This window comes from Lagopus muta, chromosome 7, assembly GCF_023343835.1.
Source record: "Lagopus muta isolate bLagMut1 chromosome 7, bLagMut1 primary, whole genome shotgun sequence".
Taxonomy (NCBI): Eukaryota; Metazoa; Chordata; class Aves; order Galliformes; family Phasianidae; genus Lagopus; species Lagopus muta.
In genome coordinates this window covers 27,783,868-27,928,046 of record NC_064439.1, presented here as the reverse complement: position 1 = coordinate 27,928,046, position 144,179 = coordinate 27,783,868, and the positions used below count along the sequence as shown (strand labels likewise).

At 36.9% G+C, this 144,179-nt stretch overlaps 1 protein-coding gene and 1 long non-coding RNA gene across 2 annotated transcripts; one reads left to right on the top strand and one right to left on the bottom strand.

The window, feature by feature from the left end:
• Positions 1–52,148: 52,148 nt before the first annotated feature.
• On the bottom strand, positions 52,149–88,634 carry LOC125696163 (uncharacterized). The gene is made up of 3 exons (XR_007378206.1): positions 88,589–88,634; positions 86,808–86,878; positions 52,149–59,050 (listed from the first exon to the last, which is right to left on the bottom strand). It is a non-coding gene; the product is annotated as an uncharacterized LOC125696163 (long non-coding RNA).
• A 1,050-nt stretch (positions 88,635–89,684) lies between these two features.
• Positions 89,685–142,611, top strand: MEOX2 (mesenchyme homeobox 2). The gene is made up of 3 exons (XM_048951236.1): positions 89,685–90,607; positions 128,833–129,005; positions 141,337–142,611. The coding sequence occupies exons 1-3, from the start codon at positions 90,097–90,099 to the stop codon at positions 141,559–141,561; spliced, it is 909 nt and encodes a 302-aa protein (XP_048807193.1). The 5' UTR covers positions 89,685–90,096; the 3' UTR covers positions 141,562–142,611.
• The last annotated feature ends 1,568 nt before the right edge of the window (positions 142,612–144,179 follow it).

Genomic DNA, 144,179 nt, shown 5'->3' with positions numbered 1-144,179 from the left:
AGAATTTGCTAAAAACACAAGTATCATGGAAACTTAAAAGTTCAGTTTTACCGATGAAATAGTTTCAGATGAAGCAGTCCAGTAACACCTTTGTGTTACCTATTTCTCTCCCACTGTTGAATTCAAATACCTAGAACGAAATCATGTGGCAATTATTTTACCCCTTATGGTAAGATGGGAATATAAATCCTGTGACCAAAGCGTTACCTGTGGCAGTTTGGTGTTCACTGTATGTTAGCCACGAAAATATTTGCCCAAAGTTTGAGATTAAGTTTTCAGTTCATAGTTTGCTCTGTGGTTGCTATGTTTATCATCACTTGACCAACTACTTGCAACTTCTACACATTCCCTCAAGCAAGTTATAAATCATACTCTAGGCATGTCTTTATCACATACACAACAATGCCAGACAGTACACTTCTTTTCTGATGCAATTTTATTGCATTCTTTCTACATCCCCATCTTTGATCATCCTGACTGGGCAAGAAGTTATTCCAAGTTGTATATTTGTTTCATGTTATAGGAAATAGATCTGTGCATACCTAAGAGTAATTAAAGCGACTTTATTTCCATGCCCTTTTAAGAAAGTAAACAGTAGATGACAATTGTACCAAAATGTTTTTCTAGTACAAACTCTGCAGGAGCCAAAAAAATACAAGACATCTTCAACCAGAGTTTTTGCCAAGTGCAAGCATTCAAAATATAGATGTAATGAAATTGGGTTGCATGGCACCATTTAACCTGAGGACAAATTTGCTGAATTTCCTGGCTAACAGCCTTAAGCTATGCAGTTCTTACGACACGTATCTCTGAAATTGATCCATGCTGGGATTTGAAAGCCTATTATTTTTTGGATTGAACGAGTAGTGGGAGCTCCCATTCTCCATGTACCTAAGGAGCTTTTGTGCCTAAATATTATGGCTTCCTAAAGTTTATGATGAAGCTTACTGTTTTTCTTGTGCTTAATCCATTTGGCTCACTAAATGATATGAATTGCAATTTTAATAATTGCATTATTCACTTGCATATATTGTTTCAAGAAGGGTTTCATAATTCTTAAAAGGAGATAGAGAAGAGAATAAACTAATTTATTTTTGTTTCTGCATTAGTAGGAGGGGAGAAATGTCAGTCTTGTTCTAAATTCAATCTCTCTCAAATATGCTTTATTCTATGAATTGATCTCTGCCCACGTGAATGTTTTAGAATCCTCAATTCGCAGCTACCTACAGGCTCCTGGAACTGTTAAAGTCTCATTTTGTTTCTTCAAAGTGGAAAAATGAGCCTGGCCCAAATTAAACTAGGGGTGCTGTTCCTAAGGCATACCAAGCTTTATGGGACCTCAAGCACAGTATTTCAAACTCTTAATTCAGAAGTATAGGGAAAAGCAATCGCCACTATATTATACCTCTTTTTCTAAACAATCCAGTATGTTTTCTTTTTGTGTAAATGTGATGCAGCTGGTTTTAGTGCCGTATTTACAGTAAATATCCTCTTTGGTAAACTAAGGGCTTATTGAGTCAGTGCACTAATAATGTGTTAAAGAATTCAATCCTCTTTTTGTGCAGTTACTAAGCATGCATTTTTTGAATGAATAAACGATCTGAGCATGTAGAGCAAAATGTTAGCAATGCAGAAGATCAGAAATGAACCAATGTTTATATTTTTATTTTCTGCTTGTGAGGGATTGCTGGTTTTGAAGGAATTCTGACTTTGCCTGAATTTAGTAAAATAAGGGCTCTTCTGTAGCAAATTTCTTCAGAAGTTCTAAAGAAAGTATGGAACTTTCAGTTGAAACCTATTGCTTGAATTTAATCAACTAATTAGACACAGAAAGATGTTAAGATGGTACAGCACAAGCATACAATCAGACAGCCTTTCTTCCCTCCTTTAGTAGTATCAAAAATTGACTTGTGTTATGTTCTATCATCAGTGCAATCTATTTTAAATATCGTTTCATCCTGGTTACTTTTTCCTACATTTTTGGATTAAATGATATTCTTCATTAGAGATGATGGCTGCATAGTTATCCAATAGAAAATAATCAACCTATATATTCTTCTGCTGTTACTTCTAATTTATGTAAGAATTCACTGCTGCAGTTGAAAAAACATTGCTTCTGTAATATAGTTTGTCTCCTTCAGAACAAAAAATGAGCATCTAGAACAAAAAACTGTCTAGTTGAGTATTATGTGAGTACATGAAAGATGTGAGAGAAATGTAGGAGTGGAAATGAATTTCTGTGCTATGTGCAAGTATTCTGCAAGTTATTTGATATACTCCTGATATATTTTTGCAGTTTATTAAATTTTTCTGAAGAACAGTTTTTTGGTTATTTTTTGTCTGTTTGTTTTTTTGTAACTATTCTGGAAAAAATCTTTCATAAGGAGGTTACCACTCTAATAGCTAGACATCATCTTTCAGTTTCCAGCCTCATGTAATTTGTGATTGCTGCTCACTGACTTACTGTTGTGTCAGCGCTAACTGTTGGCTTATATATATTTTCTGATTTCCTGATGATTTTTTTAAAGGAAATTAATTAATAATTATTTAATTTTTAAGAAATATAAGAAATATTTTTTTATATCAGTTGAATTCTTAATTTCTTCTCAAAAGACAAAATACAAATTCCTCTGACTATCTTAGTATGTCATCTCTACAACTTCTCTAGTGCTAAAATTATTTCCCTTGAAAACAAGTTGCATGCAGTGTTGCAGATGAGGTCTCGCAAAGTTTGCACAGTTGTACACTAAGAATTTAATCCTATTCCTCTATCCTCTTAACAAAGGATTGTTTTTGTAGTTTGTACTCTTCCTGCAGTCTTCTGGTATTTCCAGAGCAGATCCTATGGAATCTTTTCAGAAAAAGTTCTTAGCCTTCAGCACAAGTTTTGTGATTCTCCTCACTGAATGGCATCTCATCTCATTTCACAAATATCCATTCCTCTGACAAATGCCTGTTATCTTTGTGTTGCCTGTAGACTTTTTCAGCATACTCCAATGTTCTAGTGCCAGGGCATTAATCTAAATAATAAACAAAATCAGTAGCAAATCTTGAGAAAATGTTAGTAACCCCACCAGCGTGATCCTCTCTGTTTCAGTTTTACTCACTACTCTCTCCATTTTTATGTGTGGGGCTTCATGCTAACATATGGCTTATTTAGAGAGTGCACTCTGTTTTTGGACCAGGGGAGAGAATCTAACTCAGCATTATTTTCTCTGGCAGATGTCTAGAATATAATTGAGAAGTCCATTAACAGACTTTTTATTACAACTTGTCTAGGTAGTTGGTTTTCATATTAGCTGTAGTAGCAGAGGTAAGATCAGCACTCGTGCTGGTTTTGTTTTGGTACTGGAATGAGAATTTCATAGGTTTGCCCATAAATTTGGGTTTTGTATTTTTAAAAATACTTGTTTATTTAGCCCACTAAGTGAGAAGACATTCAAAGCACATCATCTAATTAAAAATTATGCTGAAACTCTCAACAACATGCAGATGTTCTACATTTCAGTCATGTGTTATTCCAGATTTTGTTGGATAGTATAACACTCAGTTAGACTTCATGACTGACATTATCTTGTCCTATATTGTCTGATCAAACAAGCCTAGGGTACATTTTGTCTTGCTTATTATGAATGTAATTCTTTTTTTTAAGTATATGAGTTTACAAATTTCTGTTTCATTAAGGCAGAAGTGCATGAAGATCCTTATGAACAGCAATTTAATCATACTCCCTCCCCCAGCAAACTTGGAATACTGGCTCTGTTGCATCCATAATGTGTCTGCTTTCTTTTATGGCTGTGTGTGTCAGAGTGTACGAACTAGTTAGCTAGAACTGGAGGTCTCTTACCCTTCACTACTCTGGGAAAAGCACCAATGTGGAGTCCAGCATTTAAAAGCAAAAAGTTCTTATGAGATCATTCTTCAGCTCTGCTATTCAGCACAGTGAGTGTCTATTGCTCTCTCTATTTGTACCTCAAGCTTTATAAACCACTATTCTTGGCCTCATCTAAAAACAAGCATAAAATCAGGGAGAGTTTCACAGCAGAATCCAGTCTATAACTGAGTTACACCTCATGTGGGCCAATGTTTCAATACTTAAATCACATAAACCAGCCACTGGTTCCTCTCACTGGCACAAATAACATTTCCCACCAAGGAAATGAGTCTTTCAGGCTGAATTTTGCTGCTTACAGTTCTGAATGCAGATTCACAGTTTGGATTGAAGCAGTTAGATCTCAGCAGGCTACAGAGCCCATTGAACTTCATCATCTTGAAGTTCACAAACATTGCTGTTTTTTATGTATATACAATAAAAATAATAAAAATAATAGAAGTAGATATAAAATATAAAATAATAGTAAAAAACTATGTATATGTTATATATATTTATATATGTAGAAAGAAAAAAACACTTAGAAATGAAGCGTGCGTTCCACGTGTACTAAGTATAACTTTCATTGCTATGACTATTTCCATATTCAAGAAATGTGAATTTATATGTGATTTGTTCTTTACAAAAGAAACTATATATGAACTTTCTGTTTCAGTTGAGTAAGTACTGTTTAATGTGTAACCTCTCAGAAGATTAATTACAAAAAGAGAAATAACCATGAAAAATGGAAGGTTTTGGTTATCTAGATTGATTTAAAAATAAACAGGGTCATAGTGCTGGCTAGTTACACATTAGTCTGAACTCGTACCAGAAAACACAGAAACACCCTCTTTTTTGGGGTGGGAGAACAAGTCTGGTTAAACTCGGTATACCAAAGAATCTGTAGCTAAGACCAGTAGAAAAGCCTGAAAATTAATTAGTGGATTCACTTTTTAGAATAGCTGTGTCTTGTATACACAAGATTTGTAGTTCTTAAAAGATGTGCCTGTCATGTAACTGGTTTACTATTTGAAAACAAGATAGCAATGTTTTTCTGTCCACAAAAGTTGAGGTTGTGAATTAAAATCAGGTTTATGTTAGAAGCTACTGACTGAAAATACAGGAGAGATTTTTTGGGGGTGTGATTTCCATGGGTTTAGTTGCACAGCACTTAGGTATGATTTATTTATATTGTTAGTAATAATGAAATACAAGAATATTTTTAATCACACCCTTATATTCTCCCTTCACCTGGCAAACTGGGTTAAGTTCTTCAGTTCTGGTCACTGAAAACTTGAAAACTGATTATTCATTCTGACTCTCTGCTTTGGTTTCTTAGCCTCTTTCTAATAGCAGTATTTTACCTCTCACCCTAATTTTGTTGCCATGAGGCTTTTTTGTGCCACAAAGCAAACACCACTTTAGAAAAGATGAATTGTGAAAAACTCCTACAGGAAATTTATCAAGCACTTGGAAAAGACTATATATATAAACAAAAACAACAACCCCAACATTTAAAGGAAAGGAAGTAATATAAAAACATATTTATAAGATAAATTTAGAAAATAATGAAATAATGAAAATATTAATATTGCCCTAGTTTGGAAGCATAACTACAACAGCTCTGAAGCAGTATGTGAAAGCCTGTAGGTGAAACAGAAAACGAATGTGACTAACTCTGGGATCTCAGCCAACCACTGATTGCAAGGAGCACAGATCTAAAGGGGAGTTAGGTGCTGAGTGGACATGCTAAACATAGTGATTAGAAAAGGAAAGAATTAATAAATACAGAACATGCATAAAAGGAACCTTCAGGGCAATGGATAGTGCAAAAAGGAAATTTATTGGGCAAACAGAATTCTTAGTCATTTACACATTCCAATAAGTAAAAAGATATCATACAGGAAAAGGCAACATGACTTGTAAAGTATCTTAGATATTTGCAATATTCACAGAATGAGGGAGATGAAAGATATATTAAGTATAGTTTAACATGCCCCAAAATATAACACTTTTGAATAACATATGATGTTCTGAGATGCAAAAAAGAAATCTGAATTGGATTTCCTATGACACAGGAGCTTGAAACGACATGAAAGTCAATGTTTTGGAACAGCAGTCAATCTAGGGATAGAAGGTGGCATTGGTCTACGTGAAGTAGCACAAAGAAAATGAAAGGAAAAGTAGGACGGAGGCATTTTATGTTCATAATCCCTACAGGTGCAATTAAATTGACAAGATGAAGAATCATAAGACAAAATAGAGACTAGCTGAAACCACCAGCCCGTGTATTGACAATGAGCCAAATCCTGAAGGTGACTCATTATGAAGTTGTAAACAGTCTTGGTCAGTGACTCAGTGGTGAGGAAGCTTGGCTAAGATATCTGCAGTCCATTTAAAGAAAACAGGATGATGAGATTTCTCTGGGGCATGGTAAGATAAACTGTGGGACAATAATATTGCACGTGCCTATGATAGCCTGTAGAAAGTTAGGACATTCTTACCCTTTATAGTTCATGGAGGAATGTACATAGCACCAACAAAGGAAGCTTTGATTGGCATTTGCCTGGGGAATCCGAGAGGAACTGTGGAAATGGATATAGTGTGAATCTTCTGAGAGTTTGTGGAGGAAGGAAGAGGGTGGGTGATGGATATCATGATGCAGGGAGTGAATGCTGCAATGCAGAGGACATTGCACGTTTTGACCAGTTAATTTGTTAAGGCTTAGAAACCACCACCTGTGGTTTCTCCACTTCCTTCCAATTCAAAAACTGACAGTATGTGCACAAGAGGAAGTGAGGAAATCAGCAAAGTATTATAAAGAGCACAGATTTTCCTGTAGTTCTCATCTGTAAGTGATGGGAATTATTTTAAATAAAAGCTGAAGATTAGGCATACATATTTATACCGCTTGTCAAAGTATGGTAGGCAGCAAGGAACTCAGCCACTAATAGAAGTTAGCTTGAGTTCTAACACAGAAACTTTGCAGAATGATAAAAGGATAGCTAAGATAAGATCATGTTCCACATTGTTTCAGTCTGCAACAGAAGAGAAGGCAGTAGGTGAGTGTTTATGAAGGCTGATTACAATCTTCACAAAACACATGGAGGTGATACTCTTCCATCTATGATGTAGTTGCTAAAAAAACTAGGGATCAGAGATGGCAGGAAAAGATGTCAGTAGGCACAATTTGTGACTCAGGCTTGGAAACAGACACCCTTTTGATAGATTCTGTAGAAATATAGATCAAATCAAAGATCCTTGAAACTTTCCATGATCTATGGAGTAAATACTACTGAGTCAGAGTTTGGCAATTCTGTGAGAATAAACAAAAATGTAACATCAAAAATTTTCTGCAGTAGAGAGAAGTATTTCATGTTCAGCACTAAGATAACAGTTTTTGAATTGTTTGTTTGTTTTTTCAGATATTACTCTGGTTCTGCAGGAGTTTATTTTCTCCCTGTAACTGTCCTTTCTCTAGGGAAATAGCATTCCTCTTTATCTTCATCTTTATCCATGTAAGAAAAATAGAGAAGATTGTTAGCAAGTCACCAGTGGAGTAAAACAGAATTATGATAGCTATTCCTCTGATGGGGAGAGAGCTTTTCCTCAGCTATTCTCTTGTCTTTCTTTGTTACTCATTCAGATTGCAATACCATGCAGTTTCTGAGGTACTGTTAGATAAAAGTTAAAGTGATGCAAAGAATTTGCTGCAAGGGATAAGGAGATGTTACTTTTATTGGTTACTGCAATTAAACTGAAAACTTTCATTCAGCAGTTGCATTTTGCAGATTCCAGTCTTATTTGATATTTGGGAAATGTATATTTTTGAACTATGTGTTGGACTTTTGCAGAATTTTCTCTCATTTTTAAATTTCTTAATAACTGACTTATAATTAGCTTTAATTAGCTACTAAAATTGGAGAGGGAAATTTTAGAATTCCATATCAATGTTGCATAGTATAGAAAATATTCTAACTACCTTGACTCAAATACAGAATTCATAGCAGCCTTTGTTGCTTTTGTTGTCTGTTAAACGTTTGGGACAAAATTAACTGGATTAATTGGTCACAACTTCAAATTCTCAGCCTGAGAGTTTGTGAAGCTGTCTATTCAGTAAGAAGCAGTCTCAAGTTGAAGCTGCTCTCAGCTGCAAGGCACAGATCAGTGAAGTACTGGACAGGACTGTTCATCCCATTTGCAATCAACATTGTACCTCCTGAAGTCCAAACAAAGTGATGAATGGCCCTTATTTGATTTGTCCAAAATACAGATCCATCAGTTTGAAGAGAGAAAATTAAAATGGAAATTTTGAAATTTGAGCTCAAAGAACATAATAATCATAGAGAGATCTGTTGTGAGATGTAGGAATAGTACCGAAAGAGAAAAAGGTGGCTTACTAAAAATGATAAGAAATTCTCTTAATTCTAGGAGATCTTTTGCTAGTGGTTTGAACTAGTTTCAGTTGCTCTCTTATTTGTAGGAAGCAGCAGTTGTTTAACTGCTGAACAGATTCAGAGTGCTGTTTTTTTTTTTTTTTTTAAAATCCAATGTAAGGGACTCCAAAGTATCCAGTGACTTTGCTGTACCATTAGACATCCTCCGTGGGTACTTGAAGCATTTTTGAAAAATTAGAGTTGCTTAAGCGCTCCTGAAAACCTTACATCAAATACACATCTGCCTATCTGTAAAACAAGTTCTGTTCTTATATACAATAGCATGATGATAAACACTCCAGATATGGTGCTCAGATGAGTCATCGTGTCAGTTCCTCAGGGGACCCAGACCATGAATATCCCTCAATAAGCCAAATTAGGTAGCAGTGAGGGATGACCCTGCAACCCAGTCTGTTGCTATGTTTCAAACAACCCAGTCTGTTTCTATGCTTCAAGCACATACTCCTAGTTAATACCCAGGGCCAGCTACATATTTCACAGTTAGCATCACAGAGGAAGTGCTGTTACTAAGCGGATGTTACTCTCTCTGTCCCTCTTGGGTAGTTAAAAAGAAAGAAAAGGAAATTTCATGTTGTTAACCCCTGAAATTTTAACTTTTGACCTTAGAAGATATTTAGTGACGGTAGACTCAAAAATAAGAAATTGCAAGCAAATTATTATAAATGAGCCATCCTCAGATTCAGCTACAATACATTTGTCCACAGTATGTTTTAAAGCATCACCTCCTATGTTAATTGCAGTTAACACGTGATTTGTTTTTAGAACCAAACAATTGTAATGTTGTTAATGCTTCTGTCACTGAGACTATTCTCATTTGGATTAGCTGGACAATTCTGGTTTTAGGACTGCATCAGGGATTGATCAGTTTGGAAGCTTTGTGTTGCTTTAAGTCCTTTATGACAAGAAACAATATTCTGAGATTATATCTCTCAGATCACACAAGCTTTTCCTTTATTTTTTTTCCCTTTTTTTTTTTTTTTTTTTTTTTTTTTTGCAGATGATCCACTTTGCATTGAGTTTATCCACCTATAACATTTAGAAAGCCATATTTTGGAAGCAAAATTAAACAGTGATCTTCATTTCTCTCTTTTCTGGCCCTGAGTGCATGATTTCTCAACCTCAGTTCTGTTCCAATCTATTCTTGAATCTCTTTGTGCGCTTCAATGATATATTACTTATGAGATAATATGGAAATGTGGAGTTTGAACAATATCCACTGGTGTGTGTCATAAGGAGTTTGTTGGTTTTTTTTTTTTTTTTTTTTTGAGGGGCGTTATGTGTTTTGTTTTGTTTTGAACAGCAATGGTTTGAACTGCTCTGCTTCTGCCACATATTGGACTTCACATCTCTAAGCTGACACCTGTTACTTGCACAATAGCTACTTTTTATGTTCTTTGAAGTTGTGACAGGTGTTGCAAAACACAAGGCTTTTTTATATTGTGTTGGCTTACTTCTTATTAAAGCCAGAAAATAGCTTTTTTCAATTACTTGTTCTGCACCTCTTCCCGTGGTACAAAGGAAATAGATATTTGTTTCAGGGTTCATATGTTAAAATTAAGGAGAAACAAGGTCTAATAGAAGCGCAGAATTAATGATCCCTACCTTTCCTGTGGTTTGTTCTGTGAGTGCTTATCACATTGGAACCTGAGCAGGAGGTGTCATTGCTTCTTGAGTGAGAACACTAGTGAGCAACAGCCAATGAATGGGTTAGCAAATATTCTCAGTTCTTTTTCTGCTCTGCATGCTTCCTTCAGATCTATAGTAGCTCTTGCAAAGTCTGCTCAATTTTTTGCTGAGTCCATGACGCTGAGCTTAAAAAAGGTTTCCCTTGACCTACGTGACTTTCTATCTAAATCAAAGTGGAAAGCTAATAGGAGTTGATGAGTTTCTGACATTTGCTCTGCCTCCTTCTCATGAATGAAGTACATTATTTAATATTATTATTATTGTTAATATTGTTATTAGCTGTACAAAATGTTTGACTAGATGTAACAGCTTGCTGATTAATGACGAGGAGAGATAGCTGGCGGGGAAGGGGGGAAGGAGAATAAGGAGAGGTTTGTTTCTGACAGACCTGAAGTGCAGGTAACCTAGAGATTTATCTGGTCTATAAATTCCTAGGCAGATTTCTGGGGGCAGAAAACTATCTGATTTTTCTCTTTCTGATTTCCTGTGAGTTCTACAATTAACTCCAGTCTTCTCAGAATTGTGGCCTAGTGCTCCCTGGGTGTATTCCCTTGGGTATTTCAATTGTAAGTTTTTGAAAATCATGCAAGATCATGTTGCTGTAACATTTTAACCCTGCTCCACTTGGGAATTGATATCTTGCTCCAAAAACTAGTTGACATATTTTGGCTTCCCAGTATTACAAATTAATCAGATTTCTGCGATAGGCTTTCAGAATAATTTAAGTAATTTGTAGTGTGATTGCTTGCTTTGCATCTGCAGTTTATGTGGACTGTAATTTTAAGCATATGCTTTAATTGAAGCTTTTGCTTTATTTTGCACACAATACTTGAAAACATCTCTAGATACTTCACTGAGTTGGGGTCATTGGTCAGTATTTGAGCAGGTTGCCATATTATATTTTATGCCAGTATTATAAATAAAAACACAGTGTAATTTTTTCTGGTGCTGAAGAAGCTGTAAGTGAAACTATTAGGTGTTCATTGCTTCATTTACCTCTTCCCCCTCATTCTATGGCACATATTATAAATGAGGAAGGATTCTAGGATTTAAATGAAATGCTGGCCTTGTGGCCTTATTTCTTTTGCACTGAAGACTGGATGTGACTGAATATCATTCAAAGTAAAGCCACTGGATATTTCTTAAAATTGTCACGTACTGCTCTCTGATACTCAATTTTGGACAACTTTGGTAAAACCATTTGTATTGATACATACACATTTAATTTGTACGATTTTTGAAAAACCTCTACTTTCTCCAATTGGATTTCTAAGCAACATTCTGCATTAAAAGAAAAGATGCATTTCATGAATTAGTTGGTATATTCTTAGCTGGTAGGTCTGAAGGTTGACTGTGCCCAAGGGAATATATCCTACCCCTCATGAAAATGTAGCTGTGTAGCCTCTGTGTTGAAGCTGGATTGCAGCATGCTGGGACCAGAGACACAGAGGAATTGAGAGAACTGACTGCACCTGTCTGTGCAGACATATCTGCAGTCTCACTGGATATAATTCACCTCACAGGGCTGGAAAAGAGTCCATGCATTTTTCAAATCCCACTGGAGCCTTACATTGAGGACTCGGTGATAGAGAGGTCTCCTGATACCTATATATTCTGTGTTGAATTTTACTTGCTTTGTGAATGCATATACTATACCTGCTCTGAGGTTGCTCTGAGGTGTTACTCATAGGTAAACCGTTTCCACTGAGTAAAACTCTTGCAATATTAACTACCTAAAAACATCTAAATGTTATTCAAACAGATGCTTTATTTTTCATCAGTTTCAGTCTACTGAACCAAGGCGTTGAATCAAGGCGTTTTCTGCTCTGATACAGAACAATCCCAGAAGTTGGTATGAGCATATATGCAAGAAAGAATCCACATTGTGTATTATTCCAATTCATATTATGGACTTTAAATATCACTGTAAGAGTGTTTGGTGCCTTTCCAGAAGCGAAACATCTCAGTACTAGCAGCTTTGGGGAAGCTGCTGTGGGGCTCAGCAATGAAGTCAGCCAGGAAGAGCTCCTTGCTTCAGAATAATCACATCAGCCTTCTGAGCTTATAAAATGTGAAGCTATTAAGACAAAGTTGTAATTTTCTCTCTCTCTTTCTCTTTTTTTTTTCTCTCCATAAAAAGGTACAAGAGCTGTGTTGCTGCAGCTCTTTGATTTCAGCATTGGGATACTGTGTTGCATTTACAGACTTGTATGAAGAAAATAATATTTTACGTTGAAAAGACAGGAAAACGTTCTTGTATTCTTAATGTTCGCTGTGCAAACATTGTGGTCTCCGTTGGTGGTGTTTAAGGCAACTACAGACATTTTTAAGTTTGGTTTATATAGTTTTGGACCTCAAAGTTTCTTTAGAAAAATCAGTATTTTAGAGTTGTGAAGGAAATGCTATTTGTACAGGTAACTTTGAACATAGTCCTGTGAGATGCTGAGCATTTGTAAAATATTCTGGAATATAAAGGATTTTCTGGGTTAGACTGTCATTCATTTTCTGCTTTCATGTTGCACTATGTTTTTATCTGTTGTCATTTGGAATTGTAAGGTTTCTCATGGCCTTCAAGCTATCATTTTGCTGCCTACAGACTTAACGGAGTTGATTCACCTATGCCTGGAATCGCTGTTATGTATTCAGGCAGTAAAGCTTCTCAGAAAAACACTCAGCTATACAGATAGCTAGCTAAAGGAAGCCAAATCTATGGAAACCAAAAGTGTTCAAATGCAGGAGAGTTTTACTGACCTGTGGCCCATTTTATTTGTACTGTGAACTAAAAGCACATCCACTGTTGGATGTGTAATGACTTTCTCTTGCTTTTGCTGTCACAAGAAATGGTCCTGCCATTAGGAGCATCTGTTATTAACTACCATTTATCTACTTCTTATTACTGGCCGAGAGACAGATTTTACTTACATGTAGTATACATAGGAGCAAAACTGCTAAAACAATCATTTGCTGTTGGGAACAGAGTCCTTTGGAGAGTTAAATGGAAAAAAAAAGACAGAAAATCTTCCATAGAATTGTGTGTTGCTTTCTTTAAAAGAAAATACTAAATGAAAGCAGAAATCTTGTCCTTACCCCAAAACAGTAGCTAGAAATTAGTAGCTGCATTTGTGATGTTTGTGAGTCAAAGATAGGCCTTCTTTTTTGTGGCATATCGTAAGGATACATTACCTTCTTGATAAAAATATTTGCTTTCTTTTTCTTTTTTTTTTTTTCTTCTAAAATTGATGCCAAGGCTACGTTTATTAACAGGAGAAAAGGAGAGGGTGTGAAGGGATAGGGAAATATTTCCATACTGTTTTCATTTTTGAATACAATACCCTTGGAAAAAAAAAAAAAGGCAGAAGATGACATCATAAATTTGGAATTCCAAGGTCACAAACAGGAATTCAGACAACAAATGGGAGGGTTTAGGAATGCACACTGTAAAAATAAATCTATCAAATTTAAAAAGAAAAAACAGTGGTATTGAAATGAGGCATTTCCAGATAGATGTTTGTATATTAAATGCATCCCCTTCCTTAAAGGATTTCTTGAAACATTTTCAGTTTTGTTTTGTTATAGTCAAACATCTGAATGCAAATATTAAGATGTTTTATATTTGTTTTTTTTCCCCATTGGAAAATTACCATCACCCTCTTAATTTTGGTATTTATCACTCCATAGGAATACTTAATTTGATTTTGAAGTTTCAAATGATACAGCATAATCTACATCTCTGTATATAGCAGCCAGGGACCTATATGTAGTAGTGATAAAACTTTATTGAAAACTACACAACAGGAAGCTTTTGAGATGGAATTTTGAAACTTTTTTTCTGGAAGGAATATGACTACCTCTTTGTTTCTCTCTCTCTCTTTCTCTTTCTCTCTCTCTTTTTATACCTGGGTTTTTGACATAAGGATGGCCTAGACAAGAACTCGAACTGCTGCTTCTTTAACAAGATTTTCAAATTTTTGTTTTTTTTATTGCCCAGACTAAAATCATAAAAATCAACTGTAGCATATAAACCATGTACTGTTGTTAAAAAGTGGCTTTTGCTTTGTAGGCTACCATACCTATTTGTTCCTGTTTTTTTAATATTGTTTTCTCCAGATGTTGGAAGTTAAGACACTCTTGTTATTTTTTCCAGTGTCACTCTTTGTTACTTTCCATAGGCAACGTTCACCAAAGCCAGGCAGTGGAGGAAATAACAGATGTGTTAGCCTCAAATTATGGGCATAAAAATAACCTTAATAAAATAGGTATTAAGTGACAGCACTTTACAAAAATCCAGGTCTAATTTACTCTAGCCTAGAAAGCAATAACTTAAGGGGACCTCAGCCATGAATCCATGGACTCCAGATAGCTTGCAGCATAGCGACAGTAGCTTGGATGATGACAATCCCAGCTTGCTGTTGGCGGCGCATTCCAGGAGAGGCTGTCAGGGTGTGTTTGTGCTCTCTGCTTTTCTGCCTGCACTGCTATTGTTCTCTTGTAATTAATATTCCATTATAGACCTGCTAATTCTGCCAGAGAAGTCCTCCCTCCTCCTAATAATAATAGTAGTAATAATACTACCACTAATAAAAATAATAATTAAAAAAAATCAGCCACATTCTGCCTTTGAATTTGGACAAAATTGTCACCCTGGGTTTACTCTCCTTTTACCAGGCCTTTGGTTCCTGCTGTTCACAGAAAGCTGCAGATGGCTGCCTCAGCAGGAAGCCCTTCCCCCTTCCTTAATGGAACTCGTGGGAATGCGGGGATCCTGGAACCAAAGCCCTCCTTCCCTTCCAAACCTCCTCTCCAAACCCCTTCTGAGTAAAAGGAAAAAAATCCCCACATCCCTGGAAACATTTTTGCCAGCCTGTTTTTCAGTAAAAACTTAAATTAACCACTTCACTCCTGATTATATTAAAGATTTGTTATTGAAACAGCTTCTCTTTAATGTATTGAATCATTTCCACCCGCTTATTGAAGTTGTCCATTTGGGTTGAATTATAGCGTCCCGCTTCCATTATGTAATAATTTCAAATAAATGAAAACAGGTTTGAATTCTCCAACAATTAGCGAACTTTTAGCACGTTCACCCTCCCCCCGTTATTCCCAGACACCCCTGTGGAAAAAAATGAGATTAAACCAACTCAAACCTGTGGATAAGTTACATCTTAATTTTTGTCCCTTGTTAAAATCTTCTCCTAGATTTGCTCAAAACACATCATATGGGTTAAGTTATGGCTTCCCTTTATATTTATTTTCAAGTGCAAAATAAAAGCCGCTTAAACATTTTGATTTGATATTAGGAGTGAAAGAGTTAAATGCCCGAACAAAGCACTCCATTTATAATTTTTGTTAGGAGTTCCACACTGAGCATTAGAGTGAGGTGCGTCTTATAAAGAGGGTGTTTATATTGGATTTGATATAGTTAAGAGATTCAGCTTACATATAATAGTCTCCTATAAGAAGAAACATAAAACAGAATGAGTTCTGTGGGATTTGCTGAAGTATAAAGTATAGTATAAAAGTCTAATCTTATAGACTACTATCAAGCACAGAGGAATTCATCTCTTGCAAAATATCCAATGCAGAAAGGAAAAGAGGAAAATGGGGCCAAATCTGTAGTTGCTATTTTCAGCAGTAACCTTAAGGCCTCCAGCATGCCCTACATTTGCTATTCTGACTAAAGGTTACATGTCTGAATCAACGCTGTGGGGTGGAGCCCATAGTTCCAATGAACTGGAATATGTTCCTCATCAGAGGGGAAAAAAAAAAAAAAAAAAAAAGCCCACTATATTTGTGATGCTTTCACTAATTCAAACAATGTTTGAAGTCCTGAAGTAAATTTTGAAACATTACAAGGCAGAAAGAGAAATAATAGAAATTTCTGATACATCCTTCTACCATAAATGGGGTGGCAAGTGCCTATTGAAAAGCCTTAGGTAATGACCTTAGACTCAGAATTTGGATGCCTTCAGTAACTGTGCTGTGAAAATAATAACTGGAAAACAAGGAGTTTCAGATTGGAACCGTGAGCAGCCCAACTGAAAAGTGGATGACAAGTATGTTAATGAAGGCTATCCAGGATGGCTCAGCTAATTGAGAAGATATCACTGCAAGGCAGCAAGAGAGTGCCCCCCCCCCCCCCCCCCCCCCCCCACCAGGAAGGGCCAGATCCCGTGACTTCTGTAATGTACAGGCATAGGCACCCGGGATTGGGGCATTAACACTTTAACACCCTGTACACTACATGATGTTTTGATATGGAATACTGAAACCCAAAAACAAAAAAACATAGAACCGTGACACAGGTGAATGGGTGACAATGGTGAATGAACTGTTCTGCATCTGACTTAGGTAGGTAGATTTGGCTTTAGTTACACGTCAGTGTGATACGAAGGTTCCAGTTTCTTCGATGCTCATAGAAAAACAAAGCAGGACTTTATATATACTGCAGAAATAAGGAAATAGGAAGCACACTAAAAAGAATTCTTAAATAGTAAGGACCATATGATGTACCCTGAAGGCCAGTGGGATTAAAGCAATGGTTTCATTGGCTTTGCAGTAAGAACAGTTCAAGGAGGACTGCGGAGTGGAAAAATAAATATACATCTGCACTTAAACTCTAGTCTAAAAAGAGGAACATATGGTAACCTCTGGGTGCCAGCTTTTCTTAATGAAGGTTGCAAAGCCTGTTACATTTGATATAAAGTCTGAATGAAGACATAAATATTACACAGCTTCTTAGAACTGATGGTATCACACTCCAGGGTTGTTACTTTGAGTTCGTTCACTGCCAATAGGGCCATGATTCAAAATACCATCAAAGGTTGAAAGTTTCCAAAACTGCATCTGTGTATGTAATTGTTAAGGAATCTTTAGAAATATATATGAGGAATGAGAGGGTTTAGCGGGAGGAATGGGCAGCTTTTGAAAGCAGTTGACACCATTTGTGTTGGAAAAAAAAACACCAACAAAACAACATTCTTGCAATGTAAGTGAGTGCTGTTTCATGACAGATCTGAGGACACTGCCAGTAGTAAAACAGGAACGAACAGAAAATTACTAAAAATAGAAGCACCAAAAAGGCAAACAGTAGTTCTTTTTTCCCTTTTTGTCTTTTTTTTTTTTTTCTGTACGAATATGAAGAGTATAATCTACTCAATAATGAAAAGTAAGTGGCAAGTGATACTGTCATAAAGTATTCTTGTCAAATGGTCAGTGTTTGGGCTTTGTGGTTTTTAGAAACAGATTTATTGCCCAAGATGAGGGGAAAGTTCTACAAAATCCACTCCATAAAAAAATGTTTTTGTGTATGATCTCATTCATTATGACTTTTACTATACAGCAGAATGAGAAGTGATCATACTAGAGATACTTGAAAGGTAAAATGTGACCAAATGTTGCTTAAATATAATAGATAAAACATGAATTGCATTTCAGGAAAGAGAAGTAGTTACCCTGGAAATACTTTAAATGTTTGCATGTGTAATGGTTCTCCAAGACCCAGCACACTAATGATAGGCCATTGCGCTGAGCTGAAAAGGAAATCCATTCCTGTACACTACCCCTATCCAAGTCCATTAAGAAATAATGGTTGTAAGATGAAAGTCTTGTTAGGGTTTCAATGAAAATGTTTGGCACACTAGGATGAAAAGTCAACAATCTGCTTTTAACGAGAGACACTGGAAAAACTTTGGTTAACATACCACTGAAAATATTAATTCTCTTTAATGGCAGGATGCAACACAGCTTTTTATAGTTTTTGATCCATGTCATAAATTTGGCCATGACAAAGGGATACTCCAGCTTTAGCTCACTGGCAGGAACATTAGCTGTTTCCCAACACTAAAAGGTTAGTCCCTTGAATTCTCTGTAATGCACCAAAGGGCCAAATTCTTTGCGTGGAAATAAAATGACATAGGCTAAAAAGCGAGAGGAAAGAAGAAGCATAGTCAATGGGAAAGAGGTGTAGCAGATTTAATTTGACATTTCAGTGCAAAAAGACATAGGTTTTTGGTGGTTTTTTTTTTTTCATCTGCTGCACTGCTAAGGGGTCTAAGTGTAAGAGCAACAGCAACATTTATATTCAGATGAAATATGGAAAGCTCATGATAACATAAATGTGGAGGTTCCAACTATTTCCTATTTGTTTCAGATCAATAATCTAGTGGGACTGCATATCTCTGTGTACTTTTTCTAAGTGTAGTTGTATGTTATCGTGTAGTACAGAGGGAGAAGTTTTTCTTTTATCAGTTCAGTGTAATGAAATTTGTTATCCATTCTGAATCAAAATCTCTTATCTGAAACAATGCTCCATTTATTCTGCATATAAGCGTAGAGTTGCTCTTTAGTAAACCTGATATGAAAAGTTTGTAATTTATTACTTCAATAGCAAAGGCGTCTACTAGTTAATACCACCTTTGGGTCTGGTACAATACGATCTATTTCCTTTATAATAAATAGAGGTGAACAATAGAAATTACACACCAGAAAAAGAATTCTTGTTCAGGCCAGCTTGCAAGTACAGCATTGTTCCGTATACGGTAAATCTCAAATATGAAATCTTGCAAGTTTGGCAAACTGTGACTGATTTATGCAGAGATAACGTTTCACCTATGAAAGCTGTCTATAAAAGAAATGTCTCCTTTATGCAGAATACTGACCTAGACATCTCAAAGCACTTTATAGAAATATCCTATCATGATCTATTTTATAGATCAAGTATCTCAGGCAATCAAAGTTTTTTGGCGGAATTAAACTAGAGATTCCCTGGATCCCAGTACAGTGCTGGGTTTAAGCGCGTGTTGAAATGAGGAGCTATTTGGTAGTTTTCCTAAATGACCATTTTGGATTCTTCTCCTGCTTTTAACTTATAGGATGATATATCCTTCAGTTATCCCTCATTAGTAATAAAAATGATCACCTTCACTGACACCAGTCTACCCAGAAATCTGCTGAAAAGCAAAATAAATGCTTCAGAAACTCGAACTTGTAAAGGACATCATAGAAGTCAGTAGATTCTGTTCACGGGCCTTCAGCAGGAATGTTATGTGAGATTCTTGAGACTGTAGCTGTCAGTGTCAACAGGGACAACCCATGGAGAAGATGATACAGTCCTAGTATTTGCAACTCTGTGAGTAACTGTAATGAAACAAAGAGCATCAATATTTATTGCCACTAATTTACTCTTCTTTAATTTTTTTCTGATTCTGACCGGCACTTGGAGCTTCATCTAAGTGAGACATCTGTGTCATCTCCATGCATTAGAAGTGCAGGGAATAGTACAAGCTATTGCTTCATGTTTGGTCCTGGAGTTTAATCTTGATTCTAACCACTGCTTTTTAAAAAAAGATCTAATTCATCATAGTATACAGGGAGACTTCATAGTGATTTTATCCTTAGGATCAAAATACTTCCTTATTCCTTAAAGGACCATTGACTCTTAAAGATAAAAACACTGTAATTTACTTAAATGTGCTAAATTATATCTTAACTTGCAGAGCTTGTCTGTCACAGCCTTTCCTCTCCCTGTATGAACTAAGGGAATTATTTGACGTTTGCTCTTATGTTTATATTTTTCCCCATTTTATTCCTTATTTTCTCCTCCTGAACTAGAACAGCCCTGAAAAGATGAGTGTGGAGAAAGAGGATCAAAAATTTTTCTACTAAATGAAAGAAATAACTTTTATTCTGTTTCTATAACTGATTTCTATTACATATTTTATTTTGTCTTTATTTTCTTTCAAATTCTACCTTTTGATTCAAATTTGATTTTTTTAAATCAATGACTGAGGTTTGGATGATATTCTTAAAAACTTTCTCGCTGCTGTTGAAAAAGGAAATATAGATGGGAGAGAAAGAAAGAAGGAAGAAAAATTTGAAGACTGATGAAAATGTTATTAAGCTTTTCAGTAGACAGGACTTTTTTTCTGTGTTTTCAATAGTGGGGAACTTAGATTTGGTCAGTCTGGTGCACTCCTTCCTGGCGTCCAGTTAACATTTTTTGAGAGGCCTATGCTACTGATTCTATAAAAATGGAAGGAGGTAGTCCATTAAGTGAGAATATCATACAGTAATTAAAAAATGAGTTCTAGTAGAAGGAGATATCTTACGGCATGTATTATTTTTATGCATCTTTCCAGATATTAGCACTTCCAATCTTTTCCTGAGACTCCTTGTGATTGCTGTCATAATGTTATAAATTATGGTGCACTTAAATTTTGACAACTTTTTCCTCTGGATTTTTAGACTATTAAAGAAACAAAGGAAATTAGATTATTAAAAAAAAAAAAATTAACTTCAGTATTTTCACTGTGAAATCTGTCTCCTTTTGCCAACCAATTTACTTCATGTAGTAGAGTATTTGATTATGCACAAAGATTACAAACCTGCATGATGCCTAACAGTAGCCTGGAAAAACATTCCAATGGGCAGAAAGGAACTTAAAGTTGATTTGTCTTACTAGTTAGCGTGTACTTTCTCATTTACACTTTCTTATTAAAAAGTCCTGGATAGCCTCCTGTTGTTCCAACAAAACCATCAGGCTCATCAGTCTGTCTTCTTGGGATGGAAAGAGAGGAATACTACTGAGATTTTAGGTACTCTTTGAAGAATCAGAACAGGACCTGGAAAACTGTTGCTTTCTAAAGAGGTTTGCAAGTTGGCCTCAGTGGGTGGACCTTGGACAAGACTTCCCTTGGCAGCTTCAGTTCCCGGAGCTGAAGATAAAGCAGAGATTTCAAGAAGTGACAGTTTTTTTTTTTTTTTTTTTTAATTTATTTTCATTTTCATTTATTTTTAGTTTAAACAGCTAAATGGCCCACTGGGAACTGATTGGCTTGCATTCTTTGGACCTGCCTGGGCATTGTAAACTAGGACAGAGTTGGCCTAAGAACTGATTTTACTGATTAGTGTCACAGTAAAATAATTTAGGCCCTACCAATTCAACTTCCTTTCAATAACTGTTGAAGTGTTGCCTTCTATTCACAGACGTAGATTGTCTGATTTGGATAACCTTTGCTATGTCCAATTTCTCTGTCTGATAGGATGCAAAGTGGGGTCTGCACCTTGGCTGATGTTAACCTGAAAGATGAAGTGCACATCAATGTGTGTTCAGAAACTTTCTTGTTAATTCAATGGGGACTCTGGCAGAGTGTGTTTTAAAGCAAGGATGTTGCATCATCTATCCACTGGAGGAAAGGAACTGCTTTTCCCAGCCAGAATCTATTCTTCTGGCTAGTACAGGAGGGGCTTAGTGCTCTGCTTCTTTTCTTGGCTCTCCATTAACCTCTGGCAGTGGTGCCTGGGTTTTCAATTCTTCCACTAAGTCTTTTATTTTCTTTACTTGGTTTGAACATAGTTGCACTGCTAAGCTTGCTTGTTGACTTTCCTGCTGAGGCAAGTCAGTTACATAGGCAGATTTTCTTTTTTCAAATTGTAGAATTACATTTAATTCTGCTAAAAGTGTGTGTGTGCATGTGCTATAAACTATTGCACTTTGTTCGTTTATATCAGCAAATTATAGCTAATCCAGATAGAAGATCTCAGAATTTAGCTCAATGACTTAAGCATTGAAAGTGAAGCCGGTATTGTGTATAACAGAAGAGATTTAAAAAAGAGAGAGGTGGAGCATGACTCATAGTATGTCAGGGCAAGATATCCTTTGCCCTTGCACTACTGGTGCTGACTGCTACAGTGGTCCACACTCCTATCCCCACACCTTTAGAACAGTTGCACAAAATGTTTTGGTCCTTAACAGCAATGATGTATGAAATAGCAGCTGTGCAAATATCAGTCACCCAGAAATGATAGGTAATTGTTTGGATTAAAAACACTGAAATTAGCCCAGCAAGCCAATGACATGTAGCAGTCCTTCTCAGGGTGCCTCAAGAAATCACTGCCCAACTCAGAACTCAGGCCCTGGGGACATTGCCAGGTCTGACTGTCCCTTGTCAATCCCAAAGCTCCTCCACTCTTCCCAAAGCCCACATAGCAATCAGCCTCTGCTCCAGCAGTGTCGTAGTAGGTCGGATCTCCAGCTCTGCTGAGCCATACCCTACTTGCTGCTGGCTACTAAACTGGGCCAACCTGCCTACAGGCCAATGACTCATCCTAACCTTGGCCCATCCATGTCCCCAGGGAAGTATGTGATGCCTGGGACTAGGACTGTCTTGTTATCCCCAGCCTCCCTGGGGTGTTAGGGTGGGTCCTGGCTGCCAGACCCCATATCGCCCATCAGCCCAAGCCCTGATTATGCCTGGGAAATCTTTGGAGGAGCTCCCAGCCTCTGGATTGGCCTGGCACCCACGCCTGTGATCAGAAAGAGATTGCAAGAAGATGAACAAGCCACGGTCACAAAAAATTGCTCTCTTTGTTTTCTACTGTAGCAACCCATCCCCAACTGTGGTCTCTTTCTGATGTGGAAGGGAAAGATGACTATACAGAAAAGAAAAACAAGGAAGTGTTGTTGTGTAAAGCAGAAAGGAAATGTCTTCCTGTTTTTTATATGGGAGACTGAAATCTTGAAGTCTGAAACATGTAACATAACATAGAGGTGTAATATTTATGAGTGCATATAAGGTGAGGGGATGTAGGAAATATTATCTATCAGTTATAATGTTTGGAAGGCCTGCAGTTGTATGTGATCAGTTTCCCCTCACTGTCCCTTTGCCTATGTATCAACATACTTATTGTGGAAGGACAGGCCAAAGAAATTTTCGCTGAAGCTCAGTGAAAGTGAAACTTTAATACAGAGAGAGTGTTTCACCTTAGAAAATCTATATTACATTCCCTGACTTTCCATGTTTACTTGTCTTCGCTGACAAGCCATTGCCATGGTTAAGGATAGAATTTTACTGTGCTGGTGTACAGAAAATGAACCTTGCAAAATTCTTTATCAACAAAATTGAAAAGCATCTTATTATCAGAATTTTTCCCTATGTGTGTCTGTAGCCTGCAACCAAGCTTATGCTTGCTAAGTTGTAGGTGCTATTAGCCTTAATTGAGAATTCTTGCTTTCCATGCCTTATATAATTTCTGTGACCCTCTTTTGAACTCCAGTACTTGATATCCTCCCCAGAGCAGAGGCACAAGTAATGCAACAGCACCTGGAAATTACTTCCTTGTCATAGCTTAATTCCTAATTTTACACATCTAAAGAAAGTTGGGGGATTTTTGTGGTCATTGCATTGGACCAAAATACAACTCTTCAGAATCCTACATGAGTGAAAATATTTTTGGGAAAAATAATCCAGCCATATCAATAAGGAACAGATTTCATCCTTGGTAATTAGATGTTAGCTAAGTCAGTAGTTTTCCGTGTCCAATGTTGCACCTGTTAGAGTTTCTTTTGCTACAGTCAATCTCAAAATCTATATTTTGAAAACTATTTGTGATAGATTGAAATGAGAAATTCCAGAACAAGTGTTCCAAGCTTTCCTAAAGTGCAGTCTGCTCATAAGAGTACATTCTATTTCAGTAATGGCCCTGGGGCTGAAAGGAAAGTGGGTCCTTCACATTCAACAAAATAATAACACTTTGGGTGATGTAAACCAGAGAGTTAACTTAATATGTTTGGAGTTTCATTGGTTGTGTTTTTTTTTCCGTATTAATTAGTTGCTTTCTTTCTTTTCTCCCTAAGAAGCAAGAAGGGCTGGAACAGAGTAGATGAAAGAAAAACATAAAACTAGAAGCTAGAAAAATAGTATCAAGTTTTGATAGGGTTAGTTTGGATGAGCTGCTAGGACAACCACTGTCATGCCAATGTGCAAAAAGAGAAAGTAAAAGCGGGAATCGATTCCAGCTTTGCCAAAACTGCTGTGAGCCCGATGAAATAGCTAATGCTTACCTTAAATTTTTTTAATGTAAAGGGCAGCTGATTAAGAAATACCTGGAGAATCACTGATTGAATTTATTAAAGGAATCAATTAATAGTATTTTGCTACAGACAAATTGTATTCTGTAATATTCAAGATACATTTGAAATTTATTATAGAAAGGAATTATTTGTAGTTTCTGCCTCAAGCAAGCCCTAAAAGCCCATTGACAATTTCATACTTTTTACAGTAAGACACTGTTATCACATCACTGAATGTTTGTTGGGATATTTTTGTTTGTTTTTATTTATCCTCACCTAGTGCATTAACTAGTCCATATGTCAATAAGGTAGGACTGAAAAGCACATTTTCAAATGGTGAAATAGGCATGGAATTATTCTGTATATTCATGTGAAAAAGATCAACTCTACAGCTCCAGTAACAGTTCTTAAGAAAACTGTACAATCACTAAATTGTTTTGAGTTCTGCTGTAAGATGATGCAAATGTCTTTACTGATACTTAAGGACTTCAAGAAAACTATCTGAATCAGTCCTTGCAGCTGTTCTAGAATGTTCTCCGAACTATTGCATGAATTTCCCTTTGCTTGAATGTCTTGTTACTTTATAAGATAAATTATGCTGTATATAACATATTTTGCACAATTTGCTGAAGTTAGAGTTCCTAAAACTTCCAACATGGGGCAGTAGTTGCCAAATCCTGGAAGAAGAGAGCCACTGATTTTTATCTGTGAAATGTAGTCCTCTTTTTTTTTAAGTAGGCAGAGAGAAGTTACTCAAACAAACCACTGAGAATCTGGAGAAGATGGAATTTGCATTTTTTTGTGCAGAAATGTGGTTCAGAAATGTTCAATTTCTTCCATTCTTTGTTATGGTGCAACCTACAAGTTAATCTTTCATGTAATGTAGTTTCTTAGTTTCTGGTTAGGACTGTGATTCATCCTCTAATTACTGGAGGTGTTTTTAATCCCTGTGAGTTGTTTTTCTAGCTAATTCAGTGTTCAATACCACTTTTGAATTTCTTCCCAATAGAAATTGATGCTTTGCTCACTAGATGCCACTGCTATGTTTTAAAAGACTTCTGGAATGTATAATTATTCTGTACTCACTCATTGTGGAACTTTGTTCCACCCTTGGATCACATTTTTACCACACTTGGAGGTATAACAGATACATGTGAGGCTTTTGTATCTAAAAATATTTTTATTCTCCAGTATAGCAGTTCCAACAGCATTTGCTCATACTTACTGACAAAGAAAACCTAATAAAACAAACAAAAATTTTGGCTGAATTTTTCATGCTTTTCACTAGGTTCTCTCACTGAGCAAATAGACTGTTAGCTCCAAATTTCTCCTGCTTCCTCCCATCCTCTGAGAGTCTTTTCGCATATGCCCTTGTCTTCTTTGATTTGTACCTTCACTACTTTGTTTTTGACACTCAGGTTTGTGTTCATGAAATACTGTATGCGTCCCAGCACTGCACTCTACTCTGTTCTAGGATAACTTACTCTAATTTCCAGATGGGGACTCTCTTATGCTTAATATTCATATATTGCCTTTCAAAATAAAACATAAATAACCATAATAATCTTGACTGAGTACCTGCTTTTGAACAAAGCATTGTTTTATATATTTTTCCTTTTTTATTTTTTTAGATATATAAAACACATTACCACAGTTTCCACATGCTCATCTTTTGCACTTATCAAAATGCAGCTATTGTATAATCAGTGTCCATTTAGTCAGCCAACAGCAGAAATGTTTTTATTGAGACCTTACACTGAACTGAACATAATAGCAAACAGGTGGTCAAAGTAGAAGAAAAACAAGTTTTTGAAAAATCATTGACTGAAACAAAGAAATGCGTTTCCATAAAGCTAGTCAGGTGCTCAAGTGTTGATCAAGAAGAGGTTAGGAACCAGCGTGTCTGGACGTGTTCTTTAGGAGGAGATCTCTTGAAGCAGTCCTTGTCTGGATGGAAAGGTTCAGCTGGCAGTGAGAGTTGAAAGGAAAACTCAGTAGATAATTCAGTAGATATTGTTTGTTAATTTTCTGCTTTCAGCATACCCATAGATCAATACTATGTGACCTTTTGTAGGTGTAGATAAATGTATTTAGCTGATAAGCTAAAACCCAAGTTGTGGTGAGATGTTTGAATTTTGACACTCACTTTGCATAATAATATTGCTTATTGTTGACTGGCAGAATAGCAGGATTTTGGTCTTGGATGAATGTTAATTCTACATCAGAATATAAGCAGGAACGGTCTCATTTTTTTGGGAGAATTTTAAAATTACTAAAATTACTAAATTTCCTCTGATAGAACAAGCTTGAGATTTTCCTTTCCTCAAGTGTTGACTGGCAGTAAAATAATCTGCAAACAAATTTGTGCAAAATAAGCATAATTATCAGAAATATTATTTAAATATCACAGATAAGCACATTGCAGAAGCACGTATATGCTCACAGTATATCCAAAATCAAACATCAGGATAGAAGAGCAAAATAAGTGAAAAAAAAAAAAAAAAGCCAGTGTACTAATCACTTGTAATAGGAGCAAATAATCAAAATCCATTACTGTAAATGTAGAAATAATAGTCAAGGATAATTATTTTGGCATACAAAAAAATCGTAAACTAATAATACTTTATTAAAACACATTATAATGAAAAATACTGCATTATCTGAAGAAGACCAACTGAAGAACCCACATTTACCTTGATACAGCACCATATGAAGGAGTTGCCACAAAAATGGATATTCACAAAGCCTCAGTGATGTTTGTTTGCACAGTGATGCGACTGCAATAATAAGAAGTGCTTAAACCCAGTGGCTTGGGTTTCTCCAGTGAACCTACTCTACAGTAACATTGCAAAACTCAGTAAGTCTGAGCAGTTATAAATACAGTAACTATTTATTCAAATGTTAAATGTTAACATTAAACCAGTTTAACAAATGGAGGGGAATCAGGAAGCTCATTTGCAGAGCTGAGAGCAGAGAAATCTCAGCATTGTTCCTTTTATTTTTCTCAGCAGCATGGGTTCAGGATGGAGTTGTTAGGCTTAAGTTAGAATTTCCTGGCCTTTTTTTTTTTTTTTTTTTTTTTTTTGGTTTATATTAAACCTCAGTATTTTTAAACATACTTTCACAAGGGATTCCACTGGTCAATTCTTTTCCCTCTTTCCTTTTTCCTCAAGGTTGCTTTATGCATAGGAATCATTTTACAGAAAACATACAACAGTTTGAAGCACACTTTTTCCAGGCTATGAATTCCAAACTGAAGTAATCCAATTTAACTAGTGCTTTATATTTTGCTGTTCCAGTGCTTATTTTGTATTTATGTTGCCTTGCCTTCTGGAGAAAAATTTTAAAACATGATATTGTGGCTTTTTCTTTTTCTTTTTTTTTTTTTTTTTGGTGAGTGTATGTGTGTGTTCAGGGAGATCTAGCTCCAGCCTCACTATTACAATTAAGAAATGATAGCTGGCCTCTTCTCTTTTTTTGCCATCTGCGTACTATTGTTGTATCATGATACACCTCATTTTCAGTGGCAACATACAGCTACTCTTTTCTGTTAGATCCACTACTATGACTGAAACTAGCTGAAAAAATACAAGCAAACTATACTGTGTTAGAAGAAGATTGGAATTTCTTTTTACGTTCAGATAAATTGTGTTATTAATTGTAAGGGTCAATATGAGTAAGCAATATTAAAATGTTAAGATAGAAATACTGAAATCGAGTTCAATTTCATTATTTTCCTGACTGTCAGAATAACTTTTTTTTTTCTTTATTAATTTGATTTCTTTGAGTCTCTTATCTGTTTGCTATTAGTTTTCCCTGCTCAGTAAGTTGAGCTGTAATGATGTGTACTGGAAGCAGGAGTTCCACGCTTTGTGCGAGTCCAAGCCAACCTTTTGTGATGTGCCGGGCCCTTTTCTTGGGGCTGAGCTATCTCAGAGAAGTCATTGAGTATTTTATGAAAATAGAATAGAAATTAATGTCAGAATAGAATTGGGTTTTCCTATACATTCTCACTGCAGTGAGAATACATTGCCTTTATACATGTATTTCCCAGTCCCTTCTTTAAATTACATTCATAAAATTCTTTGTGTGAAGTAGCCAACAGGTGTTGCTGTCTCCATCCTGCTGAAATACTCCTTAGCACTCCCTGCTGTTGCAAGAATAACCGGCTGCCTTTCAAGCATTACATTTCTGGAGACCACATTTCTCTGTCTTTGCATTCTGTTCCAGCATTTGTACAGTTTGTTCCAGTATTTTAAGCCAGTTCTCCTTACTACGAGAAAGACAGGTTTATTAAGAGAAAAGGCAACTAGAGATTTCAGGAAGATTATAAATATTTTTGAGACTACTGATAAAGTCATAAGGTTTTAAAGTAATTCTAGGCTGTAGGAAGCAATATTACATCTTTTACACTGCATATACAGAACGGAGAGACAAGAAGACTCATGCAAACATCAGATGGCTTTGAATGTCATGTGAATCTATAATTTGGATACTTAAGGAAACGTTCAACGAAAAACACACACACAACTACTGAACAGGTGTACTGTTCAGGTGCCTGTCCTTCCTTGCCCATATCAGATTCTTTCATTCGTGTTCTGTTGATGGTCAGAGTTAGCATAGGGAAAAACAATTATTTTCAGTGGTGAATTCAGTGATAACTTCTCTGCTTCAGTCAGTAGTACAGACTTGTCAGTACAGCCACTTCCTAGAAGGGATTTTGAAAACACTAATCTTTGTTTTCTTTTCAAACAAAAGCAATAATTGATCTATATTTAACTGCTTGTTTTATTAAAGTTATTCTATTAATCCTATTTACCAGGATATTAACCACAAAATCAAAACCACGCAACTTTTAGTGTAACAACATTATGTAACTCGTCCTCAAGAGAAATTTAATAGTATATAATTTTAAAATTAGAAATGAGTTCACAATTTTTATTTTCAGTGGAAGTCTTTATTTGAGAAATGTAATCAAATTGCATGTTTGGAATTTCTTGATGAAAGACCGTGTTTATAAAAATCTGCCTTTGTGGTGTTCACTTGTGGAATTTCCTTGCCTTCACTCATTCTTGTTTGTGCATCAGGGGGATATGTGCTCTACAAATGGAAATTGCCCATCAGATAGATAGATAAGAGTAGGCTCAATTCCTGTTTCAGGGATCCAACATGCAGATTTTTTGAATGTTGTCAAATATTTCAGCTGAAGTGGGTATGTGTTCTAACTTAATTACTGTGGGAAAGCCACAGGCAACATCCTAGTTTTATAAACTGATCCAGTAACTTCAACTTTGCTGATTTATGTTAGCTGGAGATCTGACCAAAATTTAAAGAATATTAAATGTATCAGATATAAAATTGAAAAAGGAAAAAAAAAAAAAAAAAAAAGCTGATTGGCTTCTTACAGAGCTCGTAGACAGGAGGATCATTTAAGCCTTGTGCAGCGATTCGGTATTGTAAATGGCGATTTGATGGTTGAACGGAGTAGAGCTATTCTCATCTACGCTGGCAAAGCAACTAACACTATCCTGTATGCTGCTAGATTCATTTGGCTGCTTTTGCCTACTGTAGAACATTAAAAAAGCAATGGGACAGTTGGCAAGCCTAAATGGCAAAAATATTCATATAAATATCTTTACAGTGCATAATTAACTACTGGATATCCTTCCCCTCAAACTTTTAAGGGAAGGAGATTTGGAGTACAAAATCTCTTTCTTCATGTTACAAATAAAAAGCCAATCCTGAATTGTTGTATTTTACTTCCTGAGTTGATTGCAAGTCACTGCGTGGTAGGTAGATGCTTTCTTTTGCGCATGGTGTTGCTTTGTTTTCATTATGGATGAGCACAGTGGTGGTTGGAAGAAGAAGATTTTGTTTTTCTTTGAAGCATTTGACACATTTCCCTGCCAGAGGAAATGATCTTGGCTTAAAGGACTCATCAGTTTGACCAGGACTAACAATTTCCAAACCTTTAAGTCAATGGAAGGATTTGCTAGGTATCAATTCCTTAGTATTTTAGACAGTTAAAAAAAAATCTCTATTCTGGCTTCTTTCCAAATTTTATTTTGTGCCTGGAATTTCAGCCTCCAGCCTTTCACTCCAGTTCACTGGAGTTTACCCAGTGATCATTTGATGTTGATGTTTTGCTTTGACACGGTGCTAACATGATGTGCTGAGGATGGAGAAAATATCAAAGAGCACAGAAAACTCTTTTGCTGTTTAAAAATATTTGAAACCAAATCTAAACTTTACTGATAGCTGAATCCTTTCTTTTTGTGATTTTTGGATCAGATAGGCGTTTTATACAAACTATTTATCCTAATCAGCAGTTGGAGGAGAGGAATGTTAAATAAACTATTTTATTCTGATTCTTTCTCTGGATGTTTACCAGGCTGTTGACAAAGGCCAGGGAATGTTTAATGACTTGGTGGGGAAACTTAAAACAGAAGTGGGGATCACACTGGATGCTCCTTATTTGCTTTCTTTCACAGTGCAACAAAAGGGAAATGATGACAGACCACCTCTTGATACCCAGTTTGATTAAGAAAATTTATCATGTTTCTTGTCATGAGTTCAAGTCTCCCACATTGAATAATATAAACATTCTCAAACAAAGCCAGAAATAGGCAGATAAGACTCAGATGTCTCTTCTAGAGAATCTTATGCAGTCTAGAAACATGAACACGACCTCAAAATAACTCTCATGTAGAACAGGAGAGGTTTTAAAACTACTTGAAAGCCTTCTCCCTGTGCCATCAACTCAGGGCTCCCAGTTTTTTGAAAGGAAAAGTGTTGTCCTCCATTTCTGAACTCTCTAAAGTCCTTGAGCTGACAGTATTCAGACATGTAATCAGGAACTCATTATTTCCTGGAACTTTGAAATTGTTTTCATTTTGACAGTTCTTGTATAGAAAATTATTCCCCAAATTAGAACAGCATTCTGGCAGTCACATTAGAGAATGCTACAAAGGAGATAAAAGAAGCATACAGCAGAAATATATTTCAAGTGTCATCAGATTTACCTCACGAAAGCAAGAAAATTGTTTTTTGACATTAAAAACTCCACATAAGCAAAAAAATGTACATGTTTTTATTTAAAGAATTTGTTCTGTTTGTGGTTTTCCATGCTTCTGAGCAGCATTGCACCATGATAGAAATAAAACATTTATTTACTTGGCTTAGTCACAGAAATGATACATTTTAATATTGTATTCTGAATACAGTTACGATGAGCAGTAGACACTTCTAAGAAATCAAATATCAAAACTTTTTTTCACATGGAATATTGTATGCTGCATTTGTATGAATGTTTCAGGTAAGGCATGGAAAGGAAATCTGAGATCACAGTGCTATTTTTTTGAGTGTCCTCCAAACTTAGATTGCAGTAGGAAAACTGTAGAATGAAGATATCTTCTGTCTTAAAGCAGTCTCTGCAAGTATGACATATCCATTGAGTAGAACTCTTCCAAATCAACCCAAAAGCTTCAGTACAACCAAAGTGTTCTTTGAATTTCCTGAGAAACAGAGAAAGGATTCAAACCAGTAAACAATGTGCTGAAGTAAATAGCTTTTCCAGCCCTAGAATCAGGGCTTAATGCCTTAGTCCTTCATCTCTGGAGACTTGATTCTCATTCCAGGATAGGTAATAAATAACATGTTTGTTTGGTCAAGCGTTTGTCTTCCGTTTGTCAACTTTTAGAATTATTATCATATATCATAGACTGGCTTTTCACAGGTTGATTATCTTCTGTTTAAAGTACCAAGCAGAATTTTCAGCACACTGTAGTAGCTAAGTAGTCTTTATAGGTGGGTGGTAAAAAAATAACCTTTATTTTTATGCAATACATATGGTAGACATGTGGCTGAAAACAGAAAATGACAGGGGATTTAAAACACCATCAGAGAAAATCAAAGGGATAAAGTCAAATAAAGCAGATGGGCTTATGATGTTAGTGAGACTTGATACAAATCTTCAAATAGAAATCATGTAATAACTTTGCTTACTATATCTCTTCTAGTATAGATATAAGATTTTTACAATAAATACTATGTCTGGTCCCTGAAAATTCCAGACGCATCAAAAACTGAAAAAAAGAAAAGAAAAGAAAAGGAAGTAATGCCTGTATAGGTAAATAAACTTTAAAAGATGAATTATAGCCAAAATCTAAGGAATATGATTTTTCCAGTAAAATAACCGTGAGTACATTCATGCAAAATTATGTAAGAACATTTGCAAAGGTATTTCTCTACGTTACATTGGATTGTTTTGTTTAGAAACTTTTAAATCTGTATTCTGAACTTTGACCTTGGGGTGAGAGATCAAACAATAAATATGGTTAAATGGGGAGCATTTCTGATCTGTGGATATTTCGCCTTGAGATGCTCTTCTTGCATGAGTACCATTGTATGTGTGTACTTTCAGTCCTAGTTCTTTTACTAGCTTCTTGAATTCAGTATCTGAGCACTCTCAGTAAGAGACTGAACTATTTCATGGGATATTTGTTTTTCAGTTATTCTCACAGGGAAAATTATGTTCAGATTTCTTTTGGTAGAACCTTTCTTTTTTTTTACTCGTTCTCTTTTTCTACATACAGTTATACAAGTGCAGCTTAGAGAAGTGTGCTTTGATCTCAGAGTAAAATGAGATTTCTAAAGATGTTACTTGGTGACTGGACTCATTTCATAGTTTTGAAAAGTCTGTGAGAAAATGCTATCACTTGTTTAGAAAAAACTTTACTATAGAGAGCTTCACTGTAGAGTAGGGCGGTCACTAAGTATATTCCTCATCCCATATTTGAAGCAGGTTTATAGATGCTGGTGCCCTGAGGCATGTATAGTAGAATAGAAGGGCTGAGATTGTTGCAATGACCAGTTTATGTTTTAGCACGGCAGCATAACTCTCTGTGCCTGAAACTTGTCTTAAACTGAATCTCCAATCAAGACAGCATTTTCATTGTGTATTTAGGCTGAAGATCAATCTGTATAAGATCAGTGTAACAGAATACAGGATGGACAGGATAAGTGTCATGAAAATACTAGTGAAGACAGCAAAAAGATTATTTGCAACATTTTTCAATATTAGTCCTTCCAGTTTACACTGCAAACTCCCAGTGTGACCTAAGTGAATTCACCAATACCTATAGCAGGTAATTTCTTTATCAATCCTTATACATGCATTAAAAGAGTGCAAAATACAGCTCTCAGAATGAACAGTATTGTCTTCTTTGCGACATTGTTTTAATGTTTGAGAAAGTTTATGAATTTTTGCCTTTCTTCTTCATCTATAGGTTTTAGGACTATAGGTTTTTTTTGGTGGTTGGTTGGTTTTTTGTTTTGTTTTGTTTTGAAGAGTCTCTTTAGCCTGTTTTCATGTTACCAAGTATAAATAATATGTACTTTACTGGAAAATCTAAGTCCTGAAGAAGTAGGTGGTTTTCTGGTAAAAGGCATTTCATGAGTTGGCAGTGATTTCAGCCTTTGTCTCTTTTGCCCCGAGTAGGACAAAAGATAAATGTATGGAGCCTAGTTTTGTATTTCTGCATTTACATCTGCTGACAGCTCTTGGCAGTTTGATCTATGTATAATATATGGGAGAGAGTGTGGTATCATGATGAGTTCAGTTGGAAGACTATCCATCTCATTTACTCACCATCATAGGAAATGAAGGCCTATTTCATATTGCAAACTGTGGCACCAAGCTGTGGATTAAGGTGGAATTTCTATTTTTACAAGAATTGGAGACATAATAATATAACAGAAGTTGAGGTAACATTCAGGTGGTCAAAGCAAATTCTTATTAGATCAAAGATGGATCTTCAGGTCTTTATATGCTACTAGCAAAATGATGGCTCTTGTTCCAAGAATGTCTGAATGTTTTAGAAGTGTTTTAGAAATGTTTGGAAAAGTAAAATCATTGAAAAGTGTTGATTTAATTGCAATATCATAGTATTTTAGCTAGAACCGGTGGAAAATCATGCAGTTGTAAAAACCAACCAGGTCTAAATGATTAGCATAGCTAGATAAAAGACAGACATCTTGTATGTTACATGAAGAATTTGGAAACAATGCATGTAGATAGAGGAATTCCACTGGAAGCACAGGGCAAGGGGAAGAGAAACCAAGAAGGAAATGACATTGTAGAAGACGATTAAATACTTATTCTACTGTATGATATACTGTGCCTACAATAGTGAACAAAAATGTAAGCTTTTCCATTAGGTATCAGTGCTGAATAAAAGAAGTTACTTGTACTGACTAGTATACTTAAGGTTATTTCATTTAGTTATTTCACTGAAAGTATGAATATTTCTGAAGGAATAGTGTTTTGATGACAGTGTGAATAAGTGTATGTTCCTAGATTCTGTTGACACGCACCCTAAAGACGTAAGGCTAATATTTAAATCAGAGATTGAATTGTATATGAGAACAATTTTTAACTGTGTGACACTGTGCAGATTTGGTAGTAATGTTCCTTATATTCCATATGTGCATATAACTGCAAGATCTGATATACAACTGTGGTATCAGTATGGTATGGCACAATTATGTTTGGAACTTAAGAAACGGTTTCATTTTTCTGCCATTTTGTCTTAATTTCAGGGAGGTATTAATGAATCCAAGAAACAAATGTTGAATCAAACAAAATGATTTTGGTTGATAACAAGGAGTTTACATCCACACTGATAACATGTGTGGTGTCAGTCTTTAGAAAATACTGGGAAATGAAAGTGCACTGTGGTTTGTAGTGATTGCCACACTCCTGCCAAAGTTAAAGGGATTTGAATAAATGTAACTTTCCACCTTGGAAAGTCTTTTGCACTTCTGTTTTCATATATAATTCCATTTATATGTATATATTTTGTTATTAGGGGACATTAGGTTAAAAGGACATTGCAGTGATATAGGCAACCACTATAAATCTTATCAGAAGTTCACATCTTATAAACACAATGCACTCCCTCTCTTTGATATTATAACAAGCAAAAAAAAAAAAAAAAAAAAGGAGGGGGGTGGGTGGGAAATGACACTTACAAACCTTTGTTTAATGCTTTTAATTTAGCTTCTTAATACCCTGAGATTGCATACTGCTGTATCTGTTTAATGGATCAAGAAGCTGTGGGACAGAGAGGTTAAATGACTTACTCAAGCTGCAAGACAGACTCAGTGATAAAACTGGAAATAGGAGCCAAATATCTTGTTTCTCATCAGGTTTAAGATCTAAAATCAGACAAAACTCCGGAGGTTGGCTGCTGAGGAAATTGGTACGTTGAGTTGAGAGATTCTTATGCTTGCAAGTAAATTTGTTTGTAACTCAAGTGTCAAGTTAATTAATGAGATACAAATTATAATGTAATTCATACTTTTGCATGATTATTTATACTGGAAATTGCAGAAACCAAATTAAACTGTGCAGGGAAGCATGGTAGTTTCAATGATTTTTTCTCAGGAGTGGCTTTGCAGGTACAGTATGGATTTTTCAGTAAGAGAAACCCAAGCCAAAAGCCCTGGATGTGATGTGGCCAGATGATTGGGGTGCTTCTTCCTCAGAGTGGGTAAAAAGATACTGAGCCTGTGATGCTTCAGATTCAGGATGAAGATTTGAGCCTGATTCTTTTACATTGTCTTGGGATGTTGGTTATTCTTGTCCCATTCTATTACTGTATGTCCTCAAAGTTCTTGAAAGTTATCTTTTTCATCTGAACAGCACATAGGAAAAAGGTTTTTTTCTTTGTTTTGTGTGTGTATGAATACATCCTGCATCCTTTCTCACTCAGCTTCTAATATAGATCTTGTAAAAAAGTCTGATGATAAGATGTTCAAAGTTCAAAGCCCAAAACCAGCAGTAATCAAAATTACTATATAGCCTATGAAAAATATCTGATCCATCAACACCAGGTGTTTACAACACAAAAATCATTACAGTAAATGCAACACATTTCCATTGTTTTTTGACAGTTTTACTAAAACTGCCAAAGCCTGAATGGACTTGGAGCCAGAGTATCGTGCTTAATGGTATAAATTATCTTTTCTGTTCAGGCTGAAGGTATTTTACAGCAGAAGGCAGGGAGTAAGCACAGTTGTGATGTGTAGAGAGGAACAAGGAGTGGAGCTCTGCAAGCCATATGACTGTATGTGACCCAGAGTCTGTGGCGTGCTGAATGATGCTAACTGGAGGGGAAAAGGAAAAAAGGGAGGACTATAGCAGTCCTGAATGTAAACTGCAGCCCTCTGCTTTGAAGAAGCCAGATTTGTCTCTTTAATGAGAACTTTTAGTCTTCAGTAATGTTTATTGTGTTTATTTTTCTAAAAATGAAATGATGAAAAAATGAAATCCATTGGCTACTGCAAGCCACTGAGCCAACTTAGTTAACATATTTGGATGCTTGGACTGGAGCCAACTCTATATTTTACTTTCTGATTTTTGGAGCATTATGTCATGATGAAACCAGAGAAAGTCTGTAATAGATCCATCCCTCTGTTATCTGTGATCTTACTAGTTCCACAGCTTGCAAATCCTCCAAATTAGGTTCACATATCAGCACTTTGGTAGTCTTCAGCAATGTCAGTTTCACACAACATAACAAGCTTTCTGATACTGAAATGAGCAGTTGCCCTCTTAGAAGTAGTGTTGCAAACTGGATTCACTTTTTTCAAAGGCTGAGTCATTTTGGTTCAAGTATTATAGGAATTTATTTCACATCTTCCCTCACTCCTTTTTATTATTTTTGTGTGTGTGTGAATTAGACTTAAGGTTTCTCAGTGAATGGTTCCTTTCTCTGCAGAAAGTCTGAGCCAGCTAGAGTCTGATATCAAGTGCAGAAGTCCTACTGATCTGTGTATAAAGAACAGCACAAATTTAGCTCTTCAAATGTTAGAAAACAATCACGATGTTTATACAGATGACATCAAGTTGGGCTTGTTGTGCATGAGAACTGCAATTGCTGTGTTTAATGGTGTAATTGTAGACATACTTTTAGGAGGCACACTGAGCACAGGATGAACAATCCTCTTCCTGCAACCCTTTGCCTCATTTACCGGACACCTTCTAAGCTGTGCAGCGAGTGAGGCAAGGGAGCAACAGACAATGGGTTCATTCACTGCAGAACACTGATTCATTTCTGAGTTACCTTTCACTCTGTGCACTGAATGAAATAGAGGGGGATTGTAGAAAAAAAATACTGTGTCTGTATAATTAAAGATTGTATCACAGTGTTCAAGCACAAGAGAGCTGTAGTACAAACATGTTTGATTTGCAGATTTAACTGTTGTGTGCTTGATTCTGAATGGGCAGAATGAGGTTCTTACTGTAGTTTTTAGGTGTAGTTTTTAGATACATGTGTACACACCCTGAAGAGTCTCTTGTTTAGGTTTGTTTAGAATTTACAGTGATTTCAATATGCAAGTGGATGAAATTTGGTCAGAATTTAACATATTAGTAAAAGTGGCTTTATCAAAATAGAATTATTTATTTATTTAGGGAAAGTTTCATAGGAGAAGGAAATATTTCAGATGAATCAGTGTTTAATTTCTGCCTGAGCGCAGGCTTAGCAAAGACATAGAGAAATTGTTTGGATCTTTCATGCTCCCTTTTTTCAAATGGAAAAGATGCTGTGCATCTGGACTGTTTTCCATACAGCCTGGCAGTCACTCCCTGGGGATCCATGGTAGCAGAGAGAATAGATGCTTTTATTTCAGTTTGGATTTGACAGATAAAATAAGTTGATTCAGAGATATTGAAATAATTCAGCTGAAATAGCGGAAAAAGAATGAAGAGAAATATTAAACTTCTGTTGCAGTTAATTATAAAAGTAAGTATCAGAATATCAGACTTTCCCACTGGGATGGAAAGTTCATGTTTGAGCAGCTCTGTCACTTCCAGATTAGGTAAAGCAGATGGAAATATTGCAAATCCTGATTAAGACATACCATTTTATTTTTATCATTATTGTTGTTTTTTAAAATTTATGTTCTAATTCAGGCTCTGTGTGTGGTCTGTACTGGGCCTCAGTACAGCAGAGACTTCAAGACTTGTGCCAAGCTGTGCAATGTTATGGTGGTCTGATGATAAGTGTTGCTGTTATTTTCTATTTTAATAACAACTGTTTGCTTTTAATGTTATAAAGCTGGCAGTTGTTAGTATTTTTAATTGAACAACCCATGAAGTGTGAATGATAGGTGGGGCTGGCACAAAATATCATCCAGAATGAATTACTAATATTAATAACAGGACAGGAGTTTATGTTGCCTACAAGAAACTCCTTTACTCTGACTAGCCAATAGACTGAATTAGAGTGCATGTGTCTCCATCACCATCACAAGCCTTAATACTTTGTGTAGTCTGTTTCCCCTTAAATGCTGCTTCAGGCTTGAATTCACATGTCTTTCTTTAGCTCATACAATTTTTGTAGCAGAGCCAACAGCTTGACACCACTTTTAAAACAGAATGAATGAGGTTAAAGTACCCAAGTACTGATATGAAATTTTTATGGTTGCTCCCCACAGTTTTGACTGCTGAGCAGTCAACTATTGGCAATTCATAGAAAACAAGTTTATTGAAATTTAGATCATATTTTCTTGAAACTGTATCACAGTTTTCTTAGTCTTCCTTTAGTGAAGTCCCTCACCATAACATCACCACAGGAAGGTTATTCCGATCTTTGTTATTGCATTCCTACCTGCCCTAGGTAGTATAATTCACAGAGGTTGCACTTGTTTTAGACATATATATGGCCTGTGCAGTTGTGTGCCTACTGGCACCCTGAGTTAACGTTTAAGAGACTTGGGAACCTCATCCAGACCAGGCCAGTGGGCTCTCATTATCCAGCCATCTGGAGCACAGACCATTGCAGATATGACATGTGTGGTAAAGGCTGCCACACAAATACATGTTATGAATTTAGCTCTTTTTATTTTGAGTCATAGAGCTTTGAATTCTCTCTGTTCCATCATCTACAGTAAACAAACACATGTGTATCTGTACACACACACACTACTCTCTTTATATACTGTACCTGCCTGCTACCCCACTTGCATCCTGCTTAGCTTCTCTGAACTTGTTGCTATGAATTTCCAACATTCAGGTTCCAAATGCTTCATGTCTGCAAGGTTTTTCCACTCTTATCTCATCCTGGCCATTCTGTCTTATCGACTGGCAACAGTGACATTTACAATGTTACAAGAAGATGATTTCTCTCTTTATCTCTTTGTTAAATGATTGTCATAATGATGTGTGGGGGAAAACCTGGCAGCTCAAAAATGGGAAGCAATTATACATAATATACCCTGTAGCTTTTATATTTCTATTTTACACTAACAATTGCTGTGAAATGAGAAGCCAAGCCTTTGAACAAAGAAATAAGTAACAAGCTTGGACAAGTGTGGTGAGGCAAATGTTCATGTGGAAGAAATACTTCTACAAACTGATTCAAGAGCAAAGGAGAATTTTTAAGGGACTCGTTTGCAGGACATAAATGCTGACCTTATGCAGTCTGTATGTACAGACATCTTTTTCATTATTACAATATGAAGTAAAGGCCAGAGTTTGGGAAATTAGATTATCTAGAAGTTGATTCCTGAAATCTTGTCCTGCCTTAGTCTCTGGACCAATAGGATGACAGTTGGTCTAGGACACTCACGCTGTGTCTGACAGTGGGCACTCAACTGAAGGACCCAACCTGAAAGATCAGCCTTTCCAAACTCCTTACATATACCAGTGAGTGATGTAGACTCATCTAGAGGTCACTTCTGATTTGTCTGAGATCTGATTGTTCTTTTCTACTCAATACAGAAATATTAGAGAGGATGGCAGGATCCTAAGTCAGTAGGATAATACATGTAGCATGAAATGCTTCTATGCTTCCATGCTGTGTTCTGTAAGTTCTATTTTTTTTCACAAATTTATATTATATGAAAATGAAAAAAAAAAAGAAAAAAAAAAAAAAAAGAAAAAAAAGGCTATGGAGTTCTTTTTTTCTCTTCCCCCCCCAATCTACTTTTATGAATCTGGATCACCATATGAAATCAGTTCATTGCTCTGAGAAGGCTGATTTTATTTAATTGTATTAATTATGTACCTGTTCATATGTCACTGCATCCTAAAACAGTAACTGGATTTGTTACTGGATCTCCATGCCCTGGCTCCTTACCTTTTCCCTAAAATAAACACTTTCTGACTTCTTGCAATGTTTTTTCCTAGCTTCTGTTCCTTCCTAACACTTGTATTTCCCTCATACTTCCTTTTGACTTTAGCATAGTGCTTTTCCCTCATTTTCCCTCAAATTTAACCACATTTCCTCACTAGCCACTTGGCTCCCTTCTCCAATTAGATTGAATATAAATAGGTACCAATTACCATTCCAATCTTTTCTCTCCACAGTGTTGCTTCTGGTGTCACATTATATTCAGGTCAGGTGCTCTTTGAACTGGTATTGTCTCCTCACTAGTTAGGTACCTGGCATGTTTTCTCATGCTAGAAAGGTCAGTTTGCAGAAATTCCTTTCAAACATTACTGGTTATTTTGTCTGATAGGAGAGTTGAACCTCATTCTATATGTTTAGATAGACTTCCTAATCCTTTTAGTTCAGCCCTCTTGTGCATTGTTCTGGGAATTTTCTTCCTGTGGACAGCTCAGCAGATTCACACGGACCATCGCCAGGTCAGTCCCTAGGTTTTGCTGCTTGACAGCTCCTAGTTAATGAAGATTATGAAGAAAGAATCATTGTTGCCTCTTTTCCCTCTTGTTCAATTTGGAGGATGTTCTGGCAGGCACAAAGTTTCAGTGAATCCCGGTGATCTGGCACAGGGTCTGGGCTTTGCTTACTTCCTCACTTCGTCTTATAGGCCAGGAAAATGTTGTAATGTAGTTTCTTCCAGTTAGTCCTTGGAGATTTGTCCTCTTCAGATTCAACTGCAGACCTTCATATATTATTTTATCTGCTGTTTTTTAGCTCAGCAGATTTCTTGTAACTTCCTGCCGGACGGGTCCATCTCCTCCTCTTCACTCCTTATATGAGCATGAGGTCATGGTGAGGTTGTTTACTCATAAGTCTGCTTCCAGAAACTCTTGTCCTTTTAGTTTGTAAACTTTGAACCCTTGCAGAACTTTAAACATTTTTAGCTCAGTTGATTCTTTTCTTCTGAGTTCTCAGTTTATGTGATTAATCTTTATTGTTCAATGTGTGTACTTGAGTGCTACAAGATTCTTATGCAAACATGAAAGCCAAGAAATAAATATATTGTACAAGAGGCAACTGGTTAGGAATGAGAAAAGAATTACTTCAGTTTTTGTCTGACAAAGAAAGGAAAGAAAAAAAAAGATGTAGTCAGGACAAGAAGGCTCCAAAGAGCAGGTACAAACATGCTCTTCAGGTCCAGTTTCACAGCTGATATTGATCCATGGACCCCAAAGGACAATGTTAAAAAATTGTCACACACTAACATTTGATTCTTGTGTTCTCTCCTCACAAGTGTACATTTGTGGACACTGTTGTCTATGGATAAAAAAATAACTAAATTAGTGTTTATATTTTTTGTCTTCTGTATTCAAGAGGGTCTGAATTCTTAGTCTGAAATATCAATGAACTTTTTGTGACAGTAATTTAGAAAATTAATTCTGAGCATTGTCACACACCAGTGAGAAAATTTTTCTTCAATTTGAATAGAAAAAGAATTATCTAAAATCTCTACCAAGGATTGAAGACAGAAAGATAATACAGGCAGTAACTGTCAAAATTATGGCTATGTACCTTTGGGCATTTGAGAAGTAAGCACATGTGTCTAACTGACCCCTTTGGTACTAGGGGAGAGGAACCAGAACACTGCAACTTAGTCTATCAAATTATATTCCCAGATCAAAGTAGCTTACAGCTGCTGGAAAGGGAAATAGGATAAGGAAAAATGCAGACCTTTGGAATGATATGAATCAAAGCAATAAAAAAAATATTCTTGAGAGGAATCCTGAAACAGCTGATATTGGAAAACCTGGTAAGACACCTTTGAAGGTAATGCAGATAGACATATGGGGGCATGTCTTCAGTGTGAAATCTAGGTGCGTTCAGAAAACATGTGAAAATTAGAAATTAATTAATTAGACATCTTCTCTGGGATATGATGAAGATGATTTTGTTATTCACACAGCAGGCTCGCTTCGAAGGAGTTAGAATGATTTATGTGAGGAATGCATGTTCTTTCTGAAATTGAGATATAATTTGCTAATACGAATGTATTTAGAAAAGGAAAATCAGAAGGAAATTGGATTTGCAAAATTTTGTCATCCACTTGTCCAGAATTAGCTGGAGAACTTAAATTTTAGCAATAAAAGAATAACTCACTATCTCCACCCTTTTACTCTTTTACAGGATTACAGAATATGAATCTAAGCTGATAATAATGTTGTTTTCAAAACCTAAGTCTGTTTGAATGGAAAAATGCATCAAATAACCCTGAAAATATCTTTTGTTTTTAAATGTTAATGTTTCTCAGGAAATATTTTGAGCCTCCTACTGGCAAAGCCATACTAGGAAAAGAAATCCTACTAAGAATTAACAATTAACTATGCTATTAGAACCAAGTGTACCATTTTAGTAATATCTTGTTGTATTGCTGTGGTCTCATAAAGCAGATCCACACTGGAGTCGTTTCTTCTTTCTTTTCATATATATGTTGGAGGGTGATGAAGAGAAACCTCTTTTTCTCACTTGCAATTTTTTCACACAGCATAGTATGATCTGTGCTATAACTTCTTCCAGCCAGAAAGTCTATAGTGTGGAGTGCTCAGAAATATAACAATGTGTTTGGAGCATGTGTGCATAGCCTCCCTCTCTCCACTTTACTTATCCGGTCACACTATTTAATCCCTTTGCACACTTCGGCTTGTGCAAAAAGTACAGAAACTGTTTCGTACATTGTCAGCAGCTGACTGTATAGACAAGAGTTCTAGAAATTCAAGCCAGAGCTTGTGTGTGTGATATGGGTGCTCCAAAATGCAGCCTGAACTGAGCAGCATTCTCCCATCTGTGCAACATAAATTAAAAATGGGATTTTGAGTGATGATAGTGATAATTTATAAAAAATATACGCCGTGTTGCAGATAAGATTTTAGTAATGGGAAAGGTTGGCCCATAGAGATGATGCTTTCTGTTGGAGACTGTAAACTCTCTTTGGGTTTTAGGGAGGTACTATGGAGAATCTCTCCACCTTTTATTTGATGATAGTGGTTAGTAGGTGTGATTTCTGGAACTTGAGAAGTCTTTTGGGGACTTCCATGTGGAGAAGAAAAACCTGGATGTTTTGTCACTGGAGGATTTTCTACAATTCCAGGACTTGATCACCTACCAGTAAGAAACTAATAGGAAACTTGGTTGAGACTAACAGTAGTGATGTTTTGCTTTTATTCACATATACATATTCCGTTTGTGAATTTTTCAGTGTTTTTGACTCCATCAGACCACTCTTAGTTCCTATACAGCGACCATTCTTTACTTTCAGTTTTCATCAAGTATCATGAATGTGAAATGAACATCAATTAATTATGCTGTACCCAAACTCTATGGACTGTCATTTGTTTCCTGAGTTTTATAAGTAGTAGAGAGTGAACCGCTCTGAAACTGCTTTTCTAGTATTAGGTAAAATTAACTCTTGTCCTAAGAATTCTTATGTGATATGAATTCTCTAAAGCCTTTCTATTCTCAAATCATGACCTAGGTTAAATGTACATGTTAAAAAACTGGAAAGAATACTCAGTTCTCATGTTTTTGGCTTTTACTTTGATCAGTGTGAATTTAAGGATATTCATTCTTCTAATCTGTGATGTGTCACTAATTCTATCCCAGAGGACTCTGAATAAATAGTAATTAAATGCTAAGAAGTCATACTTTTAAGTATATATCTTTTTTATTATTATTATTATTTTAATATGCATTTCTTTTGGAAAACAAATGTGAATATCAACTTATTTCCTGCCTAACTTACTTTCCCATGCCTCTGTGTTTTCTTCTTTTTTGTCCTTTTTGGTATGAAGGAAAGAATAGTTTTGTAGAAAGCTGAACCCACAAAATCCACTGGGTATTGTTCTATGCTAGATATTGTTAAGGATAGAATGCTAACAATGGGCCAAATACTGTATTAATTTATCTGGGATAGCTTTTGGAATCTGGGAGTAGTGCTCCTTGAAGGAGAACAACAGAATGCCCTGTATGCTTTCCTCAGCTAATTTGTCTGTCTTGAATACCTAAAGTTTCTCTTTAAGTTAGCAAGGTAATGTAGTAAGATCTGATGCCTTAAAACTAAACAAACAAGATAATTTCCAAAGTACACTTCAGACCTTCTGTTATTTGTGTAACATGTAATAACAGGAAGTAAACATTCATTATGTTGAATCAATTACCAAAGAGTGAAAGATGGAAATAAAATGGGAGGAGAAAGTTTGGGACTTATATGTCTACTGTCGTATAAATAGCACCCTACACAGCTGGCCAGTTCAGGGACTTAGATGGAAAAAAGAAAAAATGGAGCTTTTTAAACTTGATGGTAGAGAAGAAAGGAATGATGTGATACTATATTGTACTGCAGGGGTTAGGGCTGATTTTAAGAATGGGTTCAAACTTCTGTCTGACGCTATAAACACATTTTGTGTAAGAATATAGGGACTTCTCTGCATGGCTGTGGAGATAGGGGGTAATGTGCAGTATTGGAAATACTTAACAAGTTTCTCACAGAACACTTTTGTGAATCTCAGCATAACTTTTCATTGAAGTCCAAGCCAGAGTTCTCACTTTGCAGTTTCTTGGAAAGTATTACATGAAGTCAGATAGAGGTTATAGAATTTGAAACCCTGGATGTAGTTATTAGTAACAATTTCCAGTTGCTGACAAAGGCAAAGCACTACACAGTTGCTCCATAAACAAATATTTATGTATAGTACATGGAAAGTGTAAACAACTTTAACAGTGTTTCTTAAATAATTTCTCAATGTGATCAAGAAGTTAACCTACAAGTGTTTCTTCCTGAACAGACTAGCACAATCTGTTACTATTACCATGCACACTCACAAAAATAAGTTTGTCTTGTAACTTTGACTTATAATGTAAAGAGTCAGTATTGCATTTGGGCTTCAGTCCTTTAAAAAATGTATATGAGGACATTCTTTCCTGCGTAATCTCAATTTCAGAAATGATTTCAGTCTGTGTGGCCTGGAATACAGAGGTGCAACTTCAATTTTTTTAAGCTGGCTAAGAAATTTGCAGCACTTCTCAGGCCTTTCCAAAATACTTCTCTTGTCAGCAAACAAAGGTTTGGCAGCACACTACAGCAAGATGTATTCAGCCTTTTTTCATGACTTGCTTGCATCAGCTTGTGTGTGGGCAAAGAAAAAATCTTATGTTGCCAAGCATGAGAACTCAAAGATTATGAATTGAGCTCCAGAATTTCAGAGAACTGCCTTAAAATTCATGAACTTTCAATAAACTTATATTGAAGAGAAAGGTATTTCCATCTGCTTTGTGATGGTTGAGCATTTTGAGTTAAAATTTAGAGCTGGCCAATACAAACCTATTTTAAAGGGGAAAATTACACAGAAATTCACATGTCTCTGCAAGATTCCAGAAGCTGAGCTTTCATGAACACCCCCAAATAGCAGTAAAATTGCAGTAAAATTAAAATAACTGCTGACATTGAAAGTTTGTTGTCTGCAGCGACAGCATCATCAGTTTTGGGATAAGAGTTGGCAGTGGTATCATTCTTCCTCTATCATTCATTTTATCCTTTAGCTGAGATGTCTGAGCTTCTAGTAACACCTGTGCTTTTTACTAGAATTAGGCAGAAAGCAGCAATCCTATTTCAGAGAGTATTTTGATATTTTTAAATTTATCTTTATTCATTCAAAAATAAGTCTATACTTTCCCTTTGAAATGGATGTACTCGTTTTCAGGCAGTTTTACTTGATATCTGTACTTAGAGGAAGTCCACATGGAAAGTGGCATTGTTGTAACAGTGCCATTCAAGCAATCCAAAGCACTTGGGTAAAGTAATTTAAAAAGTTCCACTGCACTGGAGCTCCCCAAAAAAAGGTGGTGTTTTCTCAAAATTGAAGCTTTCAGAAATGTGTTGGGTTTGCTTGATTGCTTTTTGGGGCAGTAAAAGAGAAAAATATTCATGAGTCAGGTTGGGAAGAAGAGATGGGTCCCACTCAGATTCTCTTTGCTGTGTGGAAGTGGAACTATTTTTTATAGAAAGAGCTCTTATAGGAACTTGAATCTCTGATGCCCAAAGCTTTGTAACTGCCACTAAGTGAAATACAGTTGGATTCCCCCAGCATAAATCTGCCACACTCACACAAGTTTTACAAGCATTGTTTCATTCCTGCATGGAAAAGATTTTAATATTTATTTTTAAAAAAGAAATAAAAAGAAATTGTTCCAGAATAAGTAGGAGGCTGGAAGCTTTAGGAAGCACAGTCTCTTAGCCACATCTGCCTGCCCTGAACCCTAGGGGATAATGAGGATTTTCCAGCTCTTTCTTTTGGCTCCCTGATTTGGCTCAATTTGTATTAGCACGACTGGATGCAAAAATAGTTGGAGTAAAGATCCTCATCTAGAATCTACCCAGTATCTGGGACAGTATTGACAAATGAAGAGTTATAACTATATCAACAAAAAACTCTCTCTCTCTCATAGTGTGCATACATAAATATATGAGGGCTGTTCCAAAAGTAATGCCTCCTATTTTATTATGTTGGCCCATGACATCTGAGGTGGATGTTGGTGGTATGGAAAGGGAGAGTGAACCTTCCCACCAATATTCCATTAAATTTTTTTGCTGTGTGACAGATGGCAGCAAAGGGGGAAACTTGGAAAAATGGCATCTGACATGGATTAGGATAAGAAGCAAAGGTATGGAAGTGTATTTCTCCATAAAAAAAAAAATAAAAAAATGCACCCCTTGATATTCATCAACACTTGCTGAATGTTTATGGAGACCCAAGCAGTGGATGTGGGCACAGAGAGGCTGTGTTTCAACAGCGGCAACAGCAGTGGGAAAGACAAGCCTTGTTCCAAACAGCCATGCACAGCTGATGCAAATTTTTATGAGTTTTTGCATGCAACAAAAACACATAAGTAATGGTGGTGCACATGTTGAAAAATAGTGTTTTTTAGCTGATAATTTTCTTTATCAAGTTGTGTTACTGTACTCTTTGTATATGTTATATTTTCCACGGAAGGAAGGAGGAGGCATTACTTTTGGAGCAACCTTTGTATATATAAAATGTAAAAATTTTAATTTTGACAAAACCCAAATGAAGAAAAAAATGTCTTCCAAAATTTTCTGACTTAGTCTGTGGTTGATCAATCTCTTGCTCTGAAACACTGAGAATGTAAGAAACTCTAAATAGCCTTCCTGCATTGGTAGTTTATTCCAGAAAGAGCACAAACTGTGCTACAGTCTTCTAGCTGAACACTTCTGCTGTCTGCATGTAGACCGTCACTTGGTTCACACAAAATGTTTCTTCTCTCCTTTTCTAGAAATAGCAAAATGTTGACACTGAGACATAAGTTGTACTAATAAGAAGGAAGCTGGTTGTGTATGCTTTTGAAAAACACCAAATTTGCTTTTCCCTCTCTTTGGGAATCTCCCTGAAAATTTGACTCAGTTCCAATTTCTTCCACAATTGGCCAACACATAATTCCAAAATTTCCCTTTCCATCTTTCCCCACTGAACAAATTTCTACTTCCTCTGACATGTCTGCAGTCTTTTCTGGAAATCTCTATATAGACAACAATAAGCTCAGTATTTGGAAGTTGAAGACCCATAGCGGCTTTTCTTCTGCCAGCATCCCATCCTCAGCTCTTTTTTTCTGTTTAACATCAGTGTTCGTGTCAATTTCTCTTCCTCTGTCTGCAACTGAGTTATTTACATGCATCCCACACATCCAGATCTCTTTGTATTGTTTCCTTCTGTTCAGTCCTCAGTCTGCATCCCCTTCCCTTTGTCTCCCATTGTCAAAATTCAGCTTCACAGTGTGCTTATCTCATGCCCTGTTTACCCCTTCACACTGTGCCATAAAGTCATTACATACAGCTCATGTGGAATCCTTCCTGTACTTTTACTGAGCAATAGGATGATCAGAAATCAGTAGGAAGATGTTGGATTCAATCTTTTCCACATTCCATGTTTCTCGCATTCAAGAATCTTTCTCCTTATTGCTCCTTCTGAGCAATTTTTTGGAGGTTCCCCTTTCAGTTTTTCCCATTTCTAAGTCTTTTCATTACAAAGTCTTCAGTTATACTGCTGTGAAGGATTAGTGATTATTTCTGCTTATCTTAATATCATTGGCTCTGTTTAAACACTATTCCTCAATTTATTATATTTTGGCACAGGCAATTGTATGCATGGAAAACTCTATTTAAATAGAACTCAAGTGTTCAGCTCTCAGTTACAAGGCTGCAACCATCATTTATCCATCTCTGCATCCATTGAGACTCACTGTAGCAAAGACTTTTAGCAATAGAAAGAAGACATTCTCTGTTTTTTATGAATGCCCCAAAAGTAATATGTGAATTAGTTATGTCACATAAACTTTGAAAAACTAAAATGGCATTGTTTTCTAGCTGTAACACCATCCAGTAAAATGTCATATGAGAATATGTCAGTTCAACTCATGAAAACAATAATTTTTTTATGCTATTTTTTAACTGTTATCCTTCATTGCCTTCCTTTATTCATAGGCAGAACTTCTGGAATCTGCTTTCTGAGATTAGCAGTGCCCTCTCCCCCAATTAAAAAAAATATATAGTAATTAAAAAGGCACATGTACCAGCTTCCAGTTTATAAGAGTTCATTATTTGAAATCCCCTGAGCTCCTCCAATTAGAAAACGACTTTTTGACTTAATATCCTTCAATTGTTAAAAATTTGCGTCACTGAGAGATCACGGTGAAACGTAAAGGTCCCAGCACATGGGCACTTGATTGTGAGGGGATGTGATTGTTCCACATTTAGACTGGAAAGGGTTAGGAACTCCGCTTCCCAATGTGCTTAATGAATGAAAGGAAAATTGGACCCTTGAGCCAGAGGCAATGACCTAACTGAGTGAAAAATGTTTGCAGGTTAACAAGGGCAACTGTTCCTTGCTATAATTCCCACTGGAAGTGAATGACAAAAAAGGCCAATAAACCTCAGAATTTGGATTATTTATTAACCTGTTTTCTTCCTCAAAGAAAAGACATTACTGTAGATCTTGGAGGACAGAACTGATAAGTGTCCTTTTACTAATGGGAAAATTAATGACCAATGTGCGTGTACACTGCTTAAAAAGACTAAGGTGTAATATTTGTATTGCTCTCTCTGTGATCAGTCAGATTTTTAAAAAGGCAACTTCTCTGGTGCTAAAATAAGCACAGGAGAAAAAAAAATGTGATTGAATTACTCTAAGCCATATTAAAATAGAATGTAACTGGGATTGACATGTAAATACTGTTGACACTGAATGTGAGAAACATATTTTATTTCTTGTCTTTAGGAGCATTGCTGCCTAACATGCTGACACAGCAAATCTGTAGCTTTTGTACAAATACTCAGAAACTTGGGTGCAGTGGGACAGTCAAGCATCCTGATGCAGATTGTAGCCTTTCTGGTTGGAAGTCATGCAATTCACTTCTCATCCCGGAGGGAGACTTGGTTTCCAATCCTTTATCATAAAGTAATGGAAAGATTTCTGTTGTCTTCACTGAGTTCAGGTCTGGGTCCTAATACAGAGGCAATGGAAAAAAACTGCAGCATAAGCACAGAACAATGCAAAAGAAGCCTTAAGGTTAGTGATGACCACTAGAGCAGATGTCAAACTACCTTTACAAAAAAATCTAAGTGATTCCTTTTCAGGAAACAGTGTAGACGAGTCAGGAGAGACTTGAAAGGTATGATCTAAAGTTGAACTGTTTCACTGGGCTTTGTGTTGTATTAGTCCCTAACAGAATATACAAATAACGTATTGCTTCCTGTACTTGAAGTGCCAAAAATGAGACAGTTGCAAGCATTCTGCAAACCATATGTCTGAATCAGTCTGAGGCTGCAGCAAAAGGAAGGAATATGCATTTGCATACTGCAATTATCTCTGCAACTGAGATATGATAGCATGTGATTCATAAGTATATTTTCAATAGTGGGAATTGTGGCTTTCACATAAATGTAACTCTGTGCTTTTCAAAATGCACTACCTGGTTGTGTAACTGCAGATGAAAAAATGAATAGTATATTTATCTCTTGCTTTTCTTTCCCAGAGACAGAATATCCTTCTCACTCAGACCTGTTTCTGAAAATGCATGATTACATCTGTATGATCTTTTGCTGTGTGTTTGCAAATCTCATTGACTTAAAATGTCGAGGCGTTTTACATTTGATTATTAATTTTTAGCTAAAGAAAGCACCTGAAAGAAGCAGAACTCTGTTTTCTATCCTAGTGATTTTTAAAAATGCAGGTCATGGTACTTTTGTAAGGCATAGCTTCAGTTGTGTTCTTGTCTGCTTGCTTGTATGAATACAAAGGGAAAACATATTTTAAGTATGAATTTTATTTCTATTAATGATGATTAATTTAAAATAGAAAGTTTGCTTTAGCACAAACAGGGCTTCAATTATTTAAATATTATTTGGCTTACTTTATTAGCCTTAATTTGATTCGTAATTAGAACATGCCTTTTATGCAGCACCCGTAAGTCAGAAACAAAATGTCCAGCTACATCTGCTAGAAGTAAGTATACTGGCTTTTGCTTGTTTGGTATTCTGTGGATACTTCTCATCCCCCTTAACTAAACCACTAAGCACCTAAATTCTAAATGGCCTCTTACAAATTAAAAAAAAAAAAAAAAAAAAAGGCTGCACAATGTTTGTGATATACTTCAGGATTAGAAAATGGACAATTAAAACATTTGAAAATGATTTTATAAATATCAGAGCATGTAACAGAAGAGGCAAGCATCCACAGTACTAATAGGGAAGAAGCAGGTGACTTGGATCTAGACAAAAAATCATGTGTGAGAGCTCAAGGTTAAGCACACCTGTAAGACTAAGCTTCAGACACACTCTGCAATCTGTAAATGTCTGATATGCTGAGAGATTATGTGTGGCTGAGCTGGGCCAGAATGACTGACAAGTCTACGCCTCATGTTGTCATGTTCTTGTAGACATCTGTCCACTTTGCAGGGTTCCATCTATAGGAAATGAAATGTTTGTAAGAAGGCATCATTTGTGCTGCAGTGCTCTTGCCACGGAGAAGGCAACAGTCATCAACAATCTTGGAAGGCTATGAGTACTGGATGTGTATATTATGAAAATTGTTATTGTCTCTATTGCAGTCACTAGAAATGTCCGTTTATTCTTTAGGCAGTTGAAAATTGTGCTTTCACAACTGAGTTCAACACCTGAGCTATACTGAGTCTCTTCAGTAGTATAATAAGAGCTGCTGACTTCAGCATGCAGAGGCCAGCTTGAGCTATAAAGCAAGCATACTTGAGAGCAGCTGCCAGTGCAGCTCATTTGTCAGATTCAGACTTCAACATCATTCTTAACACTACTGAACAAGTAGGGATTAAAGTTATTTCTCATAGCTTGAGGCTTGGTTCAACTCTAGGTATGCCTTATCACCATGCAGTTGTAGATCTATAGAGAATGCCTTCTAATTTAGATAGCCTGAGTGGTGCAGTGGAGGAAATCTTGTTCTGGCTTCTCTTTATGCAGAGGTGCTGCTCCTCAATTGGTTATCTAAAGTATTTATCCAGTGTATGTGTATTAATGATAATGAAAAAATAGCAAATAAAAAAAAGAAAAGAGAGAAACTAGTAGGTAACATTTAGATTAGTAGAAAAATGCTTCTTTGGGAAAGTAGCCAGATTACTGACTATAAAAAAAGAGGGAAGAAGTATTTTGATACCATGAAAGATTCATGAGCGAGTAGGAGGTCAGAACTATAGTGCCTTGTAATTTCGTTCAGTTTGTATTAAACCTAGATATGAACTTCTGAACTTGATTTTCCACTACTTCCCTATTTTTGGATATTAGTATAAAACTGTACGTAATGAAATATATAACTTTCATTCTGAGTTATATGGGATATTTGTGATGGCTACATTGCTCAGAGATTTGAAATGCTTGCTGCTCTCAGTTATCATTCATAATTCTTTATAGATGTCTGTTTGTAATTTAGGTTCTTCTAAAACATATATGCATTGTTTCAGGGTTTAAAAAATACCAGTTTCTCTTTAAAATCCTTTGAACATGGATATACATTTTTCTCAAATTCTACACAGAATGAAATTAAGCTGCAGTTAAAAAGTTAAATTACCTAATAAATCAAAGCTTTTGGGCACAAAATATTTAATTTCATTGTATAAGCTCTGTTTAATTCAGTTTTTGTAGGCTGCTATGCTACCTCTTGACCTACCGCTTTTGGATGTTCTGCATGATGAAAAAAATGGGCACAGGCAATAATTACATTAATTATTCATTTTTACTAAAATAACTTTTTATATTTTTTTTCCAACAAAAATGAAATCTTATTTTATTTACTGGGTACATTTTTCTTACAAGTGTATGTAAACTGAATAATACACAAAATTTCACTGACATAGAATTTCATAAAGCCTACTTACACACTAGTTGTTTCATACAGTATTTGTAAACTTAACAAATGATACTAGATTTGCTTGCATACATATGATCTCGTCACATAAATAAGATTTGGTCTTGTCAGTTCTTGGATAGGAGGTCTCCAAGGAAAATCCAGATGGTGCAGGCATTGATAGTGATTCAGCAGGAAGGCGACCACCTACTGTGCTAGTACTCATTTTTCTTCTGGATTGAGAGCATTGTATTTGGAAGAATATTGCTGTGTTTTTCTTTCCCTGAGATTAAAAATTAAGAACCTTACCAAGAGAAAGTATTTAAAGCATCCTATTAGTAATCCAGTCATCTTGCATAAAAGTACTAAAGTTTCACATATTGTCAGCTGAAATCAGAAAACAAAATTCACTGAAAATTTCTTTTCTTGTTTTGAACATTCTTTTTTCTTTACATGCCTAACTATCCCTTCTCCCCATGAAATATTTGCTGATAGTTAACAACGAAAAAAATGTTGTTGTCATAAGTATTTCCTCAAAACTTTTGTAAAAAAGAATTCAGAGCTCAAAAACACATGGTTGCAAAAGAAACTGGGAATGTGAGTGGTAATGGCGCCATTTTTTTGATTTAGCGTGAAAATAATGTTAATAGCACACTGATGTTGTTACTTAGTAGTGCTTGCACTAAGTCAGGGATTTTTGGCTTCTCATACTGCCCCACCAGTAAGGAAACTGGGAGTGCAGAAGAAGCTGGTAAGGGACAGAACCAAGACAGCTGACTCAAACTGGTCAAAAGGATATTTCCTACCATGCAGCACAATGCTGAGCAATAAAAATGAGAAGCAAAGGCAAAGTAAAGGAGGAGAATCCCTTCCCTTGACCGACTAGCTATACTTCTTTTGTTGCAGTCCAGGATACTGTTGATTTTCTGGGTGCAAGAGCACATTGCTGGCTCATGTTGATCTTCCCATCAACAAACACACTAAGTCCTTCTCCCCAGGGATGCTCTCAATTCATTTTCTACCTAGCCTGCACTTATGCCTGCCAGGTGCAGGACCTTCCACTTGGCCTTGATGTACTTCGTAAACACAAAACAGTTCTTAATTCACATAGATCTTTAAGGAAAATCACAAGCAAGAATGAAGATGCAAGCAGAAATCATGACAAAGTATGGAATAGCTATAGAATATAGTAATGTAAAAAACTTTCTATGAGTCTTGAGTTCCTGGTTATCACAATTTCTTCTGCGACAGGAAATGAAACCCAAACATAAATAGTACTTTGGCTGTTAGCTCCTCCATTAACTCTCAGTATCTAGTCTGCAAAAGATCTCAATGTTGCCAACTAAATGGATGATAATCTAATACCATCTGACAGAATTTCATTTTGCTTCTGATTTTATGGCTTGCATTTTTAAGAGAAGCAGAAAATCACATATAGATGAGCAACTTAAGAGAATACTACAATGCTTTTAAAGTTTTCAAAATTTTGGTTATATCATAATTTGGCTGAGGATAATTTATGTTAACATCTGCCCATTTCAAAGATTTCCTTAGGTAATAGGGGAGGAGAGAATGTCCTTTGATACTTCTGCATGGCTTTGTTATCTTGTTTTCAGAATTAAATGTTTAATATTCTTGTCACTTTGTGGGTGGTTTTTTTTTTATTTTGAAAAAAATGTAACATTAAAAACTACAGACAGTTGGAATCATTAAAACAGATTAGCTTCGGAAAGCTTACTTTTTTTAATACAGATTTTTGAGGCATTTTCTTAATTGCAGAATTTTCTATGGAACACGTGGAGATAACCTGAACCCTTCAGGCAGCTTTAATTACGAAATGTTTGGCTTGCATGTTTATCTCCTATTTTAGCAGGGAAAAAAAAATAGTATTCAGACAGAACTTGTTAGAAGATTGGATTTGCGTACTATAGCAAAGCAACAGTTCTCACTTGTTGCAGAAACTGGAAGCTGTACTGAGGGACTGCAGAAGATGGAAAAATAGTCTTGCATGTATAGCATCTTCATGATGCCTGATATTATCTTCCTACTTCTGCTTCCTGGGGTTGGTAATAGAAGGCTATTAAAACCGCCTTCTGAGAAACAGTCAGTAACTGTGTATTGTTTGTTTTGGGTGTCTGATGGCAGAGTCTGTGGCAAATGAATTTGCAGAATACTCAACCGCTAAAATTGTAGCTAAACTGAATGGGGCTGTTGTTTTAAACACAATAGAATACCTGTTGAGGTAGAACTTTAAAAATCATGCCTACATGTGTGAATTGTGTCTGCCAGCTCTAGCTGATGCCTGTAATTCTGTTGATAGGACAAGGTGGAATGGTTTTAAGCTCAAGGAGGGAAGGTTTAGATTGAATGTTAGGGGGAAGTTCTTCACAGAGAGAGTGGTGAGGTGCTGGAACTGGCTGCCCAGAGCAGCTGTGGGTGCACTGTCTTTGGATGTGTTCAAGACCAGGTTGTGTGGGGCCCTGGGCAACCTGGTCTAGTACGAGATCTGGAGGTCGGCTGCCCTACTTGTGGAGGGGTTTGGAACTGGATGATCCTTGGGGTCCCTTCCAACCCAAGCCATTCTATGATACTTCTATGGAAGAATATGGATGATGACTTCTTCTTATCTTAAGAATAACATCAATGAAACAGAGACATAAAGTAAATACACTGTGGAATCGCCTAGAGAAAGAGATTATTAGGATATTTCAGTGAAAAGTATTTTTGGTTGGTAAAAGCTTTAATTATATATCTTAGAAGTTGAATGTAAGTGAAGAAAACTTTGTTTCTTGTATAGTGCATGTTTTCCCTTTTACACTGCTAGTGTTTCATTTCATACTTATCATCAAACTTTGAGGGTATTGAAAGACCATTGAAAGCTGTCTTCAACTGAAAAGTTCTTATTCCACAATCCTAATAAGCTAAGAGTAAGTCATATTTACAGTCTTCTAAAGTGGAATGTACTCTGCAGGTCTGTTATCCTAAGATATATGTGGATCAAAGCCAAGCATTTTTCTGGAATGTTGGGTTTTGATTCAACATTCATTAAGACTAGTGATTTCAATTTTTTTGAAGTGAGACTGTCATTGCAGAGTCAGTAGAGGGGCTTGCTTATTCAAAAAAAAATATTGATGTACAAGGAAATCAGGACAGATTAAAAGCAGATTAAAAGCAGGGTGTAAGGAGAAATACTGTTGTTTTACGGTTGTCCCCAGATTCCTTCTTCCTCACTTTGGGTTTCTTGGTGAGATGCCATTACTACTCTTGCTAGAAAGAAGTCCACATGATGGTCAGAATTTTCAAAATTGTTTAAAGATTCTGAATGTGTCTGTTCAGCATGAAACACTTATAAAAGTTGCTTACAATCTATGAAATAGATTCTTGTTTCTTCTGAGCCAGGACCACAAAGTTATTGGTCACCCTGGAATATGTAGATCAGACTCTTTCCTTGCTAACAAAAAAGCAATAATGCAACCAAGCAAAAAAACAAAGCTGGGTGAAATTGCTATTGCTTCTATAGCTTATCAAGTACATCAGAGATTTCCGTGTTTTCATTGCCTTCTGTTTCTTTCAGAGTGATGCATGAGTGTGATCAAACAAATTCGGTCCTCCTTTGGAATGAAGCCATGGTTTAAACTGTTAGTGTCAACTGAGTGAGATCAGGCTGAGCTCTACCTCCAAGCCCAGCCCCCTTTTTCAACACAATGTTCCCTCCTGGACTCTGTGGTTTCCTTTTTGCAGAAAGCACCTCTCCATATTGCATTGGCTAGTTGCTTCTGAATTTGTATTCAATACGATGTGAGGTAGCAACTTCTCTGGCCCCCACTTCACTTGTGGGTAATGCAATTTTATAACCATAAAAGGTAAACGATAGATTTCTGGTTCTCCAAAAATAAGTGGAATATTTACAGAGCAAGATCTGGACATGATCTCTGCTTGAGTTTATTATCCTGCCTGTTGCTCCCTCATGATTCCCATGCCTCTAGACAGAGTCAGTTTAATATCCATCCCCGATATGCTACCATTTCCAAGCTTCCGGCAATCACCGTGATCCATCACAGTGATGTGCTGCACAGGAAAATCGTTATGGATTTTTTGGTGGAGAAATATTAAGTTATTGGCATAAGTAGTTTGGAAGACAGAACAGATTTCTTACCCAGTGAGATATTATTGTGTTCCAGAGGCATCTGAAGGGAGTCAAACCTAGTCCACACATGTTCAATTTCACATGGTGTGTTGAGGCCAGAATTTGGGGCCAGCTGCTCCTAAGTCTTTGGCATGTGCTTTTCTTTAACTGCCTTGAGCATTTACTGTGTGTATATGCTTGCATGGTTGTGGCCTCAACTTCAGAGCCATGTATACAGTTCTTATACTCTTGGTACTCTCTTTAAAAAAAAAAAAGAGGAAAAAAGAAAAAAGATAAAAGAAAATACATCATTTGGAGTTAAATCTAGAAAAGTAGTTTACTGTCTTTTGGCTTATTAAAATGCAGTAGTACCAGAAAATATAATGTGACAACAACTGCCTGACTTCTGCATCTATATGGGATTGACTATAACAAGGTTTTAAAACTTAGACAGTATAGGAAATGAAGCCTCCAAACTCACGTATTCTCATTGCATGTAAACTGGTACTTTTTTGTCACACATAAGGACAGACATTAAAAACAACTTTATAAAGTATTTATGAGGTTTTGATTTACCACAATTATTTTCTCTGGCTTTCAGAGTCTCTGAGTAGTATCTTAATGCTAGATCATATTTTCTGACAACAGAACACCAGATACACTGTAATGATTTGGCATTCAGCCTTTTGGAATGAAGGCCAAAACTGGCTAAATAAATCATTTCCAATAGCAAGGAGCAATGATTGCATTGTAAACTCTGGATAAATCTGTGATATTAAAGAAAGCAACTGTTTTGCTATATATTGACTTGGGGGAAAAAAAAAAGGTATGGAAAAAATTTCCTATACTGGAAAGATGCCAATGTGGCATTGTACTACCCAAGTCTTCTATGCTGTTGCAATCAAACATTTAATAATGTGACAGAAAGGTTTTTTTGTTTTGTTTTGTTTTTTCTTGATTATTATCCTCAAGGTTGAGTAGGAATCCCAGAAAGGAGCAGTATTTAATAGAAATGTTAACTTCATTAATGACATATAAAATATACTGGGATTCCTGGTAGGCAATTCTACACACGGTTAAGTAAAGGCAGGTAATCTGTGTACAGCTTGGGTTCATGGTACACAAGGCTTCTATCACAAGAGGCAAAACTCCAAGCTGCCTTGCATTCAGCAGGAGAAAGTGGAGTGAAATATTCACTGATGGGCACTTATTGCTCACATGACAGCAGTTCTCAGAGACGGCGCAAGAGATCAGGGCTGTGGTGCTCAACACCCTCTGAGTGTGTAATTTTGGACAGGAGAAACAACAGGGCCCCAATGGTGCTCCTCAGGTCAGGGTTGGAGCAGAAGGGTAGGTGCCCTCTGTGACCCTCTGCTGTATCTCTTCTTGAGAAAATCCCCGTGTTTTGCTTTAAAAAGGGCCATGACCAGCTGAACAAATGCATGGGTATTTGGCATTGCGTGTCCGTGCAGTTTAGGTTAATAGTTCAGTGACAGTGCAAAGCCTAAACCCGTGTTCTCCAGACACTATGGCCTCTACATCAAAAGAAATAATGATAATAATTATTTTTAACATAATGATCACATTCTAGTTAAAAATAAAATATAAAAAATTTCTGGGCAAATACTATCAGTCCAAATGGAGAGGGAAGGACAAAACAGGATGCAGAAATCCATGCTGCTCTGGAATGAAAGTTTTTGACAGCTGTTAAAGCAAGCACAGATTTTAACTCCTCAGGCTTTATTGCAACCCCTTTCACTACCCTTTTGGCAGTCACAATTAAAATCAGAAGGAAATCTTCTTGCCGGGGGGCTCCCTGTGCCCCTCCATCGCTGCCAACCAGCGGTGCATGGTTTGTGGTACCGCAGCTCCGGCCCGGCAGAGGGCAGAGTGCTCAGCCCGCTGGGACAGGTCCAGGCGGTCTCATTGCGAGGGGAAGTCACCGTCCTGGAGAGCAGGCAGCGGTGGGGAGTCTCAGTGGGGAGGGCTGCAGCCCGTTAAGGCAGGAGAGGAGCTGTGGAACGAATCCAGAGTGAAATCTTAGCGTCTTCGAAGCTGAAGGGTGCCTTAGGCGGTGAAGTGTCTGACTTCTGCTGGGAAGTGTGTTGGGACACTAAGGCATCGTTTCACTTCAGGGACCTCATGGAAATCCTTATGATCATAGCTGTAACTTGGCTGCTTCCTGAGTTATTGCCTCAGGTTTCAACCCTCGTAGCCCATCTGAAGCGTAGTGGTGTCCCAGCATGATGCACTTAGCACATCTGATTGTTTAATTACTATTCTCCCTTCCGCACATGTAGGATCACAGTTTCACCTGCTCATGTGGCACACACATGTGCTGTCTTGAACATCAGCGTGTGAGCAGCTTGGGATCGCTGCCAGTCTGGTATCTTTTTCTCTTTCCTTCGTTCGTGTTCTCCACACAAACTGCGGTTCTGTGTGCTGCTCTGCATACCTAAATAGAAATGCAGCAACAAAATAATCGTGCAAGTCGTGTAGTACTTCACTGTATCTGTTAACTGCGCTGAAAGCAAAGAAGTGTCTTCTCAATAAAAACTAGATTGAAAGATTCCTTCTGCAAGAGCTAAACCAGTGAAAGTAAACACAGTTTTTGAGATCTGTTTTTAAAGCGTCTAATCACATAGGGCCATACGAACTTGACTTAAATGCTATCTTGATAACTGTTGAATGAATTTATGTCAGGAGTTGTTCAATAGAAGCAACAGCCAAGATATCTTCTCAGGACTACGCCTGAAAATACACTTTTTTTCCCCTGGAAGATGCACACTCCAGGTGCTTTTCACTTTTCTTACATAAAAAATGCACCCCACTTCTTCATACTGTAGCAATTTTAAAATGTATTCTGTGCTTAACTGTATTTTCAGTGTAAAAACATTGATCTGAAGTATCCTCATGAAAGAAGCAGGGGTGGAAAGATATAGGCAGAAAAAGGTTAGTGAAAAGCTGCCTATCAGAAAATGTATGCAGATGAGAAGAAAAGAAAAATCTCTAGCGGGAAACATAGATACACATCCAGGAATCAGGTACACACAGCGTGTATTAATTAGATTAATTTGTTCCTGGTCTGAGCACTGAACAATACAGAGAGAGGAATCAGGAATATGCTTTTGGTTCCTGTTAAAGTTTACTTCCATTGTTTGGGGACCTCATGAAATGTTTTCAATAATAGAGGCTGATTTCCTCCACCAGCCTTGTCCTCTGTCAGGCTGGCAGTACTGGAAAAGCATGAATATTTCTTGCTTTCTGGTAGCAAGATTTGGCACTTGTGTTTGGCGCTGTGGCTGTGGGTTCATGTTACAATACAGAGATTCAAGGTAAAGAGGTGGAGGGCAGCTTAGCCTCTTTCCTATCAGATATTAATGGAGTTTGCAATAAATGCACAAAACTCCACCTGTACAGAGGTAGAGTGATCCAGTAAGTTGACAGATGTGTTGGAATTTTGTGTTCTTCACAGCCTCTGCTTTTGCTCTCCTGTTGAATGACCTTTTCAGGTTAAAACCTCACTTTTTTCATCTGTAAAATGGGCACATTAAAGTGTTTTGGTTTCTCAAGAGAAAAACTGATTCTGATGTATAATAACTGAATATTATTTATTTTTGTCTGAAAGGTTTAAGAAGATGGGGCAAATTTCTTGTAGTCTCTTTGTTTCCCTCATTACCTTTGCAATACTTCAGTACTGCCAAGATGATGTTGGTGTTTTTTTAATAATTTCTCTCTTAATTTTTTACAATGTCTCTCTTTTTTCTTTTTTTTCAACCATTTCAGTATAAATGAGTATTCAAGTCCTTTCAGGCAAATTTTGAACACTTCTCTTGAAGAGGTTAAATATATATGTGTAGTGACATTTTTGTCATGGAAGTCAAGAAATTGATTGTGGACTGCATGAGTTAGAAGTAGGAAATAGGTGAGTCACTGCTTAGAGACTTTTGAATATGCAAGAGGAGCTGTTTGAAAAGCATACCAAATCTTTAGTATGTGACATTATGCAGAAAAACAGACCTTAGGCTTACTAGATTGTTCTCTATTTTTTTATTAATATTTCATTATATGCATACTTATTTCAATATATTCATTTTGAATACATTATTTTATTAAAGATTATCAAGTTATAGCATGGGATGAACATCACAAACATCCAGACGCTAATTGTGCTGACTGGATATTTTTCATGTTATATTAAGCAGTGAATTGGTTAACAGTGTTGGTACTTAAGTGTGCATGTTTATGCTTCAAGGCTGACACTCCAGTAAGATGAATGGGGGAAGTTAACTGTGCTTGATGCTATTGTTTTAGCTGGTAAGGATGAGGGCTCAACAAGATGAAAGTATGTTGGTTTACATTGTCAAGGCTATCTTCACAACCAGAAGCTAGAAACTTCCTTTAATATGAAAAAACAAACACATAAATTCTGGGAAATAGAATAAAACCCTCCATTAATCTGAATGAAAGCCTTAAATCATTCAGATTCATAGATTTGCTATGTATGGTTATTTTTTTCTTCTGTGTTTGGACTGAAGTGTTTGTCATGATCAGGCAGCATCATTGCTTACATTCACTGATGTGTTAAGAAATGACTAATAAAGATAGACATGGCGGGCCTCTATTTTCTTTGAAATGTAGCTTTTGGGATATGTCAAGCAGAAAAAAATGTTAATAGAATACAACCCGTTCTATTAAAATCAGTTTAGAAGAAGAAATGAGGTCCTTGGCTCCCTTTGTCTTGTTGAATAACGTAGGATACCTCATTTGATCTAACTTTACATCAGCTTCCCAATTGAGAAGCAGGATGAATGAGTAATGCATACTAAACACGTTGGGAAATGCAGATGAAAAATTATTATGTAATCCCTAAACACCACATTCTGTGACCTTTATTCATACTGAAATAATGAGGAGTATTTACAGTGTAACTTACTGTTCACCATCAGTGAGGACGACAGAATCCAGGCTGGTTTTGTCTGGGCCCAAAGAACTCTCCTGAACTACTGTTTTTGTTAGGGTTTACAGTTCCATTTTCATAGGATTAAAGAGATCTAAAAATGAATTACATTGTAGGATAGTGAATGATGCTATTTGTTTGAAGATATCCACATTCCAACTTAATTGTTGAATATGCCTTGACATACCAGTATCTCATCTGTAATATTACTGCTGGGATTTTCAGAAAAATAGCATGTAATGTCAGCTCTGTGCTTAAACCGTAACCAACAAACCCTAGGGAGCTATCAAGTTATCAGTCTTTAGTACTAAAAACATAACACTGGTTTAAGTATAGCTACTCAAAATGGGTCAAGTTACAGCTGGGTTATGTTTTAGTGAACTAAAATTAATAGGGTATTTTCAGTTAAATAGGCAAATTCATAAATGAGATATTATTAACCGAGTTCCTGATTATATAAGCTTATTTAAACACAGTGAAAGGTGTACATGCATGTAAGAACACCTGCGAACTCTGATGTTCCTGTTTTTTTGTTGCATAAAACTTCAAGCTAGAATGGAAACACCAAATCTTCAGCATTCAAAATCTGCATCAGACGCTAAAATTTAAAATGTTTGGGTTTGGAATTTGAATTTTGTGTACTTTAAAGGTAGATGTGCTCTGATTTGAGCTGAGATCTGTAGTAATTGATAGAAAAAAAGACAAAATCTGTCCTGTCAAAATTGAAGTGGTTATGTGCCAGATGTGTGTTTGCTATCTAAAGGAAAAAACAAACAAGAGTTCTTGACATAGGAGCTAAATCTGAGCAAGTCACTTTTGAAGCTGTGGTAACAAGAAACATATTTGGTGGCCTGTATGAAATGACTTGTGTTTGTCCTATGTACACTTTAATTAAATGTGTAAAGACAGTGTTGCTTGTCGGATCAGCTAACATAAACTGAGAATCTGAGGGCTGATGACAGGCAGTATTTCACATTTACATTCACCATTTTTCTATGATTCTGTAAAAGTTATGTCTATTTTCTCTCCAATTTCACTGGTGAATCTCCAATAGACAGTGTGGGTTTGGCCCCAAGTGATTCTATTTTTTTTCAAAGCACATAAATTATTTCTGGGCTATTAATTGGAAAAAGGGAAAATGTAATGCAAGTTTACTCTGATTTTGGAAGGAATAAGTAATGCTCTTCAGTGTACTCAGTGAGGTTGTCACATGCCTAGCTGTATGAGCTTTTTAACACAACTCAGTCAAATTTAAGATCCAGACAGCGAGGCCTAAACTTACTTTCTGTGACACTCAATGGAAAGTCAAATAATCCACCGATTCATAAATTAACTACAGTGCTACTAATACAGCCTTTGAAAATTGTGTAGAATATATTAATACAGGTTTTTGGTTTTTTTTTTTTTGGTAATGTTTTGAACTCTTCCTACATAAGGAAAGGAAATAGAAAATCTTTGGTATGATTAGCTTTATGCACATGTATGCAATATTAACAGTAATTTTCACTTAACTGATGGGAAATTGAAGCATAGAATGACTGACTGACTTTTTCAAGGTCACGAAGAACATCAATCAGAGCAGGGAAAAGGATCTTGTGATTAGGATAAACTTCTAAATTAGTGTATGTCTTTCCGTAAGACAAATCAGTGCAAGCTGATAAATTCTTAGAAAACAAGGTATTACTAATTTAATTTGGTGAGAGATCCTAAAACAAAACAAACAAAAAGACAAACTCAGGGTATTTTTACAGTTATCCTTATTTCAGTGTTTCTTTTGGGAAATAGAAGGATGTTGTTATTTTTTTCCCATCAGAAATATGTATGTGATTCACCAATATCTGCTTTGACAACACTTTACTAGTAATGTATATATTAGACCTTTTAGAAAACTGATTTCTCAAGATTGAGAAACACTGTGAGTAAAATTATGTGACAGGAAACATTTAAACAGGAAACTGTGAAATATAATTCGTACTTGATAAATTCAGCGTCAAAATACCCTCTAAAAGATATCTCCAGCCTAAAAATATGCCATTGATTGAGAAGAAAAATGATGGCAGTAGTGAAAAATCACAAATGTAAAAACAAGAGTAATAGCAGTAAGCTTAAAAGCAGCTCTAGAGAAATATGAACAATTGATACAGGAAACTGGAACTATCTTTGAAAAACTCTGTAGAGGGCTGAGGAAAATAAGAAACAACATTTTAAGTATATAAAAATTCTGATGTAATGGTTTAAATCCAGTACTCAGAGAGAAAAGCAAAATCATTGATCATGGTGTGCAGAAGGTAGATGTACTCATACACATCTGTTATTCTAGAATAAGACACCAAGATCGATTTCTATCTTGAAGCTAGTGATAAGCATTTTCTATTCCACTGCAGCTAGAAGCAATGCTGAACATGTATGCTAGGTGTTTTTTGTGTTGTTCTTTTTGTTTTTTGTTTTGTTTTTTTCCAGTGGGAAGGAACAGATAATAGCCTTGATGTTACCAAAGGTGATTTATTTCAGCATAATGATCATTTTTTAATTTATAGAATACTGGGGAAATGGCAAAGGATTAGAAAATATTAATGCTGATATTTGCAATTGAAATGTACTTAAAAAGTTAAGACTAGTTAAAATGGAGGCACAAAAGAAATAAGCATAGATATGGGATAGCCATGCAGGATATTTCTAATTTAGTCCTGTAAGGATCAGATCTTTGTCCAGTACTGTGCAGTACCTTTAGCAAAGTCTGGAAAATGTGAAAATGTTACTAGCAAAACTTACAGGTGACATAATAGATGGACAAACAACTAATGATGACAAAAGAAGAATGAGCTAGTCAGTAATGCTCATTGGGGTGGATTCATTAAAACAAGATATATTTGCGTACCCAGATCTGAGACCAAAGGACCATGAATTTATGTAGTGCTGAATCTTCTAGAGCAGGTACTCTAGAAAAAAAAAATTAGTATTTTGAAACTGAACTACCAGAGTGATACTGTGATTAAAATGTCAGATGCAGTCTTTCCATGTCTAAGCATGTGGATGGAGAGGGTGATATTCCCTCTGTCTATGTCATTAGAGAGAGCATTCTTGGAATACTCTGTCCAGTTCTGGCATTTACACTTTGAGAAGGACACTGACAAACTGAAATGAGCTCAGAAGAAAGCTGGAAGAAAAAAAATGAGGTCTGGAAAATGTGCCCTATAATGAGCCACCAAAGAAACTCAACTGATTTACTCAGGTTTGGAGATTTTATCACATTATCCTTTATGGAAGGATGTTCTTGATCATTTCTCTTTAGTTAAGTAATAAAATATTTCAACTGAGTTGAAATGTCAGTTATTATTCTCACTTGATTATTAACTAGTTAATAATAAAAATGGAACTTCTGAAAATTTGACAGTTGGAAACAGAGCAGAAGTATCAAGTTATACTAATTAATGTCTGGAATAAATTCTGACATACCAATGTGCTGGATTTTCCATCTGCTGCAATTCTTAAATTGAGCTGCAGCATATCTCTCAGAAGAACACCCAGTCTAAGATAGGTATTTTAGCTGATGTGGAAATTGTTGCTTCTCATTATCTAATTTCTAGTTAGTCAAGTTAGAGGGCCAAAAGCCATGTCTGGGCTTTATAATATAGCTAAAGAAAAAGTAACCAAGGTACACTGCAGTAAGAAAGACAACAGTATAAATAGGTACTCTGAATGTCACTATCACAATAAAAAGTAACATGGAAAAAGAAAATCATGTTAAGTGACAGAAGAAAGGAGGACTGTTTTTGATCTGTCACCAACAAAAGGTTGTGTTTTTGCTTATGAGTGCATCTGACTTCCTTATTTTTTCCAATTCAAATCATTTTTGTTTGGTGCAGTCTAGACTGGTGTATCCAAGCTAAGTTAAAAGCATACATGTCAAACACAGTGTCCACTGCAAAAAACAAAACAAAACAAAACAAAAAAAAAAAAAAAAAAAAAAAAACTGGATTTAATGCATACTGGTTGTGTATACAGAGGTGCAATTGTTTTTAGCTACTCAAAAAAGAGCTGGAGCACAGCTGGATCTGCCTAAAAAAAAAAAAAGTATACAAATATAGTGCATGTGTGTTTATGATCTTCTGTCCTTCTTAAATCAGGCCCTCCACTGGCACTTCATTCTACTCCATTGTTCACCAGGAGTATTAGCAGTTACAGTATTTTGCTAGGGAAGGCCATTAAAAGTCTGGGACTTGTTTGTTTGTTTTTCCTAAGAGAAACTATGGTGAAAAAACATAATGAAAAATCGCTATAAAGCTGCAATGGCACATTTATGCTTTTAGAAAACCTAAGTCCTCTAGCGCTATCTTTGGGTAGGTCTACAAGTTAAAATGTCAATCGTGTCTTCAGTTCTACAGTTATAGGCTAAATCAAAATTCTATTGGCTCACATCTCTTTCTAATGTTATCTAATGCACTTTTTACTGTTTTTACTGTAATAGGCAGACTTCTTTTTAGTTACAAAAATAAAAAAGTAAACATTTGTGCACTGCTTCCTTGTGAGAATTTGCCTTCATTTATATTCTAAGCCCTCTCATTAAAACACCTTCTAGAGCCAGTTACCAAATTGACTTCTTAGTAGTCTTAGTTACAGTACTTTATGACTTCAAAAGAATAGGTAAAGTGCAATGTTTCTTCAAATAGGCAGCCATTTCACCGTTCTTTTCTTGAAAACTTTTATCATTTACATCACTTGGTCTTTTCTCTGCTTCCTCTTGTGATTCTCCTGCCAGTGTTTGATATTTGTTAAAATTTCTCCTCTGGAATACTTCTTAAACTTGGAAACTTTCGAGGAAAAAGAGCGTTCTCTGTAAGCTTTGACAAATTATTATATTAACATTGAAAATTCTAAATACAAGCACTATGTGATTTTACTTGTTTCTTCTGCTTTTACATCCTAGAAAATTATTCTGTGCAGTTTTTGCCCATTTTTGAACAGTTTGGCCCCCTAAAGAAAGTTTTCAAAGATTTCATCTGTATTATTTAGAAAATGACACACTGAGGGTGGGAACATGTGGAAACAAACTGCATTGCTCACTTTAGCATACTTTGCACCATGAAAGCTTGTATGTTATTTCAGTGACCCCTGGAGCTGCTGTTTTGAGCAGTTTTGCTCAGCCTGGGCCTTGAAATGACTTTCTTCTTCTACCCCCTGCTCCCCTTTCCCAATAAATTCATATCATCCAAGACATGTGAGGAGGGATTGACAGCATATGAATGTGTGGGTCATTTTTGTTTGAAAAATACTTTACCTGCTCTAGTTTGTATTCTTCCATTTTAGGCTGCTGCCTTGCAACACAGCCACAAAGAAATTGCTTCCCTGTCTCACCAGGAGAGTCATGACGGCAAGCACCTTGCTCCTTACTTACTGCTATGTGCTGTAGGCATCTGTATTGAATCATTCATTTGTGTAGCAGTTTGTGCATAGCTTAGTGAATGAAGCAGTGAGCTAATGAATGAACATTCCTACTTAAAACAGACATATATATCTTTCAAGTTGTATTCCTTCATCGTGATGGCATACCTCAGGCCATTGGCTCAGTCCAAAGTAAATCCATAACATGTCATAGCTGGAGAGACCTCTGATGAGATTCTTTTCAACAAGTTAGCATACTGTTAAGTCATTATTTTCAAGGTCTCTAACACAGAAGTCCCTTGTTGAACAACTTTGCTTTATTTGGCCCACTGTATGAAGGCACGTTTGAGTGAGACTTTTTAATTCCCAATTCATGAATATTATTCCAACACAAATGTAAATCTTTGCAAGCATTGGGCTACTACTGTGTATTCTAATAACATAGAGAAGATAATAATCATTTAATTAAAATAATTGCTGGAACAACTTTATATAGAAACATGTGGGTCTTTTTTTTTCTGATAGATTTGTGTGGTTAGAATAAGTTATAGGGAGAAAATTTTACTGACTTGTCAATGGTGGTGAGTCTTAATGCAATAACTTTAGTAACAAAACACTATTCATTCCCAGTTGGACAGAATCTTGAGAAGGACAGAGACTGCTTGAGTGGAGCAGTGGTACAAGCTGCTGGCAAGGCTTGTCCAGGGAACTGCTGGCTCCACATGGGGAGAAAACCAAGGGGGAGGAAACGAGGTTGGCTTCCTGAGCCTTCTGGTTGAATCTAACCTATGTTTTTAAAACACCCAAGTGACTCCTGGTGTCTTTGGAGGAAGTAATTGCTCCTAGCATTCTTTTTCTATTGCTTTCTGACCATCTCAGTTCTTTTTCAAGGTGTTGCCCTTTGTAGCAGGAATGTGAACTGTACATTGGCCTAAAGAAAATTAACAGTGACTCAGAAAATGAGAATTACCTGGAAAAACCACATTGCTTGGGAACACAGTATCTTGGAGACTTGATTATTTCTTCTTGTGGAAGGGGCCAAGGTGTTTTATGATACCATACAGTTGTAGCTGAGACTGGCCCGTAGCCCAATCAACTAGTCATTCATTTCTGGTGCATTTCTGTATTGGACTTATGCTGAAATGCCCACAAGAGATTTGGGTAACTCTCTACAAATGCTTTTGCAGGTAGTGAGTGTTAATATAATTTAAAAAATCTGTTGTTTTCCCACCCCTCTTCTACTCTTCACCTCTCTTTGTGAAAAAAGTAAATCATTCAGAGGCCTCTTTCAGCAAATACCAGTTTGTTGAATTTACAGGAAGAGCTGCAGTTCCTCTGTGTGCATGATGCTTTCTAACACATCACAGGCCTCTTAGATAAAAAGCATAAAAAATGACCTCAAAAATAAACAAATTCCTTTCCTTCCAAAATAACCATGCAGGAAAATGCTATGGAGCTAAGCATGCTAGCTACAACTCTACTAGTAGTTTGTGTACTGATTTATGCTCACTTTATTGTGGATATCCCTTTTAAAAATGAGAGCATAAGGCTCCTTTCTTTTACCAGCACAAGTTGAAAAAAACAGACATATTTAGTCTTCAGCTGCCTATGGAAATGTCACCAGTGTTCAGGATGATAAATTGCGTCCTTTAGATGTGCCATTCTCTCTCCTTCCTCTCTGAGGAGATCCATTCTCAATTTTTCACCCTTAAAACCTAAAAGAATCATAACAAAAGCCTCTCACTTAATTCATCATTTCTATTTCCTCCATTTTGTGAACATTTACATAGCTTAAGATGTGGTGCTGATGGCATTCTGCTCTTTGCCCGCATGTGATTTTGGGATCTGCTACCCTGATCAAACAAGAGGAACTGCTGTTCTAAAAAATATAAAAGCAAAACTCAGACTCTACTGCTCTTTCAAATATCTGTATGAAAAGGACTTTTCCCCTTTGCTATGCATAAAAAATTATTTGGAAATGTTGTAATGTTTTGGATTGCCAGCAGTCAAAGATAAAATTTTTGAAGTGGCCATATAGCTGCTACATCAGTATGTCTGCAGTATGCCTGACCTACCACTTCTCCGGATCCAAATGTGCCAAATCTGGTCTGTGTCCATGGTGAAGAAAGTAACAACCTGCAGAGAACACTGTACTTTTGTGACCATGAAGGGGCACTTTGGACACATACACATACTGCTTAATTCTGTAAATTCCACTGGTGACTCTTTGAATCCCTGCAAATTTTTATCATCCACAAGATCTGTTCCATCTATATGAGAAACTACCTGCCTCTGATCATATTGGAGTTACTACCTACTGCATTGAATTCCCAGCAGTTCCTCTGTTGGAGGAGTCATATTGTTTATTAGCCCTTTCTACACCACTTAAGGTTTCAAGACCTCTATCATACTGCTTCCTTGTTGCCTCTTTTCCAAGCTAAGTCTTAGTCTTTTAAGCAGCCTTTCACAGTAGCTTTTCCATGAGCTTCATCTTCTGTTGCTACTCTTTTTTTCTTGCGATAGTGACAAGCAGAAAATGTATATACTGAGTGGAACTGCAAGCAGGAAGCAATATTTAGGGACAACACAGATTTATGTAGTGGCATCTCTGAGTGCTCAAACAAAGACCTCCTCCCAGTTCGAAAATTAATCATTGAATTGCCTCTATCCTTTAACCAAATAAGGTGCAAAACTTCCTGTCTTCTCATGCAGCTGTTTAGTTTTTTTAAAGAGGTTTTAGTGAACAACATTGTCAAAAAGCAAGGAAGCTTTATCTGTATCCTCTTATTTGTTTAAGGAACACCCAGTGTAATTTCAGTTCATTTGTCCACCACTTTTTCTGTTCATTATAGCTTTGATTTATCTCCCTGCTATAGAATCATTGTATTGAACTGCACTTCCATCTCCTACTTTTAGATATATAATATCACATTTTCTGCCTTCAATACAAAGATATTTGTAAGAGGGGATGCACCATGTTAGCATGACAAAAAGAGAATCAAAACTTCTCCCCAGGCAGGAACATCAGCCCTGATTCTGTGTAAAATGGGTATGAATACTCCTCCTTTTTTGTGAATCATAGACCTTGATTCCCTTTTCCTCTCCTCTCCTCTCCTCTCCTCTCCTCTCCTCTCCTCTCCTCTCCTCTCCTCTCCTCTCCTCTCCTCTTCTCTCCTCTCCTCTCCTCTCCTCTCCTCTCCTCTCCTCTCCTCTCCTCTCCTCTCCTCTCCTCTCCTCTCCTCTCCTCTCCTCTCCTCTCCTCTCCTCTCCTCTCCTCTCCTCTCCTCTCACATGAAAATAGACTATTTTGTACCAATGAAATGTTGTGTATTTTGTGTCACATTGGGTAAGAGTATAAAAATGTGTTTTGGAACGACTAGAATCTATTGCACTTTTTCAGGTTTCTTTTTTCTTTTTTAAAGTCCCTATTATTTGTTCAGTGTAACTACTTTCCAGGAAACAGATTATATCATTCAATTCTGCTCTGAGTATATACTGAGTTCTGACATTTTATTTTCTTTAAACTAAATACGATGTCTCAGTTCATACATCTGTGAGATCAAAAATGCATAGTTCCAAAGCACTGCTTAGGAAATTTATCAAAAAAGCCCAGGTGTCTGAGGAACAGTTTGAAAGCAGAGAGTCAGAAGGAACACAGGGAAAGGAACAATGTCAAAGAAGTGTGAAGACAAAGGGTCTGGAGGCAAGGTTCATGCTCAGTGTCATAGGGGGAATAGAAACTCCACTGGTGTCGGCTTTCTCTCTGTAATACCTCTCTGTCTCAATTCATGCTAAATAGATTGGCATGTGCTGCTGACAGCCTATTATTTTACAACCCATGTGCTTTCTTATATATTTAGATAACTGTACACTTCAACCCCTCAGCTAGATTATTGACAGGATATCGTGCAATCCACGTATTTGTAGATTTGTTTCCTGGTAGTGCAATGGTGAGAGAAGTGTTGTCTTTTCTTGGGGCTCTGGAGACAACAGTATTGCTGCAGCAGGGTGGAGAAAGCTGACCTCTTCACCGGCCTCTGCTTCTGCTACCATGAGCTCTTTGGAAATTTAGGCAGCAGAGCCTGGGGAGCGCCTCTGTGAAGTAGGTATTTGCAGTAAGTCAGACGAGCTGTGCTTGGAAGTGTCTGCTTCTTCCAACTGCAAGTTTGCTTATTGTCGTCTGTGCCACAAATGGCTTAAGTTACATGAGGTGAATCTCAGTTCAGGATGCCTAATCTTTTCACCACTTAACCTGTTTTTAACCTCTATATTATTTAACCAGCACAACAATATCTAGTTTTAGTTCTAAGAGCAGAAATACATCAAGAAAAATGTAATAAATTACAAAATGGGCTTTATTTACAGTTGGCCATTTTCTGTAATAATGATTTTAAAACAGAGGAAGTTAGCAAACTTTGTGTCTATCCCCCATAGGAGCAGTTATTATGAGAAGACGACAGCAAAATTCAGTCCAGCCAACTTGTAATTTGCAACATCTCACTTTCCAGCACCACTTCATATCACACTGCCAATAGCACATCAGGAATATCTAATGTGTAGATGTCAGGCATTACCTGAGATTTGACTGACCCAGGGGTTGTTTATTTTGTTAAGCATAGGAGATGGTATTAATAGCTTGCATATATGCAAATATTCCATCAGAAAGGGCAGTCTGCCATCTCTAGGTCTTGCTTAATAGAGTATCTTTCTGTCCTACACCATGTTTTCTTTGGGGTAAACTCCTTATATTTTCGACACAGCTACAGCCCAGCCAGCAGTATGAGAGAATCTAGCCATATACAGTTTGTTTTGAACAAATAAAAATACTGTTATACAAGGCTCAGCTGCAGTTTCAGCAGCTTGTTTCATTTTAACTAATAAGATGGAATTATACTGAAATAAATTCAGTTTTAGCAAAAATTGAAGTCTATCCTTGCTCTATTCTGTTTATCTCTAAATCACTTTAGCTAAATTAATTTATAAATTTATATTTACACCTGGCACAGCCAAGCAATATCTTTTCTGGTTTATAAATATATAGTAAATTTCAGGTCTTAAGGCTGCGACAATAATCTTGAAAATATGATTTATGAGCAAAGTTTTACTAATGTGCCTATATCCATCTGGTGAAAAATGCTGAAAACTTTTCCAGCTGAGGTGTTATGGATACCTTCATTCCGTGGCTGCTTTCCTGTCCATGCTTTTTTTCCAAGATGCAGTATAATTCTATGTTTTAGCCAAAGACTGCCGTCTTTTGCTATATAGACTGTCAGTTGAATTTCATCTTCCTGCTGTTCTACAGCATGCCAACAGTACCTCTAGCTCTCCAGTTTTCTTTTGGAGAGCAATTTAATTGCATATGAATGTCTGTTCCCTGGACTATTATGCGGAGCCAGGTAGTTGATGATCAGGAAGCCAGGTCTTCAGAGTCCAAGACTGCAGCTGGAAAGCTGCTGGAACAGGCTAACCAAATAGGATCTGTTGAAAAATAGAGCAGCAACAGAGGCTGATAAAGATGAGCTCTAAAAGGCTATCTTCAAATTCTTCCTCCCATGGAAGGAAATAAACCTGGCTACCTGGAAAATCTCATGAGACCCCCAGTGTACAGGAACTGTTGCTAATTTTTGATTTGTTTGTGGGAAATCTCAGTGCTCACCCCATATGAGACAGTATGAGAGGCTTCTTTGCGGCTTTCCTCCTGCTCCTACTGAAATCAGCTGGAAATCACTGTTGATCTGGGTGGAAACAGAATCTATACATAGTTCAACTGGCTTTTCTGCTAAAAGCTCACAAGGATTTTATAACTGGTCAAAGAGCCCTTCCTGTCTTATGCAGATCTTTCTCTTAAACGTATAAGCTGTATTTTTCCACCTAGCATATGTTCATAGAAATATTAGAACTGCCATATCTAATCAGAGCAGTGGTCCATCTAGACTAGTACCCTGGCTCCAGATGCCTCAGAGGAAGGTACAAGAAAATTCTTTATATCATATACCAGGGGAAGTATCTTCCTAACCTCTGGCAGTTTTTGTCTAGCTATTGCCCTGAGCATGAGTGTTTATATTCCTCATACACTTCTATCTAGGTGTCATCTATTATGTATGTTCTATTGTTTGAACTATTCTCTACAGATTTAGGCATAAAGGTCACAATAGGACAGAGGTCATAAGTCACATTAGATCAAAAGCCAGAGCGTGTCAAATGTTGTAATATAATTCATGCTCATGTATACAGCACATATATAAAGTGATAGCTCATGCTAAGGCATTGCCTCACATTGCTCTTATGGCTACAGCTCCCCTAAGAGTGTTATAATATCCTATTGACTTTCTTGTGGATTCATCGTGCTGTGAATTATTTCTGGCCAGTGGAATGCATGGAGTTACCTTTTGGGTATTACTTAAGCAGGCGTCTTGTGATTTTGCCAAAGATCTTTTTTGCAGGAGTCAAGGTGTGTATTGTTTCCCTATTTTTTTTTTTAAAGAGAAAAAGAAAATGAAAAAAGAAAAAGAAAAGAAAGGGAAAGAAACTAAAGATTTACACTTTAGCTTAAAGATATATTGGATATATGAAAACAGCTCTTTTTTTCCTCCCATAAAAGAACTGATCCCATGGTCTCAGCAGGGATATGGATGTGAAGCCATACTCAGTAAGCCTTAGGTGCCACAATTTTTCTGTATTTCCTCTTAAACCAAAGAATAGACAACTGCCACATATACTTTTGTCCCTAGCACTCAATCTTTTTAAATTTTCTACATGGAATTATTCACATTTTTTTTCCTCCCTCATTGTTTTATTCCTCTTGGGGAAAGAAAGAAAAAAAGAAAAAAAAAGAAAAAAAGAGAGAGATTGAGAAAAAAGAGAGATAAGGAATAAAACAAAAAGCTCTGTAAATGATCCTTTTCCCAAAGACGCTTTACTCCTTCTAACTATTTGACTTTTCACCTTTTGGGTGCTTAGTGGAAAAGCCATTACTTGCTTGCTGAGGAAAAAGCATTTAATGAATCACAAAATCATTCAATTATTCTTAAAAACACTTCACATCACACATCTTTTTCCAAGTAAAGGGTGCACTTTTTGCATTTAAATGGTGCATAACTGCCTTATACAATGTGTCCCTAGAGCTAGAGACGTTTTAGCAGAAGGGCTCTAGAAGTACAGGGAACATTTTGATGTACCTTAGCATTAAAGAACTTGCGCTGAAGATGCAGAATTTCCTCTTCACTGTCATTCATTAATACTTATGCAGAGTTCCCTTGCTGCTGTTGTGAAACACCCAGCTTTACAGTGTGCTGCAATCCACATGCTCTGCTTTGCTCAGAGTGTTGCCGTCTCTCCCAGCACAAGTGAAGTATATAACGAATCTATTAGCTGATGTGAAGCAGCAGAGTATTCAGTGTTATGGGTTTTGTTTTTTTTTAATTTAAGGAAAATGACATTTTATTTACGAAGGGAAGTAAGAGTCTTCCTCAAAAAAAAATTAGATTATTTTCAAATGTTATAGATGCTGATCTCTCACCACTTTTTCTCTGCTTCTACAAGGGAAGTACTTTCTGCAGTTTGCAGTTTCCTACACAACCTCTTCTGTTCAGGTTTTGTTTTGTTTTGTTTTTTTCCTCCTCTGAGGTTTTTCTTAATGGACATACACTGTAAAATGTTCTTTTCTGTATTTTATGAAAGTGTTCGTGCTTTAACCAGCAGAATCAGGTAGCCAACTTGGTTTGTAAAACCAACTTGAAGGCTACACTTTTGCTGGGGCAAATGGGAATCAATCTGTTTATTTGAATGCTAATAGATAAACTGTATCAGCTTGGACCTGGCCGTAAATTTGTAAACTTTCCTGTACTTTTATATCTCTGAAATTTAAATAATTAATTTTTTGTCCATAGCAATCAATTAAAAAAAAAAAAAAAGATGGAAAACAGTGGGTAAGGAGTGGCTGCTATTCAAAGCACTTCCATCAGATGCCTAATGTAGGCAGTGCAAATAACCCTCTATATGTTTGATATTATTAGACTGCGTTACAGAGAGAGGAAAAAAGTGAGGCTGGCATATGGTGCGTGTCCTGCATTGTTTGTATGTGTTAGTTTTTTTTTTCTTATTAGCATTTATCTTTCCTTTGTTGCTCCACCTGTATCCTAACTAGAATGGTAATTCAGAACTTTCAGAGATTGAAGGAAAGTGTTCAGACCTACTCTCTTCTCAAGAGCACAAACAGGCTGAAGGAGTAAGCTGTCTCTCCAGAACTCTGGCTCACTTTAGCAGAGCTGTGTGTTTGTGCATAATTTTCCCTTTCTTTTCTTTTCTCTGGAACCGATAAGGTGTGTGTTGTGGGGGGGTTAAATCCGCTTTACATAAAATTTACCACATTTCACCCCTGAAGACAGAGTTTTATAACCACTGAAATATCAAAGAATTATGCAGTAATTAGAAATGATGGGTGTCAATACGAACGACACAGGCTTTTCATACTGTATGAATTCCTAAAGTCTGGTCAAATCCTGGTGGTAACCAATGTAGCTTCAGGGGGAAGCTCCCTTGTGCGGCACAAAGAGGCTCCACCTGGTTCCCATTAACGTTGTGCTGGTTGGATCTGCCCAGTGATGGCGTCAGAAAGTATAGAGCAGCGAAGCCTGCAATCAAAGCCGTCGATTCTTGGCCTATAAAGCTAAGAGGCTATTATGGTCATCTGCTCTGTCTGCCCCTCTGTGTGAGGGGTACCACAACTTTTCTCAGTTACTCATTACTTTTTTTTTGCGGGGGGGGAGGAGGAGGAGAGATGAAGGGGCTTAACTGTAGCAAAGATTTTAATGGAGAAAAGCATTTGATTTTGATATAAACCTTCCAGTGTGTTTCTCCAACTTCATCTTCTAACCACTGGCTTCTGTTATACCTTTGTCACCAGACTGAAAAGCCTAGTGTTATCAAATTTCTTTTTTTTTTTTTTTCACATAGTTATTTATAAGCTGTGATCAGGTAGCCTTTTAAATTTCTCTCCGATAGCCTAAATAGATCAAGATCCTTGAGTCTTTCATTACAAGGAACGTTTTCCAGCCCTTTCATCAGTCTCATTGCTTTCCTCTGAACCTTTTCCAGTTTTACAACAATCTTTCTTGAGTTGTGGACACACTATTCCAGAACTGATTGCATCTGTGCCAAGGACAGAGGTAACAACCATACTGTATATATCTCTGGTTCTGTGTGCATGGGTTGTACCAGACCCACGTCTACCTTCCTGTGTTCAGAGCTCTTCCCAGCCCATTATCCATGCTAGTCTTTTTCAGATCTTCAGGTGGTAGGACACTGCCTTGTGGCAGTGACTTGAAGTTGTTAATAGAACAGTGTTTTACACTTGTCTGGACTGAAATTTGCAGTTTGTTTAGCTTTAGCTTGTTTCTTGAGCAATCCATGTTCCACGGTGGCTCTCTCCTTATTTATTGATGTTCCAATCATTTTAACTGAAAACTGTCTAAATATTTTCTCTTACTATTGATTGAAGGGTCAAAGATGGGGAAAAAAGAACAGGGCCATAGTGTTGTTGGTCACTATTAAAATTACCCCCACTGATTATTATTCCCCACTTACTAAGTACATGAAAGTCAGATTTGAATCTATTTAATAGGTTCAATACTGATTTTAATAATTTTTTATACATCAAAATATTATTATTAATAGCTGAAAGTCTTTCCAGTACTCTTCTGCATTTTTTAATACTACTGAAATTACTTTTCTCTTACCAAATATATACTTTTATTAAAGTATCTAGTTAGCCTTGGCATAATAATTTTCCATAAATATCGGTTTTCACTGCTTTGATTACAATGAGCTGGTACTCCCAGAAACCATTCCTCACTGAGATCAGTTTGAGGTTGAAATGCCTATAGACATTTAAGTCATCGCATTTATTCCTTTTAAGAATTAACAAAAATTTTTGCATAGTTCCATGGAATTTCCCTAGTTCTTCCCTAGTTCTACTAAAAAATCCTCACTAGCTGTGCAGACAGATTCTCTGCCAAATGTATTAAAATACCTCCGTACAAATTATTCAGGTCTACTGATTTTAAAAATGTCTAGTTTTATTAGCTGCTATTTAACGTTCTCCTGTGCTACTACCGAAATAGAGCTTCATCATAATCATCTGATATGAATACATCATTTGAATTTTTTCTTCCCAAATACAGAGGAAAACTATATGAGAATGCCCAAAATAAAAAAGCTATTACAAAAAGTCCAAGTAATTTGGATTTAATAATGGAGCAATGCAATTGTTAAGATTTTTTTGTTCATAATATAATTTCAGTTCAAGGTTGTATTATCCTAATGTCTGTTTTCCCTTTGTGATCTTTGGCTTTCTTTATCAGTGCTTTTTAATTCCCAGCTTCTAATTTACATTACTATCTTTTTCCCTGTCTCTTTTAGTTTGTTTGTTTGTTGGTTTGTTTGCTTTTTGTTTTAGTATCAGCCTTCATGTACTTTCTAAGTCATTTTATTACTTTAAACAAAAATATAGGTGGTTTCTTCTGGGTAGTTGCTGGGCTTTTTTTGAGATGGATATTAAAATGCTCTCTAGCAATCTGAATTTGTCATTCAAACTTTTCCTTGAATACTTTCTCCAAAGAACTGGTTCACACTGACCGTCAACTTTGTGAAAGCTGACTGTCTCACCAGATAGAGATATTGCATTGTAATTCATTTGCTCGTACCAAATGTAATGAAGATTTAGCAATTAATTTATAATTATCTGACTTTTCTTTGTCATACTGAAATCTAGTAGAATGTTGGATGCACTTAAGGAAAGTGTCATTTTTTATTTGCTTAATGTAGCTGATGTTTTACTACAGACACTCTGAAGTTTCCAACTCATGTTATTATTATTCCATGCCCCTTAAGTATTTTTTCCATGTTAAGATATTTCATGACTTGTGTGGAAGAAATACAGGCCTTTAAAATTATTTCTTAAACAGCAGTGATAATTTTTCAAATGAGACAAGAAAAAGTGAGATATAAAATGTCAGGCTGATAAAAATACTGTTTGAATTATTACTTTCTAACGGAGTGTAATTTTAAAAATGTTGACACAGTTACTGAGAGGTGTGAAAGATTTAGATTACAGAAGCAGGGGTTTTGTGCATGTGTGAATAAAAGTCTGAACCTAGATTCACAGTGTCCTGTTGTAACCTGCTTATTTGCAGCATCAAATGCAGATTGCTCACTTTTAATGCTTTGAGCAGGAATGCGTAACAGACTGAAAATGCAGCTACAATTATAACGATTATAGAATTCTGGAAATGGGACTGAAATTCCAGCCTCTTTGAAGTCAGTAGCTCTCAAACTGCTCGACTTCCAGCAGTTTTCGTCAAAAAAGCGCTGTTCCATATTATAAGGATTTAACTTGCCACTAGCTTCATGGTAAAGTTCACTAACTAGACCATAATTCCCAGTTACCTCACTGTGATTTAATTCTATCCTTTAAGATAGTGGAACCTATTCAGAAGTGCTATTAATTGAGAAGGCTTTTTGGGAATACATCTCCTAATTCTTGCCACATAATTTCCTAGAAACATTTTTAAAGAGGAATACTGCATTGCTTTTTGTGTTGCAAGCAAAATTACTCTTAAGAAAAACCTAAACTGAATGTTTGTATACGTTTCTAACTTTAGATAGAGTTGCCTTATAATTATCCGGTCTCATTTCTCTTACTATATATCTTGTCTATTAAGAGGAACAGTTCAGTGCATAGCATCTGACAAAAAAGGGTAAAAATCTCAGCAGACATCCTGCTAAATTGTTACCGATGATTCAACCGGTCACTAAGTAAAATTAATTAGTGAGGTTATAGGTATTTTATCAGCAAGATAACAATTACCTGTTTCTAGTGATTCTGTGCTAGTACTTTATGAAGGTATAATACTCACGTGTATATGACAGTTCTGAAAGGAAACACCAAACATATTTGAGGAATACAATCAGTGCTAAACAGATTAACAATAGATTTGGCTTTAATACAGTAAATCCAGAGAGACTCTGCAAGCACAGGAACTAGCTACATTTTCTACACAGATGTATTTCCTACTATTTAATGTATATAAAACACATGAATTGAATTTGTTATTGCTATTCTGTACCATGAGGAGATTCAGGGAAAAAAAATCCATAAGCAAACTACTAAGTAAAAGAAAATAGTGTGTTGCACCAATCTGACAAGTATTCACTGCAGAATTTTTATTAGAAGACGTTCATACATGCAGGGATGCTTGCTTGATTTGTGAGAGGTTAAGGCTGACTGGGTCCATTAATATGCTCTGTCCTCAGCAGAAAATAGTCCCTGAGATGAAGTACCTGGAAAACTGGACTTTCTCTACTCATGCTCTTTCTGATCAGACTTGTCTTTTTCTGGCAGGTTTTGCAAGCAATCAAATTGACTTAAAACATGAAAGAGAAAATAAGTGCTGAAGTTGTGCTGAAAAAGCGGAGTGTTATCTTTCTTCTTGCTCTGTTTGCCTGTGTGCACAATAAAAGGAAGCTGGTGGAGGTCCTGATCCAGGAAAGGGATTAGGGCCTTTATCATCAGACAATAAGTGGAGCAAATTGCAGACCACAAACTATTTCTCTTCAGCATGCAACTGAAGGGCTTGTGGCTGAACTTGGTGCCTTGAAGGGACTAGGAGGAAGTACAGGGAGGTTGTAAAAGATGAGCAGCCAGCAAATGAGAGATGCTTATGAAAGGTCTGCCGCTGAGCAGCAAGCGGAGGGGAATTCAGGAAAAAAATATGTAAAATTCTAAAGCTTTGATGTCCTGATCATTTGGATTAGCTCCAAAAGGTGCAATAATCCATCGTATCGTTACTCCAAAGCTTTTGTTTTTCATCTAATAAGATTCCAAAGGAGAGCATTTGAGACACATGCGACTAAAGATTATACCATGTGGATTATCAAATACATCCAGCCAGTAACTAAGAACAGGACTATTTGTTTAATAGTGGTTCCATTCCATACAAATAAATGAAAGGATTTAAAAAACAGAAACAAAGACTTCCATGTTCAGGGAAATAAAATCTTTCTCTTTCTGCTCTTAGTCCTCTTTTTTATCACTCAACTCTTCCTCAAAAAGCGCTCAGAGGGGTGCTGGGGAGAGGTTTTAGTATTATACCCCGTAAAATTAAAGATCATAAAGCAGAACATTGACAAGGTGACTGAACCCCTTTGAGCTTTTGAGCTAGTCTTTGGAAGGAGTCCAGATTTTTGCTAACTCTTTGTTTTCAATCCAAAATAATCTGGAAATAATAGCTGTAACAGGAATGATAATAATGTATACCTGTAATAAGGGTACAAACTGGCTGAAATATGTCAGCTTAGCGTCTGGTACTAGCGGTATGAACTCTACCTTAACGTGATCGTTTCCTAAGAATTCCTTCAAATGCTGGGCTGTTTGAGGGCTGTTTAAAGGATTTGTGTTTTTCCAACATAAATTGACAGACACGCACAACAAGAGGACTGGAAAAAAACTGAGCAGAAATCCAACCCTCCAAAAATCTCCATGGATAAACTGTTTCCCTAATAATCCCCCATTCCATAAGCAAAAAATAAGATATCTATAGAAAATTGTCTGAAATTCTGACAAACTCGGTACCTTTGAAGATGCTGCAAAGCTGATCTATAATACCGATTAACTAATTGTATGAGGAACCAGGAAATCATGAAGGCCGCTTAATTTTCTGGAGCCAGAGATTTTATTTTCCCTACCTCTAATTAAAAGTTAGTTGTTGGTTGGTTTTTTGTTGTTGTTGTTGTTTGTTTGCTTTTTTAATACAAATTATCACGATGTGGTGAGCTTTCCCTCTGATATTCCATATTCCTGGTACTCTCTGTGTGGGGACCTGCTGATTGAGCCAAAGGGGGCGGTTGGCTTGTTGTGTACTCCTGATAGATACTTCAGCAATGCTGCTAGATTAAATAGCAAGGGACAGCAGAATTTTAGTCATGATCCATCAGGCAGATCTGAGAGGAGCTGTTTGCCCTGAGAGAGGATAGACTTTCGAGACATATGGTGCTATAATGGGGGGGTGGGGATTTTTCAATTCCAATCCACCCATTCCGGATGAGAGAGACTGAGCTAATACCCTTGTGTATAGTGCAGTGCATGTAGCTACGGAAGTAGCGTTAAGATGGAATTTATGGACTCTCTAAATTGTTTGCCAGGAAATGTTTACTAGCTATGCACAATAAATGACTGTGAAAGCGTATTCCTGTGTTTAATATGACATGGTTATTTCCTCATATTTTGGTCGTACTATTATGATACCAATAAAGGAAACTTAAAAAAAAAAAGAAAAAAAGAAAAAAAGAAAAAAAGAAAACAAACAAGCAATGTATGTTCATATTTATGGGACTTCATTTTGGAAAGTCTGATTGACTACAAATTGTATGGGGTAAACTTACTCCATGTACCCCTGGATACATGCCGTGCCTGCCATACTTGAAATTCAATATATGACTTATTTTTAGAGTAAAATATTTTCATCATCAGGCCAAGGTATATTTAAAAAAAAGATTTGTTACCACATCTATGAGGGTTCAGATGTATTCTGTATTTCATCCATAATAAAATTAATGTACTGGTATACGGGAAATCTACCTACCAAATTTCCAAAATGGGCACACAGCTTCACAATTTAGAAATACATCAGGCAGTACTGGATTGCAGGCCGAAATCCTGGAATTTTGCTAAAGGATGTGACCTTTATGTCCATACAACTCCCAGTTATACCAGGGACTACTGTGCAGTTTTATAGGGTGTGTTAGATTAGATACATTCCCAAACAATTTTCTCAGCTAGGAAGCGAAGTCAGAAGTTTGTCTGGTAAACTGTGCAAAAAGCTTTTTCTGTTCCTTCTCTTGCTTTAACGTTAGGCATTCTTTTTTTTTTTTTTTTTTTTTTTTTTTTTGTACAATGCATCTAAGGTCTTTCCCTATTATTAAAACAATCATTAATCTAATCGGTTTGAATCACACATTAAAGATTTCAGCCTGAAGGTATGCTTGTATTTTTTGCAAGGTTGAACACCCTCTTACAGTGTATTCATCTATCCAGAAGGTTGTTCTGCAAACGATTTTTTAAATTTAATAACTAAATCTCTGCAGCAAAGCAGCTTCTCTGTTTCTACTTGTATTTTGTGCAAATGAGAATAACTACAATAGAAAGGCATACCTTCTCCCTTGGTTGCTATGAATGTAACAAGGGAGATTACTAAATAAAAATGAACAAAAGAAAATCTGAAGTTTGGCGTCTCAGCTTCAACAAAAAGTCATCTAAATGTTTTAGTGCAATAAAAATTTGAAAATGCATTCACAAAAATATTTTATCCAGCAGATCTCTTTCACACATTTGTTTCAAAGTGCAATTTTCAGTTGTTTCTTTTTTGATTGTTGCCGGGGTTTGGGTTTTTTTTGGTGTTTTTTTTTTTTTTTTTAATTATTATTTCCTTTTTTTTTTAATTATTATTTCCTTTTTTTCCTTTTTTTTAACAAAAGGAAGAATATTATGCTCAGCTGCATACTTTTAAAATTGTTATTACAGTCTAACAATGAAGCTGATCCTGTAAAGTATCTCCCGTGAGGTTGATGGGGGAAAAAAAAAAAGACTCAGCACTTCTCAAGGTCAAGTCTGAAGACAGTTCATGTCTTAAAATGTTTATAGGATGAACTGTTTCTTTACAATGTTTTCGGAGACTACCAAGCTGATCACAGTGATGGAAGCATAGAAAGACTACATTATTCTGTGATGGTGGTGGAGGTAAGAAATAGTAATGAGAAAGAGGCACCAGGAATACCTTGGTGACAGCAAAACTTGTTTCTGCAAATTGGAATCTTTAGTTTGGATGCACTACATATACATGATTCATACCACGGGATATTGGTTTTCATTCAACTTGATTGTTTCAAATGAAAGAGCTTTAGATAAAGTTTTTTACTGTAGTAAATACTTTTCTCAGCTTAATCCTGCTGCCTACAACTAATGAGATGAAAAATCCAAAATGCTTCCAAGGCAGCTTACCTGGACATTGTCTGCTTTATTAGTTTTAATCGGAGCTGTATTGGGTATCATGAAGGAAAAGGCACAGCTTTCCATGTATCATAGCCAAGAAGCTGACATGTCTCATGCCTTTCTCTTCCATTAGAGACATGCTATGCCTCCAGATGCTGGATTCTGGATTTAGGGGCATATACTGCTCTTGCACAAATAAGACTTGCATATGTTACGAGTTAATTCCATTTTGTTGTGTTCTCCTGCACATGGCATTTTGAAACAGTTAAGTGGAAAATATTTTTAGTTTGCCATCTTGTATTGAAATATTCTTGCATTATTAAATACAATCTAAATCCGTAAGTGATACGTTCTATGGCTAAAATGCACAAATGCCTAACATGGACAAAATGCTCATGAGGGAACTGCAGAAATTCAGATAGCGTCTCCATGTATTGTATTTTGCATGTGTGTCTCAGGCAGCTAAAAAGTATGCCAAAAATATACCGCTTATTTGCTTCACAGCTGAGCTTCACCAAGCTCACAGTCCTAGGCACTTTATGTTTGGAAAACAGGGGATAAAGAATAAATAGGCTTCACAATTTTATTGTGGGCATCTATTTTAGATGAAATATATGAGATAGGCACCAATAAAAAGAAGAATGTGGCTCCTGAGAGTGTGCCAGAGTCTAATACGTACACTTGGATGTTGTGAAGGCTCCTCAAAGGCAGCCCCTTAGTGGAATGGCTTACTGAGCTCACCGTGAGACCTATCTGTATTACTGTGCAAGTGTGATGCCTAACGAAGCATAATGAATACAAATATCCTGGAAAGGCTCATTGCAAGAAGCAGTACAGTATATTCACAGCACATTGATGAGGCTACATTTGGTTTTGGGAAAATAAAATGAATTATCCAAATAAATCTATTTGTCTCCATAAGGTACTCTGCTTGGACTGTTTTTAAAGATACTGCAGAAGTTGTCTAATTTTTTAAACATCAGTAGTGTCAATGGCTCCAGAAAACTTAACATAATTTCCTGAATATGGTCATATCTTTGAAACAGCTACGATTTCATCTTTTGTGATCCTCCTCTAAATTAAGCTAATATTTTTAAAGGAAATCTAGCTTGCTATTTTTAATTTTTTTTTTTCATAAGCTAAAACGTCAGAATCTAAAATGATCATTTCAAAAAATGGTTACTTTGTATTTGATTTCTCCTCCTCGGTATCAGTTATTGGCGTTATCTTATATTAACCACTGAGGGCTACAATGCAGCTATGCCTAAAAAATTGCAAAAAGCTACATGTGATTTTTTGCTGTTTCCTACAGCTACTATTAATTAAGGTTCCAACCCCGCAAATGCTTCTAGTCGAGCAAATTGCCGTGAACGCAGACAGGACTCTGTAAAAACGCAGAAGTACTCCCACGTGAAGCAAGTGAAATGAATAGAGCCTGAGCTCCTCGGGGTGATGAATATCATTCTCTCCCGAATACTCGCTAGTTCTGGCTTTCTGCTCTGAGTCTAGAGCTCATCACGCTGTAAATCACAGGCATATATACCTGCAGAGTAGGTGACATAATCCCAGCAGCTATTAAAACCTAGATACTGTGTAGATGTTTATTTATGCTTGGTGCATTCATCTATGCATATGTGTCTTTTTCTCATTCCAGAGCTGAGAAAATTAGAAGTGGCGAGGAATATACACTGCGAGCTGCATTTTCCTCATTAATGTGCAAAAGAGGTGATGAAGATTAGGGACTTATCACGCTGCTACCATCCCCCAACAGCAGCAGAATTATGAAATATGCCCCCTGCTGCTGGTCCTAGAAGGGCCCAGGAATGTCAGCCAGGGATGATAAATAGCTCAGGTAATGATAGTTTTTTCTTCTCTACTTTGGTCTTTGTCAAGTAAACCCTCTGTTCATTTGTTCGGTAAGCAGGAGTAAGTCTTAGTGTGAAACATTTGATACACAAACATCTGAGTCAGCTGCATTTTTTATTCTGGATGATCAAATATCATCAGCAAAATATTAACTGCACAGTATGAAATAAGCACTGGTAAAATTTAAAGGGTTTAAAATGCACTTAACCCTGTTTCCATCTGCATCTGTGTGTATTTTGATGGGGTATCCGGTGAAATGTCCTTTGTGTAGCTATCAAAATCCACTGTGCAAACTTCATTAAATAATGAAATGAACAATATGAAAAAAAAACAAGCCTTTTTCCCTCTATGATTAGTAATTTTAATAGGAGAATTGACTGAGTATAGTGTCTAACTGTCAAGATCTAAAGAAAACAAAATGGAAAACATATTTTTCAGGCATCATTGGCTTGCCTGCACATGCGCTTCAAATACATTTCTAAATGCAATTGAGAGATATGGATCATTAAAACACCCTACAAGGATTGAGATAACTGTTTTTTAGGTCAGAGTTCTTAAGCGGAGATAATACTGAAAAGAACTGAGCAGTTGGTAAGTTGCAATGTAACATGCAGATTGGGAAAGAAATGGCATTGTGCAAGATAGTTCAGTCTGCAAATGGATTATCTATTTAAGACGTACGAGCGCACACCATGGATTTGAAGAGAACTTGTTCTGGGGCTTTTGAGTATCTAATGCGGAATGCAGTTTCCCCACAGTTTAAGCTCTAAAAGCATTCCTGAAACATCATCGCTCAGGTGTGAAGCTTCAAGTACATTCACCATTTTAGTATTTCATCAGTTTATTTAAAATAAATAAGAAGCGTAAGATATTTTACTGGCTGGAGTGGGTTGGCAAATCACATAACTTTTAATGATGTAATGCAAAGTTGTAAATCATTTTCAGTGAGGGCCTCATAGTTCAGCACAACTTTTATGTAATATACTAAATTGCTGGCATAGCTTTAAAATTTGTAATACTTGGAGATCATGAAAATTAGAACAGAATCCATATGTATCCAGGAGAAGTAGCTGAAAATATGGATTCGGGCTTAACGTTTTTATAGATATGATGTAGTCTTTAAACCAAAAATTGTGTCTGATAAGTGTTAAACCAATGCACATGTAAACGTTAAAAAGAGTGAACTGGAAGTACACCACAGAAATGCAGTGCTAAAGTTATGTGGTGCACTTTGTGGCAGTGGAATTTCTCAAAAAAGCACCCCTGATTTTCTGGTGAGTCACCAAGAAGACACCGATACACCATCGATTTATGAGTGGTAAATGCAGTTATCAGTGTCTTTAACTAGGCAGGGATTAGGCATTTCTGACAAATCAACCAACCAATTATTCATTCTCTGGGTGAGGATTTTCAGTTAAGGCAACCAAGCATCTCTGAAATGATGCATAATCCCCTGGCTTTATTGCTGCTTGTATCTGTAGGTTTCCATTGCAGCACAGGTATCAAGAGAAATAATTATATTGCCTCCATGGGACTTAAGCAGGGAAAAATTAGGAAAAAGGAAGACTGAAAATAAACATACATCTGTTGTGAATCTGGATTGACTCTAAGGTTAAATAATGATGCCTGCCTTCACCAAATTGCCATGGAAAAATATGAACTGATCATAATTACAGTACAATAAAATCTCGTCCTCTTGCTTTGGTAGGCTCTTGAGTACAATAAAATCTTTGGCTAAAATAAACTGAATTCATATTTGTTAGCTTTCTCTTTGACAGTAAGGAGAATGATCTCAAATGGCATAAATTGCCACCTTTTTGCTGACTTCAGCAAAGTTAGGGCAGTTTACCCCCATCGAAACAGTGGTCCCCAAGTAGGACCGTCTGATTTCCTTGTCCTATGCACACTGCAAATATACGAACTGCACACCAGAAAGAAATGTTTGAGAATTTTACTTACATTCTGGCATTGCTTGAGAAGATGGTGCTTTTAGCCTTCAACGTAAAATACCGAACGAGGCTACAGAAGTCCTAAAGCAAAGAAATTGCGTGCTGGTTCATTCAGGTCATTTTTATATGATCTCTTTTGCCATAAATCGTAAGTTAAAAAAGGAAACAACAACCGCAACCAAAAAACACAAAGCGAATGCAAATATTAGCCCTTATATGAAAATATAAATGATGTTCCAAACTGCGTTGGCTCCAGATGTTTTTATGAGTTAAACGGTTTACTGTTTTCATATTTAAAACATTCTATTTTTTCACTTGATGTTATAAGCTTTGGGCAAACTTGCTGGCATTGATTTAAATAATGCTTTTGTACCATATGTAGGTCAAATACACATTCTAAAAAGATACAGTATGAACAAGAATCCAACCATTTACATTGAGAGGTAAAAGCTGCTTTACACTTTCTTCAGTAATTCTTGCACCGAGAAGCTTTGCACTGGAGCTTTCTTTGAAAAAATCACAAATGTTTACAAAGTATGGCATCACGTAACCATAGTTATCCGATAGCTCCATTCAGAAACTTTCTGGATTGCTCCAGTAAATGTCTGTTTATTTGCCTCATCACGAGTTGCCTGTGTTTGCATTCTCTTTACATCGTTTAAAATGAAAGCACAACGCTTCATTGAGGTTTGCATTTCCAGTTCTTCTGTGCTTCAAAGCGCTGATGGAAGAAGTGCTAAGAACACTTGATGTGGGACTTGTGTATGTATTGGGGGTCACCAGGAAATGCAGCCTCACATATTCACGTCTGGTTATGAAGCTGATGGCAAAGACGTTGCCGTGCCATTATGGCTTTGTTACTGCATTCCTTTTATATTTTTTCTTCTTCTCTTTTATTTCTTCACCTTTTCAAGCCTCTCCTACCTCTCTCTAAAAAGCACGATTTGGCTCCATCTCTTACCTTCTCTTGGAAACCCAATCTTTCTCCCTTCCCCTCTCACCCTCTCGCTTTGCTTCACTTATTCCCCCTTTCTTATCCCGCGCGAGAAATCTTGTGCGGCCATCCCCTAGAATTAAAAAAAAAAAAAAAAAAAAAAAAAAAAAAAAAAAAAAGCACTTTCACAGCGCTTTGGGTCCGGGACTTCCCCGGCCCCTTCGCATCCGTGTCGGTGTCAGAGCTCCGGCAGCGGCCGCCCTTGCAGGACGGGACGGGTCCCTGCATTCCTTCCCCCCCCCTCTTCACCCCCGGCCCCCACGACGGCGTCTCGCCCCCTCGGCCGGGGCGGGCGGACTGACAGCAGCAGGTTGGAGAGCCGCGGAGCGCAGCGGGGCCGGGCGGCCGCTCCTCGCGCTCACCTGGGGCCGCCCGCGGCGGGGACATGAGATCGGGGCCGGCGGGGCCGGTGGGGCCGGTGGCCCCGTGCTTTGGTGGCACACCCCGTTGCGGGGACAGCGGCATCACCGCGCCCGCGGCCCGGCGGGTTCGCGGAACCAAGAGCGCTCCAGCCACTGCGATTTCTTTGTACTCTTTTTTTTTTTTTTTTTTTTTTTTTTTTTAATATTAGAGCACATATTGAAACGATAAACACAATGAAAAGCACAAAATATTTCATCAGTGTTGTAACTGTATATTTCCTTTATTCTGAAGAAATATCAAGTTTTGAACAGTGCACAGAGGCAGCGACTTCTGCTTTGGACGCCGCTCTCTTTTTAAAGACCGCATTGTTACAGTTAAATCTAGAGACAATTCTTAAAAAGCATTAGATGACAGAAAAGGGGGGAAAGTCTTACCGTCGAAAGACTGCTGCAGGTTCCAGCTCAGCCTGAAACTGCAGGGAAAAGTGGAGCAGCTGCTGAACAAAAGTTTTAGATTTTTTTTTTTTTTTCAGAAAGTCTGCAAAACTAATTTCCCACAAAATAGGACTCAATTTCCGTTTAAGAAACCAGCTCTTGCAAATCTCATACAATTCCTGATTTTTTCCAATGGCAATTCAAATTCATTTTATCTTTCGCACATGGACCCAAGAGTTTAGACTGAAAAGGGAGAGCTCTGTGCTTTTTTTTTTTTTTTTTTTTTTTTTCACTTTAAGTTTGGTTTGCGGGGAGGAGGAGGAAGGTAGAGCGAGGAGAAAGGGCAAAGGAACTCAGCATTTCAGCAGTGGGCATCGCTTTGAGCAATGATCAATAAGCGCTTTATCCTAGTTTAAACCCACGTACAGCCTTCCTCGGGGCTGCTGCTAATCCCACAACACGCGCAGCCCACGCTGTCCCTCTCCAGGTTGTCCCACGCTAAAGACTGCGACGCAGCAAACGAAGAAGTTGAGCAAACTGCGCTTCTGGAGGGGCAGGGGGCAAGAGGCGACTTGTCTGTGTTCGAACACACGTGGCAGCTCGCTGAGCACCGGGTGTTTTATCGCAGACCCACACACACTGGGGTTCTCCTGTCTTTAAGGCCGAGGTGTGCGGGCAGCCTCGCGCAGCCAAGCCAGGCCATGCCCAGGTGCGCTGAGAACTCAGGTGGGGCTGCAGCCCCGCGCCCTCCAGGCGTATTTGATTTCGCCCATGTACTGCACCTCGCTCCTGCGCACACTCCGCGGGGTGTCCTTTATCGCTCTCCCTTCTTTCCAGGATGGGAAAGGGGTGGGGAGGGGTGCGGTGATGGCCCCGTGGGGCCCGGCCGCCCCCCGCCTTGCCCCGTATCCGTTCAGAGGGGGGAGCGCACAGCCCCGGCGGAGCGGCGAACGCGCTCCCCGCGTCGAGGGGGAGGAGAAGCGGCCGTTCCCCGCTGGGCCGCCCCCGGCCACTCCACCCCACCCCAACCCCCCCCCGTCGCCGCCGCCGCCGCCCGGGGCGCGCAGCGCTGCCGCCCGCTGCCGGAGCCGCTCGGCGCGGGGATGGCGCTGGCGTTTTGGAGGGAGTTTGCATGTGGTCAGTGCTGTGCCGCTAAGCCAGCCCCCAGCTCACATTACACACTACTGTATTTATAACCTCTCAGAGCCGTTTCCCCCTTCAAGCAGTTCTCTGGGACCACCTTCTATTGGCTTCAAGCTCTCCCACTTCTTGACATCTGAGCAGCTCTGAGAAAGGCTCATCTAGGTCCGAGTGTTTATGCAGCGGAGACTGGCCGCTAGGGCTAAAGACCTGGATTATCTGAGCTCAGTTGCTTGCTGCAAAGTCTGTCGTTGCCGTTTTGGAAAAAAAAATCCCAGCCCCGATCTGTTTACAGTGAAAGTTGACAAAGGGTGGTGAAGTTGGATTCTTCCTAAGCTCTCCTGCCTGGAACCTGAGACTTGCATGCCATGGATCACACACTCTTTGGCTGCCTGCGCAGCCCCCATGCCACCGCGCAGAGCTTGCACCCTTTCTCCCAGTCTTCTCTTGCCCTGCATGGAAGATCCGACCACATGTCCTACCCCGATCTGTCTTCTTCTTCTTCCTCTTGCATAATAACGGGATACCCCAATGAGGAGGGCATGTTTGCCAGCCAGCATCATAGGGGGCACCACCATCATCACCACCATCACCACCACCACCACCAGCAACAGCAGCACCAGGCTTTGCAGACGAACTGGCACATCCCTCAGATGTCGTCTCCTCCCGCCGCGGCCAGGCACAGCCTCTGCCTCCAGCCGGACTCAGGAGGACCCCCAGAGCTGGGCAGCAGCCCCCCCGTGCTGTGTTCGAACTCCTCCAGCCTGGGCACTACCACCCCTACGGGGGCAGCGTGTGCGCCGGGGGACTATGGCAGGCAGGCTCTGTCCCCGGTGGAAACGGAGAAGAGGTCCGGCAAGAGGAAAAGCGACAGCTCAGGTAACGACGGCTTTCCCTGAGGGGTGGGAACACGGGCGGAGGGTACCGGGGAGCTGCGCTGCCGGGTCCCGGCTGTCCCAGCCCAGCCCGGCCCGGCCCGGCCCGGCCCGTCTCGGCTGCTTTCGCCGCGGGGCTGCCACGGGGCTGCCCTCGGCCGCGTTCTCGGGATGTCCGTCATTAAGGGCAACTTTATTAGGGCCACGGGGGGGAGAAATAAAAAGGAAAAATCCAGCACGTGATAGCGCATGAAGTAGTGAAGGTGGCGGCGGCGGCGGGAGGAAAGTTTCCATCCGACGGGGTGAGAGCTGTTCATAGTTTCGGTGAGGATTTTAGGATCTGGCTCCGCGTCCCCCTCCCCCTTGTCGATCCGCCACCTCTGCCCCAAAGTTGGGGACAGGACGCGCTCGGTGCCCCCGCCCTGCCCGCGGGCTGCGGCATTGCGGCACTGCGGAGGGAGATCGCAGCGTGGGGCTGCTCGGGCCGTTCCGAGCCTTTTGCACCCTGTGTGTAGGATCTGGATATGCGTGCCGCTCAGTGCTCGGGAAGGGGCAAAAGCTGGGGTCCGTCAGCCAAACGGGTGAATGAGAGCTTTAGAAAATTGCTGGTGCCGGGGGCAGAGGGAAGGAAGGAGCTGTCTGACTTTTCACAACACCACAACTCTTGCTTATAGATGAGCAGAAAAACATACAGAGCCGCAGTTATTTTAGGAGGGTGATTTGGGAGCTCTGGGCTCACAAAAGCCCTGACATAATTTCTGCTTAAACCGTCGGAGCCTAGCAAGGGCAGCTCTGACTAAAGGCGTGTGGGGCAGGCGATGCAAAGATGGCACACGCAAACCAAAGGGCCGTCAGGGATGCAGCGAGGGGGCAGTGGGCACTTGGAAAGGAGGACGCGGTGCTCCGAGAGCTCCAGAGCAGGCGTCGTAAATTGTTTGTTATCAAGGAAGAGAAAGTGAAAGGCTTTTCCACATAGCTGTGGAGTTCCCAATTGAAACCGTGACCTCTTGCAGTCAGAATGTTGTTGGCTCGGTAGAGTAGTGAGCGATTGGAACCATTTAGGAAAATGACCCTGAAGGATACCATCATTACATTAGTAAATTATTTTTATTTGTCATTCAGGATAGGCTTAGTTGAGTTTTATCTTATGTAGCCGGGCTGAAAAGTCTTCCAAGAATGAAAGCTGTACTTTGTCAAACAGCGGTGGTGAATTCCATCGATGCATCTTCCTTGTACTTTATGAAACAAAAGGAATTGTCAGATTTTTGTGAGGTAGAAGTGCTACAATTAGAGTCCCTGTTACTACTGAAAAATAATTGGATGCCTGTCCTGTTGGTGTAAGGATTTCTTGTATTTGTCAGCGTACTGAAAGCTGAAGTGAAAAAAGGAAATGGGTCCCTTTCACTGTCAGGGAAGTATCTGTATTGCTTTCTGTTTATTTAATTTTGCGATGCAAACCAAAAAAAACAAAAAACAAAAAACAAAAAACACTGAGGAATGTCACAGATTGTATCCTGAAGGGACTGGAGCCTTCCGTTGGATTTAGTGGACACGGGTGGGAGCCTTGAGTTGCGACTGTGCTTACACTGATCGCGCTGTGCTCCACACATCACTTTCTGAGACTTTCAAAAGACCAAAGCAGGTAACTGCTGGTTGCCCCCTCCTCTCTCTGAGGAAGAAAGCATTTTGTCCATTCACTCAATGAGGAACTTCTAGAACTGAAAATAGGCATCTTCTGACAGCAGCTGGGTAGCTGCAATGTCTTTGGTCTTTCCTCAGGAAAAGCCAGAATTTTGGACAACCATTTAACCCCACCCCTTTATTAATCCTAAACTCTGATGCTACTTAATGCCATCCTAATGTATGGCAGAAGGAACTGTTGTTAACTTGCTGCATTTCTATATCTGTAATCCATAATTGCCTCTCATTAAATTAAAAATCACTCCCTTTATTTCTCATTAATCTGCTTTTTTAAACAAATGGCCATGCTTTAAAGCATTTTATCCCCCCCCTCCCCAATTTTTGGTGACAGATTCATCACACTTGGAACCACTTCAATAGGCGTTTGTATAAAATCCTTATAGTAAATAACTAAGAAGTAAAGAGAGACTGTTTAAGTTTCACTGCCAGTATTCTGAGACAATTATTAATGCTCCTGCTTATTTACAGATATATTTCCTGCTCTGAAGCATATCGCATAAAGCCACAGAATGTTCCGTGTTTTTGTGAGCGCTGAAGCTGTTTCGTACGTCAGATGTGCATTAACCTTAGGCCACCCCTTCCTTGCACTGCACTGCTTTCATCCCTGCGTTACCAGATCAGTAACGATGATTCATAAAACCGAGTTTATAGTTACAAGAAAGTGAAACGTCAGTGGTACTTGTGTCATTTATCTCCCAAACTAGTAATTGTTGCTTAGCCATGTAGATACTCCAAAGAAGTATCTTCTTTACCAGAAGCAGTGCCCATTTTTGCTTACTTGTTATAATGGCAGGAGGGTAATTCTTTCAATTAAGAAGGAACTCCAGAAGGCAGGCAAAATATTGGGCAGTGGGCCGCGTGCTTGTTCCTGTGCTTGCTCTTTTTCTCTGAAATTCACATCTTGCAGAGGAATGGAAGGAGAGAGCCACTGTTTGCTCTACGCTTTGTTACACTTTTGTTTGGAAGCAGAAAGCCAGGTGAAATGTGCTTTGATAGTATTTCCATGTAATCTGCCTGATTTACAGTTCTCTTCTGCCTAACGCAGGTTTTAGAAATACCCTTAGAAGCTATTGACTCGGCTGCTAAAGGACAGGGTGACACTGCCAACTGTTCTTGTTATAGAGGTCTGGGAAACACTGCTTGCTTAGCCATCGACTCATGCACAGTACAGTTGTCAGTGTCTCTGTGTTCTGCAGTCACTCTCACTATCTGAGGACATTCCTTTCAACCTGCATAGGCCCAGCAGTGACTCAGTAGATGTGCAGGCAAGCTGGAGGGATGCCCTCAGGTCTATAGACACAAGATTTCTGCAGTGAGTATTGCCGTCTGCAGCCCTCCTAGCTCAGCTCTGCTTATGGTGAGGATGGTGGAGGAAAGTGGCGATAATAAAACTGAGGATAGGTTGCAAGTAAATTCACTTATTTTAAAGCGCACTAATGGTCAGGATTATCTGTGTGCTAATGAGGTGCAGATGAAAACCATGTTGAGTGTATGAAAAACATATTTTTGGAGCTCTTTCTTGCTTTGTGTTGTGAGTTGTTCTGTATGGTATATTTTGATTTATTATTATTATTTTAATTTCTCCCCTTCTCATTAGCTGCTTGTGACTTTTAAGGCCATTTTCTTTCTGTTTTTTTTTTTATTGAGTAGGTTTTGTTTCTGAGAAGATACAGTACATATCAGATAAAAAATTACTACTGTGATTGTGTCAGTTGGCTTAGTTCAGTCCCAGATTTGTTAAAACTTTGCTCAGGAGAAAAACCTACGTAGAAGTGAAAACTGACTTTACTGAGAAATGCAAAAAGAAAGTGAACGTATCTTAAGAAAACCTAAAATTCAGTACTGAGCTGCAAAGTTTAGGGGAGCGTGAGTCCTACTAAAGAAGCTCTTCTAGGCATTGCTACTGCTCAAACATGGAATTATGATAGATATATAGATATATATGTTAATAGGAAATTCGATTCTAGTGAATGAAAGTTTAACGTAATTAAACACACCTCCAGATATGAGAAGTCTTTTTTTAAAATATTTTTTATTTTTTTATTCTTAATTTGACGTGGAAAAATGTTTCTATATGGCATAATTTTCCAGTGGAAGGCTAGCAGGTAATAATGTCTATTCATATTTTTACTGCATTTACAATAATGTCATATAGAAACACTACTGTTAAACCTACAAAAACATCTCAGGAATCCAGCGTTTCAGTGGCTGTTCTGCTGGGTTTTGTTCATTGAGAAATCATGCAAAAAGAAAACTACTCTTTTCTCCAGTGCCTTAACATCTTTTATAACCTACCTATTCTCAACAAGCATGCAGTAAAAGTAACATCTCCAGAGAATTTATTTTAAACACAACTAAATACCATAAATCATATGCACTTGTTTGAAAGCAGGTCATTTTGATAAATGATTGTAAATACTGTGAAATCATTGGTTTTGAGGACTTCTGATTGGTTTCTGAAACACATCAGTAAGAAAAATGAGCTAAACACTTGTAGTCAAAAAGAACTGTGTAACTGATTCATCAATGTGTCTGTGCTTTTCAACATGGTTGTAAACGGAAGCAGGAAAAATATATAATAAAGCACAGTTTTTCTGAAAAGAGTTAATTTGTTTGGTATCCATTATCAAAGCGTTGCTTACCATTGTACAGGAAAACAACAACAACCAAAAAGACATTGTAGATTTCATAAACGAAGCAAGTTCCAAATGTGGTGGACAATAATAATGATCTTAGGAGAAAAAGGGTAAGACTAATTAATTAGCAAACATTGGGTTACGCTATGGGGTACTTGCTCAATCATTTACCTTACGAAAATTGCTGTACATTCACGTTCTTCTCGAGAAATACAATCTTCAAATTTTTAGATCTGTAAACATTTCAAACACTATTTTACTGGTAAATTTGAAAAAAAAAACAACCCTTTTTCCCATTGCCTAAAACTAATTGTGTCAGGACAGCAATAAGTATGTATTTCTGGCTATTTACTTATATTATTCAGTACGATTTACACTTCCCCCACCCATATAAGCATTGAGGTCTCAATGTAGCTGTTCTCTGGAGCACAAATGTTTTTGTGAGAAGGTCTGTTGACTCCAGTGCAACTCTTTAAGCTCTGGAGGTTTTTTAAGCCATTGGAGGTTGACTCTGTTACTCTGGTCTGAAACTTTTGGCACAGAAATGTAACTTCATGTTATTCTTTTATTATTTGGTATTAAGCACTATCAAGGATCCAGTCTTCAAAGTGAAGTCACAAGGGGTCTGGATGAGTTAGAAACGTAGTGCTAGAATCAAATTGCAGAAAGAGATATGGACACGTGTGGATTAAAGATCGGAGCAGCCTGGCAGGAGAACTGCACATTTCAGTAAAACTTACTCAAGAAATTGTGACTGTAGTTATCCTTTATTTTTTAAACTAATGTAGTATGATAGGAAAAAAGCAATGCTTTATAATTCTTCCAAATATTGATTGATGAAATACTAGGATAGTTTGAGCATTGCTAATCCTGCTTTATATACATAAAGTGAATTTTAATTTCATTGGTTTTAGCACCCTCGGGCAAAATTTAACCTGACATATTTAGCGTAGCTTCTCTAGTATTTTGCACAGTACGTGATCAGATTCCGGACTTTTGTTTTTGTTTGCTCTCAGACTTATTGCCTTTTCAGATATGCTGGTTATTTAATAAGTAGTTTTTAATTGAGCCTTTTAATCTGCGTAGAGTTTGCCATTTGTAAGTGTTCATTCTCCGGTGATAGGATGACTCGATGTGCTGTACCTTTCTCAAGAAATTCTCAAGAGTAGGACTGGGTTCTGTGCCTTGAAATTTAAGGGAAGGTGACATTATCTTTGCTGCTGTCTGCTAATAATCTGATATTGCTCATAGCGTTATTGCTTCCAGCAAAGACAATGTTACATCACAGTATAGCGGCCGCTGTAGCATGTTTCTTTCAGTACTGGAATGAACTTTATTCAACCAGTTTTGCTAGTCTCCAGAAGGGAAGTGAAATAAGTCTGCTTTCATCTACCAGAAAGAGCAAAGTTGAAATCCAGCGATAAAATGCAGTTTTAGTGTAGTTGGGTTCAGTCTTTTTTTTTTTTTTTCATGCTATTGTGTGTCCTTGTTCTAATACTCTTAAGAATGCAACTTGAAAGGACGTGAAGGGAAAATCATATTTTTTAAATATAAATACTTGCATATGTCGCTAATAAGGGTCGTAACTAAAATAGTGTGGTGTTAGAGAAGTTTGATAAACAGTGCTCAAGGCTACTTCATTACATCAGAGCACAGCTGGGCACCGAACCCAGCCTTAGGATCTGTTTTGAGCCTGTGCCCCACTCATTTATTTTATGCCTGTGTTCCTAGTCCATACAATGGCAGTGCCAGTACCCTCCTTCCATTTGCAAAATGCTATAAGCTCTTATTAAATGAAAAGCTTTGTGTGATTGTGTGCGTGCTTTTTTAGGAGACTTTAAAGACTTCCAGATCTGCATCACCATTTCTCAAGCACTACTGGTGGCAGGGTATGAGCTATGAGCAGCATGGGGCATAGCCACATCACAGAAAATCTTTTGCCCACTACTCAGCAGGCACTGATATCACCTTTGCTTCTGGCTGCATAGGCGCATGCAACAAGAAGTCATTTAGACCTCTAAGCTTTGTGCCTGGGGTCTCCGGTGACTTGATGGCTGCTTTTGAATTGGATTTGATGAAAGTTTGAATTCAAAAATAGCCAAATGTGACGGTGGTACGTGCGTGTAGTGGACACTTGTATGTATTTGAAGCATTTGAATCACCAAAAAATGTTATTAAAATAAGTGATTTATAAACATATGTGTTCAGTGAAATTTCACCTGGAAGAAACTGATGACAGAACTCCCACTGATTTTTGATAGGGCCAGATTTTAAGACGTGTGTTCTTACTGTGAATGTAGCTTAGCTTGGGCAAAGGAGGCAGACCAGATAGCCATGGTTGTGCTTATGCTTTTTGTGATCTGCTGTGCTTCCATGGACAACAAAGAGCGCAGTGAAGGAGCATTCATTTGAAGAAGGACTGTTCCCTTGGGTCTTAGAGGTGGAAAAAACGTGTGCTGTCATTATTTAGTAATATATATGAAAAATCTGTATCCTGTGAGATGTTCACCTAGCCCATATCCATTTGAAATGACATTTTAGTAGATAAAAAGTTAAATTTAAATCACAGCAACATTGGTCAGTCTGGAATTAAATATATGTCTGGAATATCGCTAACAGTTACACTGTTATATCCTCACATTCACTGAGTTATGCAAAGTGGACAAAAATCATTTACATAATGTGTTAAAACAGTAGACAGTTTGGTGCCATTACATGAGGATCTGCTTCTTAAGTGTTCTAATAAACATTGTAAATAGACAATTTAGACTGTCAAAATTCTACTAATGTTAAAAAGTGAATATTAAATGTGCAGTATTCATTGTAGATGAGAGAGGATTTCCTTCATTTTGAGATCTTGGACCTACAGGAGACAATAGCATGAGTTTATTTTCCATATAGATTCCTGGATTTTACAAATACTTTTAGAGGTAGGTTACTCAACTGGAAGTTATGCATATTACTAAATAGGCACACAATTTATACATTAAAGGAACAATCAGAAATCACATTTAGTAGTTAGCATTTTGTTGTATAACGATTTATGTAATCATTCAATACTATGCTGTCTGCAGTTACTTGAGCCTCCTGCTAATTACCTAGATAAAATAACAGCTGAACTTTACATTTAAAATTACCTACGCCAAACAAGCCTTGCAGCAGTAGAGCAAAGGGTAATTACAATGCGTGAACAGAAGAAATCATACACAAAAACTTAACATTCTTTTGAAAGAGAAGTTATTTCGTACTTGGACCTATGTTTCCTTTTATCTTTCTTTTCAACAAATGGAAAAAACAAAATAATTGACCAAACAACAGAAGAAACAAGTCTCAAAGGAATGAGGCAAATCTTTCATGTATTATGGAAGAGCATAGTTTTACTAAACCAATAAAATCTAGTGCATTATGAAACCTCAACTGGAAGCCAAGTAATCTTTCTCTTTCTTTCTCTTCTCTCTCTCTTTCTCTCTCTCTTTCTCTCTCTCTCTCTCTCTCTCTCTCTCTCTTTCTCTCTCTCTCTCTCTCTCTCTATCTTTTGCTGCCTTCTTTTTCTCTTTAGTTTTTTCTTTTTTTAATTTCTTCCTTGAACTTGAGAAAAATTGGTTGACTGAGCATTATTTTATAGCAAATGGGATATGAAAAACCAAAACTGAAACAGATTACTGCAAGCTTTTAAAAGAAGTCCTTCTTCCTTTTGCATTCTCTCAGATCTATAATAGCTGGGTTTTTTTTATTTTTTTATTTTTTATTTTTATTTTTTAGTGAGAAAGTTCAAACAAACACTGCTTTACATAAATTGTGTTAGATGCACTTCAGAGTCCTTTGCCACTATTGTGAGTTTTAATTTGACTGTGATCCTACAGTGATGCCAGTATGTGTAATTTTGGATGTTAGGAGATGAATGGAAACCTGGGTGTGCTGAAGTGGAAGTTAACTCCTGACTGGAGCCAGGGCTTCATATCAAGCATCAGTAGTTGCATTACTTTGATATGAGCACATCTGAAGTTAAGTGGATGTTTATACATTTTGTTGAATTGGGGGCATAAGTAGCTTAAATTTACCAAGTGGAAAAAAGACCCCACAACAGTTTCCTACTTTGGCCCTTCTAAAAATAGATACTAAAAATCTGTTGGACATATGTGAAGCAACAGCGTAGCCTTGAAGGGAATGGAGAAAACTGTGGGGTTTTCTACCTGCCATGGGAAAAGTGGCATATCCTAGAAGTCTGCAAAGTATGGAGGGTATGTGCAGTGACTTCGTTGGAATGGGGGGTTCTGAAACACAAGTGTGGCTCGTTGGGCATGTGGGTGTCTTGGTTACTCTTCAAGCCTTTCATTTTCTTTGGAAGTGCTACAGACCCCATCCTTTTACTTGTGGACAAGCAAATCCTATTGTTAATTTTTTTTTTTTTTTTTTTTTTTTGTAACTATGAACAGAATGATAGAAACAGTGACTAAATAGCTCCTAAAATCACAGAAATATCAGCTGTTTTAATGAAAAGAACTGGAGTCAGATGCTTTAATAAACTGTAAGATGACAGATATTTTGAGGCCTCGGTACACTGAGCTGGTAACAATGATGTGAATGGAAACCCGTGCGGTTGCGGTGATGTCGACTACTCGAAGATACAGTGTAAATCCTTTCGCTTACAACAGCTGACAGTTTTTTCTGTCAGAAGAAAAGAGCAGTCTAATGCAGAATAAGGCTTGTTCACTCCTTTCAAATTGGTATTTTGTGAAGTAGAGTTTAAAATCTAGTACTAGTCTGCAAGGTGATCAGCATGCTCACCTTGTGTGGGATTTAGGGAGAACCAAGAACACTGCAAGCCTTTTGCACTTTGAAATTACTGTGATTCACTTAAAAATGACAGAGTACTGTAAGCTTTTTTTTTTTTCTTTTTTTTTTTCCCAATTCTTTTCTTATACTCTTGTTTTGAGAGTACCACAATGACCTCAAGCACCAGCTGTGTGCAAAGCTTTCTGCGTTCCTGAGGACATTGCAACAATGCATACTGACGGCCTCAGCCTCGGCACTCTCCTTGCCCTCTCTTCCCTCCTGCTCTCTTCTTTTTTTAACAGATCTGTTTTCTGAATGAGTGTATTCCTGTATGTCTTTTCAGTTTCCATTTATTCTTGCAGAAAGAATGCCTGTTTTATTGCAAAACAAAAAATACCGCTCTTTTTCCAGATTTCCATTAGATATTAATCTAAAGTAACTTGAAGAACTGCAGTGATCAGCTAAATACAACTGTACTGTTAGGTAATGTTACTTTGTTAGGCAATGCAGAATGATCAGCAGAGCAGTCAGATGAAAATAGGAGACCTCATTAGCAGCTGTCCATGAGGTGACTTGAAACTGTAACATTATCTTTTCTTGTATTATTACTGCTTAAATTTACATTATTTACATGATATTCAATTATCGCGCCAATAAGGCGAGTATCTGTCTATACTGTTAGTATATCTATTTGTTATCTTTGAAGTAATATATTATTATTAAAAGTAGAAAATGGAACTACTTCAAATTAAAAAAAATAATACAGACAAACACAGGAGAAAAATCTAAAGATTGGGGCAGAAATGTTTTGGATTGGTTTAAATTATGAGGAAAAGAGCAGTCAAACTTCCCTGTAGGTTTGGTTCAGCTTTGTATTTTAATTTTTTCCTCCACTTGTTCTGACCTCCTTGTTTCTTACACTTTATACATTGCTGCAACTTTATGAGGCTAACGTCTTTATTACTTTAATACAGAAATCTAACGGTATTTGAACCCTATAAAGCTATCTTTATTCGACTGGTTCCAAACTGAAATTTAGCCATGTAGAGAAGGCGTCAGTAGAGTTTGCAGTCTGCTGGCATGTGAAATATCAGCAATTTAATGATTTTGTATTTGCAAACATATCAGGAGAGCTTTGCCAGACATGACACCCAAACAAACACTTTTGTTTTTGGATAGAGATTGCGTGTTTCAAGCACAGTAGCTAAATGTGTCCAGGCATTCTGAAGTACGTTTCATGAGCTATAACTTGCAGAATGGCTCAGTCTTTCACAGTTCCCATGAATGCCATTTCCTCCCCTCCCACACAAGTTCCCCAACACTTTACCAGGCTGAGTCCCTTATGATAAATGTATAAATATGCGTAGTGATGCTCTAAGCTTAATTTACTGTATGTAGTTATGTTGGAATTAACAGTATAATATTAAAAAACTTAAGCACCGGCATATTGATTGCTTCTAAGTCATTGACTCCTTCAGCTCGATGATGTCAGGCTAAGACATGTTTGTAGTTACAAAACATATGGGTAGATACCATAAAAATATTATTTATGGAGACTGTCTTGCTTTGTGTTTTTCAGGCATGTTTCCACAGCTAATTGGTAGTCTTAATTCACACACACACAAATTAAAGCTGCATCCACGTTTACCTTGAAACATATGATGACTTGATTATGTAGATAAGTGGAAAGCTTGATTCTACCCGTATAGTGGAGTCTGGCTGTATGTTGTTGCTGGCCTATTAAGTAAAAGGACCTTGTTAACGTATCAGCAGACTTCCTGCAAAAGGCACAGTTGAGATCCACACTGAACTAGAAATGCAAGAAATGCTCTTAACTGAGGCATTCATGTGAATGTGCATGGAGCCTTGTTTGTTTGTGGTTTATTTGGGGGGACACGGTCCCTGAATACCTCTGCAAGTGCGTTTTTGCAACTTTGGGAAAAGGTGGACTGCATCAGTGCCAAGAAATGCTTGTAGTGTACTGCACAACAAGCAGGAAAAAAGAGGTTTCGCTAGTCTTCCCTTGTACTCTCACTGCCATTACATTTAATGCCTTCTGATCTCCACAAAACCTAGGAGGTAGCTTTGTGCAAATAAAGCTGGTTTCTTTGTAAAGGAGGACAGCATTTCTTCTCCTTCGAGAGCAAGAATGCACAGATGTAGGAAAAATGCTCACAAACCAGACCTGGGGACCATCACAAAGTACTTTTTTACAGGAGCAAAACAGCGCTGTTCTTGATTTCCTCAGTACAGGATGGAACCACATTCTCCTTCTTGTTTTGAATAGGGTAAGAGCTATGAATAATTTGCCCCTTGAGTTTGGTAGTTTTTTGTTTTTTTTTTTAATCCTCTCTTTTTCCTACTTATTTTCAGATTTTTTGCAAATGACTATTAGACCACTCAGCAAAAATCAAATCCAGTTTTTTTGCCACAGTGGTCTTTTGATTCCTGCTCTGTCCCCACCAAAAATATTCCAAAGTAATCAAATGATCCTACCTTTTATTCATACCCCTCTCAAATTCCTTTCCTAGAATCCTTCTTCTGATACCAGTTTATCCACTTAGAACTAAACTGTTATTTCTCCAAAAAGCTTTGCACAACTCCAGACAGTGCATCTGTTCTCTTATCCCATCCAGGGTTATCTGCTTAAATCTTTTCTTTGTACTGTCCTAAGCATGTTCTTCCCCTGTCTATTCACACTCCTCTCTTTTGCTGGCACAGCTTACATTCATGAAAAAAATGTCCAGAAATAACATTCTGTCATTATATCCTTGGTCCCCAATCATCAATTTTTTTAGTAGGAACATACTTTGATTGACTGAGAGCTAACAACAATAAATAGAAGAGATGCTTCATGTTCTCTCTTTTTTTCTTGAGATTTTAATTTCATAAGGGTGCACAGAGCAGATTCTGTAAATGACTGTAGCAGAAATCAGATGTGACCCAGGGACTGCAATGCCAGTGGTTAATATTTCATGCCAGTGATGTACCCAGTATTAAAAAAAAAAATAAAATTAAAAATCCTTGTATAAGAGGGAGAACTAAACTAACTGGGTGAAAAAAAGAAAAGAGTTTGGCTTCCTTAAAAGGCAATATTTAATTCCAAAATTTTAGGTAATAATTACTTTTGCCAGAAGGAACATGCTTCAAAGTAAAGTCTCATTTTGATGTGGCCTGTAAACTCTTTAAATAGCACTGGCAATTTGTCTTTTCACTCTAGTTTCCTGTAAGAAAAATCCTAGAAGTGGTAAAACAGTAAACCATTTTTATTCAATTTAGTTGGTATAATAGACACATATATACGTTTGTTATGTGTGTGCACGCATGTGTGTGTATTGAATCTAAAATAACAGGAAATGAGGACCTGGGATACACCACTGGATTTGATTGGACCAGCACTTGGTTCCGGTGTACTGCTTTATTCCTAAATGTGTTTCTAAAACAGTTTGGGGAGGTTGGAGGCGCTGTAAGCAGGGAAAGAAAAGAGAAGATACAGAAATGTTGCTGATAGCTTTTGGATTCTTGGGGTTAGCAATTTTGCTGTTACTTTGAATATCTAGAATTTTTCAGTGTATTATCTGCAAATAGAATGCAAGGTAAAATTACAGAAGTTATTAAATCTGAACTCTGGAGGCATAAATTCACATGAGGACCAGATCACAAGATTGGCTGCTTTCCGGCTAATCTCCAGTGAGCATTTACCCATATCACAAATATCACCATAAAGTTTGGCACAACCATTCAGCTCAGTGAAGAGGATTCAGTTCCAGGACTGAAATAGCCAAAAGCACGAAATGCCAGAACTGAGGTGCATTTGCAGTGTAGTATGGAGACAGTTTTACAGCTTCTGTCTCAACTTTTCTTTCCCCTTGCGAGGGATAAAACTCTTTGATTTTTTGTAAGAATTCTATCAAATCTATAGAAGGGGGGGAGGGAGGGAGGAATGAGACACCAGCCTTAACATTCGTGACTTTAATGCAATCCTATTAGGCTATTGTGTCAGCAACTCACATTTCTGTAGCGCACATCAGAATCTAATAGATGGTATGAAAGTACTTTGAAAAATTGGTAAACAGATACTTGTCTGGTCAAAATTAGAAAAATTTTAAACAAGAAAGTTGCAGACTTTGGAAAGTGATGGAGTCCTGCTCCCTTCCCCCACCACCCATCAGCAAGCTGATGTTTCCAGCAACTTCAAAAACAGAAGACTTCTCTGTAATCCTAAATGTACATAAGGAATAGATTAAAGTCCTGATTTGTGAAAAAATTTGAGCATATGCTTAGGAACCATTGACTTCAGTGGGAGTTAAACATGTCCTCGCACACGCTTCTTGAACTGGAGACTAATAAGGATATTAAAAAGGATCAAGAGGCTGCCCCCCTCCAGGAAATGGTGCAAAACTGTCATAGCTGAAAGCTTTTTTTTGTCATAATCATACTGACTTTCATCACTACTCTCCTCACTTCACTTCCAGCCTCCTTAGAGAGGAGAAAACAACCTTTTTCTCCCCTCTCTTCCCCTCCCTTTGCTTGTGTCTCTCTATACCATACTAAGGTTTCTCTGGTCCAAGAAATAAAGGAACTACAGTTCCTTTAAGGATGCAGCGTCTATTAAGGATGCCCTTATTTATAGTGAAATGAATGCGAAAGACAGTAGAATGGTACAGTGGATGGAATCTGAACTCCAGAGAATTAATCACAAGAACTTTGCTGTTTAGCTATGAGGACCTAACAGTGATTAGAAAAACAGAGAACACAGTATGAAAAGAAGGAAAAAAAATCTTGAAAAAAAAAAAAAAAAAGTTGCATATAATCTACCTACAGCAATCCTGTCAGTACTCCCACCCCCCAAACAGAAATCCATATTTATATTCTTTTACTGATGAGTGACAGATGGAGTGAAGTAGTGGTGACTAAAAGGGTTGAGTGTGGGTTGATTTCTTTCGAGTCAGCATGACAATGCGGGTTATGTATATGGTTCGTGAGTGTGGTACTAATTTATCAAATGCTCATTTGGACTTTAAAAAATAGCTTGCCTTCATTAGCAGTCTCAGGAAACAGACTCCATGGTGTAATAAATCTCACTTGCAGGAATTTTGGCCTGATACTCATCTAAAAATACTCCAAACTTTCTTTTCCTGAGCCTTGTCTCTCGCTCTAAGACAATCTTAAGTAATTCCTCCTTGCTTTTCATCCTCTAGCATTAGGAGACAGTTCTCACGCATCCTTCTACACAGGATTAGTTAGTCTTCAAGTCTTTGTGCTTATCTTTGTGTTACTCATTCTAAACTGTTTGGTTTCTTTTCTTAATGAGCATTTCTTCTGCAAATTAAGATCGGGGGAACTTTAGCATGACGGCTACTTAGCACAATATCACAAAAAATATTTAAGAATCAGAAAGCAATAGAAGCATTAAATCTGAATATAGTTTAGAAAAGAACAACTGAGGAAAATATTCATTACATATAAGAAAAGCTGAAAATTGACTTTATGCTTTTTTCTTCCCCCAAATTTTATTAAATTAGCTCATATAAATTAGTAAAGATGCTTCTTGCCAACTTTGTTTACATGCTTCTTGAAGCAGCTTTCGTACTAGACAACAAAAAAAAGACAAAATTTCCATCTGTGGTTTTGTTTTCACTGGTCGCAGTTTCCTTTACTGCTTTGTGTGTTGTAAAATTGAAATGAGATATCCATTTGTTCTTTGCTTTTTTGTCCAGCTGTGTGCCTATTCACGAAACTTCCTGACGGTGTTCAGTATTCTGTGATAGGCCAGAAAAATATCGTTGTTTAACAGAATCTTTCCCAAAATGTTTGGATTTACTCATCTCTGTAAGTTTTCCCATGGTGGGAAGATGACTGGGAATGGCCCTTTGTTCTCCCAAGTTTAGTGTTAGGTAACGGTGGGCATTTCCTATGTCGTTTGTTGGATCCACAGACCCTTGGCACTGTCTCTAGTTATATTTGCCTGTCTGTTAGAGTTGTCCTCAAACACTTAAGGCAGTTATTAGGTAGTTTAACTACATAGCATAACTTTCATCCATCTTAGGATGTATCAGGGTCCAGGCACAGTGATGCATCCCAGGCTCTTGCAGAGCATTGCAGCTCTTGTATTAACCACCGAGGCACTGTAGGATGGACATGGTTGCCCTGAGTGTTAGGAATTGTCAAGTCTTAAAACTTCTCTTAGCATATGTGGTGCATCACACATGAGCTTATGTTCTACTTCCACATCGTGATGTGATCTCTCTTTTGTTTTCTTACATAATTAGTTAGTAATTTTCTGACTGTTTCTGCCACTGTGTTTTGTTTTAAGCTGATTTTCAATCTGTACTGTCTTCAAACCTATGAGCCAATCTGACCACTTATTGCTAGCCAAGTATTATGGATTTATTTTTTTTTAAACATATTAAAACCAAAATCTTGATCCAAAAGATATTGTTTTGAAAGATACATTTATACAATGACTTTATAAAATCTTTAAGTCTGCTAGTAATAAAAAAAAAAAATAATATTGCAAATAGTCCCTAACTGGGCAGTTTGCTAAGCTGGTGTTTTATTCCTTTTTATAATGTGAAGGAATTTAAAAGCTAGAAAAGCTGGCATTAAACTGAAAGGGCAATGGAAAGTTGGTAGCCTAAACATTTGTTTTGATTCATATGGAAGAAAAAATTTGGACCAGATGCTTGAAAGAGCTCAGAACCCAGCAGCCCCCATTGTTCTTCATTTAGGTGCCTAAATGGTAACAGTTGGGTGTGCAGCTTTCTTGAAAACTGATCCTTTTGTGTTGAGGCAGCTTTTAGGCTTCAGTGTATCTCTTCCTGGCTATAGAAGTTAACTGTAAACATTTTACTCCAGAATTGTCCCTCATCTGTATCCTTCAAGCATTTGCTTGTAGTTAAGAGATCTATTCTTAAAATCGCAGGACCGTAACCCCTTCAGATTGTTCTGAGTTTTAAAAATAAGTCCCACTCATATTATTTTCATGCTGGAAATCTACTGCTCTGCATCTAATATTTTGGTAATACATTTTCGAGGAGTTCAACCAAGCTGTGGACTCTTAGAAATGTAGTGTGGTCATACGCTCAGATGCTTCAGGCTTAAAATTGTGGAAAATACAGAATACTTGAAAAAAAAAAAAAGGCTGTACACTTTCTACCATGCAGTAAGCTCTCAGTCATGGAAAGTTTACCATGAGGTTAGTATGTAGGTCGCTCTGAAAGTAATACCTCCTATTTGTATCCATGGAAACTACAATAGATACAAAGAGTACCATAACAGTATTTGATTAAGAAAGTTCTCAGCTACAAAACATTATTTTTCAATATACTCACCACCATTAGCTATGCGTTTTCACTAGTAAAGTACAAGAGTTCTCACACCTCGCATGTAAAAATCTGCATAGCCCTCTGGATTTTTATTTTTTTTTTTCATGTTGCTGTCACCACTGCTAAAACACACTACTCACTGACTCACTGTGCTCACATCCACTGTTTGGTCTCCATAAATGTCCAGCTAGGGTCAGTGAATGTCAGTAGGTGCCATTTTTTCCACATGGAGGAATTCCATGGTGCAGCTTTGCTTCACATGCACTTCTATGACAGATGCCATTTTGTCAGACCACCCCTCTGCTGCCATCTGTCACATGGCAACAGAATGTATTATTGGCGAGAAGGTTCAGTCTCTACTGCCATACCGCAACATCTGCCTCTGACATCATACTAAAATAGGAGGCATTACTTTCAGAGCAGCCATCATCTATAGGATGATTTTATGCTTACACTGCAAAGTTCATAGCACATGGATTATCATGACATACATAACTGCAAGATCTGGTTAATCATTATCAAACATAGCATCTGGTATGCTTTCTTATAATGAAAATTATTGGCTCTTGATAAGTTTATGTAACTTCTTTAGAAACGTTTTGTGTGCAAACAGTTAAAGCACCATTTGAACTTCCATTCTGTTATGGGTGTATTATAGTTCATTCAAAAGGTCCTTTGGACTTCATTCTTATATTACAAGTTCCTTAAATTTAGAAATAATAACTAAAATGAGAGGACTGCAAATGGTCCTCAAAGACACTTTTAATAAACAATCCACTGTGCTACCCTGTTCTTCAATGCAGAGAAGGTAGGTGGCTTTGAAATAAGGTGTTAGAAAGAAATCAAAATGTTGAATTTCCAACTCTGCCGTAGACTTTCTATACAAATTTGAAAGAATTTTGCATGGAAGCACCCAAGCAGTCCACTGTGCTGAAAGTTAGCACATACAGGCCACCACAATGCTCTTGTCATGTAAACTATCCCTTTTGAGAAGCAAATACATTATTTTGCACACATCACCCCAACTATACACCTTACAGCAGTCCCTATGTGGATCCACTTGTTTCATTACCTTCAGAGTCCCCTCAGAGTGGTTACTAATTGCTGGGTGAAAGAGCAATCAAGTTATTTTTGAGCAGGTCTGGGACCTAGAACAATGAAAAGCACTTTTTATTTTATCATTTTAAGTAGGGACATTTTTATCATTTTGTTGTTTTTTTTTTTTTTTTTTTTTTTTGAGCCAATTATTGGCAGATGTGCTTTAGCAAACCATATGTATAGAGGTGATGTACAGATATATTTCTCAGCTTCAAAAAATATTCCAGCTTCTTTCCAAATGCTGTGTTTGTTTGGCTGATGCACGACCTCAGCCAGACATTTTTATGAAATTGAATCCAGATCAAATGGAATTGCCTGCTAACTGATTGGATCTCAATGCCTGCCTTGATCGATGTTCCTCACCCTGATAGAAAATGAGTAGTTGTCAGGTTATCTGGGATTTTCTACATAGGTTCCTAAATAATATCCATAAATCTATTTTACCTTCTTTGACAGATGCAAATACCACATCCTGCTAGCATTTGAAGACTATAGAAACATAAGTTTAGTAGCATCTTGTTCTAGAATATTTTATTTATTTATTTTTCATGTTGAGACTGTGCAGTTCTCTGAGTAAGTCTTCATGCATTGCCAATGAACCAGCTGCTGAAAACCCTATGCCTTCCCTTCTTGTTGGACTGAGTTTGATCAGTCATATTGTCCAATTTATCTTGGCTCCCATCAAAGTTTCATATCAATTTTCCTTTTTTATTGCTCCAGTGTAAAATTCTCCACCATCTCATTCCATAACACTAGGAGCTATTATGAATTGCCATATTGTGAATTGTCTCTCCAAGATCTAGGAGCTTATACCCTGAGACTGAACTGGAAGAGATTGGACGCCCAAGATTTTTCTTGCATGTTGCTGAATGACTCATTGCCAGGAGATATTGAAGTCTGGCTTCTTTTGCTGTATTTTTCAAGTCTAAATGTAAGCCATTAATATACCTGGATATTTTTCAGTACAGTTGTTATTACATTTCTGTACAGAGCTCTAGGAAATTGTGTGAAGGGTGCTATATAAAAGTACAGATTAGAGTGGAGTGGATTAAATAGGACTGGATTTCTGGAATGCACATCATCCCTTTACTATGAGTTCTCATAGTGGTTAGAGCCAGCCTGTACTGCATGAAAATTTTTTTGTGATGTCCATTTAACCAATAAATCTGTCATCACTGACTGGTCTCCATTTCCTCTGAAATAAACAAATCACTATTAGGTTCTTTGAAGCAGCAGACTGCCAGGAAACACAAAAGTCACTTTTGCTTCATCCACGGAGATAAAGTAGTTAGTAAGTGGAAATGAGCTGCAACTGAAGGAGCCTCAGTGTTCTCACACCTGCTAGAGAGTACAGTAGATTTCCACACAGCAGGAATTCAAACAAATCTCAGATCACAGTTTTCAGTGAAAGTGAGCTTACTTAGCCAAGAAATGAATTGCAGGCCCTTGGAAACTACTTAAAGAAAGCCAGTTTCACAGGGACGTAGGAAACTTGAAAACAGAGTCCAGGATGTTTGTGACATCCATGGAGTCAGCTGCTGGTTGCCCTGTGCCATGCTTCTGACCTCCACACTTCTCCAAGTCCCATTTAAAATCAGATACTCCTCTCCCTGCTGCTCCTGGTGTTCCATGCCGTGGAGTACTTCTCTGTGCCTTAACTTCCTTTACCACCGAGTGTTTTCATATGTTACTTTGCATCTGCTTTTTCTTTATACTTGAGCCGGTTTTTATTTCATCATATTTATTACATCTCTGTTTCCCAACGATCTGTGCCCTAAGTCTTCTCTTTTACCTTTTCTTCAGTATGAAAAATTAGTCTTGAGGAAGTAGAAAGTCTTTAGTTCATTTTTGTTGATCTCTGTTGAAGTATTTCCACTGCTCTAGCAGTTTTTGGAAGTTAAGTTTGTGACAGGCTATCATGGTTGTTGGGAAGACAAAAAAAAATCTTGTTGCTAGGTTATGTGAGTCATTTTTAGGTTCTTAACAAGGATATTTAAGTTCTTCGTAAAAATGAGGGAAAATATTCAAGTTAAAGTTTGCAGCTATTTTCAGCAAAGTAACATTAAGCTCTTTTCCTTATAAAAGCTGACTTTTGACTTGTACAGATGCCTGTGAATATGAAAAATACTAGAATCTGTTAAAGGTAGCAGATCTCATGAGAGAAACAATCAATAACAGAAGAAAAGTTATTTTCTTTTTCGGGAGGGGGAGGGGGGAAATTTAATGATTCTTCATTAAAAATGGAGCCCTGGCACAGCAAAATCTAATAATAATTTTTAAATAGGGCAGTATTACAGCATTGTTTATAAGAAATTGTTGAAAAAAAACCTCTCAAATCACTTTATCCATTCCCTTATTTATGCTTGTTTCTAAACCATTTGATGCTTTTTAAGAGTTTAACATTAGTAATTTGTTCTTTTTGGAAAGCAGTGTTGTTACAGTCTCACTGAAAATTCTATCTCAGATGTGGATCCCCAGCAAGTAATATTTTTGCCTTTAGTCATATAAATAAAATATTTATTCTGTTCCTATATGCATTCTTTTAAGTGACTTATTTTCAGACCTGTGCTGAGATTCCACTGTACTTTTATTGATAGCAAATTTAATATTTTCATTTTGAGCACATGATAAGGTAGAAACTACTCCTGTAATTACTGCAGGCATAAACATAGGCTGTATCCTGTCCAAGTGCTTATTCTAACCTCTGTTTTCAGATTACTATCTGATACTTTGTGTATTTAATAAGTTTTATAAGTTAAGATGGACGTTATTTATAAAAGAAAAACAAAACAACAGAAGTTGTTTTTACTAGTAGTGACTTAAAGGGACATTCCTATACCTGTCCCATTTCTGCCATGGACTCGGCAATTGTACACTCCCAGTGCAGTACTGAAGTGTCTTGGTCTTCCTTGATGGGAAAATACAGGAAGGGAAGTGGAGGGAAATGGACAGAAAGACAGTCTTGTTGAAACCATAGCAATGTACTTTGCCACATACAGTCCTGAGCCAGGAGCTTACCCCACCACGTTTCCTGTGAGAGAGGGCTGGAGACGTCCTTCTTCCTGTCTTGTTTTCTGCATTAGTAATTGATTGCACCATTGATGGTGAGGTTAAAAAAAAAAAATATCCCATGGTAAGATGGCATAAAACCAAACCAGAAGGAGTATGGCACTTGCTGTGGTGCCAAGTGCCAGATCTGATTTGGAAAACTTCTAGAATAACTTCAGTTGACTGCCAGTATTTACTGACTTTCATTTAATCCCACATGCTTCTGTCAATAATAGAATGAGAAGAAGGGCCTGTAGCTGCCTGCCATACATGTGACAGTTCAATTCCTACAAAATATATTATTTGCTTATAAAACTGAGGTTACTTTCCAAATTACATTTGCCAAAATAGCCTGAACTGAATCCATACATTCTCTCAAATAGTGCTTAGAGATTATTTTGCAAATGTGATTTTAGCAGCTTCAAGTTGTTAAAAGGGCCATTTGTTGAAATGGTACAACTGTTTAGCTCCTGATGTATCACAGACATAATCTCATCATTAGGAATAAATAACAAAATGGTCAGAGGAATCAGAGACAATAGGACAGACTATGAAAGCTGAATTTGCTGAGAATACTGTATTACAAATCTATCTGGTGGGAATTAAAGAAATATGAAGCACAAGATAGAAAATCTATTCATGCATTATCTTCTTTTTCATATTATTACTTTTCTCCAATTATAATCTTGTTTCCCAGAGACTTATGATCCATCACTAATGAGAAAAGATGATGTTATTCAGTTATGTCCACATGAAGAAGCATCTTCACATATGTTATCAGATTATATATAGCTTATTGAATAGCCAGAAATTCTGCTTTTGCCATTCTAGAGCTGATCTCTAAAAGAATACAGGAAAAAAACATGAAGATTAATAAAGAACAGGAAATTGTGAAAACTACTTAACACTTAGCTTTACATTACATGAACTTCAAGGAATGTTAGTTATATGACAACTATAAAGGATGTTTTTACATTTTACTGAGCATATACGGGATCCCTTTCCCTGTTCTTACATGTGGTATCTCCAGAACTGTAAAGAATGCAGCAAAGACACGCACTTATTTTCCAGATAAAAAAATAATAGGGATATTTGGACAATTTTATATAATCCTGAGACTCAAAGCGTTGCCTCTGCCTCTGACTTGATAGCTTGTTTTGTAAAAGTCAAATGCTTGGATTTCCTGTTTGCAGTATAAATCTGATCAGCAAGGCATTCTTTTCTGAGAATGAATCCACAAACATGAGTTTGGAATGACGTGGGCAAGCTCCAGGTTAGCATTATGAAATTTCAGGGGCTGTTCAGAGCAAAGGCTGTAGCCAGTTTTTCAACACTGCTTTGCTATTTTTAGTTATCTGTGTTGAGTATTTTTTGTATGTGCTGAAAATAGTAAATAGTAAATAGTATTTGTTATGATTTTTGAGCTGCCTTACAAATACCCGAAGATGACGTATTCATGAATTCTGTATATTCATTTTGCATAAAAGAATGAATTTCTTCCTGTATGCACTGCACAGCTTTTGTTTATGCTTATGTAATCAAAGTACTCTGAATCGCTTCTTGTAAGCCATGAATGCTGGAGCCATGCATTTCTTATGCGGTCTTGGTAGGAAAAAATGTTCTGGCTCCTCATTTGCTAGCCTCTCACAGTCTTCTATTTTGTAATTGTTTCAGTGGAACACAATCGTGTTAGAAAAGTAGAATCTTGGAGGGGAAAAGTTGCCAGGTTTCTAAAGCTATTACTGTGGAGGGCTGGAAACAGCTGTAGAGACCTTGAGGTGGACTCTTTCCTTCAAGGGAGAACCAGTGCACAGAGCAGAGAGGGAAAGTAATATGTCATGTGAATCTTCATGCTAAGCAGACTCCTTGTGTGTTTATATATCAGCTCAAACTTTTTTTCGGGACGTGTGACTTAGTAAGTGCATATGCATTACATCAGTTAGCAAATTCTGCTCATTGCTGCCTGCTTTGTTTCGGGTAAGACAGGGCATAATCTTCATCATCTGGAGTGAGAGTTAGAAACAGTGAGAATCAAGGCAAGTGAATACACAGAGGCTAGTCAGTGACAAGGGCATCTGCCTTCACGTCTTAACATCAGGAGTTGGGGGGGTGAAGCGGAAGGCATTTAGAAAGAAGGAAGCATTTCAGACAAGTACTTTGGTCCTGTCTAGAGTCAGCTATGCTTTGTCCAAGTGATGATTTGTACCGGATATAATATTACCATCTCTACATTTTTCTTCATATTGATTTAAAGTAAATGAGGAGCTGAACATCATTTTTGGCATCTCAACATTATTGCCTTTCAGGTTCCTAAACTACTTTTGTAGAAATATTGAAAGCTTTGAGTAAGGACGGGTAGAGATATCCCAGGATATCGTTTTCAAAATGATTCACAAGGTCTTGGGTCTGAGAGGAGGATCTCTGTGTAATAACCAGTTAAAAATGGGATAGATAAATTTGATGGTCAATATTAACACAAGCTGTAGAGAAATAGCTAATCCAGAACAGCCTTTTATGTCACTGAAGTTCATTTTCCTTAGGAAAAAAAATGTGTACAAAGGCAGTAGTACTTTCTACCACTTCTTTATTTTTACATACACATTATACACATAAGCTGAGTGTTGCAAGACAATTTATTGTTCATATCCCGTGTGAGTGCTCCATGGGATTATTATTTGTAAACAGGTTTTCAGAACTGGATTTCAGTCAACGGCTTTGTGTACTTTTTTACCAGGTTTAAAAACTGGATATGGCTGCCCTAAACATCTTATGTGTGGAAAGGATATTTCAAAACATCTAAGTATGCTTAGGAAGATGGCAATCTAAATACTGATAAGTGATTTTGTGGTTGGGTAACCTGATGTAAGTGCTGCAAAAATAAATGTCTGTTTTTATCAGCTCTCTTAAGATAAATTGTTGCTTGTGCAATGATGCTTCTGTAATTCCAGAAATTGCTTCCAGTTTGAAACTAGTTTTTGGGTGACTGTGGCTTGTATTCATACTTTGTAAATGTAATTCTGGGTGGTCAGGTGAGATGTCTATGAGTAAGAATGTCTTCATCTGATTAAATCATTCAGTTATAAATTGAATAGCTCATACCCGCTTTGCAATTTGTCATGTAGCTGATTTATACCCACTAAAACTTGTGTTTTCAGATATTGAAGCATCTGAAGGCTTATGAAGTTTAAGAACTCTATATATTATTGTTTGATGTTGTTTTTGTCCTTTTCTTCTTTATTTAGACCCTAGCACTTTTCTTCCTCAGCCTTTTGCTGAAAATGACTCTGAGGACAGTTCACAGTTTGTTTTTTTTCTTATCATTCTTTCAATTGCCACAGCCTTTGAGACAAATTATACTCGTGGGTTTTTTATTTGTTTGTTTTTGCATAAGCATACTCTAAGGAATTTCAGAATTGTTCCAGTTAAAAAGACTACTTTGAATGAGAGAAACAAGCTGCACTGTCATGTTATACCTTACTGAGAAGAGACCTGAACATTGTCCTATCACCCTGTCTGCATACCTTTAGCTGGATCATATACAGTCTGACTCCTTATCCTCAAATTTTTGTCCAGATCTGTTATTTAAGATGCAAAAATTTGAGGATACTGTTTATATGCAAAGCAATATGCAATCTATGTAAATTTGGCTAGCTCCTATCACACCTTATTCGAATAGGGATTGAAGTCTTGTTCAAGAAAAGAACTGCTGTTTACAGTTAAATAAATTGGGAGACTAGGTTGAAGGTTATAGCAACAGTGAGTTTTTTGCTCAGTCTTGCCTTAAAACCTGCTTTGGTGTAATAGCAATGATAGTGATTGCTGATAGGCAGTGAACAATGCTTTTTTTTTTTCCAATGTCACAAAGAGGTGAGGTGCAGTGTATTTGATGCATTATTAGCTCTTGGGGGCATGGGCTTTCATTTGTAAGAATGCAGAGTCTTCTAGAATAAGAAGGGCCCTTCAAGTAACATAACTACACTAAAACTGAAGTATTAGTGTGTTGGAAGCTTCTCTGATAATATGCATTTTGCATGCATGTTTTCATTCAAGGAAAAAGCTCCTAAGCTCTCCAAATTGTTTGCAGCAAGCATCATCTTAGGGAATTAGCCTACCTGCCCAAGACTGGTATTCTTCTGTGATTGATTAGAGTTTAGGCTTTTCCAAGTAGTATTATAAAAATGTATGTATTTATTGATTACCTTTGAAAATTTAGTAAGGTCAAGTATTAGTGCCCTGATAGTGTTCCTTTTCTGAGAACAAACAAAGAATTTAGGCAGGAGTAAACAGACAGAAAAAGGCTTCAATTATCTCAATTCAAGTTAAAGCAAAATAAATGAAAACAAATCAGAATTAGTTCTTATCTGATTAAAAGGCCATCCACACAAGTAATCCTGTTTGCCTTGCATGTTACTATACTATATACTATACATGTGAATTAGTGCTCATTAATATGTTAAAGGATAGTGGGTAATCTGAATTTCTTATCTGATCACCATTGATGCAATCCAAAAGGGAAAGGCCAGTGATTATTTTTATGTTTGCAGCTTTGCCGTAACTACTCATTTTGCCAACAAAACAGAAGGCTGAATTGTGTGAGAAACTGCAAAACAAGTTTTATCCTTTGAAGGGCTTGAAGGGCTTATGTCGTGGAAGTGAATGAAGAGAGAAGGGGCTGGTATTGAGACTTTCTATAGAGACTAAGTCAGCTTGAAAGAGGTGAAATCTGTGGAACCGGAAGTAGAAGCCACCATTAAAAAAATGGTTTATGTGTACATTTTTATTGATGTGACTTAAAAGCTAAGGGAACTGAAATGAGAACATCCTGTTATAATTTCTTGACTGTGACATTTTCTTCTTTAGCTTTGGGTCTGGATAAGCAGCTGAGTGCCAGAACAGCAAATAAGCAAAAGATTTAAATCCCAAAATAGAATAGTTAGATGAGGTAAACAGTGATGTCTTTTATGATGACGGTAGACCAAAGTCTGCTTTGGAAATAAGGTAAAAAAATAAGTTGAAGAGAAACTTTAAAGGGAAATCACAACAGGAGTGATATACTGAGATACTCTGGTGAGTTAGGTAAAACAAATGATAAGCTTCCTCCACCCCTCTGTTCTTTTTTTGTTTCTGTTCTGCATTTTAAGGCATGAGAAGATACAGATTTCCTGCTTTTAAAAAGAAAGTGAAAATATATGGGAGTAGGAAGGCACTAAATTGTGTTTAGATAAAGCTTAGTGTTCAGCTAAATGCACAGATGCATAAACACTTTTTATGCCTAAACCACTGTTTATACAGCAATGAGGATTTTCCATCAGTTTCTTCAATTAAACAGTAGCTGTCTCTTTGCTTTTTAATGGAAACAAGGCAGTACTGCATAAAAACATCACATACATCAAAATGTTATGCTTTTTTATCTTTTATATGAGCTTAGCATAGTCATAATTCTAATAGACCAACATTTTAAAGTCTCTCCTTTTGAATTCTGCCTCTCATTTGTGAATTGATTCCAATTTTGTTTAAGAAAGCTAGCATTTTGGATGATGGCACAAGTCAATATCCAGTTTTTGTTTTTGTTTAGAAAGTTGGAGAAAGCTTGTTTATGACCAGGAACATCTGCCAAGTGCTGTGACACCACCATAAATTAACTATTTACTCAGATCCATGTTTACATCTGCAGAAGAAACTGTTGTTACATGTCTCAGTGCCCCAAAGGCCTATAAATTCCATGGAAAACATTGCAACAGTGTAAAAAAATACAACAGTGCAGTTACTCAGCAAGTACCATTTTTATAGGACTGTGCTGTAGCAGAGCATGCTTAGTCCAGCATCTAAGTTAAATGCAAGCCTCTGGTGACATTTGTTCTACTTACAGGAGTCGCTAGGGACCACAGAAAGGAAAGGAGATACAAGGCATCCTAGTTGGATGTTGTAAGCAATCAGGCAGCAAGCAGACAAGTCCTAAAATTGCTTTGTTACTGAGTAGCTTCCACCAGAATAGCAGGTAGTAGAGGAAATGAGGTTATTCATCACTTAACTTTCCAACCTCTTCATGACAGTTTGTCACACTATGGACAATAGAGACTGGAAGTTCAGTTTTTGTTTCATATCAGTAGAAATTCTGAGCTGATCAGAAGGATGGCTGTGCTGTCCCTCAGTCATAGGCTTCCCCTTCGTCTCAAAATCCTGTGCAGGAATGTGAGAGGCCCGTATTCTGGAGGCTATCAATGGATGAAAGAGTCTGGAAAATCTCCTTTCTTAGCACTAAGCTGTGCAATTTTAAAATAAGATACCTTAGATAAAAATAATATAATGACCAATTATCTTATTTAATTGAGCGGAAACTCAGTGACTGAGTAGTTTAAAATTAGATGGAATGAAGTTTTATGTTGAGTAGAATAACACCCCGGAACTCATGTTGAACTGCTATAACTCATTTTGTTGGAAAGCTGCAGGCCTTTATTCCACTTCTTAATATATCCTTTGAATTTGTGCCATTTCAGAGCTGCTTCATACTCTTGTTCCAAGCTGCCAAAACAGAATTCAGGAGGCTTTTTTTTGAGGTTCAGAGGAGGGGTTTTTTTACCTTTCCTTCCTCACCCCATTAGCAGTGGCAAATGCAACACGTGCTGTTGCATAAAGTCCAGACATCTAGTTGCTGCTAACTGGGATATCTGCTTGAATGTCAAAAACCCAGAATGTGGGGACTAGTGTAGCTTGTTTTACTGAAGAATTAAATAACTTTTGTATTTCGTTTTACAAGTTAAAGGACTGAGGAAGAAATTGTACTTAGCCAGTATCTTCAATTATAATGAATGTTTCTTAACTTACCCCAATAGAGATAGGTATTTAAAATGAACTTTGTTTAAAAGAGTAAAACAAACACTATATAGGACTGTAAAACTTACATAGGATTTACTATGCTTTGACATGCACTGTCAGACTATTTCACTAGCACATTACCAAAAGAGCCTTTCCTCTCCAGCTTAGATGCAGTAAGTTGTATGAGATGAATGATGAAAGAGTCAGGACATACTATTTAACATTTGTGTGCCAAATGGCCTCTCTTATTTTGGAAAATAATAGTTTCTACTTTTGTGTTAGTATAATGACCACAGAAAACTTTCCATTATTGAAAAGGAGTTGGAATTGAAGATGGAGACAAAATGACCTTTTGATTTGATTAACACGCTGTAAACTTGTGGTCTTTAAAGGATTCTTCCCCTTCCCCTTCCCCTTCTCCTTCCCCTTTCCCTTCCTCTTCTCTCTCGCTAGCTAGGAAAACTTGTAAGACAAAAACAGCTGATAATCAGGACTTTAAAAATAGTCATTGGAAGGTTTTCTGCCTAACACTAATTGATAATAATATGTGAGAAATGAAAAATGTCATGGTTGGCCTGAAAGTCGGTAGTATAATTTAATTTATTTTTTATTTTTTTATTTTGTAACCCTTATTATTTTAGTTTCCCCTGAAAGACAGGTAATTCAATTTAATTGCATGTGGGAAAGTACTTTCCACTGTTTTTCCATTTTTATAGTTAGTGTTATACTTCAGAACAGTGTTGTAAAGTAAGCTATGAATGAAATAGTAGAATACACCCATAACAGTATCCTTAGTTGGTATAAGAGTGTATGTGCTTTTCTCTCCTTAAAAATGTCTGGATATCTACTAAGGTATGTTATAGGCACAGCTGGGACTGTTGACTTCATTTTAATGCTTTCTGAGGGATTTACAAAACGTGTCACTAAAACATATGTGGGCATATGCATTTACACAGAAATCTCTGATATTTCTTAAATAACCAGGCAGGGGTTACATTTGTTCCTCATACTGGATGCTCTTACGCTACATAAACTGAGCCCTGTCCACTAGCAACATCCAGTAACTCAGAAAATGACTGCATGCAGTGCCTTGTGAGGACTAGGACATTTACCCAGACTGAGATGGATTGCGATTTGTGATCCTGCAGTTCTGTGAAATGTTGTAGATACTGCAGTGTCTGGTTAAGTGTGTTCCGGAAGGACAGTGTTTTAAAAGGGAAAAAAACACTTGAGGCAGAAAGAAAAAGGAGAAAAATCGTGCTAACATAGGATTAAGTAGAAATATTGGATATTAGATTTGCTCCAGACACTGTTTCTTTCTGTCACATGCTCAACATATATAAATTTTTCATTACATCATTAAGGAGTCCTTGAGAAATCTGTTCCATGAATGGAAACAAAAATACAGCCAGTGTCACACACATGGAAGGGCTGCACTGAAAAATACCACTGTGAAATGGCTTCCTTTTTCATATAGCAGTAAAATAACTCTTGGAAAGAGTCAAAGTAGAATTGTTGTTATCCATTTATAGTTTTGTAGAATCATAGAATCATTAAGGTTGGAAAAGACCTCGAAGATGATCTAGTACAACTGTCTGCCTACCACCAATATCATCCAAAATATTTTTCTTTATGTGACTGTATCCTGAAGATCTACTTTGGAATGGGTGGGTGAAGCAATAAAGAGCCTTAAAGAAACTGCCACTGCATTAAAATTCTGTAAGTTTTTCTACTTTTATTACTAAATGTAGGAAACTAAAAGCCTGAATTCTTTGGCTTATGTGCAAGATTTTTTATTTTTGTTGCTATTCAGGAACTCATACATTCACAATGAAATTTTCAAAAAAAGCAAACTTATGTCAATACGATTTTGACTTTAAGTTCTGCATATGTATTTTGAGAAAATCTGTACATATGATCCTAGGAAAATAACTTCATATAATCAACTTAAGACTTCTCATACACCAAGCAAGCTGGGACATATAATGGGTTCAAAATCAGCTCTGACATCATGGAGATAGAGAACCACTTCCACTGAAATTCTTGATCTTGCACGAGCCTGTATCCCATTGTAACCTGGGGAGGAACTTGTTCTATACTTACAAGTTGTTCTAGATGACACACTCAGTTCTGTACCATTTATTCCAGTGAAGGTACATGTTGCATCACAGTGTGGTCTATTACAAAACTACCAGTATTACTATAGATATCTAATTTGCGAGAAGTGGAGGTAGTGATATTATTTCTACATAACATCTATATACCTAAGGAGGAAAGGGCATCAGACTTTATGCTCAATGAAGTCTGGAAATTACACCTTGATTTCAGCAAAGTTTGGATAAGGTGACTGTAGTCACTGCATGTAGAAAAGTCTCTTTGCCTATGGATAAAACAAAACAGTGATTTTTAATTGGATGATACTTGGAAATTCATAGTGAAGATTTATTGTAGTGATATCTGGAAAGTGAATAACTGAAATCTTTATAAGGAATAAATAAGTTTACACCATCTCAGTGAAAGTGTTACAGATGTCAAGAATAGCATCTTGAATGTCCAAATTTCTAAGCAACAGAATCAATAGCAAGAGCCAACTGCCATTTGGGAAGCAGACATTCTTGCAATGGTCTTGCAATGGAATTTCCTGCTTTAAATGCAGAAGACTATCAAGGTAAATTTGAAAACATGTAAAACTAATGACCATTTATATAAAGAAATTAATTTAGAAACCAGATTTCTAAAATGCATTGCTCAACATATGTTTTGTTTCCAAATATACTTTGGATTTTTTAATAGTAAGAGTGTGTGCCTATCTTTGTAGAGAATAAATATATAACTATTTTCATGATATTTCAGTTCCAAACAGTACATACAGGACATATACTACTGTAATTTTCGTGTATATGTCTTAATGGCTGGTCACTGCAGCATATTTTTCCATTCACTAGCCTTACCTCCACTATTGCTGCTGTCAGTGTCTTGAAGCTAATTTTTTTTTTTTCTTTTTTTTTCTTCTCACAATGAAATTAATGCACTGTGGGACAACTTGAACTATATTTTAACAAAGGCTGTGTTATACACATACTTGTAAGAAAACAACTCTGCAAAAAGCTCACCAGTTGTATTATCTTATTATCTGATTATATTATCTGATTATATTATATATATTATATATTACATATTATATTACTATCTGATTATATTCTTTATTGTTTAAGTATTTTAATGGTTTTTGTTTTGTTTTTCCAGACAGAAATTACAGATGTTTCTTTGTTAAACATGAATCCAAGAATATTGTTAGCTCCTCCAGCGTTTTTAGGGGCATAAAGCTTTCCCTGCTTTGTAAAGCTAAAATGAAAACTCAGTGTTTTTGGGAGATAAGATCTGCTGAGAGGTGATTATCTGAATAAGTTCTTCGTGTTATGTATTCTTTTGTCTTAAGTAAGCACTTCCCTCACTTTGTAGTGCTTTAGATATTTCATGTATTTCATTTGCAGGAAAAAATCTGTTTTCCTAAGAATTTTTATACAATAAAGTAGGGCCCAGAGGAGTATTATAATGCTTACTTTACGAGAGATACAGCTGCTTGTCAAGGGAAAGGCTTTGATCAGGCCAGTGCTGATGACTGAGGTATGCACAGTGTTTGGGGTGGGCTTAATCTCCCTTCACTTTTATTCTGCCTCCTTTGAGTAGTAAAGAACCTCAGTGGGAGATATCTAGGCAGTGAGACACAAGAGAAGGAAGATTACATGAGCTGCTATCTTAACTATAATTTTTCCACTTAGATGTCTTTCTTAAAGAAAGCTGTGTGAAAAATTTCCTGTTTTATTTTTATAAATCAATTCTTACTCAAGAAGTCTCACTGCTATTCTGTGAGTAGATGATGGTGGCATCTCCCACCTTCATTAATGAAACTCTTCTACATGAAAGCTAATTAAAGAAATGGTTCTGTAAATAGATAAACAATCTCCATGTGTATTCAGTGCTGAAAGTAAGAGATGTGTCTATAGAACTCTTAATGGGACTTGAAGTCCCACTAGATAAAATTCAATTTAAATGCATACTGAAAGCTTTCTGAAAGGGAAATATTGTGATGAATTTCTAAACAGGTTTTTAAGTTTTGTTGTTTCTTAAAAGATCTGTCAAGTCTCTCATACTAACATAAACTGTAATTATACAACTTATATTGTTTTCCATATGAAGAGCTACAATGGCTTCTATTTTTGCAAAGTTTTACTAATAGATGATTACTATATCTATATAGTGATATAGATCAGATGACCTGGCAGAAGCACATGCTTTCCAGCATAGGTATCTTCAAAAGTTACAGCATTAGCTATCACAGTATTATGAATCTGTGTTTCCAATACTGTAGTGTAATTCCTGGACTTGTTTCAGGAGGCTGAAATAACAAAACAAAACAAAACAACATAAAATAAAATAAAATAAAGTAAAATAAAATAAAATAAAATAAAAATAAAATAAAATATAAAATAAAATAAAATAAAATAAAATGGCAGCACTACTGAATAGGTAATGGTTTAGGATGGTATATAGTGTGTTTCAGAATATTCACAGGCCTTGCTGCACCACTTCAATTTTTTTTTGGGGGGGGGAATGGATATAAGGCTGTTTTAAACTGAAAGTTGTTACATATTGGGTTAGAACAAATTAACTCAATAAGCAAACAAAAATGTGCTTTCATTAGAAGGAAAAGATTTCATGTCACTTTGACATCAGGCTTGTGCTACTGGGCCATTTGTACAGGCAGTACTGTGAATTATGGAATTGAAGGTGCTGTTTGTTCCAATTTTTAGAGGTGATTCTTTAAACACATTTAGTGAATTGTAGCCACAGATTGACCAACTGACAATGTTTAGTGATTTGGAATTGCATTTTTAACTGAATAAAAATTTCAAGGGATCCTGGAAAGCAATAAGCAGTGTTTTAAACACTGAGTAAATTTAGATACGAAGTCTAAGGAACTTTGAGTTGAAAATTTAGAAAAATAAATGTAATGGAAAAACTGCTTAGCATTCTCTATGAAATGTAAAAAAAATGTTTGAAATTGACCATTTCTGGGTAAATCTTGTTCTCACATGTAGCTGTAGGGAAAAGAATAGGAACCATATGGAGGACTTTATGCCAGCTCTTGTATCTGTGAACTATTTCATTTTGCCAGAAAATGCAGTTAACTATAAAGTATCAGAAACAATCAGGTCAGGCAATTCAGCTATATACCAGCATGTGTATCTCAGTATCCCAGTTCATCAGTGTATCTCAGATAAGTGATATTATTCTAGATTATTGCCTAGACACTGAAGCAGTTTTTCCTGAGCTCATACTGCAGATATCTTGAAGGTTATGAAAGAAGGCTTTGGCATTGAGTCACATGCCTTTGTTGTATCTTGTTGATGTTTAGGATCTCTCGTTTGTTTACATTAGTGATTTAAACAAATGCAGAGGACTTAAGTTTCAGATAAATGCTTTTAGTAGTGTTGATCTACTCAGAAGTGAGAAGTTTTTCACATTGATTTATTTGTATAGATTATTTCATTTTAAATTAAAATATCACCTAGTACTTGTTTGTGACAAATGCTTGAATATCATTTTTAGGAAGGTATGCAATGAATAACATTTAATTTATCCATCTTCTCTATACGTTTATAGTGACATAAATTTAGAAATAGGTTATTCACGGTAGGGACATTATGTGAAAATTGCTGGAAAATGTGAGGAAAAGTTGAGAAGCTGGTCATTGAAAGACAATGCTAGAGGTGAAATTCTGATGGCCTGTGTCACAAATTGTTAATGTTTGTTGTCACTTCTCTTTGAAAATTCTTATCTGAGATCCTACGTTGCAGGTCTTGACAGAAAGTTAATTTCTGTATAAGGACAGAACGTTTTTGAACTATTATAAGAGAGAATAGCAGACACATTTTGTATCTGATTCTGAGAATGCTCAGCAGCAGATCTCTGTATCACTGATGTTTTATTGGTTGGTATTTTTTTTCCTATTCCGTGACCAGGCCTTTCTTTAAAATTATTTTTTTTTTCTATTTTTTATTTTTTTTTCTAAGCACATATCAAAAGCAAAATTGCCAAAATGATCTATTCCACACTGAGATGCTGTACTTGCTTGGTATGCTTTATCTCTCAGTGATGTACAACAAAGGAAAAAGGAGCTCTGACAATACAGACCTTGGAATTAACACCAATCATTTCTTAAGAGTACAGTAAGATTAACTTTGGAGGATGGAGACTAGCACAATTAGTAATTTATTTTTTTTAATAATTTTTGAACTAATATTAAGCTTAATAAAAATCTAAGCTTCTGAAATCCTTTTGTCTTTTATACAGTCATTTTAAACTTCTAATGCCTTTTTAGATGATACTTTCTGCATCAGCTATCAACAAGCATTTTTAATTACCAGGAGACATTAAAGAAATGTTGGAAAATAGTAAGAACAGTTATGAGAAAATGGTATGACCTGCCCTCCTTGAAGCAGCATTTAACTGCCTACATTACGTGACATCCAAAGAACAAAGGTTTGCAAAAAGAGACTGATAAGGTACTAATACCTACATGTTAGTTGTGTCTTCTGAGAGATTGCCAGAATTCATCTGGGAGAAGGTAGAAGACAGACATCATAGATTGATATATTTTTCATCATGTGGTTTTTACCATCTGCATTTATTTTATGTTTTCCTTTTGAGAGGCAAGGACTGTAACTTAGATCCCCGTAGGCTTTGTTCTCAGACTCTACACCTACCATTTGGCATAAGATTTAGCCAGTAGAAGAAAACTAAGATTTTTGGGACATTTTTCTTTGCTTTAGTTGCAACAGCTGCAAAACAGATGTAAGCTGACATTAGTTCTGCCAAAAATCTCTTCCAAGTCTCCCACCCATTTTCCACCAAAGAAACTAGTCAGGTGATGTGAGCAGAGACCCAAATGTCAGGAAGAAATGGGAGCTCCCAGTCCTGGTTCAACAGAGACTTAAAAAGATGCAATCAAAAAAGCTTTATTTAGGGCTCTGAAAGGTGGAGCAACAACTTAAGGTGATAACGTTTCTAAAAATTAGTGTTCCTCATAGCATGATATCAGTGGAAAATAAAATTAACTACAGTAGCACTATAGCAAAGAAAATGAAATGATGGCAAGAGTTCAAAACTGGCGTTCACCCAACTGACACCCACCTAAGTCTCTTTTTAGATAATTTTTTTACTATCTCTAGTGCATTAAGCAAAATACCATTGTCTTACTAGCCAGAACTTTGCTAAAAGAGATTCTCAAAAATGACAGTGCTACTGTTGCATGGACCTCAGTACTGAGAAAGAGGAAGTGATCTTTGTTTCAGGTTTCTGCGTACCTCTCCAACTTTGAATATAATGTGTTTATTTTAGATTATCTTGACTATTGCAAGTTTCTCTACAAAGTACGGATTTCTTACAAAAGTATGATTCAGTAAAGGTATCGTCAATGATGTAGTTGACAAGACTCGTTTCTAAATGTGAGATGAATTATAAAAATATTCTAAATTCTTCGCATTTATGGTATATCAAAGAGGGTAAATATGAACACTGAACAACAGAAAAAATGTATTGGCTCATGACTGAGCTCTTCGATGTATTTTACGATGTTTCAACATGAACTTGAAGAGCTAAACTTGCAGTTCTGTCTCCTGAAGACAATTATGTGGGCACCCAAAGCTATGAAGGCTGTTAGTAGAGCTGTAGTGGCCTTGACACTGAGTTTGTCTGTCAGGGTTTAAAGATACTACAGAGCAACACACTAGAAATAATACAGATATGAAAATTCTGTTGTTACAGGAAAGGTAAGCAGGTATATTCTCTAGTCAAAATACAAATGTCTTGTTTAACCTGCCTTTCACATGAAGAATAAGGAACTCTAGTAGACCATGGCAACCCAGACAGGTGTGTGTGACAAAATGAGAAATCGTTTAGAGATCTGTGTACAGAAGAAATTTCCAGCATGTAGGCTAGGGTCTGCCTAGCAAGAAGCAAGGCAAATGCATTCAGTGGCAAATGCATGCATCAAAAAGAAAAAAAGTGACTGAAACTTTGCCACTATGTCAGTCTATTGATGAAATCACACTGCTGACAGAACTGCAGCTGCCAATTATTTTCAACCTGGCATTTACTTAAAGGTAGCATCCAGCAATGGCTGGAATGTCTGAATAATCAGATGTCCATGCGTGCTTATATTCACACAGGGTCTGTGTGGGCTGTTGTTGCTAGCAGTGCTGAATTCTCTGTGCTGGCAAACATGAAGGATGAATGTTACTGTTGCAGTTACATTTCCTTACATCAGTATCCCCGGAACCTGAAATTTAGATTCTGATGCCATTTATAAATTGAGAATACAGAACTGTGATCTTTGGGTATTAGCCCAAAGGATGACTTGGTTTATTAGGGTATTACTGGCTGAATATTAATTCTGGTTTCCTCTCAGAACCCTTCACTGACAGAAAAAGTGTTTCAGTCACTTACAGAGATTACTATCCTCCTGAGAGATGCTTGAATGAGTACTTGCCTTAAACTATTAACCACAGCACAAGTTAATAGCCACTTAAAAACAAGTTCTGTTGCTTTTTGCGGCTTTTGTCTTTATTTGCAATAATGAAATTCCAGGGTTGACGTTGTCGTTGTCATCTGTAAATGTATCACCTTTATTTAAGGTCACAACTTTTAATGTGGAAAATAGTAATCCATGAATCTTTGTTACAATTACTGACATGGGAATACTGCATGGCTCGTGGCCTTACATGGGCACAGGTTTACCCAGGATGCTAAGAGGATTTTAGCAGTGACTTGCATGAAATATATTCCTGTGTCATTCTGTAGGTAAGCAACATGCACTTCTACCTGCTTTCAAACATATGAAACTGTTGGTATAAGTAACAGCAGGTCAGAATGCTAAATAAAATAATTCAGAGGTCTCTTTTCAGTGGAAAGCTAAAATAGGAGCGTAAGTATCTATGGTCAGGTCATCTATATGGTATTTGGACCTACATAGGCCCATGATGAGGTGGCAGAAGAGGGAATTTTGGGGAATTAAAGCTATATGCATATTGTTACAAGTGAAAAATCAAGTTACGGTGACAGTATAACTAACTAGTAAAAAGGAAAAATGACGATCTTGGTTTGATCTGTCAAGTTTTCTGTGCCAAGTCTGGATATTAGACCTTGGTTCCATGCTGTACCCAATGGGTGTGCCTTGTAGTGCAGTCTTTCCTAGAGAAGCCCAGCTGCTGCTAGACCTGAGCAGCTCCCATACTCACTCAGCCACTTTGGTATATGCTCTCAGTACGCACACCAACAGTACACCATGTTTGAAACAAAGTTCTGTGTCTTGTCAGCACAAGCTAAGAGGTTCAGTGATTTGAAGCTATCAGCTTTAAAATATAAATTAATAACTCTAGCACTGAGTCAAGTATCAACCACTTCCCTGACTGAAAAAAAATTCAATTCTCTTCTACACAACAGAGTAATGGATAAAAACTAAAGCCTTTACAAAATACCTTTGTACCTTTACAAAATGTAGGTAGTTGCCTGTAGTTTTGAAATTGGATTCTCTGGCCAGTTGGACTATCTCAGGCATGTTGATAATTCATTTGACACAGAGTTCCAGGGAGTGATTTCTTATGGGCCTTTTCATTTGGATGTTGATGCAGGTTTCTATTTAAATAAGCAGCTGAAGTGTGAATTTATCTGTGACATTTTTAAGATGGTTCATGAAGCCAGAATTTGACTAATGATACTCCTACTGTTCTCTTGCTAATTTTGGATTTATATGTGTTGTATCATTCCCAAACATATAAATGTCTGATCCTCCTCTGTTTTTCTTCACTCTCTCTTTTCTTTTTGCTTTTCTTTTTTCTTTTCTTTTTTCTTTTCCCTTCTTTCATTCGTTCTTTCTTTCTTTCTTTCTTTCTGTCTGTCTGTCTGTCTGTGTGTCTGTCTATTTCTCCTCCCACTGTTAGATCTTTTTTTATTTAAACATTCCTTACTAATAGCCATAGAATTGCTATCACTGAGTCCAGTAGTTTGGCTCAGTGTGTACTGAACGTACCTCCTTCTGAGGAACCTGGAGACTGGTTATCAAACTTTGAATAGAGCTCTTCTGTCACCAATTGTACTCCTTAGGTGATCAGCTGTAGCAGTAAGAAATTTTCTATACTGATACTAGCTTACTAGCTATGTCGTAGCCTTCTTACCTACACGTTGGCTTGAGTAGGAGAGGGTTCCCATTATCACATGGGACATGCTTGCTGTTTTCTTTCTGATGTTTGTTGAATTTCTTACGAATTGTCTGTTTCTTTTCACTGAAAACATAAACCTTAAAGTGTATTCTTTAAAATACTTGAGCTCAAGTGAAGTAATAGGAGAAAACAGTTCTTGAAGTATTGCTCATTAAAACAATAATCGAAAGATATACATCCTGCAATGTTTGGATGCACTGATAGTTGCCAAAAATGTTAAGAGTTGAAACTCTGCAGAAATTCTACAGAGAACCATTACGGAAATGAAACACTGCAAGGTTTTAGAGCAAATGTTTGACATGCATGAATGGAAGTAGCAGCTCATATCTGCCACGGTTTCTGCTGTTTTCCTGATTTACAGGGAAGGATCCATGGGTATGAAGACAAGCGTGTGTTTCTGAAAAAAGAAAGTTTGAAGAATTTAACTTATGCAGAAGGCAGTGTTGTTAAATTTGAGGTTGTTTACTATTTAGCTGTACAATTCCAACACTTCAATGTGTCATTTTTGTTTGTTTGTTTTTTGTTTTTTGTTTGTTTTTCCAGATTCCCAAGAAGGAAACTACAAGTCAGAGGTCAACAGTAAACCCAGGAAGGAAAGGACAGCTTTCACCAAGGAGCAAATCAGAGAGCTGGAAGCAGAATTTGCTCATCATAACTATTTGACTAGGCTGAGGCGATACGAGATAGCAGTAAACCTTGACCTCACTGAAAGACAGGTACTGATGCAAAACAATGAACTTCAAATGCTTTGTCATTATTTGTTATGCTTAGTGGTTAGTAACTCTTCAAAGCAGAACTCTTGCTTACATTATTTACAAATATCTAAATATATCAGATTTAGTGTTTGTATCAAAGAGATATACATCTATTATCTGTTATGCAAGTAATCTTTATTTTTACATGTGCCACCTACAGATTAGATTATCTTGGAGGCAGAGGTGGGAAATGAAGACAAAAGTAATATGTATATTAAACTGGTGCATATCTTTTCTAATCTGTCCACGCTGATGTGGCTGAGAGTGGTAGGACCCAAGTACTGTATGCACAAGCAGTCAGTTTGCCTGCATGCAACAAATATGAGCATCTTGTTTTAGTCTATTAAATGTATGCAGTTGCTATTTGTCCAGAATTTCTGAACATCCTGTTTCCAGATGGCAGCAAGAATGGGAACACTAGCAAAACTGGAATACAGGCATTTTTAGCCACTTTATCTTACCCAGTGCTGTGAAAGCAGAGGAGATGATGGAATTTCTTATCACTGTTATTGGTTTCCTGCTCACCAAGCTCTGGTCCGGGAAACACTTCTGCACATGCTCAAGTTTCATTGTGCATGTTGTCACATCGATTTCTAATGGAAATATTCATGTTAAATACATACAGAAGTGTTCCAGGATCTCATCCCAACACACTAAATGGGTGGTCAAGTTATCTTTCAAATAGTAATTACACTAACATATGTGTTTTAAAGATGTGTTTTATTAAAGGCATTTAGAATAATGGACCTAAGAACATCAAATCTGATGAAATGTTATTTACTGTTTTATCATTGAAGTGGAAAGCATTTTGCACACCCATAAGTCGTCATTCTTTCTTCAGGAATGATTGAGAGATTGCTTTAGTTACAGTCGGTAAGATGATGATGAATTCACGAGACAGCATTAAAATAACACTGAGTAGAGATAACTATCTATATGTGTGTAGAGTCATCAAATCACACTATTGTTACATTAATAACATTTGAAAAATATGTGGAGAAATACTGTATGTGCACATATTTTCACTGACCAAATTTGATGGTAAGAATAATACCACAAGCACTATGTATGACAAATTATCAAATCAGTTGCTTTGAGCTTCATTAACATCTTCTGTAACTAGACATCTCAGGTAGAATCTGTGAATACATGAACACTCATTCACTCACACATGTGAATGAAACACAATTTTCTTCGAAGGTTTCTAGAGAATTTTTTTTTCTTCCAGCTTGGCAAGCAGAAACCAATGCTTTTTTGTTTGACCTGAAGATGTTACTGGGTTCCATTGGGTCATTTTCCTTTACTGAAATATGTCGGTTTATAAAGCATACAATTTTGTATCAAACAACTGATAACTTTCTGCCCTTTTCATTCATACTCATGTAAGCCTAGACAATTAGAATATCTTCCACACCTCATTTTGACAGCTAAGAGAAGGAATGAATTCTTGCCTCAGTAACAAGTTAAAGTTTGTGTAAAACTGAGCAGCGACAGCAAAATTTTTTAACTATTTGCTGTGCAACTTTATGGGAAGTAATCTGCTGACTTTGGAAAACATATTCCCATTTTCAATAGTAGTTAATTTGATCTGGAATTTAACTATTGTCCCTGATAAAATGTTTTATTCTTTCCTTTAAGGATTGAAGTAGATAGATTAAAAGGATTTAAGATACTGTAAGGGTAAATACTGAATAGTGTCTCTGGAGGAGAAAAGGCATCCTATGCAAGACTAGTGCTGAGAAATCATTTAAGTTACAGGTATATTTGTTTTCTGATTGTCATATAATGTCAGTTCTGTTCATTGTCCTAGTAACTTTCATAATTTCTATAGAATTATAATTAGCCAACCTAATTATCCAAAATAATTCTTCTGTCCTTCCCCAGATTGTCAAAGAGTGATAACTGAGCTGCTATAGACACCTCCCTTCCTTCCTTCCTTCCTGTTTCCTTGCTTTCCTTCCTGTCTTCCTTTTTAAAGCCACTATTATTTAGAAAACAAAAAATATTCATCTCCATAGAATCCAGTTCAATATCTTGTTGAAATAAGGTAGTATGAGAGAAAAAAAAAAAAAGGTATAGCGTAAAATCTATATCGTTAATCCAAAAGAAAAGGAAAATTGAAAGGAAAATCTAGGCATAGTTTTTGGATTCTGGCTCACACTGAGCCAGGTAATGGTGTGATTTCTAATGTTATCAGTTAGAAGTGTCTTTTTTTGAAATCAGATATTTTGCTTTAATGCAAAAATAGTCAAGGAACTGGGCATGGGTTTCCATGGTGTATGGCAGTCTTCAGAAACTGAAAGCAGTAAATCAAAAGGCTTGAATCTTCTTACATATTTGTTACACAGTAGTATTTCAGTGATTAAAAAAGTGTCCAGAAAAAACTCTAGCACAGATCTGCTGTGAGACTAATTGTTCTTTCTTTTTCAATGAATAAACTGAATTCATATTCAGGACCTGTCTTTTCATCATTAGCGGAGTGAATTATTATTCATGAATGGGATAATTGCACCTATTTGTTTACATGCTGCTGTTATTCCTTTTTTTTACTAGCTGTTCCAGCTGAGGAGGTCAGATTTGATGCTTATTTTAAACATATACAAGAAAACATGCCTTTCTCTAAAAATCATTGTTACTAAATAAGAACACAGTAGTGAGGTTCCCCAGATCACTCTCTCCAGAGATGCAGAAATGATATTTCTGAAGTAGTTTCCATATCCTGTATTACCACAAAGGCTGCAGTGTAAAAAAATGGTACCTGGTTGGCAGTAATTCCTTTGTTTGAAATCTTCAAACATGCAAGTAGTTATAACCTCTGTTTCATCACAGACTGTATAACTGTGTAAATATATATGATGCAAGCTCCTGAAAGACTGAATTTGCCCAAAGAAAATTGAAATTTGCTTCAGCTGATGACAAAAAACAGCAGTGGATATCTTATGAACTAATGTATCCCCTCAGAAACAAGATTTCAGGCCTAATTATTTAGCATATTTGTTTTCAGAATTCTTTCTTCTTCTATACTGTTTTCTCTTCCTTTCCTTCCTTCTCTTCCTTCTCCCCTTCTTTCTCTTTCTCTTTTTTGCTTGCTTTCTTCTTTCTTTCTCACTTTTTCTCTCTCTTTCTTGCTTTCTTCTCTTTTTCTCATTTTTTTTCTTTTTTTCCTCTTTCATGACATTATATTATTCAGAGGGAAGAGGAGCAAAAAGTAATTTGAGAAAAGTATTGTTGTGTTACAACTTTCAGTTTATTTCCCAAGATGTGAGATAAATCATAGTCTATTATCTCAAGAAAGCTTTATCTTCCTCTTGGCTATGGTGGTAATTTCAACCATACGTTGCAGCTTAAACGAGGTACTGACCAACTAACACTTCATAATTACCTTTCTGGCATTTAATCAAGCTGTAGAAAAAACATATGTCTGACCATATTAAATGCTACATAAGGGTATTAACATTTTCTGCAGTCATCAAAGTAAGTCTCCATTTGACTTTTAAAAAAATTTACAAAATTAGTTCAAATATAAATGACCCATGGAAGGCCATCTCACAAAAATAATAATGAAAAAACCCACACAGCATATGGACCAGGAGAAGGAATTAATCTTATCACTCCCTGAAAAGGAAACCTGAGTTACAAGACAGGAGAAAGAAATGAAATAAGTACCTCAAATGCCTAGATATTAAGAATGCACTTTTAGAGCATTATAAGCACATCTGGTGGTAGGATGGCTCTATTATGATATTGTGAGGATTCCAGAAGTATAGGTACATATAATTCCTGCTCCATGTCCTATGGAGTGCACTCACAATCCCTGCTCAGTCAGCAGTTAATAATTTTCAGCTGGCAGGCCTCTATTATATTTTGAAGAGCCAGTTAGACTAAAAAATATCTTCACTCCCTAGATATTTGTAACCTTGACAAGCGCATTCTTGGCTTTTTTGTACATCCAGATAAACTTGGAGAAGGTTCCATTCAGGCTTTTTAATATCTCACTGTGGGATGAGGAGAGGAAGCAGCTGCACTGGGGTATCAGAGGCGTGGTAAAATGGACATTTTTATGGAATTGATCTTGCCAAATATAGAAAGAGTAGGAGATCTTTCCACCTCACAAGATCTTTTTGCATGGAGCTAATCAAAAGAGCAATGTTACAGTTCTGCAGGCTAGATAAGGTTACTGGAATAAACAGTCAAAATACGTAATGCTTCTGTTTGCCAACATAAACAGAAAATCCCACCTAGTCAGATCAAATTCTGCTGATGGCAACAAGAATGTTTATTTCTTCTTAGCTTTAATTTCCAATATCCACCCAGAAGCCACCAGTCATTTATAAAATGCCTGAAACCTTTGATTGTGTGTTGACAAGGGATGCATTTTGTTCTAAATGAAGAGTACTTTTGTGTTTCTTTTTGGCTTTCCTATATGTAGTACCAACTTGGGAAGATTGACGAAGAACTTTTTTAATGCTCCTTTCTATCAGAAAAAGAAGGAGGCAACATCATAAGTTAAATGCTTTTAGGTAATGTTGATATAGTACCTTGGGCACTGAGGCCATAAACCACACTGGAACATTAAATTGTTTTGGTTATAAAAATATTAAAGAAGTTTTCCAAAAGAAGGTTTTCTCCCATGCAAATGGTACCTCAGCCCTAGATCACAAGTGACTTGATTAAAATCCCTTTCAGCATCAGTGTGCTCAGGGGCATTTAATCACAGAATTTTTTAGGTACTGAATTTGACTGATAAGGTTACAGCCAATGCAAAGAGAAAGACTCCACCTGAGAGTTCATAAATTGATCATACATAGTTGAACATATCTGTCTGATTGATTGTGCTGTCAAATCTTCTCTGAAAGGTGGCTGCTCATTCTAAGCTTGCACGTGCTAAACACTCTCTATGCACAATATAACAATGAGCCTGCATGGTTTAAAATCATTTGGATTGTTTGTTTTATTTGAAGTAACATCGTTAATAAAATAAAATTCTATAATACTTCTATGTTTGTCTTGAGCAATATAAATACCAGCTGTAAGAGTCACTGTGCTAACTCAATTCATTCTCTTAGGAAAGAATGCCGCTAGCAAACTTAATTATAACTAGTGCATAAGTTTCATTTGCAAGAAAAAGAATGTACATGGCAAAACTTCAAATAGTATATTTGCTTTTGCAACATTGACTGAATTCAAACAAGCAATTCCATGAGCAAAGATCCAAGTACTTCAAGCTGTTACTTGTGAATGGACATTACACCTGCAGAGAAACCCCATGGAGTTCTGGGTGGGGAGAAATATGATTGTGATAAGCAACATAAAGCAGTGCATGTAATAATAGATAGAAATATTAGCTCCTCATATGGCTACTTTTACAAAGACTGTAAGGCTCTGCTATTCCCTACCCTTTCCTAAGCACAAATCTAATGAAGATATGGCTTGTTTTGTAACCCCTTCAAGGAGATAAAAACTTTTCAAGTTTCTGACTTATGGTTACATGAAGAAAATAAATAAATCAGAATAAATGGTATTGGAAAAGTACAAATGAATCATTTTTACTCTTTTTAAATGTGGAATCTCTTTCTAGTTTCACTAGCTCTTTCTTAGGGAGGCCCTGCTGAACATAGCTTCAGCTTCTTGAGGCTTACTAGCTTTAAAACCAGATGTTAATTTTGAGTTAGTTTGCCATGAAAAGGCTTAAGATTGGCTTATTTTGGAAAGTAACTGTAGAACTGCTTTAAATGAATACAAGTGATGGTGCTTCTTTCATGTACAAGGATAATGACTTCTATAGCCACAGAGTCCTGTAGGGCTATCAGAGGTTACTTTGTGCTGTGAAGAAGCATTTTGTCTCAAGCAGACGTTCCTCATAAGTTAGTTTTCCACCTTGTGTTTCTTTTGTAAGTTTCTTTTATATATGCAAAGGAATTTATTAAAGGCAAATCCCCCAAAAGATGTGTTATAGGAGGGTAAGGTAGATGGGAGTTCTAGAAGTAACCTCACAAGCTGCCTGTCTGCCTTTAGACCAAGAAGAGAGACTCAAAAATACACTCTTAGCAAGTCAGGAGGAGGAAACAACCTGAAATGCATTGTGTCCAATTCTGTTTAAAGTGCATTAGTCCTGAAACCTATTGCAGAAAAGCTTTGAGTAGTTAACTGATTCACTGTGATCATGGAAGTAATTTCAAAGAGCACTGGTGGAGAAGCTGGAACTTCTTGGGAGGGAGCAGAGGGAGTTAATTGACTGCTGTCAAAGATTTCTGAAAGGAGAACAAAATACTTCTATCACTGCTCTCTTCTGAAATATAATGTCTATTCCATCCTTGTCGAAATGTGGGAGGTATAAAGCAGAATGTATCACCTAAGCAGTAACCAAACCTCAACTGACTTTTATGTAATGAAAATCCAGAACTCCCTCCTACACCTTCCTGGGTGCCAAAAGTTACAGCTGTCCTTTGTGCACCTGCCAAACTCCCCTTTTTCTCAACAGCTGCTGCAAAGTACTTGTGAGTACTTGGTGCAAAGCTCTGTAATGTAACACTGAGTAGATTATGTTAGATCATTGAGAAGGTGACTAAAGCAATTTTAATCAGAAGGTTTTGGTACCACTTAATAATTTAGAAAAGTTAAATTTCTCTAACTGATATGTTTTGATACAATTTTATAATAAATTAGAAGACATTTAATATCCACACATTTGTTTAAATTGGTTTTAAGCTTCAAGTATATTTTAAAATTGCGAGTGATCTTTTTTTTTTAATTAAAAACGTGAATTCTATCCAATTATATAAGGAAAAAAATTAAGTTCAATTGAATAAAACTACTCATGTATCAAACTGATTAAAATCTCATCTTTATTTGTTTCTGAAAATATTTTAAGTTGATAGTTTCAATTGTAAAAATAATTTTAAGTTAATGGTTTTGATTCTTGCAACCTGATCTAGTGGAAGGTCCCCCTGCCCATGACAGAAGGTTGAACTAATGATCTTTGAGGGTCTGCTCCAGCTCAAACCATTCTATGATTCTCTGATGCTGACCTTATTTTTTTTCATAGACAAGATGAGGAAAAGAAAAATGCCTGTTTTTTCCTTTCCTATTTGCTTTTATAAGTGTTTTGAGTAAGTTGTTATGAAAATGCTATCTCTACATATGTGAAGAAGGTAAGTTTCAGCTGTAGAACATCAGTGATTTCTGTAAAGTCCAGGAGTTTGACTTTCTTTAAAATTTGGCAAGATAAAGGTACTATCTAAAAATAAAAGGAACATTTTCAAAGCCAAAGAAAATCAAGAAGTAAACCTTCTTTTCCTTTTTAATTTAGAATAATCAGGATTATTTTTTGTTTTCCATATTTTTACTTGCATTAGAAGAAATTCAGTTGATAGGCTTAAAAAAACAACAATCCAAGAAAAAGGACAGTGGCTGACCTGGGAGAAAATGTTTAAAAGGCTTAGTGATATGTTCTTCCTGACACATTGTTTAGGCATAGAATTCGGGATACTGACTTCTAAGGCTTGTACTTAAAAATATGCATCTCTTATAGCTAAATAACAGCCTGAAGTGGCACAGCCCTCTTGTTTCCAGTACTTAAGGCTTGTGAGGTATCAGTGCCTTACATTTTAATCTTGTGTATGCCTGTAAAATCTGGAACAGAAAACTTAATTTTAGATAAGATTTCAGAAAAGAGTTTTTTGAAAGAGAAATATCTATTTTCTTGATAGAAAAAGTCTCACTATTGTACTTGTTCATTTTGAGTTCAATCACACTTAATTTTTCAGAGAAGAATGTCTTTATTAAGGAATAATCATTAATTGTAGAAAATACCTATTAATCTTTTCTCTGTATCTGCAGAATGCTAAAATCCTTTGTCAAAAGGAAATATCTATAGAGCATGGTATAAGTTAACTATTCTTAACTTCCATGTGATTGAAGGGCTCCACTGAAGAAGGATTGTTAAATTAGCAGTTTAGGTGATGTGCTTGTTTGGAACCAAAATTATGTGCTAACGTCCAGAAAATGAAGTTGTACTGAAACTATACGTAAAAGACAGAACAGTGTGGTTCCTAATCTTACTAAGGACTTTTATATCTAAGGATATACTGATAACTGAAGTAGTGTAGACTAACCATATCAGCTCCCTTGTTTTGAATCTTGTTCTGTGATTCTTCCAAAGTACTCCTTAAAATAAATTGGTCACAGCAAAAACATTTCTCTGGTACATCAGGAGACGCAGAACGTGATATCATTTACTCAAATCTTAAGTAACAGCCTAATCATCAGATGTGGAGATGCAGATGCTAAACAACTTGTTGACTAAGGGAAAAGAGGCTGTGCTTTCGTGCCAGTAAGCAGATGTGCTCAATAGACTGGCTCCTAAGTGCTGATGTAGAAACAGCTGTTAATGCTACCATCATCTTTAATATCATTCATTTCCCTCCACTTCCTTTGTTTTCCAGATATACATATGCTTGCTCTATATACTTACTCTGTGCTAGTCAGAGGGAGGAGAAGAGGGAGTGCATTTTAATAAATAATAGGCAATCAGACCCTGATTCTGGGAGGTGGTGAGCACATTCAGCTCCTGCTGAAGCTAACTAAAGCAGTGCAAAAGGACTCCTATACTGTCAAGTTTGTCATAGCTTTAGCTTAAGTTGTAAATGGAACAAACTTGTTCTTCCACTGGGAAAAAACTGCAAAGTTTTCAAATTCATGTCTTTAGACCATCTTTTTTTCTCTTTCTAAAGTTTCGTTAATTTTTTTATCATTCATATTCTCCTCTCTTCCCTCCCCTCCCACATTATTTCTCACCTCACGCTGCCTGGTGTATGTTTCAAAGTTTCAAATAATCTGTGCAACTGAAAGGCAGTTTTCCATGAATTGAAACAAATGATACTCTGAAGCACTTCACATAGTTTGTTTCACCTCCTTCCTGTTACAAAAATATGGATGGATCACATATCAGAAACTACTACACCTGCCATAACTGACTTTTTCAGCTCCAAAGGAAGTTCAGAATTCCTATATCTGAATTTGATCTTCAGAGGAAATAACAAGTGAAGAACTTGTCACATATTATTAGCACTTGAGCATAAGAGGTCTCATATAGAGTTCACTGGACTTGATGGAAACACTCCCCCCTGATATTAGTGTGCTTTGAATTGGGTTAAAAGTGGATTTCAGTATTTTAAAATGGAGGAAATAAGGATATATACATATAGAGAAAGAGACAGAATACCTAAACTATTAGGTTCTCCTATATGAGCACCCCAGTACATTAACACAGCAAATGATGTAAAAATAATCTCACACCATTTTTAATAACAAATTTCACTGAAATTAATTATATTTTATATATATATGTAAACTATATATTACATTATATTATATTATAAAAAAATAATTGCCATACCAATAATGAAATTTCTTATTTAATATTCTTTAACTGAGATGTGAATTGTTTGAAATCATTAGCTAAAAAATCCCTAAGACTTTTTTTTAAAAACTTTTTCTTTCTTTTTTTAAATTATCACCAGTTTGATAGGTGATCTGAATGAAGAGGAACTCCCTAGAATGATGACCTCTTCTGATCATTACCTGGAAGCTGGAAAGAATCATAGAATATCCTAAGGTGGAAGGGACACACAAGGATCATTGAGACAAACCCCTGGCTCCACACAGGACTACACAAAATTCAAGCAATATTTATGAGTGTGTTGTACAAACACTTGTTAAACTCAGGCAGTTTTGGGCTGTAACCACTGCCCTGAGGAGCATGTCCCAGTGCCCATCCCACTTTGGTGCAGAACCTGTCCCTAGCCCCTACCTGTCCCTCCCCTGATGCAGCTCCATGCTGTTCCCTCAGGCCCTGTTGCTGTCAGCAGATAGCAGAGCTCAGCACAACTCCTCTGCTTCCTGTGAAAGCTGCAGTCACCATGAGGCCACCCCTCAGCTCCTCTGCTGTGGGCTGAACCAACCTAGGGACCTCAACAGCTCCTCACCCATCTTGCCCTCTAGACCCTTAACCATCTTCATAGCCCTCATTTGGATTCTAATAGTTTTATGTGTTTCCTTCTATTTTGCTTGAAGCCACTCATTGTATACACTATTATTTTGTTTTTCTTCAAGAACATAAAAGCATTCTGAGAATTGCTTAGATTTTTAAAACTTCTTGCTAGCGCTGTTATTTCTTCTTATGAAACAAAATTTTATGGGCCACTATTTCAGAAGTAGGATGAGAATATTCTGTTGTACCAGGGTGAACTCAAAGCCTATTGATTTTTGGCGTTTGGATTGTGCCTGTGGTTGCATTTACGATACTTCCCTTCACCACTGTAGTCATGGCTTTTGCAAGAAAAAAATTCATTGTCTTAAAAACAAACAAACAAACAAAAAAAAACAACACAACACAAAATAAACAAACTGACATTTTAACTTCCCCCACATTGCTGTCAGTGGTGCACCAATACTGCCACTTTTTGAAGACTGTTTGCTTGGACACATCTGATATGTGATCTTAGTATGATAATTCCTAATATCACAGCAGCCACCAACAAATACCTTCCCCTTTACGCTCATTTCACCGTACATACCAGATGCTTTGCTTCTAATGAGTTGACTAAAAGAAAGGATGTTCTGGGCTTTAAGGCTCTTAACTAACCTGGAATCATTTTGCTCTTTCCCAAGTGACCAGCTTTAACAGCTCACATTGGCTTTAACTGGAGCATAGAGTATAAAAAAAATAGCTATACCTTTCTTCCTTCCCACACACATAGATACAAATCACGATGCCAGCTATCAATTCAGTTGCAGTAAAGTTTTAATATAAAATTCTGAGTGATAGTAAAGGTTAAACACGACAGTGTTTCCTGGATGTATAAGACAGATTCAGCAAGACAGCATTCTTGTGGCTCTACTACTCATGTTGTACAATGTGTCCTGCTGTGACGGTTTCTTGCTGTTTCTTTTAAAACTCTAAAACACATTCTGCTAAGCACAGATGAGAATACACCGGCATTGCAAGCCTTCTTGCATTATTTTCCGAGGGAAACGTTGCGGATATTGTTTATTTTTCTGTGGAACCCTCATATTATGTGTTGCACAGACACACATGTATCAGATTTTTTAGTAACATTAACTCTAAATGGATCAAATCCAACAATCTTCCCTTCATTCACAAATAGTGTTTTCAGTGACAGTATTATAAGCTGATTTGAAATCAGCCTTTAATCTAGTCGAATATATTTGACAGATGCTATGCACATCCTTTTTATTTTTTTCTTCTGGCTATTGAAAAAGAGTGCTTGTGGTTTGCAGAGCTGGTACTTTAGAACTGTGCAAATAATTTAGCTTTACTTTTTTCTTTTTTCTTTTCTTTTTTTTTTTTTTTTTTCCATATATTTCTATACAGAGAATGGGAGGAGGGGAAATGAGTTTCAGCTGGAGTAAAATCTTGGGGTATAATGTAACTTCAAATGTACAGATACATTTTTAATCTTTCATGCCATTGATTTATTTTCCATTCTTATCTGAAATTATTTGATTAACTGCTGATTTTGATTCAAATTTATAACTGCTTTGTTGTCTGCCTTTGTGGGTGTTTATTTGTGTGAAAAATGTGAATAAATGGAATAGAATTAAGGATTTATCAACCAGGTTCATTTAAAGGCATTTGTAACATAGACAGGGAAGTAATAAGTTTTGACTGTAAGAAATGCTCTTTCAGGCATTTCAGCGAATTAAGAGGAAAAGAACTTTTACAGTGCTCTGCTCAAAACCCACCAGTTAACAGAAACAAACAGGCTGAAAACACTGAAAATTTTTCAGTGGAAGTTCCTCTCCAAAGTGATTAGCTTCCTTTAAAACGTAATTAGAAAATAAGCAGCACTGTGGATACCACACTGGACTACTCAACAGCTGGGATCTCCTGTCCAGTCCCTTGTGGGTTCATTTGTGTCTCTGTTTCTTTATCTGTGGAATGGCATTAATGCATTTTTCAAGAGCATGTTGAATTTCCAGTGTTTTCTAAAGGGCTTTGAGGTCTTCCCATTGAGGGCATGACAGCAGTGATGCATATTGCAGCTGGGCCTGCAGCCTTCTTGCTGTAACTTTTTTCCATCCCCTGCAGTCATTCTCCTCACATCCCCAGGGCTCTCATCCCCTCCCAGACTTGATCTCTTGCAGTTCAGGGAGTCCTTGAGGCACTTCTAACCAAAAAGACAGGGCTATTCTACAGCTAGGAAGATGATTATCAAACTTCAGTGACTCCATCTCTATTTTCTTGTTTTTTTTTCTTTCTTCCACAAAGGTAAAAGTTTGGTTCCAGAACAGACGGATGAAGTGGAAGCGGGTAAAAGGAGGCCAGCAAGGGGCAGCAGCCCGGGAAAAGGAACTGGTGAATGTGAAAAAAGGCACGCTGCTCCCCTCTGAGCTCTCTGGCATTGGGGCAGCTGGTCTCCAGCACACAGGGGACTCACTAGCGAATGATGACAGCCATGACAGCGATCACAGCTCTGAGCACGCACACTTATGATACACAGAGAGTGTCCCAGCTCCGTTCTCAGGAAAGATGCTTTGCTGGCAAGCCTTACACAGGCATCGTTTACGTATGCAAGTGACTCTGGCAATGATTTTTAAAGTTGTTATGGAAGATTCAGGCTTATTGTGTCTGTTTTTCTTGATTTTTAGATGGTTTACAGTAAGTGCCATGTCTTAAAGGTGCCTCAAGAGTGGAGAAGTGGAACTTTGAACATTCCAGATTTGTTTGTCATGTTTATGACAGCGGGCAGGTATTTTTGCTTTAGCTTGCACTGAAAATTACATTGCTCTCAACAGACGTTATATTCTGAAAACCACAGTGCCACAAAATCACTATCTAGTGGATAAGAAATGTATTTTAACTCTGTATATATTTACCTTACAGCATTTTCCTGTCTTCACTAATTTTAGCAATGCATTCATATTAGCTGATGGCAATAGTCACTCATGACAATAAATGGCTTTTTGTCTCTTTATTTTTGTTTTGTTTCGCCAAAGACATACAATACATGCAGATACTTTTGTTCAAGTAGAGAAAGTATCTGCTAGGACTAGTCCTTGTATGACAGACAAAACAAACGTTATGTTGCATTTACTATCAACTGCTGCTAATAGGGTATTATTAAACTTACCTAGCTCCTCAATTCTTCTTATCTTATAACTGCAAAAAATGATTTTTAGGATCATAAGGATAGTCCAGTAATCTGCCAGAAAATTTTCATGCTCAGTGGAAACCCCAGAAAGGATTATTCATTTCTACTTTGTCATCACTGAGTACATTGATTAATACCGACTCTGCGGAAATGTTGCTTCATCTTCAGTTTAAAAAACAGCAGTAAGCTGAAAGTTATTATCAACTGTTTATGTTGGTAGGAATCAAAATATGAAGGTAACTCAGTATTGTGTCCCGTATGTAAAATCAAGACACATTTTCTGTTATAAGCTTTTGTGTACATACAGGCAAACACCAAAACTCAAAATTTAATGCAAACCATTGATTGTACTTTGTAAAGAAAAATGTTTAATAAATAATCCTTTTTAAATATTTCTCGTCTCTCTACAGTGATTTCACAGGAAACTTAAAAGAGTTGTTTTGTAAAAGTCCTAAGGAACTCTGACTTTTTTGGGTCTTTTAGAACTTCATCTGTGAACAAAACAAAGCTACATTTTCAAATTAAGGCTTTTAATCTTGGATAAACTTTCTACCTTCATCCATTTGGGAAACTCTTTCCTTCAGCAGGAAAAAGGCATCTAGAGGCTACTGATGTCTTTGGCCAAAAACAACAAGAGTCTGTTCAACCATTTTTCCAGATCTAGAGTGAATATAAAGGGTTATTTTGTTGGACATTGTTGAAATGGATTAAAATGAATAAACATCAGGAAAGGGATGCACACTTACGACATAATTTTTATGATAGTGCTGTTCAAGAGAAAGATATTAAAATACCTCCAAAAATGTAAGGGATTAATTCAAGTGTGTTCAGCAAAGAAGATGCAGAGTGAAAGAAGGAGCAAGTGGGAAATATGCATGTCTTTGAGAGTATTCACTGAAGCTCTGCCATGTGGAGTAATAGGGCATCATATAAGTTAAATGCAATCAAGAGATCTGAGTCTGTTTTCTAAATCCTTTCCACTGTAGATTTGATCTTTCTTGCAGGTTAATTGTTGTCATGATCCCTTTAGTTTAAAATATCCAAACAGTAGATAATTCATGTCTTTAAAGACTTTAAAGAGTACTTTATTGATTCCAGGAGTTGAAGGGTTTTGCTATTTGTTTCTCAGTTCTTTTTCAAATGCCTTTTTCATACAAAATTACTAAGTTTGCAAGGAGGATAGAGAAGTAATCCAACGGCTTGCAAATACTTGATATTTTTCATTTTGATGACTAAATGGGAAAGTTTTTGAGTGGTGATGGTGATTATCAAAATAGGAAATAAAAAGTGACCCGGACTAATACTTCTTATTCTAGGCTAGTTTTGCTCCCTGCTAAAAGAAATATACCTGAATTTTAGAATGAAAAAAACTTAATTAAAAAATTAAAACAAACCACCTTGAATTTTCAGATATTACCTTCTTATAAAAACAAAGACTTTTAGTCAAATTTTAGGTGACCCATTTTACTACCTAAGATGTAAGAGAGTATTATTATCTTTCAAATACTATCATTGCCAAAATGCCTTTTTGAGCACACGGAATTGATTAGTGCCTTTTATACACTTTAAGACTGAACTTGAAAAGGGTTCTGCCAAGTTTGAGATGACACTTCACAGTACAAATGGAAATAGCTTATTTATATTACTTGAAATGCACCAGTGATGTCTTCCTAGCCCAAGGCATTTTGAGAGATGTATTATTGTGTGATTTGATTGCAATACTTGCCAATATGTGTGATGGTGGCAATCATGAGCTGTAATAATCTCACTACAAGGTAGAATATTTTCCATTTGAGGATCGTCTTTTTCAATTTTCCTTGTTTAGCTGAATCTCTACAGATATGAGGGACAAGGAGAGAAACATGCAGATGAATGTAAATTGCTTGGAGAATTTTTATATAATTTTATTTAAGTAAATCTTCAAACAAAGCACCAAATCATGTAACTTTACACTGGAGTA

Bases quoted from the DNA above. Each gene is read 5' to 3' on its own strand.
- MEOX2 (XM_048951236.1), top strand. From the start codon at position 90,097: ATGGATCACACACTCTTTGGCTGCCTGCGCAGCCCCCATGCCACCGCG. The intron at 90,608-128,832 runs GTAACGACGGCT...TTGTTTTTCCAG, and splicing joins GAGGAAAAGCGACAGCTCAG to ATTCCCAAGAAGGAAACTAC. The intron at 129,006-141,336 runs GTACTGATGCAA...TCTTCCACAAAG, and splicing joins TTGACCTCACTGAAAGACAG to GTAAAAGTTTGGTTCCAGAA.